The sequence below is a fragment of the Bubalus bubalis genome, chromosome 17, assembly GCF_019923935.1.
Source record: "Bubalus bubalis isolate 160015118507 breed Murrah chromosome 17, NDDB_SH_1, whole genome shotgun sequence".
Taxonomy (NCBI): Eukaryota; Metazoa; Chordata; class Mammalia; order Artiodactyla; family Bovidae; genus Bubalus; species Bubalus bubalis.
Genome location: NC_059173.1, coordinates 22892709 through 23036887, shown reverse-complemented (window position 1 = coordinate 23036887; position 144179 = coordinate 22892709). Strand labels below are relative to the sequence as shown.

The 144179-nt window shown below is 41.5% G+C and overlaps 1 long non-coding RNA gene and 1 pseudogene across 1 annotated transcript; one reads left to right on the top strand and one right to left on the bottom strand.

The window, feature by feature from the left end:
• Positions 1-30209: 30209 nt before the first annotated feature.
• Positions 30210-55648, bottom strand: LOC102405620. Its single transcript, XR_006545585.2, has 4 exons — positions 55489-55648; positions 51080-51203; positions 48704-48782; positions 30210-30261 (listed from the first exon to the last, which is right to left on the bottom strand). It is a non-coding gene; the product is annotated as an uncharacterized LOC102405620 (long non-coding RNA).
• Positions 55649-56372: 724 nt separating this feature from the next.
• Positions 56373-131664, top strand: LOC123329959 (annotated as a pseudogene).
• The last annotated feature ends 12515 nt before the right edge of the window (positions 131665-144179 follow it).

Sequence of the window (144179 nt, the reverse complement as noted above, 5' to 3'; positions counted from 1 at the left end):
CCATAACCCAGCTGTTGTTTCTTTGCTCAAGGTCTTCCTTGATGTTCTCCAGGATCTCCTAGGACCATGGAAATCCATTTGAAAGGATGGCATGAAAGGGCTAATGTCTTCTCAGAACATAGTTTTAGATGTAAAATGAATTCTGGTAACTGATGGACTCATTTACAGAAATAGATTTCCAATGGAGAGTGCATTGGACATTTTATTAAGAGTCTATGACAGAGAGATGCCATTTGGAATCTGAAGACACTAGTAAGAGTTCCCCTTCCCACAACTGCAAATTACAAAATACCATCTAATTCTCTATATCATTTATTGATGCCCCTGAAATCTAGAAAATGAGCCAAGCTGGCTACTCTTCATGAGCCTCTTAAAAATCCGTATGAAAAGAACACTTCCCTAACCCAGTGTGAGGATCAATGCTCAGATGTTTAATAGCTCAGATGCCTCCTGGTTTTCTCAGGTTCTGAGGATTGCTCTCATTAGCCCTCCTCCTTCAGGTAGATTAGTCTCCTATGTGTGGGATTTCATCAGCTTCTTATGTGTAACTCCTTTTCTATTAGGGACGTATATAGCAACCATTGTAAAATTAAAATAATATTTTGATTTTCCAGTAAATTATAAAAGGCAACTCCTAAAATTAGAGATACCAAGGGAACATTTCATGCAAAGATGGGCTCGATAAAGGACAGAAATGGTATGGACCGAACAGAAGCAGAAGATATTAAGAAGAGGTGGCAAGAATACACAGAAGAACTGTACAAAAAAGATCTTCACAACCAAGATAATCACGATGGTGTGATCATTGACCTAGAGCCAGACATCCTGGAATGTGAAGTCAAGTGGGCCTTAAAAAGCATCACTACGAAGAAAGCTAGTGGAGGTGATGGAATTCCAGTTGAGCTATTTCAAATCCTGAAAGATGATGCTGTGAAAGTGCTGCACTCAATATGCCAGCAAATTTGCAATGCTCAGCAGTGGCCACAGGACTGGAAAAGGTCAGTTTTCATTCCAATCCCAAAGAAAGGCAATGCCAAAGAATGCTCAAACTACTGCACAATTGCACTCATCTCACATGCTAGTAAAGTAATGCTCAAAATTCTCCAAGCCAGGCTTCAGCAATATGTGAACCATGAACTTCCTGATGTTCAAGCTGGTTTTAGAAAATGCAGAGGAACCAGAGATCAAATTGCCAACATCCGCTGGATCATGGAAAAAGCAAGAGAGTTCCAGAAAAACATCTATTTCTGCTTTATTGACTATGCCAAAGCCTTTGACTGTGTGGATCACAATAAACTGTGGAAAATTCTGAAAGAGATGGGAATACCAGACCACCTGACCTGCCTCTTGAGAAATCTGTATGCAGGTCAGGAAGCAACAGTTAGAACTGGACATGGAACAACAGACTGGTTCCAAATAGGAAAAGGAGTATGTCAAGGCTGTATATTGTCACTCTGCTTATTTAACTTATATGCAGAGTACATCATGAGAAACGCTGGACTGGAAGAAACACAAGCTGGAATCAAGATTGCTGGGAGAAATATCAATCACCTCAGATATGCAGATGACACCACCCTTATGGCAGAAAGTGAAGAGGAACTCAAAAGCTCCTTGATGAAAGTGAAAGAGGAGAGTGAAAAAGTTGGCTTAAAGCTCAACATTCAGAAAACGAAGATCATGGCATCCAGTCCCATCACTTCATGGGAAATAGATGGGGAAACAGTGGAAAGAGTGTCAGGCTTTATTTTTCTGGGCTCCAAAATCACTGCAGATGGTGACTGCAGCCATGAAATTAAAAGACGCTTACTCCTTGGAAGGAAAGCTATGACCAACCTAGATAGCATATTGAAAAGCAGAGACATTATTTTGCCAACAAAGGTCCGTCTAGTCAAGGCTATGGTTTTTCCTGTGGTCATGTATGGATGTGAGAGTTGGACTGTGAAGAAGGCTGAGCGCTGAAGAATTGATGCTTTTGAACTGTGGTGTTGGAGAAGACTCTTGAGAGTCCCTTGGACTGCAAGGAGATCCAACCAGTCCATTCTGAAGGAGATCAGCCCTGGGGTTTCTTTGGAAGGAATGATGCTGAAGCTGAAACTCCAGTACTTTGGCCACCTCATGCGAAGAGTTGACTCATTGGAAAAGACTCTGATGCTGGGAGGGATTGGGGGCAGGAGGAGGAGAAGGGGAGGACAGAGGATGAGATGGCTGGATGGCATCGCTGACTCGATGGATGTGAGTCTGGGTGAACTCCAGGAGTTGGTGATGGACAGGGAGGCCTGGCGTGCTGCGATTCATGGGGTCGCAAAGAGTCAGACATAATTGAGCGACTGAACTGAACTGAACTGAAGACAGTAAAGAAAAGGAAGGTTTTAAGAAAAGGGTGAAATCAATGGAATTGAAAACAAAGTGTGGCTAAGACTTCCAAACACTGGATACAAAATTAAAATCATGCCTGATTTATGAGACAAAAGAATAAGTTAATGCAAGCTAATTGAATATTTTTACCCTTGGTCATTTTTTTCTTCTCTTTGTTTATTAAAACATGCAAAGGTGTCTGTGAAGAAAGAAAGAGAAAGTGGGGGAGGGAGAGAGGTAGGAAATAAGGAAGAAAGGAAGGAAAAAGGGAAGGAAGGAAGGAAGGAAAGAAGAAAGAAATGAAAGAATGAATAAGGGAAGAAAGAAAGGACCTTCCCTATGACATTTTGCTCTCATAGGGGATTTTGTCAATAAAAAGCATATAATTCTTTAATCATTTAATATTAATATTGCAAATCTTAATAAAATATCTTTATCCTGTAGAGATTGTATCATTTGCTTTGAAGTTAGTGACAGTTAATAAGATGGAAAGAGTAATAAAGAGAAAAATGTGAAGAGAGTCAAGGTATACAGACATTATTTTAATTTACAAGCTGCAGTGGTGCTTTCACTCACTGGGTGAGCTGAATATCAAAAGCACTCTCTTATTTCCCTGTTGGGTTGGTGGTATATAGAAAATGAAAACCTCACTTATATTTGCAAACTCATTAATCATGGTATAGTGTTAACATGTTACAATCTAGGGATTAGGCCTAGTTATCATTGTTTGGCATAAAATCAATTCAAGAAATATATCTTTAGAATAAAAAGTGTACATTATGAATACATTATGAATATATTTTGACCTTTTGCCTGTGTTCCATAGGACTTCAGGGAGGAAAGTTATAGAGGTGTCTTGATTAAAATGGATTTTTAGTGAGGTCAGAGCTTTGAAAGGCATGAAGAATTTTACATCAAGCTAGTCTAGGCAGAAAAAATATCTTAATATATTTTTACATTCTTTTCCTCCCTCCTTCTCTATAAAAGCTTGTTTTACAAACTACTAGGAGAAAATATTGATTTTGTTATCATAAACCTTCAGTGCTGAATTTTTATGCATTTTATTGGCAATTAGAAAGCACTAAAAGCTGAGAATGCACCATAATGGGATAATCAAGGAGTTGACAGTAATCACAGGGGGCAGAAAATAAATTAAAAGCTTGCATTGTGCAACCCATTATAACATGGTCTGCACAATATTAAATTATTCAGCTAAAAATGTTTAACACTCAGTGAATTAGCTTTCAGTAAAATGTGAAAATTGACAGGTTTTTTTCCTCTACTCCTTCCCAAACACCACTAAAACAAGAGCATTGGTTTTATCTTTAAGGCAAAATCCAGGGGACAAATGGGAAGGGAGAAGATGTAATCAAAAAAACCACAACAATAATGGAAAGTTCGTGATAATAAGAAAACAAAATCCTATCCTAATGAGGAAAGAGAAGGGAGCCACACAAAAATCTGATTTATTTCACAGAGTTCTACCTCCTCCCAAGTCCCATTCATTTGGGTACTTGGCCCTCGATGATGCTGGAATCTTCTCTGCTGACAGTCAAATAGAGTCTTGGAAACAATGAGCATCCCATAAGGAACACAAGCTTGGGTATCTGCATGCCAAGTGGAGTCATAAAAAAGGTGCACTTAATTCCTCCAGCAATATGTAACATCACTTCTGAAATGCTGTCTACTAGGGAAGCTCATTAGAAAACCATTGCTCAGGTGTTTTTAAGGGGTTGGGGGGAGTTGGTCACATAGGCATCCTCTGCTTGGCACATACCAAAATCTCAGACTCCCAGAAGGAAAGCAAATTGTCAACAAACTGTATTGTATACATAAATAATTTTGACAGTGAACTATTCTTATCAGGGAATGGTGAGAACCCTCCTGAAATCCAAGTTTCAACATACTAGCCCAGGGTCAAGCTTGGAAACTACTGACCTTTCAAATGTCGGCACTCTCAGGACTATGATGTTAATTTTTTTCTTCATCCAAGACATGTTCAAATTCAGGGAAGAAAAATAATTTTCATTTCCACTAAACATGTGACTTGAGGAATGTGAGTCTGGAACGTTAGGCAGTCAATGTTGCCTTCACTGAAAAGTGTATTTCCTTGGAATTGACACAACAGAAGAAAAAAATTGAGAGATGGCAAAGAGAAACCATATTCTTCTGAGCCCCTAGATACAGCCATACCTTCAGCTTGACGCTTCTCTGGATATTTATTTTGTGAGCCAATAAACTCCCTTGTTTTGTCTAGATTGAATGAGTTTTTTTTCACTGGCAAAAGAGACATAATTTGTTTATCCCATATAGTCAGGACCTACTATTGTTAATCGTGTGTATGTGTGTGTGTCTGTGCTCAGTTGTGTCCAACTCTGTGACCTCATGGACTTTAGCCCACTGGGCTCCTATGTCCATGGAATTTTTCAGGCAAGAATACTGGAGTGGGTTGACATTTCCTACTCCAGGGAATCTGGGATCGAATCTGCATCTTCTGCCCTGGCAGGTAGATTCTTTACCATTGTGCCACCTTTTTAATCATGGGATACTGTTTTCTTAGAAAACAGCAGAAGACATTGAAGACAGATTTGAAGGAAAGGAGGCAGGAATAAGATGAGTGGTAGAGATGTGAGTGAGAATAAAGTTTAAGTTTGAGTTGAATAGCCAATCTGACAAACCAGGATGGTTTAAAGGGGAAGCCTAAAATTCTCCATGGAAATCTTACTCTTCTGCATCAAAAGATGCCACCCATTAAATAAAATGCATCATCAAATGCATTGATATATCTGAAACCAAAACAACACCTGTACAGTATCATTAGTATGAAAAAAGTAAATTTTAATTGGATTGTGACTAATACAAAGCAGTAGGCTTTGGCAAAGAAGCTTGTTCTAGGGAAATAATTTCTTAAAAAAAACACAACCCAATAAATTAGATTTCCTGCTTCAGGATAACCCTTATTCAAAGTCTCATATTCAATCTGAGATGGTGGATATTTATAACCCTAATACAAATAATCTATTCATTAGACATTGGTTCTGAATTTTTTTTTCTGTCTTGCCATGCAAGAGGAAAAAAAGAAGAGTTAGGGGCCTGGTTTTAAGCAAAACTTCTTTTAAGGAAAAAAATCAAATGGTTAAGCCATCCCTTGCTTTTGAAAGAAGCTAATGTTCAGAAATGCAGTCTTGGAAAGATTAATAAAACTGCTGTGTCCTAAAGTTGAGAAACATTTAGACTCCTTTTAAAGGGTAGAATAGAATTTTGATATCAGAAGAATAGTTCTCTAATTACAAGTGTAGAAAATCTTGAATTACTAGTTATTCATGGTCAGTCAGTGGCAGTTGTCACAAAGTCAGAAGAGAGAAAATGGAATGGAATTGAGTGAAGGTGACCCTGGGGAAGTGAATGGGAAATTTAGTGTATTACAGGGCACTTTTACTCACCTCCTGTCATTATACCATCCCAACGGTGCCAAACTTTTCACAGAATTCTAGAAATTCACATTTTGTATAAAATCTCTGAATTTAAAAAATTTTGTAACTAATTCAACCCAGTGGCAGCTGAAGAGAACACCTTTGAGGTCCAACCTGCTTCTGCAGGGTTGCAAATTTTCTTTTAGGGCATATTTGGTACTAATGTGACTCCAAATAAAATGCCAGTTTGGACACTGAGGTCACATGGAATTATTCAGTTATTGGGGACTGATGAGTTTCCTTAATTAAATCCATGTGGTTGGGTTTTTCCTTACTCTATAGCTCAGTGTACCAGCTTCCCAGGCGGTGCTAGTGGTAAAGAATGCACCTACCAATGCAGGAAACTCTAAGAGACTCAAGTTTGATCCTGGGTAGAGAAGATCCCCTGGAGGAGGGCATGGCAACCCACTGCAGTATTCTTGCCCAGAGAACCCATGGAAAGAGGAGCCTGGCGGGCTATAGTTCACAGGGTCGCAAAGGGTCGGACACAACTGAAGGGACTTAGCATGCACTCACAGAGAGCTCAGTGTGGAAGGATGGGCATTTCTGCTCCATGCTGTCATTCAGGGATCCAGTTTCCTTCCCTCTTGTGGCTGTCATATCCTGGGCTTCACTTCCTTCATAATCAACTAATGGAAAGAATAAAGGGAAAGGGAGAGCATATGGAATAGACTCTATTACTCCAAAGGTGATATAATTTTGTTATTACACTATTACTTTAATTTCCATTTCATCAATTACTAGTGAGTTTAAAATTAATTTTACTGGTCATGTGCTGTTCATCTTTTGTGAACTGCTTGTACAATTACTTTATAAGCTGTAAGCAGTTTTTCAAATGTTGAATTTCTTTGCCTTTTCAAAAAATAATTCACGTAAACTAGCTTGATTGCCTTCAAATCCTCACAAACTGCTTTATGGATTAAGCTAGATCATCTGTTTTTACAGATGAAGGAAATGAGGCTCAGAGAGGGGACCTGTCTTATCCAGATCCTGTAGCTGAATGAGGAGGAATGGAGACTGGAGCCAAGGCCCCTAAATCCCAGACCCCCAGAATTTTATGCGTCTTTCTTTTTCCTCCCCACCCGCAATGCTAACCACAGAAGTTAGCCAGAAGGTAGGAGAGGGAGAGAAGAAAGAGTAAAACCCCAACAACACTTTTAATGGCCCTGTGGCATGGGAATGAGGAATGTGAATGAAGATAGAAAAACGCTTCCAAAGAATTGAGGAGTGTATGCTTTCAGATCTTGGTCCTATGGCATCATTATAGAAATATCCCTTCCCTCGAAAAAAAAAAAAAAATCTTAGCTCCTGAGGACTTCCCTGATGGTCCAGTGGTTAAGACTTTGCCTTCCAAAGAAGAGGGTGCAGGTTTGATCCCTAGTCAGGGAGCTCAGATCCCACATGCCTTACAGCTGAAAAAACAAAACATTAAACAGAAGCAATGTTGTGACAAATTCAATTAAGACTTTTAAAAATGATCCACATCAAAAAACAAAAACAAAAAATAAACTTAGCCCTTAAACCAGGGGTTCTTAGTGAGAGGGTGTTTGTTTTCTCCCAGGAGAATCTGGTAATATCTGGAGAAATTTGGGTTGTTATAACTGGGTAGAAAGTGTTTCTGGAACATTGAGGTTAGAGGTTAGGGATACTTGTAAGCATCCTTCAATACACAGGAAAGCCCACACAAGAATCCCTCCCAAATATCAATCTTATCAAGGTTGAAAAACCCTACTTTATACCAGAAATGCATGACCCAGAGCCTGTGCCCTCTAAACATTATTTTTGTGTTAAACACCGTTTACTTAGGCCCAGAAAATGCCCCTTAAAAAATAAAATGAGGCTTATGTCATCAAGAACTTTAATAACCAAATGATTAAGATCTTTGCATGTGCGCTCAGTTGCATCTGACTCTTTGCGACCCCATGGTCTGTAACCCACCAAGCTCTGCAGTCTGTGCAATTTCCCAGGCAGGAATACGGGAGTGGGTTGCCATTTCCTCCTCCAGAAAATCACCCAGGGATCGAATCTGTGTCTCTTACATTGACAGGTAGATTCTTAACCACCGAACCCCCTGGGAAGCCCAATTAAGATCATTGGTACCTTGATAATTCCCAAAGGACAAGAGCAATTCAATCACTATAAAGTCATTTCATGGAGGTCCATACTTTGGTCCACTGAAAATGACCACGAATGAAAGACAAATCTGAATGCTGTTGATTCAGCTTCAGGAAGGATAACAGCTCACTTGATTGTGGGAATGTGCACCTGAGCCTGCAAAACACAGTCTTGCAGTTTAAAACTCGGCAATAAATATGAGAAATCCATTCATTGAGATCCATCTTCGTTATTGAAATGGAAATAGATTCACTGAGACATTATTGACTATCTCACGAGATAGCACATACATCTGCATCTCATTTCCATAACATGACTGTGAGAAAATGCACTAATATTAGGCTTCTTTTACCAATGTTTGATAAATCATAGGCATTAAATACATGTTTGATGAATTAATGAAGTGTCCCATATATCTATTCCCAAATATGCCAGAATTCTGTTTTTTGAATGTGAAGTCAGATATCGTGGTTTGGAGATTAAATCTTATAATTTTTAAATGATAGCAGTAATGTATTACGTGGCTTAATAAAAACTCTTTTGATAGTTGAAGATGAAGTGACCCATCAATATCAAGTCACGTGTGTTGCTAAGTTTGTACTTATTTTCCTCAGAGATCTATTACATTCCAGCATCATTAGTTGCAGAGAACAGCCACTGTACTTAATTTAATCAGGAAAGGACTTATTAAGAAATATTAGGAAGCTCAAGAATGGTTCTAAGATAGGGTAAACAAGATGAGGTTCTTGGTGAGGCTTCCAGTGACAACTTTCAGAGATACTCCTTTGAACCAGGATGGCAAAAGAAAGTATGAAGTGAAGTGAAGTTGCTCAGTCATGTCTGACTCTTTGCAACCCCAAGGACTGTAACCCACCAGGCTCCTCCATCCATGGGATTTTCCAGGCAAGAATACTGGAGCAGGTTGACAATTCCTTCTCCAGGAGATCTTCCCTATCCAGGGATTGAAGCCGGGTCTCCCGCACTGTAGGCAGACGCTTTACCATCTGAGCCACCAAGAAAGTATGAACATGGACCAAACTGAGATGGGGCAGACCACCGCACGTGTGAAGTGCTGAGACTGACAAGGGGTTAGGAGGAGTCATCTTATTGGAGGAGTTGTGAGATGGGCGGGACTATTGGGATGGGAGGAGCCATCTCATTGAAGGGAACTTGGGCTAAGATATCGTATTGGAGGAGTCACAAGATAGGCAGGACCACAGGATGGGAGGAACCATCTTATTAAAGGAGCCATGAGATGGGTGGGACTATGAGGACAGGAAGAACCTTCAAATAGGAGAGAACTGTTGCAGCTATGATACTTGGAAAGTCAGCAGCACCGTTGACCCAAGAGACATGCTGCATGTTCACCGTGCCTGTGTCCCACCTATCTATCCTAATGTAACTCCTGTGTCAAAATCTCACACAAGAGTGTCTAATCGGCAGTCTGTGTCACGTGTCTACACACTCAGGACAGTAAGGCTAGAAAAACAGAGCTCTTTATTGTTTTCCTATTTTAGGAAGCTGCTGCTGCTAAGTCGCTTCAGTCGTGTCCGACTCTGTGCCACCCCATAGACGGCAGCCCAGGAGGCTCCCCCGTCCCTGGGATCATCCAACCAAGAACACTGGAGTGGGTTGTCATTTCCTTCTCCAATGCATGAAAGTGAAAAGTGAAAGTCAAGTCGCTCAGTCGTGTCCAACTCCCAGCGACCCCATGGACTACAGCCTTCCAGGCTCCTCCATCCATGGGATTTTACAGGCAAGAGTACTGGAGTGGGGTGCCATTTAGGAAGCTAGATTCACAATAAAGGAGTCCATCAAAATGTACGATGACTGTGTATCCTATATCTATCTACAATATTTGATTTTTTTTTTCTTATTGGATATACAAGTAGACTTTCTCAGCCTCTATTTCAGTAAGTGGAGTATGTGATTTAGTCCTAGTTAGTACAGTGTAAGTAAAATTCCTATATGGAAGAATTCCTAATGGCCTCCCATGGAATCATCCTGCCACTTGCTTTCCTCATCCACTAGCCAAAGGCAAGGAAGGCAGCCAATGTCTTTGAGATTCTAGAGGATGGTGTACTTGCAAGGTGGCAGAAGGCTTGATCCCCAGATGACCACATGGAGCAGAGCCTCTCATACCCCAGCAGCTAATGAGAGTCTAAACATGCTTCCTTGGGTTGACTATGAATTTATCTGTTACTGCTGTTAGATTGCTTTAATTAATACAGAGTACAATGGTTCAATCCAGTAATATACAATAAACCTGTAAAGAATTAGGATAAACCGTGACAGCAATGAAAAGACAATCTCCATCATCTCTCAAGTTTAATCACAAAAGTTTCATGAAGTCTGTGGGGTTCGGTCTTTGCCATAACACCCTGTAATGTTTATGATAGTGTTCATACTGAAGTGGTGAGAATCCTCAGACATGCAGATTACAGACTGTGATACAACAAAACGTTAATCATTCTCAGTAACCAAACCTCTATAAGCTTCATAAAATTTCCATTAAGAAAATGCTGTAAGCTCCTTTTTTTTCCATGCTCCACTACATATTATATTGTTTGCATATTTATAACCTTTTTGATTGAAAAATAATATTTTTCTTCATGAGTCATTTACTTTACTGTGTTAAAGTAAGAAATGAAACAAACGTCTAAGATGCCATTCAGCCTAATATGTCGCCTGATACAAATATGCATCAAGGGTTTGTCTAGTAAGTGAAGTAGATGTGAATTCCAAAATGTGTCTCTCCTTCGGATTCAGAAAAAGCTGCTTGGGATAGTCTGACTATGGACATTTCCTTGTGATTGACATTTCTAGTTAAACTGTTCTATTGTTCTCCAGACACTAATCACTTACCACCTTTTATTCATTAAAGAAATGTCACAGGAAGTTGCAAAACTGTGAAATGTCACCATTGCAGATGATAATGACCTTTCCTGGAATATAAACCTCTGCCATAAAACCATTAAATCTGAATGTCTCTAAACTTTGACTCCTTGATCCATTTATATTTGTGGTAAGGTTGATGCATGATGCGTGCATGCATGCTACTTCACTTCAGTCATGTCCAACTCTGTGCATCCCTCTGGACTGTAGCCTGCCAGGCTCCTCTGTCTGTGGGATTCTCCAGGCAAGAATACTGGAGTGGGTTGCCATGCTCTCTTCCAGGGTATCTTCCCCACCCAGGGAGCGAACCCATGTCTCTTATGTCTCCTGCATTGGCAGGCAGGTTCTTTACCACTAGTGCCACTTGGGAAGCCCTGGCAAGCTGGAATTACAGTCTTCCTTCCTTCCTTCCTTCCTTTCTCTCTCTTTCTTTCTTTCCTCTCTCTCCCCCTCCCACACTCTTTCCTTCCTTCCTCCCTCTGTTTCTCTTGCTCGCTTTCTTTCTGAAATACATTGATGCTAAGTAGTTTGGTATTATTATTTCTAGGGATATTATTTACCACAGATAAATATTTCATTGAAATGAAGGCTCTTCCTTTATCATAATGCCTCATCTCTGATCATTGACTAGGGAGCCAAGACTTTCCATTTCCATCGAATTCCAAAAGTATTCATATAGAGCTAATGTATGTATAAATAGATAATAGACAGATAGAGAGAGGCTAGTAGACATTTCTATTTCCTAGGGTAACTAACAGACTCAATACACTGAGATAGTAAAGATGACTCATTTCAATTACTTCATGATCTCCCATGTGTGTGGAATCTAAAATAGTCAGACTCATCGAAGGAGAGATTAACATCATGCTACCAGGGGCTGGAAGGAAATGAGGTGATATTACTCAAAGGGTATAAAATTTCAGTGATACACATTGAATAAATTACAGAGATCTCATGTACACCATGGTGACTATAGTTACCAATACTATATTGCATATTTGTGTGAAATCAATTATTTCCTGCCATAAAAAAAAAAGTAAAAGTGAAGTCACTCAGTTGCGTCCGACTCTTAGCGACCCCATGGACTGCAGCCTACCAGGCTCCACTGTCCATGGGATTTTCCAGGCAAGAGTACTGGAGTGGGGGTGCCATTGCCTTCTCATATTTGTGTGAAATCAATTATTTCCTGCCATGCTATGCTATGCTAAGTCACTTCAGTCGTGTCCGACTCTGTGCGATCCCATAGACGGAAGCCTACCAGGCTCCCCCGTCCCGGGGATTCTCCAGGCAAGAACACTGGAGTGGGTTGCCATTTCCTTCTCCAATGCATGAAAGTGAAAAGTGAAAGTGAAGTCGCTCAGTCGTGTCCGACTCTTAGCGATCCCATGGACTGTAGCCTACCAGGCTCCTCCGTCCATGGGATTTTCCAGGCAAGAGTACTGGAGTGGGGTGCCATTGCCTTCTCCGTTTCCTGCCATATTTGTGGGCAAAAAATGGCACAGTTCTCAGGGATTTCTGGCCTCCTAATGTGAATGAGGGCTCCCCAAAGGGAACACAATTCCTGCAATTCTGCAGATGCTGAAAACCCCCTATGGTGATTGCTGAAGAGCTAGGTGAGGGGATGCAAAAAGCAGCCAACAGCCACGCTTGCCACCCCTTACGGTGACAGGAAACAGGATTTTGCCCCGGAGCTGAGGTGCACATGAAAGGAATGAATTCAGTGAACCCAGAAAGCCCAGAGGCTTGCATCTTCCCATTCATAGAATAACGCTAAGTTCTTTAGCTTGATATCTAGGTTTCCGTGTGTGTGAGCTAAGTCATTTGGTGTCTGACTCTTTGTGACCCTTTGGACTGTAGCCTGGCAGGCTCCTTTGTCCATGGGACTCTCCAAGCAAGAATACTGGAGTGGGTTGCCATGACTCCTCCAGGGGATATTCCCAACCCAGGGATCGAACCTGCATCTCCTGAGGCTCCTGCATTGCAAGCAGATTCTTTATGGCTGAGTTCAGACTGCCGGTCCCCTTTGTGGCAAACGTGTATACAGCCTGATTCCCTCTCCTGTCTCCTCGAAGCAGTGTTCTCAGGGCTACTGAGATACTGCCTCCTGGGCTCAAAGTCCTTGACATTACTACCAAATAAGACAGCTGTCTATTTATAGGGCTTCCCTGGTGGCACAGTGGTAAAGAATCTGCCTGCCAACACAGGATACACAGGTTCAACCCCTGGGTCAGGAAGATCCTCTGGAGAAGGGAATGGCAACCCACTCCAGTATTCTTGCCTGGAGATTTCCATGGACAGAGGAACCTGGTGGGCTATAGTCTATGGGGTCACAAAGAGTCAGACATGACTGAATGACTAACACTTTCACCTCCCTATATTAAAAATGATAATTAATGGAATAAAATAGCAAAGAATCAGACATGAGTGAGCGTCTAACACACACACTATTTAAAGTTTGTGACTAATATTTTTTTAGTCGACACTTGAAATTTGCTAAGAGTGTAAATCTAAAGTGTTCTCACCATGCACACATACACAGACCATGAGAGGTAATGGATATGTTAATCAGCATGATTGGTATGACTATATTACAATGTATATGTAAATATACTCCAAAACATCAAGCTGTACCTGAAATAGAAACAATTTTTAGTTGTTAATTAATCCCCAGTAAAGCTGGAAAACCATGAAAGTTTCCTTCTTCTCCAACAAAAGCATTCCATTTGTGAGAAGAGGATGTTTTCTCCCCCCAGGGGAGAATAACTACTATTAGAAATACAAAAACTTATCTAAAAGAATCCCCCACCGTCCTTCACATGTCATAGTTATGCTTAACAAGGTGAAATGTATGTTACTTAACTGGATTTGTTAGTGGTAATTTGGCACATTAATTATTGTAAAATTGTATTTGTAGCCCACAGTGACTGAAATTGGATGTCAAGTTTGATAGCAGCTGCAAAATGAAATGCCATATCCTGGGAGGCACCATGTCCTCAAAGAGGTGCCTGAATGTCAGTGTGCCCACGTGGGCTGAGTTTTTCTACAAGTCTGGGGAAGCATGTTGTATGGTTGATGTCATTTACATACAAGCAGTGGGAAATTGGGTGGCACTATTGGTAAAGAATCTGCCTGCCGATGCAGGAGATGCAAGTGATTCGAGTTTGATCCCTGGGTTGGGAAGATTCCCTGGAGGAGGGCATAGTGACCCACTCCAGTATTCTTGCCTGGAGAATCCCATGAGCAGAGAAGCCTGTCAGACCACAGTCCATAGGGTTGCAGAGAGTTGGACACAACTGAAGCGACTGAGCATGCATGCAAGCAAAGCAATTGCCGTTTCTCTGAGGAAGGTACATTCAGGAGGCTGGTTGAGAAAGTAGTTAGTGGGTGATCATAAACAAAAATGTTCTGCTAAATCACAACCACTAAAGAGATCGCAATGACTTTGAAGGTAGAACTGCATCTTTAAGACTCTAAAAGAAATCAGGCAAATCTTTTTTTTTAATTTATTGATTTATTTTTGGTTGTGCTGGATCTTTGTTTCTGCACACGTATTTTCTCTAGTTGCAGCCAGCAGGGGGTACTCTTCGCAGCGGTGCATGGGCTTCTCGTTGCTGTGGCTTCTCTTGCTGCCGAGCACAGGGTCTAGGACACAGGGCCTTCAGTAGTTTTGGTGCATGGGCTCAGTGGCCCCACGACATGTGGGATCTCCCCTGACCAGAGATGGAACCCATGTCCCCTGCATTGGCAGATGGACTCTTAATAACTGGACCACCGGGGAAATCCAAGTCAGGCAAACCTTCAGGCTCACTTGTGATGGTTGTCTTGATGAAAATATTGGTTCAAATCTCAGCTCTACCACTTACTGGTTATGTGATCATGGGCAACTTATTCATTGCCCTGTTAAGAATGAGTCTACTTCAGAGTGTTAACATGAGAATTATATTCATTCATATATTCTGTGAATATTTATTTAGAAACCACCATGTTCTAAACACTGTTTCAGTAAATCAGACACAGTTGTGAATAAGACAGAGAGAACACTTGTTCTTAGCACAAATGAATGACTGACAAGAGTATTTCAGGTAGCAAGAAGATAACCGAGGATTTCTTCAAACTGATGGTGATTTCTCTTGGGAAACTACCTAGAAATTGCTCAGTCTTAGAATATGTGGTATAATAAAAAATACATTTGGTCTTTGGGCCAGGTTCTGGCACAGAGTTTGTAAATCCCTAGGAATTTGCTGAGTGATAGAATTATTTTTTGTTATTCATAAGGAGCTCCTTTTGAGCACACCTGAGACTATGCTAATGAGATGACAGATGGGACACCTGGTTAACCTCAGATTGGAGGGGATCACCAGAAAGACTAAGTGATTAGAGGGTTAGGGCTTTGACCTCTGGGAAGGAGAAGGTTAGAGAGCTAAAGATGTATCTCTATTAAAAACTCTTGAATAATGAGATTTGATAAACTTCCTGGTTGGTGACTGTGTAGTGGTACTGGGCAGGTGGTACATTGAGACAGGGCATAGAAGTATACTAGGAAGGGGGACCCCCTCCAGGGCCCAAAAGTGGGCTCTTGTCTAACATTCAGAAATGAATTGTCTGAGGAGACACATGTGCTGACAAAGCAAGGAACTTTATTGGGAAGAGGTGCCCAGGAGAAGAGCAGCAGGGTAAGGGAACCCAGGAGGACTGCTCTGCCATGTGACTCACAGTCTCAGGGCTCTATGATAATTGGGATTAATTTCCAGGTCATCTCTGACCAATCACTCTGACTCAGGATCTTCGCTGGTGGTGTGTGCATTGCTCAACCAAGATGGATTTCAGCAAGGAGGATTCTGGGAGATTGGTAGGACCTATGGACTGGCATCTTCTCTCTCCTTTTGACCTTTCCCGAATTATTCCAGTTGGAGGTAGCTTGTTAGTTCCGTGTTCTTACCAGGACCTCCTGTTGTTAGATAACTCATGCAAGTGGCTACTATGGTACCTGGCCAGGTTAGGTGGCTTCTCTCAGTGGTTCCCCTAACAGAAGTTCCATGTTCATTCCCCTACAGCTTACCCTCTGCATCCCTTCCATATGAATATTCTTGAGTGGTACTCTTCTATAATAAATCAGTAAACATAAAGAAATATTCCCTGAGTTTTTTTACCCATTGTAGAAATTCTCAAACCTGAGAAGGGCATCCTAAGATTTACATCGGTGGATCAGAAGTACAGATGACAACTTGGATTTGCAATGGAGCCTGAAAGGCAGGGAACAGAGCAATCTTGTGAGACAGCCCTTGACCCTTGGAGTCTGATGCTGTCTCCAGGTAGGTAGGATCATAATTGAGTTAAACTGAAAGACATCCAGTTGGTGTCTGGGGCATCAGATATTAGTTGGTGGTATTGGAAACACTCCAGAGTATATGATTAACTTAAAAAGAAACTGCCAACTAATTTTTACCAGCGATGTTCGAGTTTCACTTGATCCACGTTTTCATTAACATTGGGCTTCCCTGCTGGATTTGTTGTCACACTTTTTAATTTCAGTTATTCTAGAAGATATGTCAGGATATCTTATTGTAGTTTTAATATAAATTCTCTTGATGATTAATGATGTTAAACACTTCTTTCTGGTTCTTTGTGGCCACTTGCATAACTTTCTTTATGAAAAAATCTGTTCATGTCTTTGCTCATGTTTATATTAGCTCATCTTTTATTTTTGAGTTGTGGGAGTATTTAAAAGAATCTGTACAAAATTTGTCAGAGAGATGTATGGCAAATATTTTCTCTCTATCTGAGATTTACTTGTTGTTGTTCATTCATGTCTGACTCTTTGCAAGCCCATGGACTGTAGCACACTAAGCTTTCCTGTCCATCACCATCTTACTAATTGGTATAGTTACATCTTTAATCAGTAGAATTAAAAAAAAATTTAAGGTTACTTATTTTATTATTTTTATTGTTAGCAATTTTCAGTCCTGATTTAGAAACCTTTGTTAAACCAAAAGTAACAAAGATTTTCTCTTCTGTTTTCTCTTAGAAACTATTCTTTAAACACTTGAGTTTATGATCTACTTCAAATGAAGTAGTGGGTCATTTCAGTTCCAACTTTCACAGTAAAAAGTAGAAAGGTGAAGATTACCTCTCTATATATATTTTCACATTATCTTTTGCAAAGAAAGTAAAGGGAAATGTATGGTGTAAAAAGTGACTTACACAATCTAATGAAACAAAAAGTCATAATCACATGGACAACAAATTAAAAAGCATTGTTCACTTCACTGTTTGCAAAGTGCTTTAATCCTATGGGTAATGCAAATATACAGAAAGGGTTTTATTTTCTTTCTGTTTTTGCAGGACTTAAAGAGATAGCCTCACATTTTGAAAAAAAATTAAATATGTATGCACATATATAACTATATATATTATCTAAAAACTTGACCTAATATAGCAATGACATTTTGAAGGTAACTCTTAGAACATGAAGATGGTCCAGTATTATGAATTGTTTTATTATTGCAGTATTGAATGTGAATATGAATATATGAAAGGCAGTATTATTACTGATTTCTTGGACAAGCAGGATAATTTCCCTAATGGACTATAAAGCCCTTGGATCTTTATTTTCCATCTGGAAAATAACAGTAACCTGACCATCTTGAGTCAGAGGACCCTATAAGAATGCATAAACCCAAGACATGTTCTTTTGTGAACTTTCTCTTCTATTAAAAAATTCTAAACAGTAAATATACCAGCATAACTTAAATACACTTTATAAATTCATAGAGATCATTGGTGGGAACTCACAATTTAAACACAAGAAATCTGAAATGCAGTGTTTGCATTTGGCAAATAAACCAACAAAAAACCTTCCAAATAAAAGGTCTTCATTTTTTCCTGAATGACATTTTCAAAATTCCCCTTTTCCTGCTCTTTTGGAATCCACATTTACTTGTAAGCCTAGTGAGACCTGGGGAGAACCCACCAGCATCTGTGACTCAGTTCTCCTACAACCCAGGAGCAAAAGGACAGGATAAAGGTATTAGTCAGTCAGTTCAGTTCAGTCACTCAATCGTATCGGACTCTCTGCAACCTCATGGACAGCAGCATGCCAGGCCTCCCTATCCATCACCAACTTCTGGATCTTGCTCAAACTCATGTCCATCAGGTCGGTGATGCCATCCAACCATCTCATCTTCTGTCATCCCCTTCTCCTCCTGCCTTCAATCTTTCTCAGCATCAGGCTCTTTTCTAATGAGCCAGCTCTTCGCATCAGGTGGCCAAAGTATTGGAACTTCACCTTCAGTATCAATCCTTCCAATGAATATTCAGGACTGATTTCCTTAAGGGTTGACTGATTTGATCTCCTTGCAGTCCAAGGGACTCTCAAGAGTGTTCTCCAACACCACAGTTCAAAAGCATCAATTCTTTGGTGCTCAGCTTTCTTTATGGTACAACTCTCACATCCATACATGACTATTGGAAAAACCGTAGCTTTGATTAGATGGACCTTTATCAGCAAAATAATGTCTCTGCTTTTTAATATGCTGTCTAGGTTTGTCATAGCTTTTTCTTCCAAGGACCAAGCGTCTTTTAATTTCATGGCTGCAGTCACCATCTGCAGTGATTTTGGAGCCCAAGAAAATAAAGTCTCTCACTGTTTCCATTGTTTCTTTACCTATTTGCCATGAAGTGATGAGACCGGATGCCAGGATCTTAGATTTTTGAATGTTGAGTTTTAGAACCCCATGAACAGTATGAAAAGGCAAAAAATATTCTTAAGAAACAATAATCTAAAGTGCTCAGGGTTTCCCTGGTGGCTCAGTGGTAAACAGTCTGCCTGCCAATGCAGGAGACATGGGTTCAACCCCTGATCTGGGAAGACCTTACATGCTGCGAGACACCTAAGCTCATGTGCCACAACTATTGAGCCTGAGAGCCCCAACAAGAGAAGCCACTGAAACGAGAAGCCTATGCAAACCACAGCTAAAGAGTAGCCTCTGCTCACCGCAACTGGAGAAAAGCCTGCACAGCAACAAAGACCCAACACAACCAAAAATAAATAAATAAAGTTTTTAAAATATAATTAAAGTGTTGAGAAAAAACTGAGGATGGAAGAGAGAATGGATTGTAAATTTGGGAGAGCCATTTGGCTCCTTTCCTACCAGCTTTTTTATTTATTTATTTTTTATTTTTTAATATTTTATTTATTTGGCTGTGCAGTTTAGTTGAGAAATACAGGAACCTTTTTTGTGTCATATGGACTCCTAGTTGCAGCATGTGGAATCTAGTTCCATGAGGAGGGATTGAACCTGGGCTCCTTGCATTGGGAGTGTGGAGTCTTAGCCACTGCATCACCCGGGGACTTCCTTCTGCCAGCTTTTTAGAAGCATGAAAGCGTGCAGCTTCACAGATTAGTGTCAGAGGCCACTCTTTTGTTGTCTGTCCATTATGATAGGATGTCTGTGAGGCTGGGGAAAGAGCAGAGCTTGGTAAACAGCGATAAAGAAGACCTAGGAAGCTCTCCACGCTCTGGGTTGCCAGAGAGTTCCTTTTCCATAACAATGACAAAAGAATGGCACTGGCCACATGGCAAAGATGATGCTGTGATGCTGACGGCCAGTGAAGCACGCGTGTGGGTAGAAGGTAGTCCAAGAAAAATTTGCTAAATAACATACCACTATCGTTCAGCTGAAATGTCTGGAGAAATCTTTAGGGATCCGAGCAGAATCCCCAGCTGTCCTGAGTTTTTCTTCTATCTCCAGAGCTCTGTGGGTCTGAACCATCAGCACCTATTCACTCTTGGCCCCATACAGACTATTCCTCCTACAAATAGACCAAATCAAACCATTAACTCAAAACGAAGAAGGAAAAGGGAGACACAGCCACATCTACCACTGCACCCGAGTCGTAATGTAGTGTCGTCCCTGGGTTAGAAATTGAGGAATATTTGGCCTCTCTCTCCTATCACCACGTTGGGGCACCTGGAAACATTTTTACCCAGACTGCTAGGAAAAATATGAAAGATCTTTTTTTTAAAGGTGATTTTTTTGTGTGTGCCTTCTTTTTATTTATTTATTTCTGGCTGCACTGGGTCTTCGTTGCTGTCCAAGGGCTCTAGTTGTGGGAAGCAGAGGCTGCTCTCTGGCTGTGGTGCCCAGGCTTCGCACTGCGGTGGCTTCTCTTGTGGCTCGTGGGCTCAGTAGTTGTGGTGCACAGGCTTAGTTGCTCCAAGGCATGTGGTATCTTCCCTGACCAGAGATCGAACCTGAGTTCCCTGCATTGGCAGGTGGATTCTTAACCACTGGACCACCAGGGTAGCCCTGTGCCTTCTTTTAAAATTTTGCATCTGCTATCTCGAGTCCTGAAACACAGGCGTTGAAGTCCCTGGAAGGAAAGAAATGCATGCCTAGAAAAGTAATGTGCAATCATACAGAGATATGCTTTTCCCCATTTCAGGCAGCTGGAAAACTAGCAGCAAAAGCCCAGATTCATAATTTCTGTGAGTCTGGTTAAATAGGAGTCCCCTCCTGTGTTCCAAACCTAGAAAGGAGTTGTGAAGGTGAAGCCCTGTCTGTTGCACCGACATCTGGAGGGGTGTTTAGTATTGGATATGGACCCCAGGGGGGCTTCCACAGTCCCTCAGAGGTAAAGAATCTACCTGCAATGCAGGGGACACAGGAGACGCAGGTTGGATCCCTGGGTTGGGAAGATCCCCTGGAGGAGGTTATGGCAACCCACTCCAGTATTCTTGCCTGGGAAATCCTGTGGACAGATGAGCAAGGAGGGCTACACAACTGAGTAGACACAAATGGGGACCCCAGCCCCCATGACAGCCAGGACAGTTCCTTTTTGTCTGAACTTCCAAGCCCCTCCACTGGGCCCCAAGCTTGTATGCACGTGAGGCATTGGGCATGAGAGGAGTTTGTAATATACTTTTGAATAGCTGCATGTGAAAAGCTAAAATATATGTGAGTACAAGTCAATAAAATGTTGAAATGTTTATTTTCTTGTTAAAAAAATGATGATTTACCCTGTGGTGAGAAGAAATGTTTATCCTGGAAAATGAATTTAAAATAATTTTTTTTTAAATTATATTTCTATTTTTGGCTGTGCTGGGTCTTAATTGCTGCACAGGCTCTTCTCTAGTTGTGGTGCATGGGCGTCTCATTGCAGAGGCTTCTCTTGTTGCGGAACACAGGCTTCAGTGCCCTTGGGCTTCAGTAGTTGCAGCTCACAGGCTTAGTTGCCCCGTGGCTTGTGGGATCTTTCTGAAACAGGGATCAAATGCATGTCCCCTGCACAGGTGGATTCTTAACCACTGAACCACCAGGGAACCCCATGAAGTCACTTTCTAATTCCGTCTACCATTCTGACACAAGCCACATTCTTTCCAGATGAGAATCGCTGGTGTGGTGCAGTTTGTGGTGCTGTCAGTGAATGTCTTCCTTCCATCAGCTGAAATACGGCAGAGTGGGAAAGTTTAAAACATGTAGTTTGGATAATATACAAATGTAATTATTCCAGGACATACACCTTGCAATGTTTCAATATGCTTCACACATGAAATTCCATATTCTGCTTTAACTTTTCCACCATTCATTTAACATAATGCTCCTCAGTACAGTGAATGACATGTGTTTCATCCTATAAGCTAATGTTCCCAAAGGAAAGTTCACTTAGTTTAAAAAACCTTTCACCCAGTGTCAACACAGAGACTGAAAGGGGGATGTGGTGAAATTATTGAAGTGGCTGAAATGAAATAAAAAAAAAAAATAACCTTACTGGTTCACAGTGGTTTGAGGGGTGTGTGTGTGTGTGTGTGTGTGTATGTACCTGCACGCACGTGTGTGCTACAACTTACCCTGGAATCCCCAAATTCTGCACTTAAAGTGGAGTGATATTTTTATAAAAGGTTTAAGTAAGAATTATGGTAAGAATCTACAAAGGTTGGTTTTCAAATAAAGATTAAATTTAAAAAAAAATATATATATATACTTAGTCTTATGATATGGTAGCTAGACAAAAAATACATCTTTCTGCCTGCATTGATGCTCCAAGTTTCTCACTCTGTCTGGATGTTAAAGAATTTATAACATAATATAAATACTCCAATATAAAATAAAATTAAAAAAATAAATGTTTAATGTAAAGAACATTTTAAGAATATATATATATAATTTATATGTACTTAGATGTATAATTTATATAGTCTGTATTATCTGCCTTGTATACAATTTAAAATTGCTAAAGAAGAAATTTGAGTTGACCAATACACACCACTCACTTTTTCTGGCTTCTAATGCCATTTGTGTGTGTGTGTGTGTGTGTGTGTGTGATAATATAGAAAGGTCTCTATCTCCTACTTGTGACCCCCTGGTATCCTCTTAAGAGGAATTCTAGTGTCTACCTCAAGAGGCACTTGAGCCATTCCATCCCTTGGAAAATTAAATACAACAGATAAAGCAGTAAGTGAGATATTAGTCCATAAATGTCTAAATGTGGCACTGAATCATCAATGAATAAAATCCATAAATAATGAACATAACCAAAGCATTTGTTTTGATCAAATGTCCAAATTCATAAACTTATAAGAGCATAAATGTTAATTCCTAAAATGGTCTTTAGATGTATATATAGAAATATAAAAATAAATTCCAGGACTTTCCAAACTTAAATAGTTCTGGACGTGTACTGGGCTGTCATTAATAATGATCTGTATCTCACCAATGTGAAGAACAAATACTACATTTTAATTAGCACATTAAAGGATTTATTATTTTATTTCATGTCATGCTACTGAATTTTCCTTTGACTTTTCTTAAACACAATTTTGAAAGGTTAGGCAGTGCATCCTAACTATTTTTAAGCACCACTAATTAGACCATTAATCAAGATAATATCACTTAAACCAACACATATTTTGAAAGCCAACACAGAGCTGGCTTGAGGTATTTGGAAAAATGATACATTGTTATCTTTTCAGTGCCCCTGGTATTTTTTGAAAATGATTTGCTAAAAGTGTAAAGATGTGGGAGAGTTGTAGAATTGGCAATAATTATAGTAAGTAGACAGCCATTTGGTACCTACTTAAAGTAGCTGAAATGGAATTTCTAAGTGTGAAAAACTGTCTGCTTTGGCAAAAGTGGAGACATAGAATAATTCTGTCATGGTCTAACTGTGAGACTGTCAATTGAACAGACAAACCTTCTGCAAAGTAAATTGCATATTGACCTGTGATAAGCATATAAAAAGCATAGAAGAGGAAACATAACCATGTCACCAAAAGCTGCTCTCACATGCAGGAAAACTGGATTAGAAGTGGGAGGAGCTTCAAGAATGGCCAACTTCAGTTGCAAGTGATATGTGCTGACTTGCCTATGAGACATTAGAGCTGAAGGATTAGCTATCCATTATCCAAGGTCTTGGGGTGTCTGGGAATTACATATCTTTAGAAACTTGAAGATGATCCCAGGAAACCACTGTCATCTTTTAGCTGAGATTTGGCCTCTAAACCCTGATACTTAATTGAATCTCAGAGTCAAAGCTATGGTTTTTCCAGTAGTCAAGTATGGATGTGAAAGTTGGACTGTAAAGAAAGCTGAGCACTGAAGAACTGATGCTTTTGAACTGTTGTGTTGGAGAAGACTCATGAGAGTCCCTTGGACTGCAAGGAGACCCAGCCAGTCCATCCTAAAGGAAATTAGTCCAGAATATTCACTGGAAGGACTGATGCTGAAGCTGAAACTCCAATACTTTGGCCACCTCATGCAAAGAACTGAAAGGTTGTTGTTGAATCACACAAAGACACCAAGACACTGGGATTCTTGGCCCCCAGAGGAGAAGAATTCAATCTGGGGCCAGAGACCAGGCTTGATCGCTCAGAGCTTTTGTGTAATAAAGTTTTATTAAAGTATAAAGGAGATAGAGAAAGCTTCTGACATAAACATCAGAAGGGGCAGAAAGAGTACCCCCTTGCTAGTGTTAGCAATGAAGTTATATACTCTCCAATGAATCCAAAGAATGTCTGGAAGTTGTAAAGACCTCACCAGACCTACTCCCATAACTTACATTTTAAGATAACAGAATTAGCCAGAAGGTTTAATCCAGAGACTGTCCTCAGGCAGGACACATTATTGTTATATAATCCTAAGGAATGTAGAGAAGGAAAAAAGTTTGTCCTTTCTTCCTCCTTGAGAATTCCAAACCCCTCTCTCCTTGGGGACCCCTAGACTTCTTATCAACCTGCCTAGGAAATGACTCTCTCAGAACTGACTCATTTGAAAAGACCCTGATGCTGGGAAAGATTTAAGGCAGGAGGAGATGGGAATGACAGGGGATGAGATGGTTGGATGGCATCATCAACTCCATGGACATGGATTTGTGTAAACTACAGGAGTTGATGATGCACAGGGAGGCCTGGTATGCTGTAGTCTATGGGGTCGCAAAGAGTTGGATATGACTGAGTAACTGAACTGAACTGAACTGACAGCGTTTTGGATACAGCAGAAAAGAATTGCTTTGCCAGGCAAAGGGGGCCACAGTGGACTAATGCCCTCAAAACTATGAATCCTGACCAGGAGAGGATAGTAAGGCATCTTAAAGTGTTCAAGGAGCAGGGCATGGTCAGCTCATGGACATTCTTCTGATTGGTTGGTGGTGAGGTAATCAGGAGTCAGCATCATCAGCCTTCTGGTTCCAACTGGTCTGGGGTCTATGGGCTTGCAGGCAGCAGACAGTTAACTTCTTCCACCTGGTGGAGGTTTGAATACCTGCAAAATAGCTCAAAGATATTGTTCTGTGTATCCCCTGAGGGGGAACAAGGACCCTGCCCCAAGACTGCATTATTGTTTCTTGACTGCTCCTCCCTTATCTCTGCATCCTCTCCCTTCTCTGATTAGCATCTGTTTGAATTTGGAACTCAGGGGAGGTCTTAGAGGCTGAATAAAACCTATTTCCTGCAAACAAAAGACAGGGAACACAGAAAGGCTTTTATGTCCAGGAGCCCCACAGAATCCTGCGCCTCTCTTCGGTGGAGATTCAAGGATAGAGGTAAGTCAGCTTCCAGCCCTGCACCCAGGTCTGTGATAGGTACAGGTTTGCCCAGGAAAATCACTGCATCTCAGCCAGGGTGGAGCTGGAGATGGAGGGAGAACATCCAGAGTGAAGAAGGGAATCTCAAGTGTCTGAGCTGCTTTACAGCATCTTACAAACAAAAACTCCCAAAGCTGAAATTTAAGCATTTAAGAAAATCAACCATTATAATCCCATGGATGTTTTATTTTTAATCACAGCTTTATTATATCCACTTCCAACTTTGTAATTGATGTTTATACCAAAACATTTTCCTAATTGACTGCCAAAAGAACACATTTGCTGAACCAGTTTATTAAAGCATTTCATAATTGTTTGATTTCACCTGCCAATTAAAGGATTTCTAAAAAGAACAGCATACTTCATTTTTGGTCTTTGATTCAAACTATAATAACTGTGTCTTCTTTACAAAAGACTTTGGATTATTTTACCAACAGTAATTTAAAAACTCAAAAATAATGCACATCTTGGCACAGGGTATTCAAAGTACATGAATCATTACATTAAAAAATGAATATGTATGCTCACAGAATGATACAAGTATAATAAATCCATTTAAGGATGGTGTTTAGACATTGCCTTCTGCTTCTGTTTGACTTAGCTATTTATAAAACAATAATGGGCAAGCCCTGATGACTTTTAAAAAATTTTTATTGGAGTATAGTTGCTTTCCAATGTTGTGTTAGTTTCTACTGTAGAGCAAAGTGAATCACTTATAAACATATATCCACTCTTTTTAAGATTCTATTCTCATATAGATCACTGCTGCTGCTGCTGCTGCTAAATCGATTCAGTCATCTCCGACTCTGTGTGACCCCATAGAGGGCAGCCCACCAGGCTCCCCCGTCCCTGGGATTCTCCAGGCAAGAACACTGGAGTGGGTTGCCATTTCCTTCTCCAATGGATGAAAGTGAAAAGTGAAAGTGAAGTCACTCAGTCTTGTCCGACCCTCAGCGACCCCATGGACTGCAGCCTACCAGGCTCCTCCATCCATGGGATTTTTCCAGGCAAGAGTACTGGAGTGGGGTGCCATTGCCTTCTCCAATATAGATCACTACAGAGTATTACAGAGTATTAAATAGAATTCCCTGTGCTACACAGTAGGGTCTCATTAGTTATCTGTTTTATACATAGTAGTGTATATATGTCAATCCCCCGACGACATGCTTGAGCACCCCAGGAAAATCACAGTGGAGAAGGGAATCTTAATCACATAAAGACTCCAGTCCTTTCAATTAAGCATCTATTCAAAAATTAATTTTGGAGAAAAAATATATCACCACTAAACTAGCTTTGGGTAAAACAGACGTTATGTGTCTGTCTGTGTGGTCAGTCACTCAGTTGTGCTGACTCTTTGTGATCCCATGGGCTGTAGCCCACTAGGCTCTTTCATCCATGGAATTCTCCAGGCAAGAATACTAGAGTGGGTAGCCATTCCCTTCTTCAGGGGATCTTCCTGACCCAGGGATGGAACTGGCATCTGCTGCACTGCAGGAGGATTCTTTACAGTCTCAGCCATCAGGGAAGCCCATGAGACACACACTTAAGCTTCTTCACACCAAATTGGTCCTTTCTTTAAAAAAAAAAATTATTTATTTATCTGGCTGTGCCAGCCCTTAGTTGCAGCATGTGGGATCTAGTTCCTTAATTGAACCTGGGCATCCTGAATTGGGAGCATGGAGTCTTAGCCACTGGACCACCAGGGAAGTCCCAGATTTGATCCTTTCAATACTTGCTTTTAAGCTGTTAGTCAGGACCGAATTATCCTTTAGTCTGCTCTTTTTCTGCATTTTCCCATAATTTGAGGTTGTTTCCTCCACTTACGCACTGATAAAAAGTTTGAAGAGGACCCTCTGTGGATTCCTAGGGATGTCTCTTCTCCTGTACTTCTCTTCCCCTGTGAACTCCAGCTGTTTCAGCCTCCTAAAACCTCTATCTCTATCTCTTCAGCTCTGGAAAGTACCAGGATCTGCTTGGGTTCCTCTCTCGGTGTTGACACAGTGAGATGACAGGGCCATTACAGGACTTAATTAGTTTGGTTCTGTCGGGGGAGTTTGTAATTTTCTCTGTTCTGTCTCATTGCAACAAAAATTTGAAGTGACAGACAGACTAATGTTACAGCCCTCGGACGGACCAGTGTTACAGCTCTTGGATGGGCCAATGTTACAGCTCCGTGTTACAGCTCAGTTGTATTTAGAAAGTAAGGAAAATACATCCTCGAGGCATGAGAGCATGCTGATCCAAAAGACACAAAGAGAAGAGAGGCTCCCAGTCCAAATTTGGCTATTTTTACATGTTTTTTTATCCTCCCCCTGGACCTGCCCTATGTAAACTGGGCTAGCCAGGACTGCTGTTTGTTTCACTCTGGTCCTCAGACCTTTCTTTGTTCTATTTTTGAGGGCTTTTCCCTTCCTTGTCTTTTAGCCACCGCCATTCTGGACTCCTTTTTCCTATTCTAACTACCGAACATTTTTCCTGTATCAGAGATCAAAACCCTGAGTTGTCTTGTCCCCAGTGTCTGAAAACTATTATTTCCTGTATTTTTTCCATTTTTTTCATTGCTTCAAGTAGGAGGTCTAATCTGGTTCCTGTTATTACATCTTGGATAGAAATGGATGTATCCCGTTGCTCTTACAATTATAGCATTTTGTGCCTGAATTTGGGCATTAAAACTCCATCAACACTTGTAGTTTAGGAAAGGATCCAAGTACTTCTTACTCATCAAATGATATCCCCCAGAGGGATTAAGGGGCTTCCTAAGTGATGCTAGTGGTAAAGAATCCAACTGTCAATGCAGGAGACAGAAGAGACTCAGGTTTGCTCCCTGAGTGGGGAAGATACCCTGGAGGAGGGCATGGCAACCCACTCCAGTATTCTTGCCTGGAAAATCCCATGGACAGAGGAGCCTGGTGGGCTACAGTGCATAAGATTGCAAAGAGTTGGACACGACTGAAGTGACTCAGCACACATGCACACGTGTAACAGAATTAAGGCTCATTTTCCTGGTTAAAACCAAGCGTATGGTACCATGCAGCTTCTTGCATCACTCATTAAACCTGTTTATATACACACTTTTAATTATGTGCTATTTGCACATGTGCTGAAACCACAATCTTAGGGAAAAGAAAGATCCTCAAGCTTCATGTTTTCCACGCTTCTACTGAAGAGAGGCTTTTAAGGAAGCAAGTCAAAAATACTTGGCAGTCAAAATATAGTAATGCTGACTGCAGCCAAGAGAAGTTGGACATCCAAATATTTCTCCCTGAGCACCCCAAGAATTATTCTGTCATAGCACCCAGTCTTTCATTGCATAGTATTTCCACAATTTGCGATTATAAACCAGTGCCAGTGATTATATCTATGAACACTCAATCCCATAGCTTTTAATACCAGCATTGTGGTAATCCCTCAGATGCCATCTTCTCCCATTATCTGGGCATGTATCCTGGGTAAGACAGAGCCCAGGGCATCCACTCACAGATTTGAATTTGAGCACATAACTCACGTCTGAAGAATCACAGAACAGTAAGTCCCCTACCTATGAACCTTCAAGTTGTGAACTTTCAGAGACTTGAACCCGTGCTTCATCAATGTCAGGTGTGAATGAAGTTGCAGCTTGCCCTCCATCTCCTATTGCTGATGATCCTTCAGCTCTACCATCGTCCACCTCCTCTCCATCCTCAAGTCAATAACTCTTCTTGCCTGCTCGCTCGATGTCAGTCCCTCTATACCAGCTACTGTACTATATAGTACTGTACTTTTCAAGATTCTGTACTGTAAGATTAGAAATGTTTCCTTTATTTTTTGCATTTGTTTGTTTTTTATGTATTATTTGTGTGAAGAGCATTATAAACTTATTACAGTGCAGTACCATATAGCCAATTGTGTTAGTTGGGTATGTAGGCTAATTTTGCTGGACTTAGGAACAAATTGGACTTACAAACGGTGCTCTTGGAATGAGACTCATTCTTATGTAGGGGACTTACTGCATTCTGTTCCCTGATTGGTGGGTTCAGATATGATCATGTGACCCAACTTGGATTAATGAGATTAAATCCTACAATTTTTGCTGGAACTGCTTTGGAGAAAAACAAATAAGCAATTATCTTTCCCTGAGGTTTTCTAAGCTATAAGGACACAGATTGGGGGATGCTAGGAACCTTTCAAGGTAAAGGCGTGCCTGAATTCCAGATGAAAGAAATCATATTCAAGGGAGTGGAGAGAGTCATATTCTTGAATAATGTCTGGGATGCTGGATGAAGCTGTGCCTGAAGCAGGTTATCTCTGGAATGACAGCCCTGTGAGCTGTCTTGTATAAGTCAGTCTGAATTAAATATTCTGTCATTTGCAAACAAATAGCATCCAGACTAATAAAAGTTATGAGAAAGCATCATGCTAAGTATCAGGAAACAGAAAAATATACATACTGAATTTTTTTTCCAAATCAAAGTTTATATCCAAGAGAAACTATATTAACGATTATGAACTAAGATTCATGTTCCTGACTGATTTATGGGGCATTTGACAGAAAGCTCAGATGGTTCTTGCCTCAATGGTTCAGTTCAGTTCAGTTCAGTCTCTTAGTCGTGTCCGACTCTTTTCGACCCCATGAATCACAGCACACCAGGCCTCCCTGTCCATCACCAACTCCCAGAGTTCACTCAGACTCACATCCATTGATTCAGTGATGCCATCCAGCCATCTCATCCTCTGTCGTCCCCTTCTCCTCCTGCCCCCAATCCCTCCCAGCATCAGAGTCTTTTCCAATGAGTCAACTCTTCCCATGAGGTGGCCAAAGTACTGGAGTTTCAGCTTTAGCATCATTCCTTCCAAAGAAATCCCAGGGCTGATCTCCTTCAGAATGGACTGGTTGGATGTCCTTGCAGTCCAAGGGACTCTCAAGAGTCTTCTCCAACACCACAGTTCAAAAGCATCAATTCTTCGGCCCTCAGCCTTCTTCACAGTCCAACTCTCACATCCATACATGACCACAGGAAAAACCATAGCCTTGACTAGACGAACCTTTGTTGGCAAAGTAATGTCTCTGCTTTTGAATATGTTATCTAGGTTGGTCATAACTTTCCTTCCAAGGAGTAAGCGTCTTTTAATTTCATGGCTGCAGTCACCATCTGCAGTGATTTTGGAGCCCCAAAAAATAAAGTCTGACACTGTTTCCACTGTTTCCCCATCTATTTCCCATGAAGTGATGGGACTGGATGCCATGATCTTCGTTTTCTGAATGTTGAGCTTTAAGCCAACTTTTCCACTCTCCACTTTCACTTTCATCAAGAGGCTTTTTAGTTCCTCTTCACTTTCTGCCATAAGGGTAGTGTCATCTGCATATCTGAGGGAATAATTATCTCATGGTCAGTGTTTCTTTATCTGTACTAGGAATTATAATATTCAATGACCTAAAAACTCAGGGCAGTTTTGAGTGCTTCAATTTTGCTTTCAAAAGGTATATCCCAGGTAATTCTGCTTGTCTGTTATCATGAAAGGAAATAACTTTTAACTTCACTGTTTCTACCAATGGTGCTCTTCTCTCAAATGCTGTTAATTACACACATTACCCTGAAAAAAAAATCACACCTGGGATTCAGAGGTCAAAAAGAACTGCTGGTTGGAGAAACCTGTTTTATTATATTCTCTCAGTGCTGTACAGTGGGAGGTGATTAAACAGTTTTTAATAATAGGAATATTAACTCTACTAAACTCTTGGGGAAAAGGAAAATGAATATATTTATGGTTACATGAGGGCAGGTCACCAAATGCCAACTCAGCAATTCCTTGTCCATTAATTCTGCTTTCAATATAAATGAGGTGCTTTTCTAAGGTGAGGCTGGAGGTTCACAGGTATGAATGCCTCTAAATTTCATTCAGCAATGGAGGGGCAGACAAGCAAATATAGATATTTTATCTAAGCTTATCTGGTTGCCAGAGAGGAAGAAAAAAAAATCCATGCCCTCACTGAATACTTCAATTTAAGGAGTTGGTTTGTGCCTTGAGAAGGCAACTGGACTGTGACCAAAGAAAAGAAATGAAGATACCATGTTAAGTAATTTAGACTGTATGATGTTCCAGAATCTCACAGACTCCCTCATTGAATACCATCTCTATTTTCATTTGTCACGATGGAAATTGGAAATGTATTTTAACAGTGCTGCTAAAAGTGTTGTATTATAAACCCCACAGAGAGGAAGAAGGCAGGTGATATCATTTCAGGAAAACAGACAGGGTCCACATTTAGATGAGTGTAGTCAGGTCAGAGAAGCACTGTCCCCCAATCTCCTCTGATTTCCTTCAGCCTCAACAACTTGCTCACCATGGAACCAGCTTGAAAAGTGAAGTTTGGAATCCAGATCCCAAATCAATCAATCAGAGCCTGGAATTATTTTGGCCTTTTCTGATTGTTTCAAGATAAGTACCTGGCTCCGTTTATCCAATCAAAATGGGGAATGGGATTCTCATTGTAACAGGAAAGAACAAGTCTGATTCATATTGGATCGATTCCTTCAGCTGTAACCCTTGTGCTCTGTGGCCTGTGCTGAGTCATGCTGGTTCTGCACATTTTGTAAGAGAATGCTGCCTGAAGCCTGAAATATACAAGAAAGCCCATTCTCAACTCAAACCCTGACTCCCAGGCTTGACTGTCAAAGGTATAGCATTTCCTATTCATACAGAGAGAAAAAGTTGCATAACAGAGAATAACAACTGTCTTGTTGAAAATGTGGGGGAACATTGTGACCAGATAGGCAGATAGCTGCAAAAACAAAGGATTATTTATTACATCTTCTCTGAGTCTGGCTGGCACCAAGAAGTTTGCAAGAACCAGGCACACTCCTTCCGCTTTTAATATAAGAGAAGCCTGAATTCTAACTCAGGGAAGATGGTTCTTTGGGACATTAGTATGATGTCTTCTCTGTGTCTCCTGGTTCCAAATTAAGTCCCATTATTCCTTTCCCCGACACCTCATCTCTTGATATACTGGCCTGTCATGCAGTGAGCAGTACCAGCTTGGACTTGGTAACACCATCATTTGCCATCCAAGCTTTCCTGCCCAAGGAATAGACCTTGAACAGACACTGCATCCTCCCTACATGCCCCACCAGAGATCCCACTGTTTTTCTATGATAGAATGCTGAAGATAGACCTTGCTGCCCAAGGCCATAGAGTCAGAGAGTGGCAGGGCTGGAATTCACTCTCAGAGATTCTGATTGGCTCCAAAGTGCTGTCGATCATTTCAAATATCAGCAGAACCAAATATGTCAGCCTCTGATCCAATTTGCCAGCAAACACAGGGAAACAGCCTTAACAAGTACTGGCACCAATTCAGTCACTGCCTAATTTAAAATGGAATCTTCATTTAGAAAGTCAGTTTCATTTAGAGGCAAGAGCACTTCTCTTGGTTTGCTGTGAGTCCATACCACTGGAGCTGCATGCACAAACAGCTACCACCCATTCCCTGACCTAGTTATATCGTCACTCACCTCCCACCTTCTGCAAAGACCATGCCTTCACTTGCACATGTCACACTTGTCTAAACACCTTCCCATCTATGGATCCCACAACAACAATCCTGGGAGGCAGGTAGGAAAAGTGCTATTGTAATTTACTAGGTGACAACATTGAGGATCAGAGAGGTTGCTTGGTTTATTCAGAGTCACACAGCCGGTTCAGTGCAATTTTGCCAAGGCAAGAGCATCCTTATATACATATAGTCACCCCTCTGCAACCATCTGGGACTCTTTATCCCATCACTTTCTTCTATCACTTGTTTATCTTTGGATCTACACTGGATGAGTCCACAAGTCCTCTCCCACCATACCCACTGTGAGCAGGACTTCTGTGTTAGCATCTAAAACATGGAATTCAGAGCCCTGAGGTCAAATCTGTCCTCCTGTTTCCTGTGACCCAGGAAATGAGTTTATGTAGCACCTCACTCTTTGAAGACAGGCTTATCCAGGGCTGGTCATGTTGATCACAACAGAGATCAGCTGTGCTCTGCAGTCTCAACCAGGGGTAAACTGATAGGAGCTGAAAACATCATAGATTTTCATAAGAATAGAAGATGTTTTATTCAGGGTTGAAATACGTGCTCACTAAATATTTTCACTTCTACCCCTGTGAATTAGTCCTAGCATCATTACTATAGTCCTAGGCAGGTGACACTATATGAACACACCTTGATACCACTGTTTGTTCTACTGAACATGTCGAAGGGTGAAGAGACTTTTAGCTCTCCATAAGGCTGCTTCCCACATGTTCCTTTTGCCTAGAGTAAACCTGAGTTCATGACCACAACCCACAAAGCTCTCTCTCCTCTACTCTCTGCCCACTGCACTGCCCACACTCACGCCTTCCCTCCCTCTGCTATATCCGTGTTGATTTTCTATGGGCCTCATGTAATGGGAGTATACATGAGCAGCTTATTTGCCTTGGCTGTTTCCACTCTCTGCAAAATTCTCTCTCAGGTTATGGCATGACTGTCTTCTTTATTTTTAGTTTTGATTCAAAGGTCACCTGCCAGAGAAGTTGTAACTGACCACTCGCCTGACTTCTCTTGGGAAACTGTCATTTCCAAGACATGACTCTTTTTTTTTTTCTTCAGCATATTTATCAGTATCGGATGTCTTCACTAGTCTCAGATTTTAGGCACTAGTTTCCACTAATGATCTAATTCTCTTTCAAAGTACAACAAAAAACTACCCAACCATCTCAGCAGCAAACCTTTTAAATGAAAGAAATAAAGTAAAAAATAAAAGGAAAAAACTCTTAATACAAAATGCACAGTGCATGGTTAGTAAGACTCATGTGATAAATGTGTGTTCATTAAAGAAACTCTTATTTTTTCTAATAAAAATACTGCTGGTCTCCTATATTTCTTATCAGCTTTTCATGCTTTAAATGAACATTTCTTTGCCCCCTTTTTCCTTCATTTAGATGAAACACTAAATGCTTCAAACTCTAAGAGCTGAGTGCATAAGAACCGTCTGTTGCTATTATTTAAGGATCTAAGGCTGAGTCTGTTTCAAAGGAAACAGTTCTTCTGTAATGGAAATCAATGAACCCTAATTTGGAATTATAAAGTATAAGTTTTTCATAGCAAGTCAATGAAAACTGAAGCTGCTAAGGGTCTAAGATTTTAGTTGTTTTTAAGCCATCAATTTTACAAAAAAATTAGATTGCAATATGAAGCAACATTGAAGTTACTGAATAAAATTTGGATCCACTTGCCTGCAGACACTAAAGCCAATTTCCTGATGCGTTGTGGTGAATGAAAGGGAAGTATGTATTTATTGCAGGCGCCAAATAAGGAGTTCAGTCAGCTAGTTGTCAAAATAGCTGAATTCCCCAGTGGGTTTCAGGAAAGCTTTTTTTTTTAACTGTAAACGAGGGAAACCCAGATTTGATCCCTGGGTCAGTAAGATCCCTGGAGAAGGGAATAGCTACCCACTCTAGTATTCTTGCCTGGAGAATTCCATGGACAAAGGAGCTTGATGAGCTACATACAGTCCATGGGGATGCAGAGTCAGACATGCCTGAGCAACTAATACTTCCACATTTCATGCAAGCATGCAGCATCTTAGTTCTCTGATCAGGGACTAAACCCATCACCCCTGCATTGAAAGTGCAGAGTCCTAACCACTGGAACACAAGGGAAGTCCCAGGAAAGCATTTTTAAAAGCCATGTGAGGGAGGTGGAGTCCCAGGGTATGTGATCAGTGCACAATTCTCTGATGGAGTGATGATGAGATAATAGGAGTTAACATTATCAATCTTTAGGCTCCAGTAGGTCTGTGGGCTGCTCCCCATTCTGTGGATTCTTAACCTCTAATTGATAGAACTCTGCTCTGTGTGAGAGCATTTGCCAATTGGTGAAAACTGCTAAACTTGGTAGAAATTCAGTTTCTTACAGAGGAAGTGAAAACTATGAGGTTAAGGAATATGCCCCTAAACATATACCAGTTCAGCCAAGGAGAGAAACAAAATGTGTTTCCCAGGACAGAGCTTAACATCCTCCATCCCGTCGGCCTTTCTCAACATCCTTTAGATGAGAGAGATGAGTGATCAATGTCTGTGGAAGATTCTGAAGCTTTGTACTATTTTCCCCCGGAGCACGAAGAATGTGAATGAAGAAGGGGATTGCTACCATCCTTTTGCAACTTCTCTCTTCAATGGGGCAGAAAACCCTAACCCTCCCACCTAAATGCTGCAAATAAGTAAAGTGACGAATAAATCCTTAACACGCACAGCCACGGGGTGTGAAAGGAAGATCAGTCTCCGTTCAGGTGGGCACACAACTACAAGCTTCCTTGTATCTGATGCCATAGAGCCAGACAGGCAGGCACACAGAGACACATTCGTCTTCATTAATAAAGGAGATTAACCTTAACATTTCTTGGCAGCTGTTCCAACAGACTGCTTGTTATCACAGCAAGCATGTTTTTAAAGACCCACAATGATACACAATATGTCACAACAGCTGCCAAAGAATCTCTTATGCAGTGACTTTCTGTGCATGGCTCACAAAGGTTTCTCCTTAGACTCTTCCCTTGGGCTCTTTATTTTCTGTTGGTTGAAGACAACTTTAAAGGGGATGCCCTGAACATAAACATGACTGACCACTGGTGCTTTATTTCTACAGAGACCAGTCCGGAATGCACAGGTGCTTGACTGTCATGCCAACTCAGATCACAGAGGGACCTGAGTTAGTGGTCAAGGTCTCCCCTTGAGAAATGAACTTGTAATCAGGAAAAACAAATCTGGCTCCATATTGGATCTATTTCCTTTACTTTAACCTTTGTATTGTATTGCTTTTGCTGCAAGTTAGGAGAGTCGGACACGACTGAGCGACTTCACTTTCATGCATTGGAGAAGGAAATGGCAGCCGACTCCAGTGTTCTTGCCTGGAGAATCCCAGGGATGGGGGAGCCTGGTGGGCTGCCATCTATGGGGTCACACAGATTGGACACGACTGAAGTGACTTAGCAGCAGCAGCAGCAGGAATGTTGCCTATAGCCTGAAATACACAGGATAGCCCAATCTTAAGGCTCTGACCTTTAAAGGCATAGCCCTTTTCCATTCATATAGAGATAAAAAGTTGCAGAACAGAGAATAACATTGCTCTTTCTTGGAGGTTTACAAAAACATCTATCTTATTTTCTTAAATAGAAAATATTAATTTTCTTATTTCTTAATTTTATTTTATCTTGGAATATAGTTGATTTCATACTATTCATGGGGTTCTCAAGGCAAGAGTACTGAAGCGGTTTGCCACTCCCTCCTACAGTGGACCGCATTCTGTCAGACCTCTCCGCCATGACCCATCCATCTTGGGTGGCCCCACACAGCATGGCTTAGTTTCGAGTTAGACAAGGCTGTGGTCCATGTGATCAGATTGGCTAGTTGTCTGTGATTGTGGTTTCAGTCTGTCTGCCCTCTGATGCCCTCTCTCAGCGCCTACTGTCTTACTTGGGTTTCTCTTACCTTGGACGTGGGGTATCTCTTCATGACTGCTTCAGCAAAGTGCAGCCACTGCTCCTTACCTTGGACATGGGGTATCTTCTCTCAGCTGCCACTCCTGACCTTGGGTGTGGGGTAACTCCTCTGGTTTTGGAAAAGGCAGAGGAACCAGAGATCAAATTGCCAACATCTGCTGGATCATTGAAAAAGCAAGAGAGTTCCAGAAAAACACCAATTTCTGCTTTATTGACTATGCCAAAGCCTTTGACTGTGTGGATCACAATAAACTATGGAAAATTTTGAAAGAGATGGGAATACCAGACCACCTGACCTGCCTCTTGAGAAATCTGTACACAGGTCAGGAAGCAACAGTTAGAATTGGACATGGAAAAATAGACTGGTTTCAATTAGGAAAAGGAGTACATCAAGGCTGTACATTGTCACCCTGCTTATTTAACTTATATGCAGAGTACATCATGAGAAACACTGGACTGGAAGAAGCACAAGCTGGATCAAGATTGCCGGGAGAAATATCAATAACCTCAGATATGCAGATGACACCACCTTTATGGCAGAAAGTGAAGAAGAACTAAAGAGCATCTTGATGAAAGTGAAAGAGGAGAGTGAAAAAGTTGGCTTAAAACTCAACATTCAGAAAACTAAGATCATGGCATCCAGTCCCATCACTTCATGGCAAATAGATGGGGAAACAGTGGGAAAAGTGGCTGACTTTATTTTCTGGGGCTCCAAAATCACTGCAGATGGTGATTGCAGCCATGAAATTAAAAGACGCTTACTCCTTGGAAGGAAAATGATGACCAACGTAGATAGCATATTGAAAAGCAGAGACATTACTTTGCCAACAAAGGTCCATCTAGTCAAGGCTATGGTTTTTCTAGTGGTCATGTATGGATGTGAGAGTTGGACTGTGAAGAAAGCTGAGCACCAAAGAATTGATGCTTTTGAACTGTGGTGTTGGAGAAGACTCTTGAGAGTCCCTTGGACTGCAAGGAGATCCAACCAGTCCATTCTAAAGGAGATCAGTCCTGGGTGTTCATGAGACTCCAATACTTTGGCCATCTGATGTGAAGAGCTGACTCATTGCAAAAGACCCTGATACTGGGAAAGATTGAGGGCAGGAAGAGAAGGGGATGACAGAGGATGAGATGGTTGGATGGCATCACTGACTCAATGGACATGAGTGTGGGTAAACTCCAGGAATTGGTGATGGACAGGGAGGCCTGGTGTGCTGTGGTTCATGGGGTCACAAAGAGTCGGACACGACTGAGGGACTGAACTAATAGTTGATTTACAATGTTGTGTTAGTTTCAGGTGTAGAGCAAAGTGATTCAGTTACATATATACATATATCCATTCTTTTTCAGATTCTTTTCTGATACAGGAATTTAAAGAGTATTGAGTAGAGTTCCCTTGCTACATAGTAGGTCTGTGTTTATTTTATATATGCTATGCTATGCTAAGTCACTTCAGTCGTGTCTGACTCTGTGTGACCCCATAGACGGCAGCCCAACAGGCTTCCCTGTCCCTGGGATTCTCCAGGCAAGAACACTGGAGTGGGTTGCCATTGCCTTCTCCAATGCATGAAAGTGAAAAGAGAAAGTGAAGTCGTTCAGTCGGGTCTGACTCTTAGCGACCCCATGGACTGCAGCCTACCAGGCTCCTCCATCCATGGGATTTTCCAGGCAAGAGTACTGGAGTGTGTGCCATTGCCTTCTCCGATTTTATATATAATAAGGTGTATAATCCCAAACTTCTAATTTATCCAGGAACATCTATCTTGACCTGACCTACATGGACAATGGCAAGAGCAAAAGATTCTTGCACGAAGAAATTTGCAACAACCAACCACACCCCCTCCCATTAAGCATAAAAGAAGCCTGTCCCATAACCTACTGGAGCTGAATTTGAAACCATCTGAACGAAAGGGAAACAGATGTTCCTCTAGAAGCTTCATGGATTGGAAGAATCAATATAGTGAAAATGAGTATACTACCCAAAGCAATCTATAGATTCAATGCAATCCCTATCAAGCTACCAACAGTATTCTTCACAGAGCTAGAACAAATAATTTCACAATTTGTATGGAAATACAAAAAACCTCAAATAGCCAAATCGATCTTGAGAAAGAAGAATGGAACTGGAGGAATCAACCTACCTGACTTCAGGCTCTACTATAAAGCCACAGTTATCAAGACAGTATGGTACTGGCACAAAGACAGAAATATAGATCAATGGAACAAAATAGAAAGCCCAGAGATAAATCCACACACATATGGACACCTTATCTTTGACAAAGGAGGCAAGAATATACAATGGATTAAAGACAATCTCTTTAACAAGTGATGCTGGGAACTCTGGTCAACCACTTGTAAAAGAATGAAACTAGAACACTTTCTAACACCATACACAAAAATAAACTCAAAATGGATTAAAGATCTCAACGTAAGACCAGAAACTATAAAACTCCTAGAGGAGAACATAGGCAAAACACTCTCTGACATACATCACAGCAGGATCCTCTATGACCCACCTCCCAGAATATTGGAAATAAAAGCAAAAATAAACAAATGGGACCTAATTAACCTTAAAAGCTTCTGCACATCAAAGGAAACTATTAGCAAGGTGAAAAGACAGCGTTCAGAATGGGAGAAAATAATAGCAAATGAAGCAACTGACAAACAACTAATCTCAAAAATATACAAGCAACTCCTACAGCTCAACTCCAGAAAAATAAATGACCCAATCAAAAAATGGGCCAAAGAACTAAATAGACATTTCTCCAAAGAAGACATACAGATGGCTAACAAACACATGAAAAGATGCTCAACATCACTCATTATCAGAGAAATGCAAATCAAAACCACTATGAGGTACCATTTCACACCAGTCAGAATGGCTGCAATCCAAAAGTCTACAAGCAATAAATGCTGGAGAGGGTGTGGAGAAAAGGGAACCCTCTTACACTGTTGATGGGAATGCAAACTAGTACAGCCACTATGGAGAATAGTGTGGAGATTCCTTAAAAAACTGGAAATAGAACTGCCTTATGATCCAGCAATCCCACTGCTGGGCATACACACTGAGGAAACCAGAAGGGAAAGAGACACGTGTACCCCAATGTTCATCGCAGCACTGTTTATAATAGCCAGGACATGGAAGCAACCTAGATGTCCATCAGCAGATGAATGGATAAGAAAGCTGTGGTACATATACACAATGGAGTATTACTCAGCCATTAAAAAGAAGACATTTGAATCAGTTCTAATGAGGTGGATGAAACTGGAGCCTATTATACAGAGTGAAGTAAGCCAGAAAGAAAAACACCAATACAGTATACTAACGCATATATATGGAATTTAGAAAGACGGTAACAATAACCCTGTGTATGAGACAGCAAAAGAGACACTGATGTATAGAACAGTCTTATGGACTCTGTGGGAGAGGAAGAGGGTGGGAAGATTTGGGAGAATGGCATTGAAACATGTAATATATCATGTATGAAACGAGTTGCCACTCCAGGTTCGATGCACGATACTGGATGCTTGGGGCTGGTGCACTGGGACGACCCAGAGGGATGGTATGGGGAGGGAGGAGGGAGGAGAGTTCAGGATGGGCAACACATGTATACCTGTGGCGGATTCATTTTGATATTTGGCAAAACTAATACAATTATGTAAAGTTTAAAAATAAAATAAAATTAAAAAAAAAAAAGAAGCTTCAGAAACATGACTCTGCTGACACCATGTTTTCAGCCTGGTAAGACCTGTTTTCAAACTTTTGACCTTAAAAACAGCAAAAATGATATAATCATATTGTTTTAAACAACTCAGTTCTGGTAAATGTGGTAGAGATTAAAAAAAAAAAAATCTGATGCAGTGGAGGACCTCACCGTTTCAGCCATCCTTGGGCTTTTGTTGTATGTGACTCTACAAATAACTTAGCAGGGCGATGAAGCAGTGGTCCATGGGCTTTGCCAAAAAAACATGGTGATATCAAAACAGTCCCTCATACCAAGCATCATGATGGATGGATGACGTGCATGGTACAGAAAAGGAAAAGAATTTAAAAGTTACTGATCCCAGAAAACTTTGTTGACTAACCACACTTACAGTTTGCAAAAACTGGCCACACATGGATTTGTTTGGTTGTTGGCTGGGTCACTTTTAATAAGGGGAGCATTTTACATTCAAAACAGCAATGGATTTCAGCTTTAAAAAAAACTTTTAATTTTATATTGATATATAGCCAATTAACAACGTAGCAGTGTTTTCAGGTGGACAGCTAAGGGACTCGGCCATACATATACATGTATCCATTTCCCCCTAGATTCCCCTCCTAGCCAGGCTGCCAGGTAACACTGAGCAGAGTTCTCTTGTGCTATACAGCAGGTCCTTGCTGGTTATACATTTTAAATATAGCAGTGTGTACAAAAGACATGATACAAATGAACTTATTTACAAAACAGAAATAGACCCAGACTTAGAGAAGGAACTTATGGTTGAGGAGGGGAGGGGTGGGGAAGATGAGGGAAGGGATAGTTAGGGAGTTCAGGATCAGGGGTTTCCCTTGTGGCTCAGACAGTAAAGAATCTGCCTGCACTGCAGGAGACCCGGGTTCGATTCCTGGGTCAGGAAGATCCCCTGGAGAAGAGAATGGCAATCCACTCCAGTATTCTTGCCTAGAGAATTCCATGCACAGAGGAGACTGGTAGGATGCAGTCTATGGGGTCACAAAGATTTGGACACGACCTAGTGACTTTAACACTTTGTTTTGAAAACACTTGGAAGAACCAGCAATGCTCTGAGTCAAACACGGGAAAAAGTGGATGTGTTCTCCAGGTCTCTGCCTCCTTACTTCCTATTGTCTCTCATACTCACCCTTCTCCTTCATTGAGATTACAAGCCTGGTTGCCTGGAGAAATGTTATTTTCAATCCTGACCTATGGCACTCTTAATACAGAAGGCAAAACCAAACAGTGGTGATCTGGAGGAACTAGCCAGCCCATGTGCTTGACTAATTGAGTTTTCCTGTTTCTTTACACCATAAAAAAATCAGATGTATGCCATTTTCCTTAGGAAATGACCCATTTTAACTCTGACGTCTCATTACGCTGTGCAGTCGCTACCCTGAAGCAAAGATGGATGAAGATCCAAACAGCTTGTGGGTCAAAGTTCTGAGCACCCCACCCCTCAGGTCCCCAGCAGGCACCAGGCAAACAGGAAATGCAGGCCTCTGCTAACCAGACCCAACTCATCAACCTGCAGAGGCCAGCCTGGTTTTATGTGATTGTCTCTTGTTAGGGAATTTGGAGCAGCCCTATAAGGAACACCCACAGAAGTCAGATATGGTCGTAAAGTCTCAGAGTGGCTGCACAGGTCTTCCAGGAATTAGGCTGTGTTCTGTTCCATTAGGTTTCATTGTGCTGAGTTACTGCCTCTCTCTCCAAGCTTCCCTCCCCTGGAAAGATAATAGCATTTTTTTTTTTTTGATTGAAGTATAGTTGATTTACAATGTTGTGTTAATTATCTCTGTAGAGCAAAGTGATACAGTTATGTGTATAAATATATATGCATATTAATATATATATAAAATATATATTTCTCTTTTTATATTCTGTTCCATTATGGTTTATCACTATTGAATGTAGTTCTTTGTGCTCTACAGTAGGACCTTGTCTATACATAAAAGCTTACATTTGCTAACCCAAACCTCCCTCCCCTCCTTTCCCCCAAACCCTCCCCTCTGGCAACCACCAGTGGGAACAGAGTTATATAATCATCGTCTATAAATGATGACTCACCTACCAAAGGTAAATATTTTTCAGAAGCAGATATGTTTCTGGGGAGATTGAAAAGATTAGGAAATCGGCCCTGAGGTTCATAAAATACATGGTTTTCTTCTTCTTTTTCTAAATATCCCTCATTCTTCCTTCTTTCTGCCTTTTGGAAAGAATGCAGAACTTCTCCAGCAGTGAATAAATGCTAAATAAATGAAGGCAGTTACTTGCCCTGGGGGCATCAGTGTTTTAGGCTCAGACTTTAATTATGAGATAATCCTTCATTTCTCATAAGAGAAATTTCCACCAGAAAGAAGGAGAAGCCTGTTAGCGGGCAGGAAACACTTCTCGGTGAGCTCGCGGATGCCAACAACAGAGCAATAAACATGGTACTAGGCACATAGCCTGGCACACAGGACACCAATCAGTGGTTATTAAACAGATGTTGAATAGGAATCCCTTATAACTACTTAGTATCTTTTGAAAAAGCTTTTTGAGATTTCCAACCCAAAACAATGTTTTGAACATACAGTTTCATCTCCTTTCTGCCACGTAAAAATGGTGAAAGGATGAAATGATGAAATCTTTCTCTGTAAGTTAATTGAAGGGGATTGGCTGAGGAGTCACAATAGATTAAGAAAACACTTGAAAACTCCTCTGGAAGGTGGAAAGCAGATGAATCCAAAGTCAGGGATGGAAGAAGCAGGACGATCTTCATATGAAACTAAGATTCAGAAATGCAGGGATTGGAAATGCACTATGTAATGTAAATGTTATAAACTTTAACGAGTGCTGCAGGTCATAATGGCTCAGTGGTCAAGAATCCAATGCAGGAGCCATAGGAGATGTGGGTTCTATCCTGGATCAGGAAGATTTCCCTGGAGGAGAAAATGGCAAGCCACTCCAGTAATCCCATGGACAGAGGAGCCTGGCAGGGTGGTCCGTGGGGTCGCAAAGAGTCGGACATGGCTGATCATGCACGCATGCAAGCATATTATGATGATTAGTAATAGAGGGGAGAAATAAGAAGCTGGTCATCCCTTCACCTTCTAAAAATGAGACTCAGCTTACTAGCGACAATGAGGTCAAGACATTTAAAACAATAACAGGATCAACACTTTGGCTGTAAACATTAATTTTACCCGAACATTTTCCCCCTCAATCTTACCAGAATGTTTCCAACACCAATATTTCTGAGGTCAAACTAACTCACTTGAGGTCTAGCAATTCATTTTGGATACTTTGTCTTCTGTTAGATACAAGCAAGAACAGATTCAGCACTATTTATCAAAAACATGCAGAATATAGTTTTTTTTAAATAGTGATTTATCCTTCCTTTTTTTTATAAATAGTGATTTATCCATTTGTATCTATCTCCTTGCAGCCATGTGGATTTAAATGATAGAAGTGATAACTTGCTGATACTATTAATGGTGATTTTAGGGTGTTGTAATTTGAGGGAATTTTTGGTCTCATCTTGCTATGCTATTTAGAATCTTTTACAATAAAGCATGTTAATAAAGGTGCTAGTACCACCAATGAAAAATGCATAAGCCCCCATCGATCCACAAGACTAGAAACAGGATAAAGCAAGTACAGCTAAAACTGTCACCTGGATAATTTGCAAAATGGTTACCAAACCAAACTTGGACCCACTTCCCCACACACAGTAAAGCAAATCTACTGTCGTGGGTTTGTGGTGAAGGAAAGTACAGTGATGACTGGAGGGTTTCCAACATGAGGCCAAGCAAGAACAGGCAGCTCCTGCTCAAAAACTCCCCCACTGCTTTCAGAGAAGAGGTTTTTCTTTAATTGCTAGTTTAAAAATTGAAGTTGAGTTGGTTTACGGTGTTTCATGTATACAGAAAAGTAATTCAGTTTTATATATATATATATATATGTTTTGGACTCTTCCATTATAGGTTATTACAAGATATTAAATATAGTGCACTTGTTATACAGTCGGTCCTTTTTGTTTACCCACGGAAAGGTTTTTAAAGATTGGGTGAGGGAGAGGGTTGCAGGGTACCTGATCAACTCATGACATTCTTCTGATTGGCTGGGGGTGAGGTAATCAGGAGTCAATATCGTTAGCTTTCTGGTTCCACCTGGTCTGGAGTCTAGCTGCTGGTGGGAAGCATGTAGTTAATGTCTATGGGGGAGGCGGGGGGCGGAATGTAGTATCTGCAAAACCACTCTATATGGCTCAGGATATTATCTATAGTCCTTGAGGAGGAACTAAAGGTCCCTGACTTTGTTTTATGGCTAAATTATTATTACTTTGTCTTGCTTGACTGTTTTCCTTTGTTTCTGCATTTTCTCACTTCTCTCATTACATGTGTTCTTTGGAATCGGGAGAAGGCCTAGAAGGCTAAAGATTTGCTACAAACAAGAGGCAGCTGGGGAACACAGGAGTCTGCCCATGGGATGGTCCTGCTTCTCACAGACTGACTCAAAATTAAAACAATTAAACCAAGACTCCAGAGCTTGTGTAGATTCCCTGAGGTCATGGAGCTTGTACATGGAAAGCTGGGGTTGCATCTAGGCAGCTGAGTAGAAAGTATCAGAGGTCAGGAAACTTTTCTCTGTAATTAGCCAGAAAGAAAATAATTTAGACCTCTATCCCAACTACTCTGTGCTGTAGTGCAAAAGTAGCATAGAAAATAAATAGGTATGGCTATGTCAATAAAATTTTATTAACAAAGATAAATGATGAACAGATATGCCACTGATAGCTGACTTTTGAACATATCATAAATATTTATTATTGAAGTATAGTCAATATACAATGTTGTGTTAGTTTCTGCTGTACAGCAAAGTATAAGGTCCATATAATCAAAGCTATGGTTTTTCCATTACTTGTGTACAGATGTGAGAGTTGGACCATAAGTAAGGTTGAGTGCTGAAGAATTGAAACTTTTGAACTGTGGTGCTGGAAAAGACTGTTGAGAGTCCCTTGGACAGCAAGGAGATCAAACCTGTAAACCCTAAAGGAAATCATCCCTGAATATTCATTTGAAGGGCGGATGCTGAATCTGAAGCTTTGGCCACCTGATGCAAAGAGCCGACTCATTGGAAGAAACCCTAATGCTGGGAAGAATGAGGGCAATTCTTTTTTACATTCTTTTCCACTATGGTTTATCTCAGGATATTGAATATAATTCCCCATAAATATTAATATATCAGTGGAAGCTTTAAAGATGTATCACATCACATTCCTGCCATAGAAATATCCAGAATCTATCATTGACTGAAACAGACTGACAACAACACATTTCTTTCCTGAACTTGTGAAACTGGCTTTATTTTTCCCTCTTCTACCTTGAGAAAATACACTTTTTTCCCTTAGTTGTTCAGTCATGTCCAACTCTTTGTGACCCTATGGACTATAACCTGCCAGGCTTCTCTGTCCATGGGGATTCTCCAGGCAAGAATCCTTGAGAAAATACATGTTAGAAAGTAACAATACATAGTCATACATTGTCTGAATATAGACAGATAAATATGACCCCCACCTTCATGGTTTTTGTCTGTCTTCTCCACTTTACAGAATCTAGTTCACTCTCCAGGAAAATCCTTTTATGCTTTTATATTTTGATGTGTGCTAGGAAATGACAAAACATCTAAACCCTATTATGTGCACACCGACATAATAGGTTTACTGAACATAATCATTAGGGCTCGTATACTGCAGCAATACTTAGCCGTAGGGAGTTGAATTCCACTGGAACATTTCAAGTGTAGCCACCCACTCTGGAGAAATTGGCATAACAGAACATTTAGAAAGTACACAGTGTTTAATCTGGCCAGACAAAGGTGGTTATTTCTGGTCATTTGCTTGGTGTACCCAGCAGACATCCATTCTCCTTGACATTTTACAATTGCTCTTCTCAGCTGTGAAATCATTTTTATATAACTGAGATAGCAGCTGTTTGCAGAACACCTCGCTCATTCTGGTTTATAGGAGAACATAAAAGCACCATCTGCTTGAAGTTTATTCTGGAAACCCTCTGCCAAACACGGACTGACTGCTAGATGATAGACAGCCTCAGAAAATCACTGACCAAGTTGCTTTAGCAACTTTAGAGAGATGCAGGAAGTCTCTCAGTGGTGGTATGGAGTAAGGGTTAAACTAAAATAAATCCCCAGTATATAAAAACTCACTGTTTAGCACACAAAATCCAGTCACACTACTAAAGGTAAGATGTTTTGGGGGGGTTGTTGATGATCACCAGGTGCGTTTGGAGTCATGACTCTGAAAGTTCATTCTCACTGGAAATCGAGATGCAGAAACATCACAGCAGACACTTGGTACTAAAAACATCATTCTCCACTTCCTGTGGCTGAGATAAGGATTCTAATCAATCATATAATTCTTTTCCTGTTGAACCCCAAGTAGACCTGAGAATCCTTCCAGCCCCAGTACTTAAAATCACCACCCTTCAGCAAATTTTCTACAGTACCAGACAGGGCTTAACAAAAGTGCGTTGTAGCAGCAAAAAAAACCCCTGAAAACAGAAACAATCTAAATGATTAGGAACGAAGAAATCTGAATACATGTTGGTACAATTAGATAATACTTTATAGTGGGTGAACAAATGAGATGGAACTATTTACACTGCTAGAGAAATTCATCAGAAAATAGATCTTTGTACCAAGACATGGAAACAACCCAAGTGGCCCTCAACAGATGATTGGCTTAAAAAGATGTACACATAGACAATGGAATATTACTCACCCATAAAAAAGAATGAAATAATGCCATTTACTGCAGCATGGATGAACCTAGAGAAGGTTCATCCTTCACTCATTTCATACTGAGTGAAGTAAGTCAGAAAGAAAAATAATATATGATATCACTTATATTTGAAATAAAAAATGATACAAATGAACTTATTTACAAAACAAATATATTCATAGACATAGAAGACAAACTTATGGTTACTAAAGGTGAAAGTGGTGGAGGAAGGGATAGATTAGGAGTATGGGACTATGAGATACAAACTACAATACATAAAAGACATGAATAGCAAGAAGTTGCTCTATAGCACAGTATCTATAAACAATAACTTATAATAACCTATAATGGAATATAACCTGAAATAATAACTGAATCCCTATGTTCTACACCTGAAACTAACACAATATTCAAAATCAACTGTACATCAACAACAAAATTTTAAATGAGGGAACTGAAGCAAAAAAAAAAATCATATTATATGCAAATAGTAACTCCCATAGAGTAACTTATTTTAAAAATGGACATTATTTTTAAATGTATATTTTAAATAACATATATATATTATTTCCAGCCTCTACAGGAGTACTCAGGAGAAGGCAATGGCACCCCACTCCAGTACTGTTGCCTGGAAAATCCCATGGATGGAGGAGCCTGGTAGGCTGCAGTCCATGGGGTTGCTAAGAGTCGGGCACGACTGAGCGACTTCACTTTCACTTTCCACTTTCATGCATTGGAGAAAGAAATGGCAACCCACTCCAGTGTTCTTGCCTGGAGAATCCCATGGACAGAGAAGCCTGGTAGGCTGCAGTCCATGGGGTTGCACAGAGTCAGACACGACTGAAGCGACTTAGCAGCAGCAGCAGCAACAGGAGTGCTCACTCATCAGAGAGGTCTTATCTGCCCCCTTATATACAGTAGTAAATCTTACCCCTTCCCTCTCCAGCTTTTTTCTTCTTCACTAATTCAGACCTCTTGTCACTATGAGAACCATATTTTCTATTTATTCATTTGTTTATGGCTCACTGGCCCTAAAAGAATATGACCTCCAGGGACTTTGTTTTGTTCCTCTTTAAATCCCTCACAGCCAGAATGTTTCCTGGCATGTAGCAAGTGCTCAGTAAACACTGGTGAAAAGAATGCCTACATGAAAATGCACCCAGAGAAGGGAAGTTCCCAAGACAAGATCCCTCAGATTGTCAATGCTTGAGGCACCATTAGAACTTGGTTGTGCTGAGAGCCTGAGGTTGTCCCTTAGGTCCTGGTCCCATGGCCCTGCGTGTAAGCTCACATTTCCCCCATGTCTTCTGGGTGATCATAACTGCCCACTGAGAGTTCATAACTGCCCATGATGCTCTCCTTTAAAATTCCCCCTCAGCAATATTGGAGGACTTCAGGACCCACAGCGAGTGGAGACTACAAGTGAAGCAGGAAAAAATTCTTCCACTAGTTAGGATTCGTTTGTGGGAGTTTGGCTTAAGGAGATGGCATGTGTCTTTGTCCAAAGCAGAGACATCTTCCAGAGAAATTGCAGAAGGACTCCAAGGGGAAAAATACAGGACAGCATCATTCTGCCCTAAAATCTACAACCATTTATTGCTGCCTCTTACCAAGTTCTCTCCCTGCTGTGCCGTGGAGTCACCAAAACCAAAATCCAGATCCTGCTGATGGGGACATCTCCCCTCAGTCCCGAAGAATTAGATGTCCTTGGAAGCTTGGGTTAAAGCATAAGATTCACTCATTCATTCATTCATTCACTCATTCAACAAATATTAATAGTATGCTTACCTGTGCCAGCCATTGTTGGAGGTGCTGAGGATATAGTGGGGGCAAAACAGACAAGTTCCTTCCCTAACTGATTTTGCATCTGAAACGAAAACACACAAACCTAAAATAGTTATAATTATGCAGAAAATGGAATAGTCTAATAAATTGAGTAGAGTGATGAATGAGGAGGGTAGAAGAGCTATTTTAGCAGGCTGGGGACAGCATCTCTAAGGAGATGTAAGGAGATGACTTTGTACTGAGAACTCATTAAAGAGAAGACAAGTCTGGTGAACTTGGAGACCAGGACTTCCAAATCAAAGAACCAGCAAGACTATGCTCTCCAGGGAAGAATCCTTCCTGCCTCTTCCTGCTTATGGTGGAAGGCATCCTTGGCTTATGGCAGCATCCCTCCAGTCTTTGCCTCCTCAAACAGCTAAGATCATGGCAAGCAGATGTCACCTCATCATTTCATGGGAAGCAGATGAGGAAAAAGTGGAAACAGCAACAGATTTTATTTTCTTGGGCAGCCATGAAATTAAGACACTTGCTCCTTGGAAGAAAAGCTATGACAAACATAGACAGCATATTAAAAAGCATAGACATCACTTTGCTGACCAAGATCCATATAGTCAGAGCTATGGTTTTTCCAGTAGTTATTTATGAATATGAGAATTGGACCATAAAGAAGGCTGAGCACCAAAGAATTGATGCTTTCTAATTGTGGTGCTGAAGAAGACTCTTGAGTGTCCCTTGGACAGCAAATAGATCAAACCAGTCAATCCTAAAGGAAATTAACACTGAATATTCATTGGAAGGACTGATGCTGAAGCTGAAGCTCCAATACTTTGGCCACCTAATGCGAAGAGCCGACTTATTGGAAAAGAGCCTGATGCTGGGAAAGATTGAGGGCAAGAAGAGAAGAGGGTGACAGAGGATGAGATGGTTGGATGGCATTACCGACTCAATGGACATGAGTTCAAGCAAACTCTGGGAGAAAGTGAAGGACAGGGAAGTCTTGGGTGCTGCAGTCCATGGAGTTGCAAAGAGTCAGACACAACTTAGCAACTGAAGGACAACAACAGGTCACATGACCTTCTCCTCCCTGTGTGTCTCTGAGCACTCTCACCTCTTCCTATAAGGACGTCAGTTATTGGATTTTGGAACTTCCCTAAATCCAGGACAATTGCATCTCAAGATCTTGAAGTAATGACATCAGCATAGATCTTATTTCCAAACAAAGACACATTGGGTTTTCTGGATGGATATAAATTTGGGAGGACACTATTAACCCTATCTGAATGTGCAGTAAATATTCATACTGATTCTCTTATGATAATCTAGATTTGTGACCTCATTCTTCATCTCAGCCAGTCAGGGCAAGACAGAACACCTCTGGACACTTTCTAGAAGCAACGAAAGGTATTGAGCACTGGGCAATCCCATGGGTGGTTTTATCATCCTTGTGACCCATTAGTACCTCAGGTTCCAGGTTCCAGAAACTTTGTTCTCAGGTGTGGCTTCTGAGACTTGTATATGGAGCTTTAACCATGCTCAGGGGGAGAAATTTGGTTCCAACCAGGCAAGTGAAACAGAAACACAAGACAAATGCTGGAACCCCCTCCATACTTAGCTGGTCATCTCCCAACAAGGCTTTTTACTGTATTTGCATTTCAGACTTATCCAGTCCCTGAGAAGCTAGGAGATTCTCAGAGCAAACATGATCTCCAAGGGGGCTGGTTTCTTATGAAACTGCTGAGTCCACCCTGTGTCCCAAATACTTTTCAATGAAACTGTCTTCAGTAATTGTAGACCTTTGTCTTGATGTACATGGAGATGAAGGTCATACACAATAGGTTCTCTATGAGAGCCAGTTTAGTAATATCTACAAATGAAAAAGGTTTAGATTGAAGAGTTGTATGATTTCCAAAGACCATTCATGATGATGGAGTAAATGAAATGCTACTGGAATGTATTTTTCCTATTTACACAACTTGCATCACCTACTTGGGAAAGAGTGAACTGTAACAAAGATAATGTTCCTTTTAACAATAAAATGCAAAAAATTATGGTTGTGACACATGATTTCATTTTTGAATATTTATTTAGTTTTGGCTGCAAGGGTCGTAGTTGTGGCATGCAGGATCTTCCAGAATCTTCATTGTGGTGGGCGGGCTCCAGAGTGCATGTGCTCAGTAGTTGTGGCACTTGGGCTTAGTTGCCCTGAGATTTGTGGGATCTTAGTTCCCCAACCGGGGATGAAACCCATGTCCCCTGCATTGGAAGGCAGAATCTTAACCACTGGACCACCAGGGAAGTCCTGACACATGCTTTTAAAAGTAAGGATGTGTGCTCACAAATATTATCTGATGAAAAAGACATGACAGTTGGTTCACCTACCTTTTATCCTGTAGGATCCAGGCTGGGTCACTGGTCCTGTGAATTCCTAAGCTCACCATCCTGATCCTGTAGATGGAGTTGATTGCTCTGTGTCAGGAGATCAGGTGCTCTAGACATTCTGCTCCTATTCAAAAGCATTGTTATAACAGATTTCCCCTTAATAAATGAAGAGAAAAAAGAAGTCATAACCTAAGATGCTAAGGGACTTCATTCCACTGTGAACACATGTGCTTTTGCTCCTGCAGAATACAAGTAGTTCAGTCCCCAAATACAGCCAGAGGCCCATGCATACCAGGGCCCTGTAATGAATATAACAGCATCAGTGCTTCCCAGGACTTTGGGTACCATATTAGCTATACAATCTGCCTCCATCGAGTCAGGTGTCAGAGCAAATGCTTTCTCAGCACAGATGAACTCAGAGATTTCAGAATTGAACTCTACAGCTAAGTCTTAAACAAATACCTCCCAAGAATGCTCTGATCCCCAGTATAATCATACTTTGAACTTTCTGCTGTAAGTTCTGAATTTCTCTACCACAGAATTAGCCTGGTAAATTTTTGAAACTAGAGTAACAAGATATTGCATGATTACCACCTAATTGCAGCCATTTCTTCACCAGGAAGTCATACATTGTCTAAGACATTTCTGATAAGCGTATTCACATAGGATTAAATACATCTAGCCCCAAATGGCTATTATGCTTGACAGGCTGATTAGTAAGTGCAGAGAGTTGCAAAGTGCAATCTGAGTAAATTGGATGCTTTAAGATTCCCTGGAAGAATGCTGTTAATTACACTGGCACATCTAGAGTCTATACATATATCTTTTCAGTAAAATAGATTGTGGCATTATATGTAGTACAATTTCTGTCCTAATAATGCTTAATAGAGGCATGTCAGGCCTACAACTTGTAATATTCTCCTTTATATTAAATCATCTGTTAATACTTTTCTAATTGTTCTCCTGGCTTCTGGCTGGGATGCTTTCCTTCACTACAACAGAACTGCTGTTGCCAAACTAGCTGAAAATACATTGGTTTTTAAGAACTTAAATGCATGAGGTTAGGAAAACAAGCAAAGGGGTTTCTGATATGGCCTGGCTCCAGATTTTTGCATTTTAGTACTGGGAAAGACTCCTTCCTTGATCAAACTTCAGCCAGACTACTTTGAAAAGGAGTCTTCTTTCTACAAGTTCTTTTTCTCTTAATTGGGATGTGGTTGCTTTAGAATGTTGTGTCAGTTTCTGCCGTACAATGAAGTGAACCAGCTATGCATGCATGCTAAGTCACTTCAGTCATGGTCAACTCTTTGCGAACCTATGGACTGTAGCCCACCAGGCTCCTCTATCCACAGGATTCGCCCAACAAGAATACTGGAGTGGGTTGTCATACCCTCCTCCAGGGCATCTTCCTGACTCAGGGATCAAACCCAAGTCTCTCATATCTACTGCATTGGCAGGCAGGTTCTTTACCACTAGTACCACCTGAGAAGCTGTGTATGTGTGTGTATGTGTGTGTGTGTGTGTGCATGTGTGCACGTGTGTGTGTGTTTTATATGTATATGTGTATATATATATATATATATAGAGAGAGAGAGAGAGAGAGAGATCTATCTATACATCTATATATATCTATATATAATCCCCTCCTTCTTGGACCTCCCTCCCACACTTCCTGCATCCCACCCATCTAGGTCATTGCAGAGCACAGAGCTGAGCTCCCTGCACTATAGAGCAGACTCCCACTAGCTATCTGTTTTACACATAGCTATGCACATGCATCAATCTACAAGTTCTTAATGTTGGGCGGCTTCCATGTCCTGAGGCTGATAAATCAGTTCATCAAGGATCTTCACACCATTGATTTCTGTCTTAGTCCATCAGGATTGCTATAATGAAAATACAGTAGACTGGAGGGCATAAACAACAGATATGTGTCTCTCACAATTCTGGGACTGGAAAGATGATAATCAAGGCTTTGGTAGATTCTGTGTCTAGTGAGGGTCTGCCTTCTGGTTCACAGATGGCCATCTCTTCATTGTGTCCTCACATGGAGAAAAGAAGTGAGGGGGTCTCTGGGGTCTCCTTTTATAAGGGCAGTAATCCCATTCACAAGGGCTCCACCTTCATGCCCTAATCACCTCCCACAAATGCTATCTCCTATACCATCACATTGAGAGGTTAGGATTTCCACATACAATTTTTTTTTAGGTGAGGGGAGAGACAAACATTCAGTCCATAGCATTTCCTTTTCCCCTATCTTTGACCTCTATTTCTTTGGCTTATCTTTAGCAAGAATCTTGGTAAGACAGTTTAGCAAGAAGCCTCCATCCACTGATCCCCCTCGATTTGTTATCCGGCTATAAATACCCACATGCCCTTGAAGTGTTTAATGTTGATTTCTGTCTTTTTCCCTCTACAGCCTTAGTTTTCTTTTTTTAATTCTTAAAAATGTATTTGTTTATTTGTATTGAAGTATAGTTAATTTACAATGCTGTGTTAGTGTTTCAGGTGTACAGCAAAGTGATTCAGTTATGTATAGAGATAGATATATAAATTCTTTTCCTGTTAGCCCAAGCTCATGTGCCTGACAAACAGTGAAGCCAAACAAACTGAAACATCGGAGTTTGGAGCAGAGAAAGTTTTGATCCAGGCCATGCAAGGAGATGGGTGGCTCATGCCCTAAAAAACCCCTGAGCTCCCCCAAGGATTTTGGCAAAGGACTTTTAAAAGCCAGCTGAGATTGAGATGAGACATATAGAAAAGACTTGTGGACATAGTTGGGGCAGGAGAAGGTGGGACAAATCGAGAGAGTAGCATGGAAACATATAAATTACCATATGTAAACTAGATAGCCAGTAGGAATTTGTTGTATGAAGCAGGAGTTCAAATCTGGTGCTTTGAGACAACCTAAAGGCGGGTCACACACAGTCGGACATGACTGAAGCGACTTAGCAGCAGCAGCAGAGGGGTTGGAGGTGGGAGGGAGGTTCAGGAGGGAGGGGACATATGTATGCCTATGGCTGATTCATATCAATGTATGGCAGAAACCAGTACAATACTGCAAAGTAATTCTCCTCCAGTTAAAAATAAATAAATTTTAAGTCAGGTGAGGTGAGGGATTTCTCTGACCTTGAACATGGGAAAGAAAGCTGAGTACCGAAGAATTGATGCTTTTGAACTGTGGTGTTGGAGAAGACTCTTGAGAGTCCCTTGGACTGCAAGGAGATTCAACCAGTCCATTCTGAAGGAGATCAGTCTTGAATATTCATTGGAAGGACTGATGTTGAAGCTGAAATTCCAATACTTTGGCCACCTGTTGCAAAGAACTGACTCATTGGAAAAGACCCTGATGCCGGGAGAAATTGGACGTGGGAGGAGAAGGGGACGACAGAGGATGAGATGGTTGAATGGCATCATCGACTCAGTGGACATGAGTCTGAGTAAACTCCGGGAGTTGGTGATGGACAGGGAGGCCTGGTGTGCTGTGGTTCATGGGGTCGCAAAGAGTCGGACGTGACTGAGTGAGTGACTGAACTGAACTGAACTGAACCGAACTGAACTGAAGTGAGGGGTGGGGGTGTTGCAGGGTCTGTGATCAGCTTGTGCACAATTCTCCAATTGTCTAATGATGAGGGAACAGGGTAGGGTCACAGGGGTTAACATTATCAGTCCTTAGGCTCCAGAAGGCCTGAGGCTATGGGCTCAGGGTCATCAAATAGTTAACATATTCCATTTAGTACAGGCTGGGAGGGTGGGGGGAGTGAGGGTCTTCACATCTACAAAACAACTCAGGAAATGTGCATCAAATACTATTAGATAATAGTATCTAGGTACTTCAGAGGGGAGCTAAAGCAGAGGATATGGGGGCAGTCGAGTACCCTTCCCCTGCTGTTTCACAGGGTCCTGCTCCATTACATTTTCATAATAGGTTTTTACGAGATGTTAAATATAATTCCATGCTATACGGTTGGTCCTTGTTGGTTATCTATTTTCTGTATCAGTTCAGTCCAGTTGCTCAGTTGTGTCTGACTCTTTGCGGCCTCATGGACTGCACATACCAGGCTTCCCTGTCCATCACCAGCTCCCAGAACTTGCTCAAACTCATGTCCAAAGAGTCAGTGATGCCCATCCAACCATCTCATCCTCTGCCGTCCCCTTTTCCTCCTGCCTTCCATCTTTCCCAGCATCAGGGTCTTTTCCAATAAGTCAGTTATTCGCATCTGGTTGCCAAAGTATTGGAGCTTCAGCTTCAGCATTAGTGATGTGTATCTTTCTATCAGGACTGCGATAGAACCTTGGGGGCTGAAAGGAGGAGACAGACCCTGTGCCCTGCTTTGAAGAAGTTTAAGCTACAGGTGTCACCACGAACCTGCACATCCCTCACCCTGCAAGGGAGGTGTTTTTCTTACCTCAGTCCGTCCCCAAGCTCAGGGATCCCAGCACACCTGAAGGGCCACTGTGAGTGCAAGCTCAGGCAGGATGGGGGTGAGACTCTTTACTCCCTGAGCGGGGCACGGAGGGCGTACATGGCCCGCTGCTCCCAGGCGTAGAAGCCGCCTCCTCTCTTTATGTGCCTGGCTCCTCCCAGGTGCCGCGAGTACATCATAAAAATCGGCAAAGGTAGTAAACTCACCGTAAATCTGGAGATGCATCCACTGTTCCCAGACACCAGCGCACTGAGACCCACAACCCTTACAAGCACTGTTCCAGCCTCCGAGGACCCCGGGAGTTGCCCACGGGGATGATCCCAAGCCTCCGCCAAGCAGGGGTCTCTCCAGGAACTACACCGGAGCTAGTCCCTCCTAGGGCTAAAGTCGGCTCTCGAGACCAGAGGACTGGGAAAAGACGGGTCAGAGGCCGGCTTACCCCTATAATTCTCAGTCCCCGTGTGGTTTAATCTAGGTGAAGGAAGGATGGAGTCCCAGGGTTTGGGGGAAAGAGAGTGCAAAAAACTGGGCTCCCCATTCTCAGTCCCACAGTCCTTCAGGGTATTGGGGTGCGGGACAAACAGTGTACAGCACCCTTTCTGTCGCCCCCTCGTCATCCCCCATGGATGACCTATCAGCAACCTGTCTGCAGGTGGTCTCAGGTAGGGGATACCGGGTACACAGCGCCCTCTCCTCCAGGGATGGGGTGCCCCGCCGAGGTGCTCCAGGTGGGACCAGCGCCCTTACTCGATCCCGGAGACGGACCGGAAGTTCAAGTTCTATCGGCCCCGTGAGCCCAAAAGCCTGAAGAACATGCCCAGCTCCAGGGGCGGGGGACAGGGGAATAGAGGCGCTCCGCACTTACCTTTTCGGGTTCGCCAGCATCCAGCTCAGCGATCGGCGTAGCCCCGGGTCGCATACTCGGGGCGCGTCCCTCTGTCCAGCATTCGCATAACGCAGCTGAGCCGCGCGAGTGAGGGACTGTGATGCGTCCCAAGCCCCGTTGCGTCTCTGATGACTGCGCACCAGCCCTCGCCGTTGCCCGCGCTCCGCCACCAACTTTTCTCCTGCTGCCGCCTCCCAGTCCCACCCTCATTTCCTTCCCAGTTTTGGGGTTCCGGGAATATCCCCGGCCCTCCGGGGGCGCCCAGCACCTACACTCTCCCGAGCGGATGCTGAGCTGGAGGAGAGCTGGGCGCAGGGGTAGAAGGGCGCAGGCGGAGACGCAGGGCGCCTCCAGCTCTGGAGAAGTGGCGTCGCGGGAGGCAGACGGACCAGGTGAGATGGCTCACAGCCGCGATCTCTTGTCCCTGCGAACCGACTCCTCTCGCGGGGAAACTGCGAGGTCGAAGTTGCAGATTCGGCCCCTCGCCCCCTGCAGCGGGTCCTCGGGAATTCTACCGGGATATGAAGAAGGGTCCTTCCTTTCCCCATCTACCCTTGGTCTCTCCCAGCAAGCGATCAGCGCCTCCGACTTGTAAATTGCTCAGTTGTCTTGGAAGCTCTTGACTTCAGGAATTAAAAATTCCGTGCATTTGTTGCATAACCATCCTCGACCTCCACTGGGACAACAGGAAACACGGAGTCTGTGTTTACATAGATGGACATTTACCAGTATTTGGCCTTCCCTGGTGTCTCAGATGGTAAGGAATCTGCCTTCAATGCAGGAGACCTGGGTTCCTTCCCTGGGTCGGGAAGATCCCCTAGGGAAGGGAATGGCTATCCACTCCAATACTCTTGTCTGGGAAATCCCATGGACAGAGGAGCCTGGCGACATACAGTTCAGGAAATTGGAAAGAGTCGGACACGAGAGAGCAGCTTCCACACTTTATCTGTATTTTGGTTACGCCTGTGTGTTAAGGCTCAAAACGTTATGTGCAAAAACACACCGTAAACTGGTAACGTTAGAAAGGTTAACTGTTGACTAGTTGTGATTATGTACTCATGGAGTTTAAACTCAGTAGGCTTCAGTTAACTATTAAAGAAGAAAGAACCCTCTCTCCTGCAGAATTGTTTCCCGAAATAGATTTTTTTTTTCTTTTCTTTGTGGGGGGGGGGGGGGGCGGGGCGGGGAGCGGGTATTTGGCTGGGGAAAGCCTAACTTCCCATTGCTCTGCCTCTTTCTCTTAGATTTTCAGGAGCACCGGGAACTTCTACCCTGGTGGTTGCCTCAGCCCGCCCTAATCAGGTGCTTCCTGTTCCTGTGAATCTGGAGGTAGTGGGAGCCAGAGCGACCCCTCTCCTGACAATACCCCAGTACCCAGACAGCACTCAACCCCCAGCTGCCACCCTTTCCCTGCACCCCTCTCCTAGTGCTGGGACATCCACCTCCATCTCCTCTTCTAGGAAAGGGATCAGGCCACCCATCTCTCTCCTGGGAGGCTCAGTCCAACCTCAGAAAGGAAACCAAGCTGTCTGTGTCCTGTGTCACCTTCTTGCTGCTTCATTAGAGCAAGAGAGAGCTTCCTGAGCCTAGAAAGCATTCCAAAAGAAAAGAAAACAAAATCCGACCAGTGAATGAGACTGGGAGAGATTCTGCACAAACTGAAAATCCATTGTATGTGTCCTTAGTTGCTCCAGAGTTGTGGCCAACTCTGTGCGACCCCTGAACTGTAGGCCCCCAGGCTCCCCTGTCCATGGAATTCTCCAGGCAAGAATACTGGAGTGGATTGCCATTCCCTTCTCCTGGAAAATCCATTTGTGTACCCTAACTCAGGCACACGGAGGTGCCAGGCCTAAGAGGAGCTGGGGGTGGGCAGGAGAAGGCACTTGGGGTGGGAGCAGGTCCCCCCAGAGAGCGCCACTGGGGATCTGGACCCAGGCTTAAGTGAAGGCGCTTCACTGGGTTTCCAGGTTGATTCCACTTGTCAGCCACGGGGAGGAAAGCTGGGAAAACAGGACACCAGGCCAGAGGGGTCAGAATTACATGTGGGCTCCAAAGAGGTCTGGGGGCTTCCAGGTGGCGCTAGTGGTAAAGAACTCACCTGCCAGTGCAGGAGACATGAGAGACATGGGTTTAACCCCTGGGTGGGGAAGATCCCCTGGAGAAGGGCATGAAAACCCAATCCAGTGTTCCTGCCTGAAGAATCCCATAGACAGAGGAACCTGGCGGGCTACGGTCCAGTCCATAGGGTTGCAAAGAGTTGGATGCCACTGAAGCAGCTTCAGTCCAGTTCAGTTCAGTTCAGTCGCTTAGTCATGTCCAAATCTTTTCGACCCCATGGACCGCAGCACACCAGGCTTCCCTCTCCATCACCAACTCCCGGAGCTTACACAAACTCATGTCCATCGAGTTGGTGATGCCATCCAACCATCTCATCCTCTGTTGTTCCCTTCTCCTCCTGCCTTCAATCTTTCCCAGCATCAGGATCTTTTCAGATGAGTCAGTTCTTTGCATCAGGAGGCCAAAGTATTGGAGCTTCAGCTTCAGCATCAGTCCTTCCAATGAATATTCAAGACTGATCTCCTTTAGGATGGACTAGTTGGATCTCTTTGCAGTCCAAGGGACTCTCAAGAGTCTTCTCCAACACCACAGTTCAAAAGCATCAGTTCTTTGGTGCTCAGCTTTTTTTATGGTCTAACTCTCACATCTGTACATGTCTACTGGAAAAACCATAGCTTTGACTAGACAGACCTTTATCAGCAAAGTAATATCTCTGCTTTTTAATATGCTGTCTAGGTTGGTCATAGCTTTTCTTCCAAGGAGCAAGCGTCTTTTAATTTCATGGCTGCAACCACCATCTGCAGTGATTTTGGAGCCCAAGAAAATAAAGTCTCTCGCTGCTTCCATTGTTTCCCCATCTATTTGCCATGAAGTGACGGGACCAGATGCCATGATCTTAGTTTTCTGAATATTGAGTTTTAAGCCAACTTTTTCACTCTCCCACCTGCTGTGCAGCACAGCCAAAATGATTTTGAAAAAAATACTGCTATGAAAATCACCCTCTCTGCCTGCCTGATGTCCACAATAAGGGAGTGAACTGAAGAAACATTGCCTTTATCTTCCCTCCTTTTGTATCCTCATGCCCTTTGTTTCTGTATCTCTTCCTGGATAAATATTTAGTCTGGCCTAGGCCCCACCCAGTAAGAATAGAATTGCTTTCTACTGAGCCCTTGCTATGGGCCTTTGTTTCCTCATTATGTTGTTCATTTGTTTGTTTCCTTGCTGATTGTCCGTCCCAGGGCCATTCATCTAGCCCTCAATGAAAACCCCATGGAGTATAACTTGATTCAACTCTGCCTTTTAGAAAAACATTCTTATTTATTTAATTACTGTATTTGGTTGCACAAGATCTTTATTTCCGCATGCTGAATTTCTCGAGTTGTGGTGCGTGGGCTTCTCAGTGCCGTTGCATCTCTTGCTGCGGACCATGGGCTCTAGGGTGCACAGGCTTCGGCAGTTGTGGCACACAGGCTCCGTTGCCATGTTCTGGGGCTAACAGAGCGCCCAGCTGGTGGTCCTTCCTCTGAGGTCCACAGTTGTCCATACCAACACAACCTCAGGTATTTGGAAAATTAAATATTTTGTGCAAAGAGGCATGTGGTGGTGGTGGTTTGGTTGCTAAGTCATGTCCAACTCTTGCAACCCAGTGGACTGTAGCCTGCCAGGCTCCTCTGTTCAAGGGATTCTCCAGGCAAGAATACTGGAGTGGGTTACCATTTTCTTCTTCAGGAGATCTTCCTGACCCAGGAATTGAACCTGGGTCTCCACTGCAGACAGATTTTTTACCAACTGAGCTCAAGGGACGCCTCCAAGAGGCGTGTATGTCTAGCAAAACCTGGTTCAGTGTCACTCACTCAGGGCCCATTTAAGAAATCACAAGTGTTTTATTTTCCGCCACTTAAAGCACATCAGATTACAAAGCATTCTGGTTTCATGTGGAATATTTGTAGAAGTATCCGAGTGATTTTTATAGTGAATTCACTGAAAGTGATATTAAAGAGTTTTGTAGAGAAAATATATTCTTCTGCCCATGTAAATACATCATGTTCTGTATTGGAATGTAGCAGGAAATGGATTGGGATATAAAATAACAGTCCATTAGCTCTGAAAAAAGGTGTAAAATTACAGAAATAAAAGAAATAGGGTGGCTTAAGTGAATACTGGTACAAATCAGGAGAAGAAATGCCACAAAAAATACTGGTAAATGGATTCTCATCTTTTATTTGTGGTATTACAAAAGCAAATGGCAGCACTGTGATTCAGGAAATATTGACTCAAAAGCAAGTCATGATATAAAATTAGATGAAATAAAAACGAATGGTTCTATTGGCAAGCAAAGAAATTAAGCAATAAGAAAATATACATTGGACTGAATTCCCACACAGGTTGCTAGAGGGAATGTTGACAAGCTAATATTTCTGTATAAATCAGGACAAAACATACAGTAAAAAAAACAGAGTTAAAGAAACCCCAAGGTCATTCTCATGCATGCAGTAAAAGCCAATATCTGCTCAGCTGTTCTCGCACTAACAAATGGCAGGGGAGAAAAGAAAAAAGAAGATTCTAATAGAAACTAGCTTGAACCCTGGTTTCAAGAAGGACCCAGAAATTCCATTCCTCTTGGAACTTTGCCTTGTGGTCGTAAGAAATTTAAATTTAACTCTCCTAAGGAAATAGCCCAAATTCTACCTTTGATCCTTTGGATGGGTAAAAAGCTGTTACTTATGCAGAAAATCATTCTAGGTTGGAAATCCATGTCCACTCTTTTCTGTGATGTTTGTGTTTCTATTTTCTGCCCCTAGAGGTAATAGAAGAGCCTGGGAGGCTACAGTCCATGTGGTTGCTAGGAGTCGGACACGACTGAGCGACTTCACTTTCACTTTTCACTTTCATGCATTGGAGAAGGAAATGGCAACCCACTCCAGTGTTCGTGCCTGGAGAATCCCAGGGACGGGGGAGCCTGGTGGGCTGCTGTCTCTGGGATCACACAGAGTCGGACACGACTGAAGTGACTTAGTAGAGGTAATAGTGTTTCCATAGTCTGTAAATCCACTATATTCTCTCCTTCCCTGTTGGGTTGTCAACATGTTATCCTGGTTCATTAGATACAGGATAAATATGTTGCTTTAAGAAAGTGAAGTCACTCAGTTGTGTCCGACTCTTTGAGACTGTAGCCTACCAGGCTCCTCCATCCATGGGATTTTCCAGGCAAGAGTACTGGAATGGGTTGCAATTTCCTTCTCCAGGGGATCTTCCCAACCCAGGGATCAAACCTGGGTCTCCTGCATTGTAAGCAGATGCTTTACCTTCTGAGCCACCAGGGAAGCCCCAGTATGTCGCCTTGGATAAAGATAAATCATGCCTTCTGATAAATACGGTCGCTCTTTACAAAGTGAGCAATACATACACTCCATTCAAAGGGTGATCAGAGACAGGGTGTAAGCAGGAAGTCAATAGATTATTGTACATCTCTCATTATTAGAGAAATGCAAATCAAAACTGCAGTGAGGTACCACCTCACACCAGTCAGAATGGTCATCAAAAAGTCGACAAATAGCAAATGCTGGAGGGAGTGTGGAGAAAAGGGAACCCTCCTACACTGTTGATGGGAAGGTAAGTTGGTGCAGCCACTGTGGAGAACAGTATAGAGGTTCCTCAGAAAGCTAAAAATAGAATTACCCTGCTGCTGCTGCTGCTGCTGCTGCTAAGTCGCTTCAGTCGTGTCCGACTCTGTGCGACCCCATAGACGGCAGCCACCAGGCTCCCCCATCCCTGGGATTCTCCAGGCAAGAACACTGGAGTGGGTTGCCATTTCCTTCTCCAACACATGAAAGTGAAAAGTGAAAGTGAAGTCGCTCAGTCGTGTCCGACTAGAAGCAACCCCATGGACTGCAGCTCCTCTGTCCATGAGATTTTCCAGGCAAGAGTACTGGAGTGGCTTTATGATCCAACAGTTCCACTCCTGGGACTTTACCTGGACAAAACTACAATTCAAAAAGATACATGCATCCCAATGGTCATAGCAGCAGTATCCGCAATAGCCGAAATATGGAAGCAACCTAAATGTCCATTGACAGATGAATGGATGAAGAAGATGTGGTACGTTTATAAGATGGAGTACTACTCAGTCATTGAGTAATATGAACAATGAATGATATAATGCCATCTGCAGCAACATGGATGCAACTCTACATGAACTAAGTCAGAAAAAGAAAGACAAATAGCATATATTACTTATATGTGGAATTTAAAGTATGGCACCAACAAACTTATCTACAAAACAGAAGCAGGCTCACAGACATAGAGAACAGACTTGTACTTGCAGACGGAGTCAGGAGTGGGGGAGAACAGGACTGGGAGTTTAGGGTTAATATGCAAGCTAGTATAAATAGGATAGATAAACTACAATGTCCTACTATATAGCAGACGGAACTATATTCAATATCTTGGGATAAACCATAATGGGAAATGATGTATAAAGAAAAAGAATGTGTATATGTGTATAAATGAGTCACTTTGCTGTGCAGCAGAGATTGGAGCAACACTGTGCATCAGCTATACTTCAGCGAAAAAATTAAATTAAAAAATAAGTGGATTGTCAGTTCAGTTCAGTTCAGTTGCTCAGTCGTGTCCGACTCTTTGCGATCCCATGGACTACAGCACGCCAGGCCTCCCTGTCCATCACCAACTCCCGGAGTTTACTCAAACTCACGCCCATTGAGTCAGTGATGCCATCCAACCATCTCATCCTCTGTCATCCCCTTCTCCTCTTGCTGTCAATCTTTCCCAGCATCAGGGTCTTTTGAAATAAGTCAGCTCTTCATATCAGGTGGCCAAAGTATTGGAGTTTCAGCTTCAACATCAGAAGTGGATTGTAAATTAGCCCAAATTTCTTAGAATCAGCCTGGGTTAAACAGTAAATATAATACCAGGGGTTCAATTTTTGCTTATTTTGTTTTGGTGTTTCTTGGGTAGCAACCTTGGGGACAGTTCCAAGAAGCTATTGCCATGAATATTTTTAAGCATGCTATTCATTGGGTTAATAGTTATTGTATTAAGAGATAGAGAAAATAAAACAAGTCACTGGAGTTGAAAATGTTCCAGGCTCTTTAAGCCTGGTGAAAAACCTTTGGTTTGAGCCTAGGGGATTTATAGGGAAACAGTGAGAAATTAAAAATTTTTAAGAGCGAATGGGTTTTGTATTACAGTGATTTGCTGTGACTTCTGGAGGCCTTTTTCTGAGCAGCTATACCTCCATACATAAAAAGCAAAGTAATCTTGACTTTAGTACTCCAATACTTTGGCCACCTGATTGAAAGAACTGACTCATTGGAAAAGACCCTAATGCTGGGAAAGATTGAAGGCAGGAGGAGAAGGGGATGACATAGGATGAGATGGTTGAATGGCATCACCGATTCGATGGACATGAATATGAGCAAGCTTCAGGAGTTGGTGATGGACAGGGAGGCCTGGCATGCTGCAGTCCTTGGGGTCGCAAAGAGTTGGACATAATTGAGTGACTGAACTGAACTGAACTTGACTTCAAGTTAATTCCATCTCAAACATGAACTTGGGGTGATTCCTCATTTAAGAGGCTTCCAACCTTCACTGCCATTCTTTCCCAAATTTCCTTATGTGATGGTGACTCAGATATCTGAGAACTTAGAGTCCTCTTCAAGGATCAGGGATACCAAGAGAACACACAGAAACAGACTACAAAGGAAGATACAGCCTCTGACCTAGCTGCATGCCTGAGATAGCTCAGAAGATACGTAGCCCATCCCAATTTACCACCACCATCCTTGCGAGTCACACAGAACAGCTCAACCTTTAGCAAGTGTTTGACTTTCCTGAGAATGTTAATAACATGTAGATTCTGGATTTCACGATGGAACTGAAACCTGCACCCACCATGGTGACATCTCTTAGCTCAAAGAAGGAATGAAATGTTCTATCCAGCTAGACGTTGAGCACTCTGAAATGTAGGTATTTTCTACTCATAAATGGTAACAGCTATTACAACAATACTGATAGCAGCCACCACTTTTAGACTCTGCACATTGTGTGAATATATCACACAAACGCTGTCCATTCTGCCCCCTCCTTGCATATGACATTACAGATAATTAAGTACTAACACTTGTTGAACCTTCCCACTAGCCAGGCAATTTTTAAAATTCTGGCTGTGCTGGGTCTTTGCTGTAGTGCATGGGCTTCTCTCTAGTTGCCATGTGTGGGCTTCTCTAGTTGTGGTGAGAGGGTCTCTTATTGTGGAGCTCGGGCTCTAGAGCATGCAGGCTCAGCAGTTGTGGGCTCAGCTGTTGCCCTGCAGCATGTGGGGTCTTAGCTTCTTGATGCAGCTTCAAACTCACGTCCCCTGTGTTGGAAGGTAGATTCTTAGCCACTGGACCACCACAGAAGTCCAAGCCAGGTGTTTTTCTAAGCATTTCATGTGCAAGAGTCATTCCAACCTTCACAACAAGGCTATGAGGGGAAGGGTATTATTGTTACCATTACAGCGGTGGTATTTTAAGACACAGATAGTCACATGGCTAAATCCCTCACATTTTCTTCAGGTTTCTGATCAACTATGGATTAAAAGACTATTAACTCAACACCTATTTCAAATTGTCACCAGCAATCGTGATTCCCATTATCTGTTCCCTTCTCATTCCCTGTTGTACTTAATGACCTTTCAGTATTTAATGCAACTTAATTAATTCAAGGTTCATCTTTTATTGTTTACGTGTTATGAGATGTAAGCTCTCTGAGCATTCTCTTTTTCCACTGATGTATCTTCAGCACCAAGGAGAGTGCTTGCAATAGAGCTGATGATTCAAACAATATATACTTGTGGAAGGTTGAATGAAGAGATTAGTTCAAGGTCATCTTGCTAGTGAGTGGCAAGGCTGGGGCTGGAACCAAGGTAGCCTGGCTCCACCATCTATGTTCCCAGGTACCATATTAAACTCAGGTCATTGAACAAATGACATATTTTCCAAGATCAAACAGCTGTCTCTGATGGGGTTGACATTGTCTCTTGGAGCTGAATCTGATACTCTGGCCTCTATACCCCAACACTGATTTAAATCCCAGACACAAGAGTTTTGGGTGAAGTAGAAAAGAATAGCTTTATTGCCTTGCCAGTCAGAAGGGGGCCACAGCGGGCTAATGTCCTCAAAACTATGTGTTCTGACCTGGAGGGGTTAGTGAGGAGTTTTATAGAAATGGTTCAAGAGGGGGTGATCAGCTCACGGATATTCTTCTGATTGGTTGGTGGTGAAGTAATCGGGAGTCAGCCTCATCAGCCTTCTGGTTCCAACAGGTCTGGGGTCTATGTGCTTGTGGGCAGCAGACAGTTAGCTTCTCCCACCTGGTAGGGGTTTCAGTATCTGCAAAACATCTCAAGGATACTGTTCTGTGAGTCCCTTGAGGGGAAACCAGGACCCTGCCCCAAGGCTGCACTCTTGTTTCTTGACTGCTCCTCCCTCGTCTCTGCATGCCCTCCCTCTCCTAATTAGCAACTGTTTGAACTTGCCCTTTGGAACTCAGGGAAGTTCAGGGTGGCTGAATAAAGCCTATCTCCTGAAAGCAATAAAAGAGGAGATACAGAAAGACTTTTTGCCCAGGAGCCCCACAGGGTCCTGCTCAGTTTCACTCTGAACTCAGACAAGAAAGCACTAAATCTATTTTCCCTGCCCTAAAGGATCTTTTCAAGGTCAATGGGAACGACACTGAAAGATATTCCTGGTGCCTGAAGTGGGAGGAGAGGAGCTGAAAGAGACACTCCTGTCCAGGTTCAGTACATCTGGAACGGGTTTTAGAGGGCATGGTGATGCAGAGCACATTTGGGGAGCACAGCTAACTTGAATGGAGGGTATGCTTGACAAAGACTGAGAGACACTGGTCCCCCTGAGTTTCACTGGCAATTCTCTTTGCATCACGTTCTAACATGAAGCTGGTTGGTTCCACCAATCCACTGCAAGAAAAGAGGAAACTCAATTAGCCTGTGGGGTTTCTCAATCAGCCTCAGGACCCTGTGGGGTTCCTGGGCAAAAAGTCTTTCTGTATCTCCTCTTTTATTGCTTTCAGGAGATAGGCTTTATTCAGCCACCCTGAACTTCCCTGAGTTCCAATGGGCAAGTTCAAACAGTTGCTAATTAGGAGAGGGAGGGCATGCAGAGACGAGGGAGGAGCAGTCAAGTGGTTTAGCAACATATAGATCAAAGAAATTAACCAGAACATAAATTCCAACCCATTCAGATGAACAAATATCAGAATGTTCTCTCTTTTGGCCATTTGGTTTTGTGGCCACTTCTATGTCAAAGTGACTTCAAAATATATGGTAAAACCTCTCCCCCACCAAAAGAGTTTAACAGTCAAAAGAAAGAAATAAGAAAGCCAACCCATTGCCTAGTGTACTGAGTCTGGAAAATATCATGGTGAAATTTTCATCATCCTCATTAATTAGAGACTGAGAATCTAAGCTATTGAAGAAGTCTGCTTGGGTGGTGACATTGTTCAGATCTGCATTCGAACATTCAGGATCAAAGCACTTGACTAGTGATTGAACATCACAGAGTGTGTTCATCAATAAACCCTGCACCTTATTTGTGCTGATAAAAAAATGAGAAGTGTCTGATCTGCACATCAGTGGTGCTAATGGAGAAGGATCTGTGGGAGTGAGTATCATAGAAGAGATACTGTATCCATAACAGAGGTGGGATTATTATCAAGCTCAACATGAGCACAGCCAGAGAAATGCCAGCATCACTCTTTTCACCCAGAAGGGGAGTATCTCTGAAAACACCTCCTAAATGCCCAGAAGAGTGACCATGACGGCAACAGCAAATGTGCCCACGTGGAGGGGACTCTGGACACACTTGATATTAGACCTGGGCAAGGTGTTGATTTCTGCTTATGGGAATTTGAAGTGAAGGAAGGTGAACTGGTTGAGTTGAGGGATTTAGACCAAGGTGGATGTCAGCCAGCATCAAGCCTGATGTGAGGAGGACACTTGGTAAATGTTTGGTGAATGAATGAGTGAAGGGACGGATGGATGAAAATGGCTCAGTGCACCCTTTATTCTACCTTTTAAAACAAACTCAAGGTGGTTAGCATCCGGAGAACAAAAAGGGTGCCCCCATGTCTTCAGGCTACTTCCCTGACTATTTGAGCAACACAAAACATCTAATTCAAAATAGTGCAGGTACAAAAGGGGGTTTGTTGGTGTAACTGTCTGTAAGGAGTATTGCATTCAGGCAGAGCAGGGATTGGTGTCTGAAACAATGGCACCAGGACCTGTTGTCCCCTCCTGGCTCTTCTCTCCTGCATGTTGATGTAACTGTCAAGCTTCACACGGCAGAAAGATGCAATCAGCAAAGGGCAGTATGCTTTTCAGCTCAAGTCTTGTTGAAAGCATGTCTTTGGGGACTTCCCTGATGGTCCAGTGGCTAAGACTCTGCACTCTATGCAGGGGACGCAAGTTCAATCCCTGGCCAGGGAACTAGATCCCACATGCCACAGTGAAGATCCAGTGTGTTTCAACTAAGACCCAGCACAGCCAAATAAATAAAATGAAAACAAAAAACATGTCTTCCTTCTCAAAAATAGCATAAATAAATAAAACAAAATAGATTGCTTGCTCTTCTCATCTCACTGGGTCAAGGCCCATCAATGACCTTCTGGGGCCATTCCAAAGTGATGCTTTGACTACCTTAATGAGGCACATGTTTACTTCTAGAAAAGAATGAGGGCATTGTCTGTAATATAACCAGATATTTTTGGTTACTGAGTGATTTAAAAAATCTGCTAAAATAAGTGAATGTAAAAAAAGAAAGCCTGAATCTAGAATAATAGAACAAACACGAGTGAAGTTGGCACGCTTCGACATTCATTATGATTTGGGACAGAAATAGCAAATAAATAGTTCTAATGAAGCCTTAGTCACATTATTAGCCAATCTTGATACTTGTCCTTCTTACCCCAGATGGCAGTTCAGAAATATCAGCACAGCTCTGGACGGGGAACCATGCTTTTGGATTTCACGTATGAACTGAATTGTCATGGCCATTCTTTATGGATAGGGTTTGGACGTGAGAGTGCAGAGGTCCTGGGTTCAAATACCAGCTCCATCTGACACCTGCTCTCTGGGTGGATGTACGCAGTGTAACTATCATAAGTCTCAATTTTGTCCCTTGGAAAATAGAGGGAATAAATCTTTGAAGATTAAGTGAATATAAATAGCCAAGTAAATAACCCATGAAGCACTAAAATACATGCTATTTTCCCTTCCCCTCCCTCAAAGAGGTCCTCTCTGCACTAAGTGGGACTCTCTTTTGGAAAGTGTAGCCAAACAAACCCCAACCTGTGATCAAGTGCCTATAACTCTTCCTCTGCAATCCAACTTTGAGGGTTTCAGCACATCCAGATCTACTCTTTCTGTGTAAATAGTCTTGGGACCAGTGATATACTTGGAGGAGCCAATAGGGTTTGGGATACTCAACCCATGATTGGAAAGATGCTGGACAATTCGGTGCAAATAGTGGCAAGATTTCAATGGGAACACTAGCAGTGGTATTTATGATGCTGGTTTTCTGTTTAGAGGATGTGGCAGCCTGCAGAGTGCTTGCCTGTCTTAGGGACCAGCCTTGCCCCTGGGACACTTACAGAAAATCAATCCCTCCTTGGTGAGTCACTCCTTTAGAGCCAATTTGTAACTTTTACCTCTGAAGACACACAATCAATCAAACGTGAGCGATTGCTGAAGCCTGAACTGGGCACCTGTTCCTTATACATCAAAAGTTTGGAGGAATAATTTCAATTCCAAGATGTGTTTGTTCGGTTGGAAGGTGCCCTTGCCTTTCAGTTGAAATGTAGCCTGCCCTGGAATTTGGTAACAATGTTCAGTGTTTCATAGAAATCTGAAATAACATTTCTTTGGCTCATCCAACTTTTGTTTGGCAGATATTTTTGAGTATCAGCTATTTTACCAGGCCCTCTGTTATGTGTCAGTGGATGAACAAAACACTTGACTCCTGCCCCCTTGGTGAAAGCTGCTATCAAGTCAAAAGCCAGATAAGAAATGATGAATTTCAAAATCAATCATTGAGTGACATTTGAGATAAGACTTACCAAGTAGAAGTGCATGATGTTTTTAAATGTATAACTGGGGAACTTTTTTATTTTTAGTCTGCATTTTTATTTTTAATTTTTCTAAATTGTGTATTTTCAGTATAATGAAACAAAGCTGCATTTAGGGGGCATTTTGTGCTAAAATAACGAAACTGTCCCATAAAAAGAACTGAAATTAACAAGTGTGGAGATAGGCAGTGTGATGATTGTTCAACGCATGTGTACTAAGTTGCTTCAGTCATCTCTGACTCTGTGAGACCCCATGGAGCCTGCCAGGCCCCTCTGTCCATGGGATTCTCCAGGCAAAAATACTGGAGTGGATTGCATGCCCTCCTCCAGGGGTCTTCCGGACCCAGGGATGGAGCCCTTGTCTTTCACCTGCATTGGCAGGTAGATTCTTTATCACTAGCGCTACCTGGGGCAGAGCTATAATTGGTAATATTCCTTACTACCAGTTCCCTTGGAATTCCCTTTTTCTCCCCATGACTGTAATGCCTGTACAGTTTCAGGTGTCACATCCTCACATGACAACCTTCCAAGCAGGATGAGATAGGGCAGGTGGAAACAAGCTCTTTCCCTTACAGTTCCCTTAAGTGTTCTCTTTCTCAGAGATCTTTCCAAGAAATCCCAGCAAATTCCAAATATATTGCATGAGCCTGGATTAGCCAACAGACTCATTTCCAGACCAAGAACACAGGACTGAAATTGCCACAACTGTCTTGTTGTTTAGTTGCTAAGCCGTGTGCTATTCTTTTGCCATCCCATCGACTGTAGACTGCCAAGCTCTTCTGTCCCTGGGATTTCCCAGGTAAGAATACTGGAGTGGGTTGGCATTCCTCTCTCCAGAGGATCTTTCCGTATTTGTATCCATATACGACCTCCCTCTTGAACCTCCCTCCCACCCCCACCATCCCACCCGTCTAAGTAATCACAGAACACCAAGCTGAGCTCCCCATGCCATACAGCAGCTTTCCACTAGTTAGCTATTTTACACACGGTAGTATACATATATTAATGCTATTCTTTCAATTTGTTCCTCCCTTCCTTCTCCTTCCTTGTGAACCGGACTGTCCACAAGTCGGATCTCTACGTCTGTATCTTTTCCTCCCCTGCAAATAGGTTCATCTTTTAAATATCAAGCAGAAAAGGAACTGTTGTCATTACTCCATCTGACCACATGGGGTCAGTGTTGAAGAGTGGTTCTGTGTGGATTTGCAAACGGTGATTCGCTGCTGCTCAGATATCAAAGTTCCGCTACTGTTCGGTGCCACATTACTGTTCTTTTTTAGTTCATGTGCAGTTACGGCCATTTTTCTCCATATCACTATTGTTGCCGAAACTCACCCTCTGTTCGCCGGTGCTGAACAGAAACGCAGAGACAGTTTGAGGTGACGTAGAAAAGGGTGGTTTTTATTGCTTTGCCAGGCAAAGGGGGCCATGGTGCGCTAATGCCCTCAAGACTGCCCCAGAAGGTAGGGATGAGATTTATAGCGATGGTTCAAAGAGAAGGGCGTGGTCAGCTCATGGACATTCTTCTGATTGGTTGGTGGTGAGGTAACTGGGAGTCAGCATCAACAACCTTCTGGTTCCAACTGGTCTGGGGTCTACACGCTTGTGGGGAGCAGACAGTAAACTTCTCCCACCTGATGGGGGTTTCAGTATCTGCAAAACAGCTCAAAGGACATGGCTCAGAATTTTATCTGTAGTCTTTGAGGAAGAACTAAGGGTTCTTGACTTTGTTTAATAGCTGAAGTATTATCATTTTATTTGGCTTGTCTTTTTTCTGCATGTTCTCACTTCTCTGATTAAATTTACTCTTTGACTAAAGTTTTTCTACAGACAAAAGGTGGGCAGAGGACATGGGTGAGGTTCTATTCTGGGAAGACTTCATAGTGTCCTGCTCAATGATACTGTCTCTGATGAATACTCTGGGAATTAGCCTTGAATTATTTTGAAAACAACCCTCTGGATGGATCTGTATGACCTTTAGCTGAGAATAGCATTTTCTATGAGATGATTTTATTTTGCATAAATGTACCCATCAGGTTAGAGAAATTAGAATATCCACTTCTACCTGACCAGGAGGTTCTGGATTCCTTATGAAAATTGAATCCTTGTCTTTCCAGAATTAATTTTGTAAGCCAAGAAAGTGATACCAGTTTTGCTCAGTCATTGGAATAGAAGCTTTATGAGGAAATACACTCTGTCCTTTCATAACCCCAATCACTGTCTGGAGTAATTGAAGCCCAACCTCTTGATAAAATAAATGAAGGATGAATAAAACTTAGACATGTGTTATATGAGGATTTTTAAGCAAATAGATATTTAGATAACTAAAAGAGATGGTTGATTGACTCTTCCCTTAAAAATGAAGACTCTTGCTGAGTCTGCATTTACATGGCTGGATGAAGTAAGACTGATATCATTTTTAAAAATATCTGTTTACTTACTTTTTGGCTGTGTTGAGTCCAGTTGTAACTCACAGTCTCTTTCATTGTGTCATATGGGATCTTTCACTGTGTTGCATGGGCTTAGTTGCCTGGAGGCATGTGGAATCTTAGCTCCCCGACCAAGGATCAAACCCATGTCCCCTGCATTGGAAGGTGACTCCTTAACTACTGGACCACCAGGGAAGTCCCAAGGTTGGTATCATTTTAAACACTGTCAGGAGAATCCTCTGTAATCTCAGTCTTAAGAGACATCCTGGTTTGAACTGTAATAGTCTCCTAAGAATGCCACTTGATCCTATTTAAAAAAAAAAGAACATCAATGACATTGAAAGATATTTTAGCAGGATGTATTTTAAAATACAAAACATAAAAATATCTAAACCTGAATCTTGTCCTGTGGACTAGCTTACTATCTGCCCAGTAACATCACTTAAATCTGCACCTTATGTATGTATGTGTGAAACATTCTTGACAACCCTCCAGACTCCCTGGCCCTTCTGTTTACAGCCTTAAATAAAAATGATGATCTAATTTCTCTGCTTGGATCTAAGTGGCCAAACTCCACTGGGTTTGTCATGCAAGAGGGCACATCCTCATCAAATGAAGTCATTGTCCTCAACAAAGTGTAGAAATTCTGCCACGTTTTCTGCTCTCTCAAGTGCTGCAGATACTTTTCCAAGTCCCCCCTCTATTCCTTCTGTCATCACTTTTCAACTTATTTTTAGCAGAGGAGTGTGTTTCTTATTTCATAGAGGTAATTAAGCACTTCAAAATGTTCTCCCAGCTTCCTTTTACTGAACTTGGATTTCTGTTCATAAATGCACCCACTCTCCACTGTCCCCCCTTCCTTCTTTCTGGATTCAATTCCTTCACCAGATTGATGGCCAGAGGTACAGATGTTGTATAGAAGCAATAGGTCAAATGAGCTGGGAATGTAAGACTTGGCTGGGCATGGGTCCGACAGGGCATGAACCCTGCATGAATTTTTGGAGGTAGGGGGAGGTGTACAATCATTGAATCCTGTTGTCACGGGCTGAATGCTGTTCCCCAGACTTTGATATCCCTTCTCTATGTTCTAAAGCATCCTGTCCTTACCTCAATTTCCTGCAATAATTTTTTAGGAACCAGTTTGGAAAACATTCAGGAAATGCTTAGCACTTTTTTGACCTGCCTTGCTTGTGTATATCCCAGCCAAATTCCTGGACTATAGAGAACCCCTGAAACTCGGGGCAGTGGCAGTAATCACAGTGAAAAACCTGGACTTCCTTTTTCTTACCAGATGAATCCACTTATACTTTCCAGAACCTCATTAACAGCTATTGTATCATTAGTAAAAAAGCTAAAATAAATGACTCTGGAAGATATTTTAACAGAATGCTAGCCCAGTGTCATTCTTTTAATTGGAGTATAACTGCTTTACAATGTTAGGTTAGTTTCTGCTATATGACAAGTGAATCAGTCATACGTGTGTGTGTGTATATATATATATATCCCCTCCCTCTTGCACCTCCCTCCCAATCCCTCCCTCATCCTTCTAGGTCATCACAGAGCACCAAGCTGAGCTCCCTCTGCCATGCAGCAGCATCCCACTAGCTATCCATTTTACACATGGTTGTGTATATATGTCAATGCTAATCTCCCAATTCATCCCATCTTCCCTGTGTCCACATTTCATTATCTAGGTCTGTGTCTCTCCTCCTGCCCTACAAATTGGTTCATCTGTACCATTTATGGGTATAACTTGTGGAAGTTTTTGTAAAGAAGTAATGACATTCCCACTTGCACTGTTGGTGGGAATGTCATTGTGTGCATGCTAAGTTGCTTTAGTCATGTCCAATTCTTTGCAACCCTACGGACTGTAGCCCACCATGCTCCTTTGTCCGTGTGATTCTCCAGGCAAGAATACTGGAGTGGGTTGCCATGCCCTCCTCCAAGGGATCTCCCCGACCCAGGGATCAAACCTGAGTCTCTTTCGTCTCCTGCATCAGCAGGCAGATTCTTTACTGCTGAGCTACCAAGGAAGCCCTGGAATGTCATTACTTCTTTACAAAAGCTTCCATAAGTCATACTCATAGAATTTTCTGTGAACACTGGCATGTTGATGATCACAATGTATCTCCCACTTGTTACTTCCTCTATCCCCCACTCTCCCTCACTCTTATTTATTTATTTTGGCTTTGCCACCAGGCACTTTTCTTTTGTTGACTAGAGTATATTCAAATGCAGACTATAATGAATGTACTGAAGATACAAACGAAAAAAGTTTTTTTTCCAGGCATGTCTTACATGTGCAAGCTGTGATATTGTTTATACTGATGGGATTCTCGTCTTAATAATTTTGTAGGGAGGATCCTGGTGATTGAGGAATGGGGCAGAAAAGGAGGAAATAAATAGAATAAAGAAATAAACAAAAATGAAGGGTATACATAACATCTTATGGGATTTCCCTGGTGACTCAGTGGTAGGGAATCTGCCTGACAATGCAGGAGACGCCAGTTTGATCCCTGGGGCGGGAAGATCTGCTGGAGAAGGGAATGGCAACCCACTCTAGTATTTTTGCCTGGAGAATCCCATGGACAGAGGAGCCTAGCTGGCTACAGTTGATGGGGTCACAAAGAGTCCGACACGACTGGGCCACTGAGAACGCACATGCACGTAACATCTTAAAAGCCACCTGGGTAACAGAGGTAGAGGGTCGGCAGAATTTTTGGCTGCAGTAACTGGATCTGGTCATTTCCTGAAGACACAGGAAGCCTCCAGTTCTTTTCTGAACCTGAATCTGAATGTCTGTGGGTAACCCAGGCGAGAGATGACAGCCCTGTGTCCTCTGCCTCATTTCCACAGCTCTGAGCCCCATAAACATGCTGGGATCACCTAGGTTTTCGTCTGCATCTTGGGGATTAAAAAGACAGAAAGCCTCCCGCAACTGCAACCTCTCTCTGGGCTCAGATCTCCCAGCTTGTACCAAATAGTTTTATAATTTCTCATTAAGCTGCAGTGAAATAAAAACACACAATTAGGACCAATTTTAATTATATGCTGCTCTCCCAAAGAGGACTTAAATTACAGTTAAAAATTAGATAATCAAATAAAACCCGGGGAAATAACAAGGAACAAAGAGAAATCTCCAAAGATCCTGGCATGCAGAACAGGGTTCAGATAATTAGAGATAAACTCTGAGATTCGACTGCTTGGCTTTACTTCTAAGAAGCTCATGTTCATTTTAAAATGTCTGATTTTTTTTCTAAAGAATCAATAATCCTTGTAGTGATGGGAAGATATTAAAATAATTCATTATACTTAAATATCAAAATGTAAATTATAGCTTCATGCCAGCATAAAAGCATATGATAGCAACATTTACATTCAGGCATGAATTTTTTAAACCTGCTATCAAAAAGCCTCACAATCATAACAGAACTTTATTAATTTTAACTTTATGAAATAGGCAATTTTACAATATTATAAAAAAAGTAGACTAAGGAATCCAACATTTGCATATAGATAGAAAAGAATTCAGCTTCAGATGACTAGTGGAAAATAATGATTTTCAATATTTCCAGCTAATTTTCAATAAATTATCATTTAGGAATGTCATTGTCCTGTTATTTAAATATGTAGATTAATTCTATTTTAACTTACCATGTGAAAAATAAAAATGAAATTGCTTTCTCCAAGAGACAGCAACATGATGTAGTTGAACCCCATGAGAACATCTTTGGCTTTGCCACATTTTAACTAAGTCCAGACAAAATCTGTGCCTCTCTGGTGGCTCGGTCGTAAGCAGTCCATCTGCCAATGCATGAGACACAGGTACAACCCTTGGGTCAGGAAGATCCCCTGGAGTAGGAAGTGGCAACCTGCTCCAGTGTTCTTGCCTGGAGAATCTCATGGACAGAGAAGCCTGGCAGGCTACAGTCCATGGGGTTGCAAAGAGGTGGACAGAACTGAGTGATAAAGTGTGCATTTTCTGTTCACTTCATATCACTACTTTTGACCCAGATTTATCGATTTCTGTTTTCATCTCCTGCAAAACCTCAACACAAAATGAAAGACTCTAACAACCTACTTCGTCTTCCTGTTGGGGTGACATCATCGTTGCTATTTTGAAAACTCTCAGAGGTTGGGCCTTTCCTGTTTTCTCAGAGTTTAAGCACTTTGTCAAGAAATAGCTGATCCTTCTTCATCAAATACTCTCTTAGGATGGATGAGTCCTTCCTTCTACTTTCCATCCTCTCTGACATAGTGGTAGAGCTTGATTACATCCACTTCCTCAAGTCCATTAGAGCACAAATTAATACACATGGAAAATGTAAATGCACTCAAGGTAAATGGTGCATCCCTTCAGGGTTCTAAGTGTACTTAGTTTGGCTGAGTCCCCGCCATCAGGGATGGCAGGAAAGAGGATCGAATCATTTTGAGGGAGAATTTCCCTCGCTGTCCATGATTCTCAGGAACACAGAGATTTGCACGACCCTGAAGCACTGAGGAAGCTTCCGGTTCTCATTTCACCCCGACTGCTGCCCCTGCGGTCTTCCTTCCTAGGTCTGTAATGTCCACTCAGTGATGACCAACTCCCATCCTTCAAGCCACAGAACCCTGCAGAGGAAATGGGTGATTTTGGAGCTTCCTTCCATCTGATATTCTCCCAACTCAGGGTGCTGGTTGTGCATCCCAAGAATCCACAATCCATCCCCTCCATCAAGGGGACCAGTTTCCTTGGTTACCCTCATCCCAGTTCTGTCACTGCCCATATGTGAAGCTGAGAAAACTCAGCCACTTTGGACCAAGACCTAGACATTCACAACTTGTCTTTATCTCACTTTAAAAAAAAAAAAAAAGTATAGTTGATATACAATGTTGCATTAGTTTCTGCTGTGCAGCAAAGTGAATCAGCTGTATGTATATATATATATATATGTTCTCCCTCTTGGACCTCCTTCCCACCCGCCCCCATCCCACCCATCTATGGCATCGCAGAGCACCAAGCTATCTATTTTACACATTGTGGTGTATATATGTCAGTCCCACTCTCCCACTTTACCCCACCACCCCCTGCATGGCCACACGTCCATTCTCTACATCTGTGTCTCTATTCCTGCCCTGAAAATAGATAGACATTTCTCCAAGAAAGATAGACAGATGGCCGAGAGACACAGGAAAAGATGCTCAATAGCACTAATTGTTAGAGAAATGCAAATCGAAACTGCATTGAGATAACACCTTGTACCAGTCCGAATGGCCATCCTCAAAAAGTCTACAAAGAATAAATGCTGGAGAGGGTGTGAAGAAAAGAGAAACCTGCTACGCTGTTGGTGGGAATGTAAGTTGGTAAAAACCACTATGGAGAACAATATGGAGGTTCCTTAAAAAAAACTAAGGATAGAGTTACCATATGATCCAGCAGTCCCACTCCTGGGCATATACCCAGACAAAACCATAATTCTAAAAGAAGTGAAGCCTTTTTAATAATCTCTTTCTGCTTGGAAAACCAGTTCTTTCCTTCAGGAAAGGAGGCTCTAGGTGCCACAGACAAAATGTACAAACCTCTCTCATTCTTTTATGATAATTCTTCTGTCGAGAAGTATTTTTCTCCATCAAGTGATTCCAACAGACATGACTGTCTCTCTCCGAAGTGGATCTCAGCCCTGGGTGCATGTTCAAATTACTGAGAGCTTTTATAATTGCTGCTGCCCTTCCCCCTCATTATGATCAATAGAGGGGAACTTCCAGAAATGGAGTTGATTCTAAATATGCCTTGGGAGCTAAGGGTGGGGTTGCCACAGCATAGGATTCTATCTCTTAAGTTAGACACCTGGCAACCAGTTAATAGGGCTTTGCTGGTGGCTCAGATGGCAAAGAATCTGCCTGAAATGTGGGAGACCTGGGTTCGATCCCTGCATTGGGAAGATCTCCTGGAGGAGGGCATGGCAACCCACTCCAGTATTCTTGCCTGAAGAATCCCATGGACAGAGGAGCCTGGTGGGCTACAGCCCACGGGACCACAAAGAGTTGGACATGACTAAGCAACTAATTTGGCAATAAGGATTTCATGATCTGAGCCACAGTCAGCTCCTGGTCTTGTTTTTGCTGACTGTATAGAGCTTCTCCATCTTTGGCTGCAAAGAATATAATCAATCTGATTTTGGTGTTGACCATCTGATGATGTCCATGTATAGAGTCTTCTCTTGTGTTGTTGGAAGAGGGTGTTTGTTATGAACAGTGCATTTTCTTCGCAAAACTCTATTAGTCTTTGCCCTGCTTCATTCTGTATTCCAAGGCCAAATTTGCCTGTTACTCCAGGTGTTTCTTGACTTCCTACTTTTGCATTCCAGTCCCTATAATGAAAAGGACATCTTTTTTGGGTGTTAGTTCTAAAAGGTCTTGTAGGTCTTCATAGAACCGTTCAACTTCAGCTTCTTCAGCGTTACTGGTTGGGGCATAGACTTGGATTACTGTGATATTGAATGGTTTGCCTTGGAAATGAACAGAGATCATTCTGTCGTTTTTGAGATTGCATCCAAGTACTGCATAGGGAGACCTTACAAATAGCTGTGAAAAGAAGAGAAGCAAAAAGAAAAGGAGAAAATGAAAGATATAAGCATCTGAATGCAGAGTTCCAAAGAATAGCAAGAAGAGATAAGAAAGCCTTCTTCAGCAATCAATGCAAAGAAATAGAGGAAAACAACAGAATGGGAAAGACTAGAGATCTCTTCAAGAAAATTAGAGATAGCAAGGGAACATTTCATGCAAAGATGGGTTCGATAAAGGACAGAAATGGTATGGACCTAACAGAAGCAGAAGATATTAAGAAGAGTTGGCAAGAATACACAGAAGAACTGTACAAAAAAGATCTTCACGACCCAAATAATCACAATGGTTGATCACTGACCTAGAGCCAGACATCCTGGAATGTGAAGTCAAGTGGGCCTTAGAAAGCATCACTACGAACAAAGCTAGTGGAGGTGATGGAATTCTAGTTGAGCTATTCCAAATCCTGAAAGATGATGCTGTGAAAGTGCTGCACTCAATATGCCAGCAAATTTGGAAAACTCAGCAGTGGCCACAGGACTGGAAAAGGTCAGTTTTCATTCCAATCCCAAAGAAAAGCAATGCCAAAGAATGCTCAAACTACCGCACAATTGCACTCATCTCACACGCTAGTAAAGTAATACTCAAAATTCTCCAAGCCAGGCTACACAGTATGTGAACCGTGAACTTCCTGATGTTCAAGCTGGTTTTAGAAAAGGCAGAGGAACCAGAGATCAAGTTGCCAACATCCGCTGGATCATGGAAAAAGCAAGAGAGTTCCAGAAAAACATATATTTCTGCTTTATTGACTATGCCAAAACCTTTGACTGTGTGGATCACAATAAACTGTGGGAAATTCTGAAAGAGATGGGAATACCAGACCACCTGACCTGCCTCTTGAGAAATTTGTATGCAGGTCAGGAAGCAACAGTTAGAACTGGACATGGAACAACAGACTGGTTCCAAATAGGAAAAGGAGTTCGTCAAGGCTGTATATTGTCACCCTGTTTATTTAACTTATATGCAGAGTACATCATGAGAAACGCTGGACTGGAAGAAAACACAAGCTGGAATCAAGATTGCCGGGAGAAATATCAATAACCTCAGATATTCAGATGACACCACCCTTATGGCAGAAAGTGAAGAGGAACTCAAAAGCCTCTTGATGAAAGAAAGTGAAAGAGGAGAGTGAAAAAGTTGGCTTAAAGCTCAACATTCAGAAAACGAAGATCATGGCATCCAGTCCCACCACTTCATGGGAAATAGATGGGGAAACAGTGGAAACAGTGTCAGACTTTATTTTTCTGGGCTCCAAAATCACTGCAGATGGTGACTGCAGCCATGAAATTAAAAGACGCTTACTCCTTGGAAGGAAAGTTATGATCAACCTAGATAACATATTCAAAAGCAGAGACATTACTTTGCCAACAAAGGTCCATCTAGTCAAGGCTATGGTTTTTCCTGTGGTCATGTATGGATGTGAGAGTTGGACTGTGAAGAAGGCTGAGCGCCGAAGAATTGATGCTTTTGAACTGTGCTGTTGGAGAAGACTCTTGAGAGTCCCTTGGACTTCAGGGAGATCCAACCAGTCCATTCTGAAGGAGATCAGCCCTGGGATTTCTTTGGAAGGAATGATGCTAAAGCTGAAGCTCCAGTACTTTGGCCACCTCATGCAAAGAGTTGAGTCATTGGAAAAGACTCTGATGCTGGGAGAGATTGGGGGCAGGAGGAGAAGGGGACAACAGAGGATGAGATGGCTGGATGGCATCACTGACTCGATGGATGTGGGTCTGGGTGAACTCCGGGAGTTGGTGATGGACAGGGAGGCCTGGCGTGCTGCGATTCATGGGGTCACAAAGAGTCTGACACGACTGAGCGACTGAACTGAACTGAACTGAAGCAACTAATACTTTCACTTTTCAATGATTAGTAAGGACAAAAGCTTTGCATTCTGTTACCTGGTGTAAGGGGATTGGTGAGGATTTATAATCTGGGAGGTTTTTCAAATAATATTAAAATAATATTTTTAAATTTATTTGGCTATGTACCATCAGGATCTTTATTTGCAGCATGTGGGATCTAGTTCCCTGACTAGGGATAGAACCTGGGCCCCCTGCATTGGGAGTGTGAGGTCTTAGGCACTGGACCATCAGGGAAGTCACTAGAATCTGGAAGTATTAAGGGAAACAACAGAAAACATTGTGGAATATTGTCCACAGAGAACAGCAGCTTTATGACTTGCTTATTATAATACAGGCAAAAGGGTGAAAAGAAATGATAAAGAGCATCTTGTTATTGCCAAGGCTGGTGGTGATAGAGAGACAGAGGGACTGTTCCTGAGGAAAAGTGAAGGAAATTACTCCCCAAAAGCCACACAATCAACCCCTCCAACTGCTCTCTGCACCCCGCGCCCACGAAGCAGTGGAGCTCAGCCTTCACCACAAGCTGTGGTTCTCTCAAGTCCTGGCTTCCTGCTCCCAAACTGTGTGAGCTTGGCCAGGTTACTTAACCTCTCTGTGCCTCTGTTGCCTCAGTTGTAAAATTAATGATGGTGGTTTGTTACCATGAAGATTATATGATTTAACATTTATAAAAGTGCTTGGGACAGTAAGAAGTAGGGTCAATTTTATTCTTAAAAAATGACCTTTAATCTAATTATGATCAAAAGCTGATTTGGTTCAATAAATATTTAGGGTTTATGAATATTGAAGTTACTTTTCTCATTGAAATTTCATCAGGAAAAAATAATGCATTGGTTGTTCTGAGAATGAAACTCTATCTGAGCCCTGGAGAATTTGTCAGCTTTCTGGATTTCCACAGGTGTTTCCAGTCAGTGTGGAATTTCAGAATTTTTGCAAGATGCTGTGTTGGGTGGACCATCAAGGTGGGTCCTAATGCTCTTCTCTGGGTTTCTGACATTTGTTCGTGTTCAGTCACTAAGTCATGTCTGATTCTTTGTGACCCCATGGACTATAGCACACCAGGCTTCCCTGTCCTTCACAGTCTTCAAGAGCTTGCCAAACTCATGTCCACTGAGTCAATGATGCCATCCGACCATCTCATCCTCTGTCACCCCCTTCTCCTCCTGCCCTCAATCTTTCCCAGCATCAGGGTCTTTTCCAATGATTGGCTCTTCACATCAGGTGGTCAATGTATTGGAGCTTCGGCTTCAGCATCAGCCCTTCCAATGAATATTCAGGGTTGATTGCCTTTAGGATTGACTGGTTGTATCTCCTTGCAGTCCAAGGAACTTTCAAGAGTCTTCTCCAGCACCACAATTCAAAAGCATAATTATTTGGTGCTCAGTCTTCTTTATGGTCAAACTCTTACATCCATACATGACTATTGGAAAACTATAGCTTTGACTATAGGTACCTTTGTTGACAAAGTGATGTCTCTGCTTTTTATTATGCTGTCTAGGTTCTAGGTTTGTCATAGCTTTTTTTCCAAGTGTCAGAAAAATATTACCCACCTCTTACACGTTCGTGTTAATGGAAAAGCATTGGGATTAATGGATGATGATGAGATATATCACCAAGATAAAAGCATCTTGGGAGAAGAGAGAGACAGAGAGGTGTCCTTGAGGCTTACTGGCTTTTTTTTTTCCATATTTTTTTTACTTTGGTTTTGTATTACCTATGTAAAAACTTAAGAAACAAAAATTCTGTTTCCAAAGACATCTTCATGCTCACACAAATGCTTCTGGTGCTTAGCTAAGTGGGAAAAAGATGCAAATTATGTTTATGGTCTCTCCTTATAAATATGCATAAAGAAATAACACTGGAAGTAAATACTGTTTATCTATAAAGGTGGGGCTACCAGCAGTTATATTTTCTTCTTTATTTGTAACAACAATTTTATTTTATTTCTTATTGATGTATGGTTGATTTATAATGTTTTCTGTTAATTACTGCTGTACGGCAAAGTGATTCAGTTATACATATATATGTATTCTTTTTAAAATATTATTTCCATTATGATTTGTCATAGGATATCAAATATGGTTCTCTATGTTCTATAGTAGGACCTTGTTTTTTTAATCTATTCTCTATATAAAAGCTTAGGGCTTCCCTGGTGGCTCAGTGGTAAAGGATCCACCTGCCAATGCAGGAGACTTGGGTTTGATCCCTGGTCTGGGAAGATCCCCTGCAGAAGGAAATGGCAACCCACTCTGGTATTCTTGCCTGGTAAAGCCCACCGTCAGAGGAGCCTGGTGGGCTATAGTCCACGGGGTCACAAAGAGTCAGATATGACTTAGCAACTAAACAACAATATAAAAGCTTACATTGCTAACCCCAACCTCCCACTCCATCCTTCCCCCTGGCCCTCTTCCCCTTGATAACCACTGGTCTGTTCTCTTTGTCTATGACTCTGTTTCTGTTTTATAGGTAGGTTCATTTGTAACAACACATTTTACATTTAAATTAAGAGGCAACAGTTTTTGACAATGGGTATTTATACCTTCTCAGGATTGGACATATTTATCACACAGATATTTAAGGAGCCCCTGGTGCCAGAACTAGACTTTGACCTTTGATCCTGCTGACAAATGATATGTACCTGAATATACACGGTTGGCTCCTTGCTTTGTTCTGTTTCAGTGTTCCCTGTTCTTGACATTCTACTGAGATTCTATTAAATGATGCCTGGTACTTGTTTCTCAAGAGAAAACGTATTACATGCAACATCTGGGTATTTCAAGTGTGATACGAGGGGCTGCGGAAATCTGTGCATGTGGCAGCCTTGACTTTCCATCAGCGACTTCATGCTTCCCTGGGGGTGGCACGAAGTTTTCCACTTGGAGTCATGTTTAATGTTTATGAGTCTGATTCTGGATGGTGACCTGGCTGGGGCTGTTATGAAGAAAGGGCCAGGCTCCTGCAGAATATGACTCAAGTGGCTCTGAGGATCCAATTTCCTGTCTGTCAGAGGCTTGAACTCCTGATGCTCAGGTACAAGAGATGCTCAGCAGGCACAGAAACTGGCATCATCACTAAATGCTTTGTGCCATGAGTAAGTTATACAGACACCACAGCACATGTGGAATAAGCCCGGCTCCTCCTCTCGTGGAAATGTCAGTATCAGGTACTGAGCTTGACCAAGCAACATGGTGCAAAGCCATCAAACTAGGCACCTCAGTACAGGGAGATAAAGGCATATTTGGAAACCGACAATACCACCGAAATGAAATACATGATGGAGCAGGAGTGCCCTGACATCTCACACCTGCTTCCCAAGCCTCCAGCTACACGAGCATCCTGTGTATTGGAAGCCATGCTGGGAGAGAATGAATTAATTTTTTCTTTCCCTGAGCTGATGACTTGTGTTCTACAATATGCACTACCTACACAATCAACTAAATCTAAAAGTAAAATGAATGAATGAATACTCCAATGGGAAGCACAGAATTAAGATAAACAATATGACTATCTTCTAGGCCAAGAAGGTAAAACCTTCCCCCACCTGCTTCTCCCTCTTCTCCCTTCTTTTTCTTCTTCTCTCTTTCTGCCAGTCTACAGGTAAGTCATGATTTATTCAAAAAGGTTAACCTTGGTTAATGTCTTAGAAAATACAGTCTATTTGGCCTTGTTATTCCTCACTTGCAGAAAAGGTATGACAAATTACAAGTCCCCATACTCATTTACTGTAGAATAGGAAAATGAGTTTATTGTGTCCGTGATATGGATCATCAGTAGATCTCAGACATAAGCAAATTAACCCCGTATTTATGCATACAGGTTTTGGCAATTTTTGTGCTAAGAAGAGTGGAATACTAAATACATCCATTTTGGAAGATGTGCATTGTATGTTTTAAGACCTGAAAATATTATTCCATGACCTTACTAGTTTTGCCTGGAGATGTTGACGAAATTGTGCTCCCATAAACTGGGACGGAGATACTAATAATATTAAATATGTGCTACTTAATCCAGACTGACAGATCGTCTAATCTCAGGATTACTGATTGGAAGGGGTCCCCACCCACAACCGTCTCTCCCCAGAATTCATTTAGATTTAATTATCAAGACGTATTTATTTTAAAATTCACTGATTTCCCCAAACCCTTGCTTCTCAAACAATGCTTTTCTTCTCTAAGGGGTTTTCAGAATTGGATCTGACTTCATCAGCTCCAGGCAACACACAGGAAGGTACACTTAATCATAAATTGATGCATTCACAGCCGCTTTAACATGATTACCGGGTCTCCATCTCAAATGCCTCACAGTTATCCTCACATCTTTATAATTACCTGGAATGCTTTTTCAGATGGTGTGTGCTTTTTATGGGCCATAAAAATTTGATATAACCTAAATTTTTTCTGCCACATTTCATTTATTTCTATTGTAAATGCAAAATATCAGAGTAATTTAAGTTCTTAAGCAATGAGTGAGAAAATGAGAAGACAAAAAGAGGAAGAGCCTGACTTCTGCCTTTTTAAATCCTAGCTGAATTAGCGTATCAAGTATACAACACATACAACACCAAACAAATGCTACATGAGCAAAACACAATAATATATGTTATTATGTTTAAAAAATTTTGACTGCTCTATATGGCATGTAGAATCTTAGTTTCCTGACCAGGGATTGAACCCACACCCCAAATCTGACACAATTTTCCAACTAAAAAAAAAAAGCTTTCGTAATTAAGCTCAATTTACTTTAAAAAATTGGAGTATAGTTGATTTACAATGTTTCAGGTGTACAACAAAATGATTCAGTTTGTGTGTGTGTGTGTTTCAATACACTGGGAAGAAAATACTAATATATATATACAATAACATATATATTATATAATAGTATATATATATATTCTTTTCCAGACTCATTTTCTTTATGGTTATTACAAGGTATAGAATATAGTTTCCTGTGCTATACAGTAAATCCTTTTGTTACTTATCTATTTTATTTTATTATTTTTTAATTTTATTTTATTTTTAAACTTTACATAATTGTATTAGTTTTGCCAAATATCAAAATGAATCCGCCACAGGTATACATGTGTTATGTATAGTAGTTTGTATCTGCTAATCCCAAACTCCTAACTTATCCTTCCCCCCATCCCCTTTCCCCTTTGGTAACCATAAATTTGTTCTCTATGTCTGTTTCTGCTTTGTATATAGATTCATCTGTATTATTTTTTAGATTTCACATATAAGTGATATATGGTATTCGTCTCTGACTGACTTCACTTAGTATGATAAACTCTAGGTCCATTTGTGTTGCTGCAAATAGCATTATTTCATTCTTTTTATGGATGAGTAATATCCCATTGTATATATGTGTACCACATGTACCACATGTACCACCAATCATCTCTCAACGGGCACACTTGCTTCCATGTCTCAGCCATTGTAAATAATGCTGCTATGAACATTGGGGTGCATATATCTTTTTTATTTAGAGTTTCCATCTTTTCCAGATATATACCCAGAAGAAGAATTGGTGCATCACACGGTACCTCTATTTTTATTTTCTTTAAGGACTCTCCATATTGTTCTCCATAGTGGCTACACCAATTTAATTCCCTCCAAAAGTGTAGGAGGGTTCTATAAAGGTAGTATTTTTAATCCTTATTTTACAAACAAGAAAATCAAGGTATGGAGACATTCAACTCAACTCAAGTCCCCCAGGTGGAAAGTGACACACCAGCATTCACTCCCAGTACTGGGTCTGACCACATGTTGCTTGCTCTTCATTTTTTGGGGTCTTTTATCCAGTTATTATTCAAATACAAACAAAAATTACAAATGGGGTGAATGTGTTTTCTTGTTGGAAAAATAAAGCAACCAAATGGGTTTTCTCTCACGTGTTGACACATAGGATGTTATTAGGTGAATAACTCTAATGACCAGAGGTAAATGTCCTAAAAGCAGACCTTAAGAAAGCTGCCTCCGTTACACGTCTGCTCTTACCCTGAGCTTTGAGTTGACCTGCTTTATCAGTCTGGCTTCTGCAAAACCTTCTTTGAGACAGAACTACGTTTTCATGAGTCTAGAGCCAGGAAATTATTTTTATCTTTATACATTGGCCATATCTTTGAAATTTAATATATAGTGCAATGATTTTTTTTAAGCAACTGTGTAGATCTGTTTGGGTCTGGTGAAACACAGGCTACATTTTTTAAATTACTATAGTTTTTTAAAAATTATAAACATGTTTATTGTTGGCATTTTTCATTTATTTCATTTATTTTTGAAAGGGCAAGAGGAGAAGCCAGGGTCACCATAACTCAGGGCTGGAGACTTGGAGGTGGGACGATCTTCTAGGGGTGGTAATCTTAGAGAGGTGGGGTTATTGTCAGAGTCTTGGCACCAAGTCAGAGAAAAAGCAGGACAGAAATATCCTGATATGTCTTTCCTCTTGCTCTCTGGGGTCTGGTTGGTGCCTCCCATTGGACAGACCCAGTTGGAAGACAGAAGGTTAAGGTCAACTTTTAAAATTTCAGAAAGGCCAGCACATAGATCCTGTTGAGAATGTTTGGGAAATGGAGATGGAATTTTCCACTGGGTGAGTTTCATACCTGGGGACAGGGAGGCTGGTGCTGAAAAGCTTCTGAGTCACTTCTGTTTGCTTTCTGCTCTTTGCCAGCTGAGTACCCCACTGTTATTCAACTTCATGCTCCTGAATCATGGGGATGTTCACCCCAGCTTTGCTCAGTTATGGATGCCTTCTATATTGCAAAGCCCTGTCCGTTCTAAGAAGACCATCACCCTCACACATTCTGTTTTTCCTTGAGTTCAAGTCAACCAGACTCAGAAATTAGCTCCCTGTGTTGATTGTACATTTCTCATCTCTTAAATATGGTTTAATGAGTTGATTTAATTTTAACTGAAAAGTCATTCAAATGTGCTTGCTCTAAGTAAATATTTAAATAAATATAACACACACTAAGGGGAAAAGAGGCTTGTTTAATTCTGTCTGTCTTCTCTCTCTGGGAATAATTTTGGTTTTCCCCCTATAGGCTGGTTTTTCTATTAATTACAGAATCTCCTGCCTTGAGGGAGCCATGTTGAAATTAACCAAGTCCCACCCAGACTGAGTAGGAAATAGCAACCCACTCTAGTATTCTTGCCTGAGAAATCCCATGGACAAAGGAGCCTGGCAGACTACAGTCAATGGGGTCAAAAAAGCCAGACAGAACTTAGCAACTTAACAGTACCACCAGCCACATCAGAAGTGTTTGGGTTTGGGATACAGAGCATTGTTAGAACCGGCTGCCTTCCAAGCGTTTGTGGGCCTTCTGCAGTTGCACAACTACATCTGTGTCGGGATGATATGAAATATTAAGCCAGGTATGCAGTCTCCACATCTGTTTGTACTTTTGTTTACAACCAGACAGCTGGGGCATTTCTGGCTTATTGCCCAAATGACAATACTCCCAGAATAGATGAAAAATAAAAAGCATACAAGCCCATGGCTAACTTTTGAGACTCATGAGAGAAATTTTAAACTCAGGACAGAGCCATTGCTTTTCAGACAGCAGAAAGTCAGAGGATGGAGAGGGGGTGGGTGTTGAGTTAGAAGAATCTTGTTCTCTTAAGTTTCACGTTTTAGATTCTGATCTAAGCCATAGGTGAAGAGGAAATTGTGATTTGTCACAGTGTGTTTCTTTTGTTCACCTGGGATGAACAATCCACATGCATGGGGAAGGTGAGAGAGAGTCTAAGAGAAAAGCAAACAAGATTAGGAGGTGTTCTAAGCCAATGGGGGTTAGGTGATTCATCTCCCAAATAGTGAAAAGTGAAATCTCTCAGTTGTGTCCAACTCTTTGCGACTCCATGGATTGTAGCCTACCACGCTCCTCCGTCCAGGGAATTTTCCAGGCAAGAGTACTGGAGTGGGTTGCCATTTCCTTCTCCATCTCCCAAATAGGTGCATTTGGGAGACCATCAATAGGACCATCAATCCCTGGTCGGAGAGTTAAGATCCCACATAGCTCTCAGGCAAAACACCAAAACAGAAACAATGTTGTAACAAATTCAATAAACACTTTAAAAATGGTCCACATGAAAAAAAATCTTTTAAAAAAAGAAGCTCTTAAGGCATACTCAACAAAGTATGTGTAAGAATTATACAGCTGCTTTGTCATTACTTATCAACGATATTACATTTGTTCCCTGAAATTTTGTGATATTTGTGGCCTTGGTTAGCTTTTAAAAATATTTAACCTTTTGTGATTTATGTTATCCTCCTAAGTAAATATGCACATCCATTCCTGGTTTTTGTTTGTAATTTTAGTTATTTTTCTTAAAGATGATCCCTAAAACTGTATATTTTCAAGACTTAAATGAGAAAGTCAATGGGGTTTTAGAAAATAAAGTAGTTCTATTTCTTTTTAAAAAAATTAAAAATAATTTAAGATTCCATTTCCTATACAGCTTGGTCTGTAGATTCATATTTGTACCCCTCCTTTCTCAGTGTGGTCCTCTCCATATTAAGAATCTTCCAGTTTCATGTGAAGAATTTGGAGACCCCTTCAAAAGAGACTATATTCTACACAGTCTGGCTGCTATATATGAATCAGTTTACTTTTTACTTCCTGGTAACCAGAGTCATAGAGTTGAGATTAGCAAGACACATGTGAGAAATCAGCCTTTTCTGGTGTGTGTGTGTGATTTGGGGTTTATTTGTATATGTTTGCATTTACTGACTGACATGGAACAACAGACTGGTTCCAAATAGGAAAAGGAGTTCGTCAAGGCTGTATATTGTCACCCTGTTTATTTAACTTATATGCAGAGTACATCATGAGAAATGCTGGACTGGAAGAAACACAAGCTGAAATCAAGATTGCCGGGAGAAATATCAATAACCTCAGATATGCAGATGACACCACCCTTATGGCAGAAAGTGAAGAGGAACTCAAAAGCCTTTAATGAAAGTGAAAGTGGAGAGTGAAAAAGTTGGCTTACAGCTCAACATTCAGAAAACGAAGATCATGGCATCCGGTCCCATCACTTCATGGGAAATAGATGGGGAAACAGTGGAAACAGTATCAGACTATTTTTCTGGGCTCCAAAATCACTGCAGATGGTGACTGCAGCCATGAAATTAAAAGACGCTTACTCCTTGGAAGGAAAGTTATGACCAACCTAGATAGCATATTCAAAAGTAGAGACATTACTTTGCCAACAAAGGTCCGTCTAGTCAAGGCTATGGTTTTTCCAGTGGTCATGTATGGATGTGAGAGTTGGACTGTGAAGAAGGCTGAGCGCCGAAGAATTGATGCTTTTGAACTGTGGTGTTGGAGAAGACTCTTGAGAGTCCCTTGGACTGCAAGGAGATCCAACCAGTCCATTCTGAAGGAGATCAGCCCTGGGATTTCTTTGGAAGGAATGATACTAAAGCTGAAACTCCAGTACTTTGGCCACCTCATGTGAAGAGTTGAGTCATTGGAAAAGACTCTGATGCTGGGAGGGATTGGGGGCAGGAGGAGAAGGGGACGACAGAGGATGAGATGGCTGGATGGTATCACTGACTCCATGGACGTGAGTCTGAGTGAACTCCAGGAGTTGGTGATGGACAGGGAGGCCTGGTGTGCTGCGATTCATGGGGTCGCAAAGAGTCGGACATGACTGAGCGACTGAACTGATCTGATCTGATCTGACACTCCCTAAGCTCATTTAACCTCATAAAGTAACCTTTGCAACTATTTAGACTCAATCAATTATTCAGCTATTATACAGAATAGTAAGTTTGCTGCTAAATAATGAGAATGTGCAAAAATAAATGTTATTAATAGAGTCATGTTGCATATAATCTTGTAAAGAACTAATTGCAGAGTTTGGAAGTCTCATTTGTTTTGATGAGGGTAAGGATCATTTTTAATGTAGTCACTGCCCCAGTATAGTCTAGAGATGAAGCAATTTCCACCTCTGACATGGGTGTGTCCTGACCAACTGTGCTTCTCTCCATTCTAACTCTATTTTCTAAAATGCCTGTCAGGGCATTTTAAAAAATAAATCGCCTCCGTCCTTATGAAGAACAGATTTTCATACCTAAAAATTCAACACGGCACATACATAAACATCACAAAACTCAACAAAAGTACTGTTCAAGCTTTTGTCAAGCCCAGGCACACTCTTATAATAGTGCTTTAAATTAAAGGTTTGTGTAGCTTATTTCAGCCTTGGGTTTCCAAGTGGTTGACATTGAAATTGGTCTTAGAGTTAGCGTCTGTATTTTTGCAGTCTAGATGATTTTTCTTTTTAAACTCGAATATTCAAAACTGCGTCAGTGAACATATGAACTTTCTGAAAAGCCCACTTAATTATTGCCCTCATTGATCTGTGACTTCTCCCTTATCAGCACCAAGACTGTTTCCTTTGCATGGCCATCGAGGGCTCCTTAAGGTGCTGTTCCTTGTTCATCATTCGCTATTCAAAACCAAAACTTCAGGGCTGGTGGTTTTTGCCTTTCTGAAGATCTCCCTGTCATTATACAAGATTATCTCACTGTTAAAATGGGATCATCTAAGCATGCTAATCTTGAGCTTGAAAGGAGGAAAAGGACTGACTTAATGTGTCAATTACCAATGGTTGGCTTCTGACCTAAGATGGGAAATCCAATATTGTCCTTTTTCATCCAGAAAACAGTTCCTGGGTGCATTTTCTGTGCCAGAAACTACTAGACAACAGCCCTATGCAGAAGGGTACCATGGAAAAGGGGATATTATTATATTTTTTATTTTAAAAAATATTTTTTAAATTTAATTGTTTTTAATTGGAGTATAATTGTTTTACAATGTTGTATTAGTCTCTGTGGTACAACATGAATAAGCCATAAGTATACATATATCCAGAGAAAGCAATGGCACCCCACTCCAGTACTCTTGCCTGGAAAACCCCATGGATGGAGGAACCCGGTAGGCTGCAGTCCATGGGGTCTCGAAGAGTCGAACACGACTGAACGACTTCACTTTCACTTTTCACTTTCATGCATTGGAGAAGGAAATGGCAACTCACTCCAGTGTTCTTGCCTGGAGAATCCCAGGAATGGGGGAGCCTCACGGGCTGCCGTCTATGGGGTCGCACAGAGTCGGACATGACTGAAGCGACGCAGCAGCAGCAGCAGCAGCAGCAGCATACATATATCCCCTTTCCAAGCATTCTCTTTTGAAAACAAAAGCACTTCTTGTGCTTTGTGATCTGTCTGGGGCCAGTCAGAATGGCCGCCATCACAAAGTCTACAAACAATAAACGCTGGAGACAGTGTGGAGAAAAGGGAATACTTTTACACTGTTGGTGGGAATGCACACTGGTACAGCCACTATGGAGAACAGCGTGGAGATTCCTTAAAAAACTGGAAATAGAACTGCCATATGACCCAGCAATCCCACTGCTGGGCATGTACACCGAGGAAACCAGAATTGAAAGAGACAATGTGTACCCCAATGTGTATCGCAGCACTGTTTATAATAGCCAGGACATGGAAGCAACCTAGATGTCCATCGGCAGACGAATGGATAAAGAAATTGTGGTACATAAACACAGTGGAATATTACTCAGCTATTAAAAAAAAAAAAAACACATTTGAGTCAGTTCTAACGAGGTGGATGAAACTGGAGTCTATTATACACAGTGAAGTAAGTCAGAAAGAGAAACACCAATACAGTATATTAACACATATATATGGAATGTAGAAAGACGGTAATGATGATCCTATATACAAGGCAGCAAAAGAGACACAGATATAAAGAACAGACTTTTGGACTCTGTGGGAGAAGGTAAGGGTGGGATGATATGAGAGAATAGCACTGAAACGTGTATATTACCATATGTAAAATAGATGACCAGAGCAAGGTCCATGCATGAAGCAGGGCACTCGAAGCGGTGCACTGGGACAATCCAGAGGGATGGGGTGGGGAGCGAGGTGGGAGGGGGTTCAGGATGGGGGACACATGTACACTCATAGCTGATTCATGTCAGTGTATGGCAAAAACTACCACAATATTGTAAAGCAATTAGCCTCCAATTAAAATTAATTAATTAATTTAAAAATATTTTAAAATTTTATTTTTAATTAGAGTATAATTGCTTTACAATGTTGTATTAGTTTCTGTGGTACAACATAAATCAGCCATAAGTATACATATATCCCCTTTCCAAGTAGTCTCTTTTGAAAGCAAAAGCACTTCTACTGGGATCTGGAAGAATAAATCACATGTTGTTGTTGTTCAGTCGATAAGTCATGTCCGGCTCTTTGCCACCCCATGGACTGTATCACACTAGTCTCCTCTGTCTTCCACTGTCTCCCAAAATTAGCTCAAATTCATGTCCACTAACCACCTCGTCCTCTGCCAAGCCCTTCTCATTTTGCCTTCAATCTACCAGCATCGGGGTCTTTTCCAATGAGTCAGCTCACAGGAATACCCTAACATATTTCAGGGGAGAAGATGAAAGAGGTTTGATTTCTTGTGGAAGAAATGGGAAGAAAGAACATTCTCCATACAGTGAGGGGGTAGATAAAGCTGCGTCATGTGATAGCCTTGTGTTGTAAAAAGAAAAAGAAGGTAAAAACCAAGTCTAGTCAAAATAACTCCCTAAGCCCAGAAGAGCCAAGGTTCCTGCTACAGTGTAAAAGATCACTATTGCTAAGGGATAGGGTCATATTAAAAAAAAAAAATGCAGGTCTTTTAAACATCCAGAATGCACTCAGTGCAAAAACTGCCTCCTTTTGTGATGCCCTCCTCTGTTGACTTTCTGAGGACAGATCTGCAGAAATGCATGGTTCAGGGAAAGTGGGTGTAGGCAGAAACGTGGGGACTCACCATTCTGGCATTGAATGCTGTCTGCATGTGTACTGATTGGTTAGACATGATATGAATCCACCTGCCAATGCAGGAAATGAGGGTTCGATCCCTGGGTGGGGAAGATCCTCTGGAGAAGGATATGGCAACCCACTCCAGTATTCCTGCCTGGATAATCCCATAGACAGAGGAGCCTGGCGTCATAAAGAGTCAGACACAACTTAGTGACTGGGCATAATGATGAATATCTTCAAACTAGAGAAATTCACAGATTTTAGATCCCTCTGAAGTTCAGACTTAAAAAAAAATTGTTTTTTTAAATAAAAAGAGCTATCTGTTCACGAAATGGATCACAGTTGGGAGAATAGTTGTCTCATGATATGATGTGTGTGTGTCTGCTAAGTTGCTTCAGCCGTGTCCGATTCTTTGCAATGCTATGGACCATAGCCTGCCAGGCTCCTCTGTCCATGGGATTTTCTGGGCAAGAATATTGGAATGGGTTGCCATTTCCTTCTCCAGGGCATCTTCCCAATCCAGGGATTGAACCTGCGTCTCTTATGTCTCCTGCATTGGCAGGTGGGTTCTTTACCACTACTGCACCTGGGAAGCCCCAAGATGTGGTAACTACAGCTTCATAGCAGCAATAATCATTATTCCTATTATCAGGTCTTCACTTAAATTGGAACAGATGTATTAAGTCAAAAAAAGTTGTGGCATTATTTAATAACATATGAGAAATTTCAAATCTTTGCATAATTAAGTTCTCAGGGCAAAGATAACTTCTGTAAGTGACCTAAATATTTCTTTTTGACAGAGGAGAATTTTTTTTCCTTAGCAAAAAATTTGGGGAGAACCAGCAGAGTAAAAGACAGAGTCTATTTAATAACCTTGGCAGCAAGTCAGATTTATTCAACCTACTGAACAAATGTGATCTTAAGGGGGTATTCATAGAATACATCATAGGATCAAAAAATCAAAGCCTCTCCTTTAGCCTCACATGATTTAAAGAAATTCCTGCTATAAATTAAGGATCCGTGTATGTATTTGTTTTGACTCCAAACACAAAGTGACAGCCAATGGATTAACTTGACAGATGCGTAAGGAAATTGCGTTAGGCCCCCCAGGTAAGCATAAAGGTGGTTATTAAGAAAAGTGATAAAATTTTAGGCAGCAGTGTTTCCCTCAAAAAGCATTCATTTGACAGAATATCACCAGCAAGCATGCAGAGCACAGTCATAAAATAGCACCTCCAAATGAAGCTGCCTTTTTACCCTGCTGATGCCCCTGTCATGCTCTGGGTCTGGGAAAAACCACTTGGGCCGAAAAACACAAGAGCCACCAGAATCTGAAGGACCGAGTATTCATAAGTGGACCGTTTTATACATCCCTTTTCCTTTTGGGGACCCAAATGTCTGGCACATCCATCAGACCCAAAATATAAAGGATCCCCACTCAGGGATGAGTGCGAATATGAGTCTCCCTAAAACTGAGTTCCTCTGCCTAGTTTGTGATTCACCTCTCTACCCAGAATGTTATTCCCTTGCATCTTCAGAAAGTGGCCCTTAGCAGTGTTGGTGAGACTCTGCCTCTGTTCATTGGTGCCAAATAGAAATGCAGAGTGAAGTAGAAAAGAGCTGCTTTTATTGCCTTGCCAGGCAAAGGGGACCACAGTGGCTTATGCCCTCAAGATGTGTGAAACACCCTGAAGCGGGTAGGGAGGAGTTTTATAGTGCTCAGTGAGCAGGGTGTGGTCAGCTCATGCACAGTTCTAGGATTGGTTGCCATTGAAGTGAAGTTTCCAGCGTCATCAAACTTCTGGTTTCAGCCAGTCCAGGGTCTGTGTTCTTGTGGTCAGCACTGTTCATCTGGAGGGATCTGCTTCCTATGAAAACAATTTAGGAATGTGGGTCAGGCCTTTATATTTTTCAGGGAACTGGGAGTTTGGTATTCTGAGTTGTGGCAGAATTACAGTCTAAATTGCTACCAATTCCCCAACTCAACAGCTCTTCTTTGTTTCTATGTCTTCACATTTCCCAATCGCTAACTCTTTAAAAAAATATATATTTTTATGTATTATTTTTGGCTGCCCTGGGTCTTCATTGCTGCACAGACTTTGTCTAGTTGCGGCAAATGGGGGCTACTCTCTAGTTGGGGGTGCGTGGGCTTCTCACAGCACTGGATTCTCTTATTTCAGAGCACAGGCTCCAGGGTGCATGGCCCTCAGTAGTTGTGGCACATGGGCTCAGTAGTTGTGACCCTCCCCTCCCCAGGATGACTGCAGCCTTGAAATTAAAAGACGCTTGCTGCTTGGAAGAAAAGTTATGACAAACCTAGACAGTGTATTAAAAATCAGAGACATTGCCTACAAAGGTCCATACAGTCAAAGCTATAGTTTTTCCACTAGTCATGTATGGATGTGAGTGTTGGAACATAAAGAAGGCTGAGTGCCAAAGAATTGATGCTTTTGAACTGTGGTGTTGGAGAAGACTCTTGAGAGTTCCTTGGACTGCAGGAGATCAAACCAGTCCATCCTAAAGGAAACAGCCCTGAATATTCATTGGAGGGACCAATGTTGAGGCTGAGGCTCCAATACTTTGGCCACCTGATGCAAAGAGCTCATTGGAAAAGACCCTGGTGCTGGGAAAGATTGAAGGCAGGAGAAGGGGATGACAGAGGACAAGATGGTTGGATGGCATCACTGACTCAATGGACATGAGTTTGAGCAAGCTCTGGGAAATGGTGAAGGACAGAGAAGCCTGGTGTGCTGCAGTCTGTGGGGTCACAAAGAGTCAGACACAACTGAGCGACTAAGCAACAACCGGGCTCTAGAGCTCAGGCTCAGTAATTGTGGCACACAGGCTTTGCTGTTCTGCGGCATGTGGGATCTTCCCAAGTCAGTGATTGAACCCGTGTCTCCTGCATTGGCAGGCGAGTCTTTACCACTGGGTTACCAGGTTTGTTTTGGGGTATAGCTGATTAACAATGTTGTGATAGTTTCAGGTGAACAGTGAATGGACTCAGTCATCCATGTACATGTATCTATTCTCCCCCAGATTGCCCTCCCACCCAGCTTGCCACATCACATTGAGCAGAGTTCCCTGTGCTATACAGTAGGTCCTTGTTGGTTATCAATTTTAAATATAGCAAGAGGACCCCCGGAGAGCAGCCCAACCACCCTGTGGTCCAGAGTGCCCTGCAGGCCATAAAGACCATCTGCTCCAACATCAGCGAGACCAAGCAGCAGACGGAGAATCTGGGGCCCTGAAGCAGCTGCAGTCACACACCAAAGGCTGGGAGGTGTGTCTGGGGCAGGGGAACCTTCTGGGCTGGAGACAGACGAGTGCACAGCTGTGGGTTTAAACTGCCGTCTGGGCACCAGCTTCAGCCTGCAGTGTATTTTCTTTGGTTTGCAAAAAAAAAAAAAAAAAAATGTAGTTATTTTTTTAATGACATCCACATGAAAGTACAGATTTTAAGTTTCTTTTAAAAAATTGGTAACATGGGCCCTCATTTTCCCTGACATCAGCCATTGGAACCTCTAGTTTTCACCCCCACCAGCTCTCAATAACTCTCCTTCACATGTTGCCCCACCTGCCTGGTGTCCTACGAGCCAAGGTCAAGGGTAGTGTTTAAAGGTTCACTCCAGGACAGAATTCTGGCTTTAACACTCCTTTATGGTGGCTTTAAGCAAATGTCTTAACTTTTCTGAACTTCACCTTCCTTATCTATAGCTGTGCATAGTAGGTACTCAATAAATGGTAGGAATGGATATTCCTGGGCTTCCCTGGTGGCTCAGCACAGTGAAGACTTCACCTGCAATGCAGAAGATGCAGGAGACTCAGGTTCAGTCCCTGAGTGGGGAAGATTCCATGGAGGAGGACATGGCAACCCACTCCAGTATTCTTGCCTAGAGAATCCCATGGACAGCGTGGTGGGCTGCAGTTCGTGGGGTCGCAAAGAGTCGGACACGACTGAAGTGACTTAACACAAGCACACAGGTCCATCCCAAATTCCTTAACTATCTCTTCCCCCATCCTTCCTCCCTGGCAATCATAAGTTCATTCCCTAAGTCTACAATCATAAACTCCCGTGTCATCCTTTTACTTCACAAGATATGGACAGGAGGCTTGTATATAACTTCAGCAGAACTCCATAGGAGGGTCAGGACTGCCTGCTGGAGTGCCCCCAGGGCAGGGCAGAGAAATGGTGGTTGAGTCCACCCCTCTCTGCAGTGTTAATGTCACACTGGCACCTCCAAACTGCTCACAGTGGTACTTGCATGCACACACACGTGTGTCTTGGCACCCACAGCACCCTGTGCATACTTCCTTTGTCATACTTGCTCCTTGACTACAGGAACCAGAAAAATAATCTTATTCCTGTTCTCATCCAATACTGCCCCCCTCAAGATTGAGGGGTATCAGAGAAAAGAGGGGATTGAAACTGCATTCAAGCCCTTATGTTTAAAGTAAAAGGCTTTTGCTTTGGTCTCCCAGGCCTCCTCTGAATCTCAAAGCAATGGCTCAAGAGTGAGTGATTAGGGACTTTCCTGGTGGTCCAGTGATTAAGATCCATCTGCTAGTGTAAGGGACACGGGTTCGATCTCTGGTCGGGGAACTAAGATACCACATGACACAGAGTAACTAAGCCTCAGAGCCACAACGACGAGCCAGTATGCTGCAACTACTGAAGCCCATGCACCCAGAGCCTGTGCTCTGCAACAAGAGAAGCCCCCACTGGCTACAACTGGAGAAAGTCCTCACACAGCAATGAAGAACCAGCACAGTCAAAAATAAATAAATAGATAATGATTTTTTTTTTAACAAAAAGTGAGTGATTAGGAAATGTGAATATAGAGAAACAAAGAATACCTGTTGGACCAAGAAACTGATTACAAATTAGACACTAAACCAGCCCAAGTAGAGTCACTGAGCTCCCAGTTCCATAAAAAAATTCAGGTAAATAAATGAAAATCAGTATCAGAGTTATATCTTAATTTTTATTCTAAATTATTAAAAAACCCTTTTTACTTGAAAAAACTGTAAGCCACATTGCTAATAACATAAGAATAAATTCTAAAAAAAATACAGATAAAGCTATAACCATTGATAAGTTGTTTTTATAGGAATTAAATCCCCACCAGGTAGAAACTTGTGACCGCAAGCACGTAGACCCCAGACCAGTTGAAACCAGAAGATTGCTGATGCTCAAAACTTCACCTTGATGTCAACCAATCCAAGAACTGAGCATGTGCTGAACATGCCCCCAGAAGCCTCCTCCCTCCCACTGCCTTTAAAACCTTTGTCTCCCAGCTGATAGCTTGGAGACGTTCTTAGGACATCATTCCATCATCTTCCCTGGTCGCTGGCCTCCAAGACAAAGCAGCTTTCCCCTTTCCACCACCACTCGTCTCTCGAGGATTGGCCTTTTGAGCAGCAAGCAGCTGAATTTGGGTTTGACCCTGGCCTCGTCCATTTACAAGCGCATCAAGTAGAGATCACACATCATTTAAAGGGGAAGGAGGGTGGAGAGCCCAGTCCCGGCCCATCATTGGGTGAGAAGGTGGATTCAGGGCGCCAGATCCTGTGATTTAAACAGAATCTAGAAACATAGATTTTTATGTGAAACCTCCCACCTGTATTTTTGGTAACTAATTTTAAAATATTTTAGTCTGCACCTTGGATCCAGACCATGGGTAACCACTCTCCATCACGTTATGGCAGAAGACATTTTTCATAAGAGTTGAGAAAAAAAAGTTGTGCTTGCAGTTTCACAAGGATGTTGAGGGTATCCTAATTCACCCTAATTCACCCCATTGTAGATGGCTCTGCTTTTTGGCCCAGCTGATGAGTATCAGGAATTTTTTTTGCCCCAGATTTTCTATGGATTCTATTCCATAGGCAGACAAAGGTTCTCGGTTGCCCTCCTTGCTCCCCTGAGGCGGCCCTGTCTTCTAACTGCTGTCCCGTGTTCCCATGTAGGGTGACCTTGGGTCAGCTGCCCAGTTTCTGTATTTCCTTGGATGTCTCTGGGAGAGAGGAGAGACATCTGTCCTTGGCAGACCGTTGGGATACCCATCTAGTTGAGAAACATGACTGATATGTGCTTATTGTTGTTCAGTCACTAAGTCATGTCAAACTTTTTTGCAACCCCATAGACTATAGCCCACCAAGCTCTTCTGTCCATGGCATTTCTCAGATTTCTCAGGCAAGAATACTGGAGTGGGTTGCCATTTCCTTCTCCAGGGGATCTTCCTGACACAGGGATGGAACTCACGTCTCCTGCATAAGCAGGATTCTTTACCACTGAGCCACGTGGGAAACCCAGATATTTGCTTAAGCCTCCCAAAATAACTGGATTCCACTCAGCTTTGAAAAACCACTGTTACCAAAAGTGAGGGCTGGCTGCTTGCCACTCAAAAGTCACTAAAGAGACCAGGTTGGTGGAAAGGAAAGTTTGCCTTATTTTAAATGACAGCAACCATTCAAAAGGGGAGGGCGGAACACCTGTCCAAAGGCCAACTGTCCCCACTGATAATCAGTGGGCAAGAGCTTTTCCAGGCAAAGGGAGAAGGCTACATGCAGAAACACACAGTCAGCTCTGACAGCCATCTTCACATCGGTCATTGGTGATCTGAGCAGCAGCATCTTGATTGTTGTGAAAGAAAGTGGAAGTATTAATGGCTCAGTCTTGTCCAACTCTCTGGTATCCCATGGGCTGTAGCCTTCCATTCTCCTCTGTTCATGAAATTCTCCAGGCAAGAATACTGGAGTGGGTTGCCATTCCTTTCTTCAGGGTGTCTTCCCCACCCAGGGGTCAAACCCAGGTCTCCTGCATTGCAGGAAGATTCTTTACCATCTGAGCCACCAAGGAAGCTCCTTTGATTGTTTTAAGGAGAATTAATCTTCAGTTCCAGGGTTATTCTATTTCCTTTCTTGAGACCTATTCTCAGAATTGTGGCAGCTTATGTCGTAGCTACAGTCTGGTTATCATGTAGTTAACTTCTTCTACTCCATGAGCATGTCAGTATCTACAAAACAGCTCCCAAGAGATGGCTCAGAGTATTATCTATGGCCCTTGAGGAGGGCCTTTGAGGAGGAACTGTATATGGCCCTTGACTATACTTAATGACTACATTATTTGGTCTCCTTTAACTGTTTTTATTTGTTTCTGCATTTTCTCACTTCTCTGATTAAGCTTATTCTTTGGCTAAGGTTTTTCCACAGACTAAAGACAAGCTGAGGACATAGAGGGCAAGGACCATAGGGTCCTGCTCCGTTTCACGTTTAGCTTTGAAAAACCACATAAAATGAGTTTCTATAAACACTTCCCAAGGATAATGTATAGATGTCACCATCCTTTGTTGGGTAATGCAGTCTGCAGCTTTAGTTCATGTAACCCAGGAGATTCAAGACAATGATGACCTGAAAATTATGAAAAAGCAAAAAAAAAAAAAAAAAAATTTCCTCTCTGCCACCTGCCACCTTCCACTTGTATACACTGCCACTTCACCTCCTGGCCCAAGGAGAGTCTGCCTCATCTATTTTAAGAATAGTGCATTTAAGAAAGTGCATTTTCCACTAAGCTTTGGCCAGGGCTATAAAGATAATCCCTCTCAATTTCAGCAATTGCACAAGTCCTTAAAGTGCCTGGCTGTGTAAGAGAGTCTAGTAATTACAGATGATGTGGCGATCAGCTTTCAATTTTGGACACATAGAAAAAAGTTCTCCACAGGGTCTAGTAGAAGTTTATCAGCTTGTTTATCTTGCTAATGGATTTTTATCTCCGACCACCCTCACTTGCCAGGGAGCTCACTCTTAATTAAGGAAAAAGCTGGTTGGGCGGTGTTAGAAATAATTGCTGCCTTTTTTTTCCCCACCCCAGAAACAGACTCACTTAAAGCATCATCAATGGATGGCAAGATTCCCAGACCTCAGTTTCTTGGTACCTAAGAGAACAGGAAAAAATTATGTCAATTAAAAAGCCTTATGAGGCAAATTAACCTCCGGAAACTTTAGGAAAGTAAACCATTCATAGAGGTCTCCTGGGAGGCTCCAATGGGGGGGTGAGCCTGTTGGAAGATAGCAAACTTGCTGCTGTTGATAAGAAATGGAATGAATGAAGCCAGTGAATATCGGCACACGCAACACTAAACGTTACAAAACACTTTCAGAGAAAAGATTTCCGTCTACAATGCAAATGTGCCTTTGTGTTAGAATCGATGAGGGTTTTATACTCTAGAACGAATGGGTATAATATGGACAAAAATAGTAACAGTAGCCAAGATTACTTGAATAGCACAGGCATAGCACATTTCTATTAATTTTCTTGATCTCATTTAATTTGTTCAACCGTAGGTGAAGGAGATAAGGATTACCTGGATTTTAGTAGTAAGAGGCTTCAATACTTTGGCCACCTGATGCAAAAAGCTGACTCACTGGAAAAGACCCTGATGCTGGGATGGATTGAAGGCAGGAGGAGAAGGGGATGACAGAGGATGAGATGGTTGGATGGCATCACCGACTCAATGAACATGAGTTTGAGCAAAGTCTGCAAGATGGTGAGGGACAGGGAAGCCTGGGATGCTGCAGTTCATGGGGTCTCAAAGAGTGTGGGATTCCACTTAGCGACTGAACAATGAACAACAAGAGGCCACTCCATGATGTCAAATTGCTCAATGTTTCAGCTAGTGAGTTAATGTGAAGATTTTTTAAGCTAATTAATTCACGAATTTGGCTGCAACACGTATGAGTTGTGGCACACGGGATCTTCATTGACTCAGGCAGTCTTGTGCACATACATTCTCCAGTTGCAGCATGTGGGCTTCTAGTTGCTCCTTGAGGCATCTGGGATCTTAATTCCTGACCAGGAATTGAACCTACATCCCCTGCATTGCAAGGTGGGTTCCTAACCACTGGACCACCAGGGAAGTCCCTGACATGAGGATTTGAATCCAGGTGTCTATAGTTTACACAATACTCACCCCTAACATCCTACGACTCTTACAGTTCACTGCCTCCCCAGACTTCGTGTAAAGCCATGTCCCTTTGACAGCAGTGTATTTTAGATGAAATCTCTAATCTGTAAGGGATCGTGGATGAAATAACCACCACATTCCATCAGGGTAGGTCTGGGTTATGTTCCCCAAGCAGTTGCTAAATACGCTTTTAACTCCTATTCAGGGGACTTTCCTTGTGGCCCAGTAGGTAAGACTCCATGTTCCCAATGCATGGTGCCCAGGTTCGATCCCTGGTCAGGGAACTAGATTCCATATGCCACAACTAAGGCCCAGCACAACCAAATACTGCTGCTACTGCTAAGTCGCTTCAGTCGTGTCCGACTCTGTGTGACCCCATAGACGGCCGCCCACCAGGCTCCCCCGTCCCTGGGATTCTCCAGGCAAGAACACTGGAGTGGGTTGCCATTTCCTTCTCCAACACATGAAAGTGAAAAGTGAAAGTGAAGTCGCTCAGTCGTGTCCAACTCTTAGCGATCCCATGGACTGCAGCCTACCAGGCTCCTCCGTCCGTAGGATTTTCCAGGCAAGAGTACTGGAGTGGGGTGCCATTGCCTTCTCTGACAACCAAATAAATTAAACAAAAAACAGAAAAAACTTCCTTCATTTTTTTTGTGTGTGTATGGCATTTGTTAGCAGGTGCAGCATTTATAATACACATCTAGCCTACTCAAGCCTGATTGTGTGGGTCCAAAAATAATCATGCAATCTGACCACACACAGAAGATACTGAGTAATTATAACAGATTATTTCCTTAGGTTCTTCATTTTCCATAAATACCTCTTCATTCATATTGGGAAGTTTACTCACTCTTCCATGTAATAAGGTCCAGAAACTCAGGCAAATAAATGTTAATATAATGATCTGCATCAGATGATTAAAAAAAAAAAAAAAAAACCCTACTGATGACTTGGATGAGAATGACCAGAAAGTCCTAGGACTCTGAGGTTATTGAGAAGATATGTGATATTCGGTTTGCAGAAATGAAAGCTAAAACTACCAAGATAAGTAATATGTGATTTTTATACTGCAGTTTTCTCAAGTACATTCAAGCACATTTATTTCCTGGCTTTTCCCCCCTGTAATGGTACTTACAGTCATTCCTATAAGTACTCCCAGGGAAGTTAAATTAGCACTGGCTAATAAAATTGTAATGAGCCTTCTCAAGCCTGCTCTTAACCACAGCACCCCCACGACAGTATGTGGGCATCCAGAAATTAAAACTGTCTTTTGATACAAGCCAGCTTCACTCCCCAGGACACTACTCCAGGCAAAATGAAAGAGGAAGGGCCCGAAAGCTCATGCCTCCTGCCTTTCCCTTGCTTTAGATCTGCAGATGCTTTTCATGGTGAGATGCTTCTGAGGGCTTATAAATTCCTCCCTACAGCCTTGGGATTAGGGTGGAAATGCTTGTTCCAAGGCTTTGCAGAGAAAGGAGCTGCCTTCCATCTTCATCCTAAACAATCTCCACCGTAGGCATCCTATACCTCCCAATCACACCAAGCCCCCAGACATCTCCCCACTCCCAGCTCCCAGTGTATCAAGAATCTGAAAACGTTGTACTGAACCCTTCTAAGTACCTGGGGTGTAATGGGAATGCAATAGCAGTTCCATGAATATTTGTGGAATTATCTTTAAAAAGCCCAATTGGTTTCTCATCTATTTTGGATATAAGCTCCTTTCTCATATCAATGGTTTGCAAATATATTTTCCCAGCCTATAGGCTGCCTTTTCATTCTGTTGATGATTTCCTTGGTTGTGCAGAAGCCTTTTAGTTTTATGGAGTCCCACTTCTCTATTTTTGCATTTGTTGCCTGGAATTTGGGTGCCATGTTGTCACCAGGACAGCTGTGCTATGACAGGGTTTATGAAGTGACACCACTTTTAATCCTCAGGAACAGAGCCCCGCAGGAGCTGAGCAGGAGCCCCTGTCCACGTGCCTGGGCTGAGTCAGGACCTTGATTACACCCAGGTTCTCAAAAATCCCTGAGAACATTGACCCCAGTCCCTGCCCCTCCCTCAGAACACGGATCTGGTTCCCCCATCAGTGACAAGGGGGCCACATGGTCAGATTTGTGGGTGCTCTTGCTTCAAAATGAGCACTTCCTGTGTGCTGTCCAATGCTGGATTCTTCTGAAATTCACCTGCTAGAGAAAGGACACTAGTCAAGAAAACACTCCTGAATCTAAAAAATAATTTTAACATTTTCTGAAGTGTACTGCAAGTGCATAGAGCATTCATTTTAATTTTGAAGAGCTTTTGTTTATAGCGTAATGTATCACTCAGAAAAAAGATTTTTTTTGGCTTTGTCCAATCTTAGTTGCAACTCAAAGGCTTCTCTCTGGTTGTGGTACTCAGGCTTAGCTTAGCTGCCCTATGGCATGCAAGATCTTAGTTCCCTGACCAGGGATCCAACATGTCCTCTGCATTGGAAGGCGGATTCTTAACCACTGGACCACTGGGGAAGTCCCCTGCACCCCATGGAAAATTTGAGAAACTTAAGTCTTTGGCAAAATACCTTCCATTTGAGGTTCATAGATTTCTGAGACTCAGTTTCCCACACTGGAGTCATTCATGTTTCACATTCTGCTTTGTACAAGGACCTCATGTCCTACTACTTACTTTGTTCTTTTTTTTTTTTTTTACTATAAATTGAGTTTTTTAAACTTTAATATTCATTTGCCCTTTGTAATAGGCCAAAATATCTACACTCTTATGCATTTGATGTCCCAATCATGCTTATTTTTATATACAATAAGAATAAATGTCACTGGGCTTCCTTGGTGGCTCAGTGGTAAAGAATCCTCCTGCCAATGCAGGAGACACAGGTGCAGTCCCTGATCCCGGAAGATCCCACATGCCACAGGGCAACTGAGCCTGCGAGCCACAACTATTCAGCTTGTGCTCTCGAGCCCAGGAGCCACAACCACTGAGGCCCACAGTCCATCCTCCAACGAGAAAAGCCACCGCAATGAAAAGCCCGCACACCACAACCAGAGAGTACCCCTGCTCACCCAGACTAGAGAAAGCCTGTGCCCCTATGAAGATGCAGAACAGCCAAAATATAAATAAATAAAATATTGAAAAAGAATAAATGTCACTATAATAATGAAACCAAATGTTTATCCTAACAAACCATGTGTATGACCCTAATATCTCTCACATCCAATGGTATACATGTCACACTGGGTTTAATATTCTTTCAAGTTTATGCATGTCTGTAGAAGTCAAGGTTTTGTCAGAGAAGAAGAGATAAAGCAAATGATACAAAATATAAGATGGATTGTAGAGATGAGAACGCATGGATCCTGGGATGCGCCTAAGTATCATAAGGATTCAGCCCCTGCTTTTCAAGTCCGACCAGAAATCAGCAGAGGGAGAAGTTGGGAGAAGACAGACATTCAGTTAATGAGACCCAGGACAGACTAGCACTGCTCCTGGCTTCTTCTATCGATTTATCTAATTCATTCTTTTCACAGACTCCAGAGTGATGTTTCAAAGCTGAATTCTGACCTTGACCATCTATTTCCTAAAAAATCTTGGAAGGCTCCTCATTGCTCTTAGATAGAGTCCAAATTCCTTAATTGTTTTAGGCCCCTGAAAGGTCTGGCCCCTCTTATCCGTCATGTCTCGTGATGTGTGACTATTTCCTTTGAAGTCCAGCCTCCGGGGACATTGAAATGTCTGCAGGTCCTGAGCTAAGAAGCATCCATCTTCAAGGAAAGACAGTTTCCTTTCCCTTTTGCCTGGTCCACTCTTTACTATCCAAACACATCCCCATCTGCTCCTCCTCCAACCTTAATTTTCCAATATTCAACCTAGATTCATCCTCCTATAGAGATGCTCTCCTGACCCTTCCTAAAAAGGTTTTAAAAGAGATGTCAAAGTTAAAAATGCTTCTGGGCTGAATAACTTCATTTGTTTGATCCTAGTGAGATGGAGGCAGATGTGGTCTAATGAGGTTATCCTCCACTTTTTGGTAATCACACGCAGGATCCAGACTGCTAACTTCTCCATGGAAAGAGAAGACCTCTGTTCCAGGGGTCAGAGAGTCCTGAGTCTCTGAGCTGGATTTTCGTACAGCTGTGGGTGATAGACAGAGGGGACATGGAAGCCCATTACCCAAGTGCTGTAGGGTACCCTCTGCCCTGTTGAAAAAAAAAAAAAAAAAGAACTTCTAACCCTTAATAACTTCCTCCAGGAAAGAATCTGTATATCACTGATATTTGCTAACATCCTCCATCCAAGTCCAACTCCATTAGTTTCTGAAGCCATAAAATCCAGTTGTATGTACATACTACTATAGTTAAAATAGATAACCAACAAAGACCTGCTGTATAGCACAAGGAAATCTGCTCAGTACTCTGTAATAACCCAAATGGGAAAAGAATTTTTAAAAGGATGCATATATATATGTATAACTGAATCACTTTGCTGTACACCTAAAATTAACACCACACTGTTCATCAATTTTACTCCAATATAAAATACTTTTTTAAAAAAAGAAAAAATCCCGTTATAGTTTTCTTGTGCATCATTTGAGACAAAAAGGGATATGTCCCTCTCTGATTTATTCAGGGCCACTTTTCTATCAAAAGAGCTTGAATACACCAAAGGAGATTTAAGAAATGCATTGCATCTTATCCATGATCACTGAGTGTTGCAGTATAGACAATTTATAGGAATAAGTATGATGAATTTGACATCATCTATTACCCTATCATCCCTTGGAGGGATAAAAATACATAAATATAAGCCAGATGGGAATCCAATTTTGGAACTGGAATTTTCCTGAGAAGCCTCCAAATTACATAAGGTACCAAGTTCAGGGTCCTGATAAAGTGCTCATTGTATAAGAGAACAATCTTCTTACTAGTCTTTGCCATCAGGAGATTATGAATGAGGAAACCCATTGTAGGGGGCATAATATTAGACACTTGAGAAATGAAATGTTTCCTGCTATATTAGTAAACAAGGATGTCGCCAGCAATTGCAGCCACTGTGGAAGGTGAGCTAGTGAGCCCTGAGGAAACTCAGGATGTGAAAACAGGATACTGGCCCCAGATAGCTGAGGTGCATATCAAAGGAATGATTTCGGTGAGCCCAGACTCTTGCATTTTCCCAGTCATAGAAACACTTAATTCCTTAACTTGGTGTATCTGTTTGTTTGTTTGTTTAAGTTACAAAAAACTTTTGACCATCAGACTACTTGCCCTTGTTGCAAACTTCTATATAACCTGGCTCCTCCTCCTGCCTCCTTGGAGCAGTTCTTTCAGGGTACTTGAGATGCTGCCTCTCATGCTTAAGTCCTAAAAATTTTCACCAAATAAAACATAACTTTCAACTTTTAGGTTGTATGTATTTTTTTCAGTAAAAACACCCCAAAAATGCTTAGAGAATGAATGAATGATTGCATGAGATTGTTTCAGTGCTTTGCTCTGAGCAAAGATATAGGTTTGTTTAAGAAGGGGTGGCAGCTCAAGTTTTAGTTTTAAAAATACCTCCATACTGTCTTCCATAGCGGCTGCACCACTTTACACTCCCACCCAATGTACGTTCCCACCAATAATGTAGGAAGTTTCCCTTTTCTCCATACCCTCTCCAGAATTTATTGTTTGTAGCTTTTTTTTGATGATGGCCATTCTGACCGGTGTGAAGTGATACCTCATTATAGTTTTGACTTGCATTTCTCTGATACTTAGTTGTGCTGAGCATCTTTTCATGTGCTTTATATCCATAAAAGAATCAAAAATGAGTGGACACATGCATATGTATACCTGAAACTAACACAACACTGGAAATCAACTGTACTCCAATATATTTTTTTTAAAAAGAATGGATTTAATTTTTTTAATTTAAATTAAAAGAAAAAAAAAAGCTCCTCCTCCTATTTGGAAGAACTTTTCTGAAACACCTGTATTAATAGAGGAAAGTTTCTATAGTGGCTTCTGTTTATGTGAGAAATCTGTGGGCAGGAGCTCAAAGCATAGGTATCAAAAAGAAGTAAGAAAAAAAGAACAAACAAGTTTTCAAAGCCTATGAAGTTCTGTGGAATAAGGAACATTCCAGCCATCCTGCTGGGTTGCCAGGTTAACGCTGGAGTCAAATTTTAAAGGCAAAGAATCTAAACAGTGGTTCTTCGGAAAGAAATGCACAAACTCAGGAATTAGTTGAAAAGTGTTGAAAACTGTGCTTCTGAGCTGTACATATAGAAGCAGAAGGGCGCGAGGCTACCCCTGTTGTACCATTGAGTTGGAAGTCTAGGAAGTAACCTCCATTCTTTTCCTAAGAGAGTTCTTGATGGGCCTGAGGATAAAATTGCAACATTTGTCAATCCCTTTCCTTCAAGAAGCTTGGGTGCCTTGCTGTTATTTAGTCACCCAGCTGTGTCTGATTCTTTGTGACCCCATGGACTGTAGCCCACCAGGCTCCTCTGTCCCTGGGATTTCCCAGGCAGGAGTACCACAGCAGGTTGCCATTTCCTTCTCCAGAGTATCTTCCCAACCTAAAGATCAAACCCTTGTCTCCTGCACTGGCAGGTGGGTTCTTCATCACTGAGTCACCTGGGACGCCCCTGAGTTGGATCTTAACTTGTTGGGAACTACTGTGAAATCTGAGCATGAATTTGATCTACGATGGGCTAACTTTTGACACCTAATAAAATCCAATTTCATAGAGCCTGTGAAAGTGTTTCATCTTCATCACCAAACACCTTTTCATTTAATCGATTGCATTCCCTAAATACAATTGCAAACAAATGGAATTCAACCTAGCACATCCGTCACCTGGAAATTGGGAGGAGGTGGGGAAGGACAACATCTCCTTGGAGCACATGGACTCAAAGAAAACCCTCAGTCAATTACAATGTAAAGGAACTTCTGCTGAGCTCTGCAGAGGGGAAGTCATAGCAAGCCTGTGACAGGGTCTGGAAATGTTCAAAATTGTCCCTTGGGGAAAATCCTGATTCTATGAGGTCATTTATGCCACTTAAAGCCCCCAGCACGCTTGTCATTTCTTGGAAACACATACATATTTTGTGTGATTTCAATTAGAAAGCTGCTTTTCAAATGTATTGCACTTTTATCTGAGTTTTCTTGTTTTTAATAGCAGAAGTCATACTCGGTTGATTCATGTAGGTATAATGAAAAAGTCCACCAAGGTTCTTCATGCCCAGAGCTCATACTCCAGTTGGAAGCACTGTTAAGAATACTATGTATGAAACAGATAATTAACAAGAACCTACTCTATAGCTCAGGGAACTCTACTCAGTGCTCTGTGGCGACCTAAATGGGAAGGAAATCCAAAAGAGAGGGGATATATGTAAACATAGAGTTGATTCACTTTGCTGTGAAATAGAAACTAACACAACATTGTAAACCAACTATATTCCAATAAAAATTAATTAAAAAATAATTTCTCATATGTTCTTCCAAATCTCTTGCATTCACACTTCAGCCCACTTGGCCATTTCCCATAAATCTCTTTTTCCTAAATATTTACAAAAATGTAATTTGATTTCTCATGTACAGCTCCATAGCTTGCCCAAGTGGTACTTACAAAGTGAGGATTAGGAAACAAAAGGCAAATTTTAAGAACACCTTTCTCTAAAAAGTTTGCCATTGTATGCCAGAATATTGTCCCGAGTATTTTAAAAATCTAAGATCTCTGTAACTATAACTATGACTCCTCCACCCTGAGTTGCTTGCAACCTGCACAGCTGTACATGGCGACCCTCAGTCAGAGCATACATGTGATGCTCCCCTCGTCCTGCCTGTAACACACACACACAGTGTGTGCAGATATCTGGAGGCCTCACCTCCTCATAGTCACTTCTATGCAAGTCTTCTGTCTGTTTTCTTTCTCTTTTATGCCAATCCAGATACCAGGGACTTCCCTGGTGGTCCAGTGGCTAAGACTCCGAGCTCCCAATGCAGGGACTCAATCTCTGATCAGGAAACCTGATTCCATGAGCCACAGCTAAGAGCTCAAATGCTGCAACTAAAGATCCTGCATCTCACAACAAAGACCTGGTGCAGCCAGACAATAAATAAATATTTCTTAAAAAATATCCAGACACTGAACTGAGCCTCTTTTTCTGGTCCTATAATGTTCCATCCCAACAAGGATTTCACAGGTTTATTTCAATGGTTCCCAAACAAAGGAAATTTTACACGGGCTGTTTGGCACTGTCTGGAGACATTTCTGGTTGTCACCTCTGGGAAGGGGATTCTTCTAGTAGGTAGAGATCAGGGATGCTGTTAAATAGCCTGCAATTCACAAGACAGGCTTCTCACAAGGAAGAGTTACATCTGACTCTAGACGTCAAGAGTGCCACAGCTGACAAACCCTCATTCAGTCCCTTTACTGAGAGCATTCAGGGTGGCAGGAAAGGGACCCATCACTCTGCCTCCTGTCACGCTCCTGGTTCCTATGTCACCTCTCTAGGCCCTCATCTGCCTCTTCCCTTAAAGCTCTGCATTCCCCTTGACTTCAGGATAGATGGTTCTTTGCCAGACCTCCCCACTGAGCATCACCTCTCCCTTTCTGAATCCTTACAGCTGGTCACTTAGCAACCAGTCCCACAGAGATGTCTCCAGCCCAACGGGACCTACCAAGACATCTCCCTGGAAAAGGCCTCGTGTAAACCAATAAGGTGGAGAAGGAAATGGCAACCCACTCCAGTGTTCTTGCCTGGAGAATCCCAGGGACAGGGAAGCCTGGTGGGCTGCCGTCTATGGGGTTGCACAGAGTCGGACATGACTGAAGCGACTTAGCAGCAGCAGCAAACCAATAAGGGGGCAGAAAGCTTTCAACTTTGCAAATACATATAAAAATCACATTTTATTCAAAGTTAAAAGATGTCAGTTTAACCAATGTGTGATAAAAAATGCTAATTCAATAGGACTGTATTTGAATAATTGGAAATAATGGCTACCACCCAAATTAGTAATAAATTGTCAAGAATCAAGTTATATCATAGCCAGTTGGCTCAATAGATTGTCAACTTAGTTAATGATACTGCTCCATTATGGTACCAATTTAGCCAGGAAAATAAAAACACCAGTAATTTTCAACTCATTCTCTCTGACATCAGGGCTTGGGATCTGAACCGAAATAGGAAGACATTATATATGAACCTTTTAAACAACTATGATCTCAGTTTATCTTTATGCCATGCAAGGATGTGGGCATTATGATAATCTTTATTTTGCAGACCATTTAACCCAAATTCAGGGTAGTAAAATCAATTTCTAAATCAGTTCATATAATCTCATCAATATAAAATTGCATATTTTAAAATATCTAAGCACATAAAAAGAAAGCATTGCACACAAGAGAATCATTCCTGGAAAGAAAAAAAAAACCAACAATCCAGAACATGAGTGAAATCAAAGTCATTCGGGAATGACTGGCGCTTTTTCCTTTTTATAATATTTGCTTTTCTTTCTTTCTTTATTTGGCTGCTCTGGATCTTTGTTGTGACATGAGATTTTTAGTTCTGGCATGCAAAATCTAGTTGTTTCCTGACGAAGGAGCGAACCCTGGCCCCCTGCATTGGGAGCATGGGGTCTTCCTGGACCACCAGGTAAGTCCCCATTTTTTTCTTTTTAGTGGCTAAATGGGCACCTCCCTGGCACATTTAGTCATCCCTCTGAAGCCCAGAGGAGGAATACATTGAACCCCTTAGGCAAGATGCTGAGATGAACTCAGAACCGCGTTTCAGCCTGGTGTGTCCCTGGGAAGCCTACAGAATCCTATGGATTGCACATCAGATTTAAACCCTGTCCCACCTGTACTGAATCACTGAGATGCTACAGTAGCAAACCCCCATCCCAAGTCACACCTCTAAAGGCAGCACAACTCCTGTGCCCCTCTTCATTATGTCTACCCTTAAAGCTCACTTAGCCCCATTCTCTTTCAATCCCTCCCTGTTCTTCCTATCTGTTACATTGCTTCTTAATAAGCTTTCTGTGCCATGTGGCTCTCACAAGCAAGCCTCTTAATTATCTTTGTACAAAGACGATCCACATCCTGGCCCTCTCATCTTTCCACTACATCAGTCAGTCAGTTCAGTCGCTCAGTCATGTCCGACTCTTTGCGACCCCATGAATCGCAGCATGCCAGGCCTCCCTGTCCATCACCAGCTTTCGGAGTTCACTCAGACTCACGCCCATCGAGGCAGTGATGCCATCCAGCCATCTCATCCTCTGTCGTCCCCTTCTTCTCCTGCCCCCAATCCCTCCCAGCATCAGAGACTTTTCCAATGAGTCAACACTTTGCATGAGGTGGCCAAAGTACTGGAGTTTCAGCTTTAGCATCATTCCTTCCAAAGCAATCCCAGGGCTGATCTCCTTCAGAATGGACTGGTTGGATCTCCCTGAAGTCCAAGGGACTCTCAAGAGTCTTCTCCAACACCACAGTTCAAAAGCATCAATTCTTCGATGCTCAGCTTTCTTCACAGTCCAACTCTCATATCCATACATGACCACAGGAAAAACCATAGCCTTGACTAGATGGACCTTTGTTGGCAAAGTAATGTCTCTGCTTTTGAATATGCTATCTAGGTTGGTCATAACTTTCCTTCCAAGGAGTAAGTGTCTTTTAATTTCATGGCTGCAGTCACCATCTGCATTGATTTTGGAGCCCAGAAAAATAAAGTCTGACACTGTTTCTACTGTTTCCCCATCTATTTCCACGACATATACCCAGCCAATTAAAAACTCCTGAGGACTTCAAACACCCGTCTAGAATATTCCTGTGCCCAGACTGTTGGGCTACAGAATATCTCAGAATACTTTTTAAATTAATTAATTAGTTTTTGGCTGGGCTGGGCCTTCTTTGTGGCACATGGGCTGTTCGTTGCTGTGCACAAGTTTTCTCTAGTTGTGTCAAGTGGGGGCTACTGTGTCATTGCAGTGTATGAGCTTCTCATTGTGCTAGCTTCTTCTGTTGCAGAACGTGGGCTCTAGAGCACATGGGCTTCCATAGTTTCTGTCCATGAGCTTAGTTGCCCCTAGGCATGTGGGATCTTGGTTCTTGGCCCAGGGGTCGAAGCCACATCCCCTGTGTTGGCAGGCAGACTCCTAGCCACAGGACCACCAGGTAAGTCCCAAAGATATTCTTGATTTCTTGGCTAGTTCATGGTCTCCAGCCCTGAGCTGACTCTCAAGGCCACTCAACTTTCCTAGGATGTGTATCCTGACATCTTCCTCACCAAGTCCCTTTCCCAATCTACCAGTCACTTCCTACATGCCCTGCTCTCAAAAGCTCTTGCCTCTCAATTCTTAAAAGAAACAGATCGTTGGGTGGGATGATTTTACTCATTGTCCTTATCTGTTGTCATGCTCTGGAAGTTATATCCTTGTTTGTTTCAGTGGACCAGGTCCCTCCTCAACATCCCATCTTATCACTCATTCATTCTTCCCATTCTCATTCTCATACTTTCCATCCAAACAGTCTTCTGAAATTGCTCCTAGAAGATCACTGATGATCTTCTAATGGCCAAGGCAATATGTCCTTCCTTTCTCTCTTCTCACTTATCTTGCTCCTGCTTTATTTTGATTCCTTTCTTTCTCTCCTCCAGATACTTCTTTAGAGAACTTGAGGGCTCAGATTCTGAGATCAGACTTCCTGGATTCCAATCCAAGCTCTACTATTCTCTCCTCTGGTGACTCTGGGCAAGCTATTCATTGTTTCAATGCCATGGTCATCTCATCCTGGAAACAGTTAATAATAAGTGGTATCACAGGTCATAATGTTGATGTGAATATTGAGTTCTTGGCTTGGATGGTTCTTGCCAGTATTTCTTTATCAAACACTTAGTGATTTCCTATTAAGCACCAGCTACTGGGAATACTGATCTGGACAACAGGTTCCATAAATCAAAAGAACTTACTATCATTAATTTGTTTAAAAACCCAATTAATAAAAAAATCGTTACTGTTTCTCTCCATCAAACAGCCATCATGCTTCCTTTATAAATCTTCAAAGTCACTCCTTTTTGTTCTTCTGCACAAATACTGGGACTCCTCTTGTTTTCAAAGGTATATTTGATCTCTTTTTGAAAAATATATTGACCTCTTTTCAAATGCATATTAAATTTTATTTCAAAGTCCACTTTCTGGATGAATAAAAGACTCGTTCTCCCCTGAAGATCACAAAGACAGTTTGGAATGACTCAAGGAATGGGAGACATTTGGGGCAAATTCAGGTGGAAAAGAAAGTCCACAGTTTTGATGCTTTGGGAGGTAGATTATGATGGACTCGGCCTTTGAGTAGTGGGCATGTCTCTCCTTCTGTCTTACAGTTCAGTCTTTATGAATCAAAAGTATGGATTTTTAAAACCTGCACTTTGGGCATCTATTCTCCCACAAGAATACAAAGTATATACAGTCATTATATTATTCAGTGTCCCTTAGTGTGAGACAGTCTTGGTATCTGTCTGTTGTAACATTTCTTTTTCACCTTGGTTTTCCAATTTTCCAATATTATTCAGTGTCCCTTAGTGTGAGACAGTCTTGGTATCTGTTGTAACATTTCTTTTTCACCTTGGTTTTCCAATTTTTCCAATGCCCCTCATGCCACCCCGCTTTTTCTTTTTCCACCTGCATTTATCAAGGAGAGAGCTGGGATCAGATGGGAGAAGCACCATAATCAAGGACATTTATGGTTCTGGCCAAGACCAAGTTTGAATCAAGTCTACTCCAAGCCAAATATTGTGCTTGTGTCTGACTCTGCACAAGGGACCAAGGGCAGTGGGCAGCTCTCCTGTCTACTTGCAAACCAAACTTTGACTGCAGCACCTGAAGGTACAGGACACACATCCCATTTCAGCAAAGATCAGGGGAAAGAAACTCCCAGCACAGACGGTTCAAGCTTGTAGGTTCCCACTCTGTTGGCGTGAGTGGAAGTCTAGTGGACCAGCGACAGAAGTGGTCCCTGCCTCCATCTGTCCCCTGTCCTCCAGCTATGTCTGCTGTAGGCAGCACTGGGGGAACCCTGGAAACAGAACCCTCAGAACACACAGCGACCTTTCAATCCAGTGACCACAATTAGACTTTTCATAGATAAACTTGACTTTCTCCCTTTTTAAATATTCTATTATATTCTCTAATATTTTGTTAATTCTCTCTGAGATTTTCTTGTATTTGCCCCATCTGCCTTAATAGTCCAGGCCCTCAATCTATAGACTTTCACAAAGGTATTTATCTACACACCCAAATTTACCAATTTCATTCACAAAGGTCAATTATAGCCTGGAAGAGAACTACTTCTCAGCACTTCGAAAGCAAACAGGGGAACTTCTAACATGGATTTCACTGAGGTCTGATATGGTATGCTTGAATTTGTGCCAGTGGAATTTACTAGATGAAAAATAATCAGATTTCTTTGAAGTAAAACACCTTTTATCTCTGGGGTTTAGTTGAAAGCTTAATAGAAAAGAATGTGCCAAATGTAGGGCTGGTAAGCCTCATTACATTGAAAACAGGAAAATTATTGACTGTGTTAAATAATTCACCTTCATTACAAGGAGAAGGGAAAACATCAGAAAAGGCTATAATATCTTTTCACCTTGAAATGCATGTATTTGATTGCTTTTTCCAGGTAAACTTTTGTATTAAAGTACTTCTCAATCACTTCTCCAAATCGTTCCTGGCAAGTCTTCTCTTTCTTTTCATTATTCTGGTGCGAACTGATAAGGAAAAGGCAATGGAAGCATCTCCAGTCTTCTTAGACAGTGACTAGGTCTCCTCGGAGCCCCAGATCTTCCTTCCACTGCAATTGGTTGACATCCTATAAGACTTTCTCAAACAGCATCTTCACTATGTAGTCTTTCCTGTCTCCTTGTGGACATACACACACAGCCAGAATTACTGTCTCTCATATTTCTGTGCCTATAGACTTTTTGACACACCAAGATTTACAAATGCCAATGCAGGAGACTAAGAGACAGGGGTTTGATCCCTGGGTTGGGAAGATCCCCTGGAGAAGGGCATGGCAACCCTCTCCAGTATTCTTGCCTGGAGAATCCCATGGACAGAGGAGCCTGGTGGGTTACAGTCCATAGGGTCGCAAAGAGTTGGATATGACTGAAGCGACTTAGCACACACCACAATAGCTAGGACATGGAAACAACCTAGATGTCCATCAACAGATAAATGGATAAGAAAGTTGTGGAACATATGCATAATGGTTTATTAGTCAACTATAAAAAGAAATGCATTTGAGTCAGTTCTAATGAGGTGGATGAACCTAGAGCCTATTATACTGAGTGAAGTTAGAAAGAGAAAGACAAATATCATATATTAACACATATATGGAATCTAGAAAGATGGTACTAATGATCCTATTTGCAGGGTGGCAAAAGAGACATAGACACAAAGAACGGACTTGTCAACACACAGAGAGAAGGAGAGGGTGGGATGATTTGAGAGAAGAGCATAGAAACATACATTACCATATGGAAAATAGATAGCCCGTGGGAGTTTGATGTATGACAGAGGGAACCCAAAGCCAGCGCTCTGTGACAACTTGGAGGGGTTTCTCTAAAAAAGAAACTGGCTTTTGAAAAAGTAAAAACATGGAGGTCAGAGACTGAAAATTGGCAATTTTCAGATAAATTTTAGGTGCTCTCTTAAATTTGATCTTAATTACTTCCCATTTTTTTTAAAGAGTGGGATTTTAGGTAAACGATGTATTTCTGTCCTCTCTGCTTCTATTAGATTTGCTTACTCTTGGCCTGAATTCATAGGTGGCAACAGTCAACTGGGAAGGGAGGTGGGAGGGGGATTCAAGAGGGAGGGGACATATGTATACCTATGGCGATTCAAGTTGATGTATGACAAAAACCATCACAATATTGTTAAGGAATTATCCTCTAATTAAAAAGTTTTAAAAAGGAAGAAAAGTTCAACCTGAAGAAATTAAGATTTTTAAGTAGAAAATAATAAGCTCAAAATATAATGACCAGACTTCCCTGATGGTCCATGGTTGAGGCTCCAGGCTTCCAATGCACGGGGGCAGGTTCTATCCTTGGTGGGGAAACTAGGGACCCACATGCCAAACTGCATGGCCAAAAAATGAAGAAACAAACAAAAAATAATAAAAGAAGGTGTAATTACCAAGCAATTTATTCCACTAGATTCTGAAGCAGAAAGGATTTCACTCTCTGAACTACATCCCTGCTTGTTTACTTTGACTCATGATGCAACTTTTAAAAAAATTAGGAATTACACAAGAAATGCAAGAGTTTCCACTGTGGAAAAAAAAATTCTAAGACCATGATTTACAAACCTGTTTATGATAGTGAAGATTATTCAGCCATCCTTAATTCCCGTTAACATAATAAAAATGTTGGTGACTTAACCATCAAAGAAGACGTCTTGTATAATTAAGTTCAGATATGTGTTGCAATAACACCTGTCTCGGGGAAGCAGGCAGGCCTATTTTCAAATTCTTTTTCTTTAAGCCAGCTTCATTTAGGTACAGGCTCTTTAAAAGCAGCACACTATTTGCAATATTAAAATTAAATATACCAAATAAGTAATTTTATACAAAGCTTTCCAGAAAACCCTTCACACCCCATCTGATTGTAACCATGAATGCAAAATAGCATTTTACAATTTTATTGGCTGAATGAACAGGACAGATTTAAACACATGCATAATTCTTTTACATGGTACATATTGTAGCTCTGATTTCTCACACTGGATTTACTTAATTTTCTAACACAAAGTGTGCTTTCTGATAGAAATTGAATTTCCCCATATAACTAAGCCTAGCCATATAAATATTTTTTAAAGTTGAGTACAAAGTATGTTGAAACCATTATATATCAATTTCATGTGATGGAAGGAGAACTTTAGTCTAATGGTAGCACAGTTTCTAAAAGCACCTTTAGGGTACCCCTCAGTGATCCAATGGTTAAGACGTCACCTTCCAATGCAGGGAGTGTGGATTCGATCCCTGGTCGGGGAGGTAAAACCCCACATGATTTGGAGCCAAAAAACCAAAACATACAACAGAAACAATATTGTAACAAATTCAATAAAGACTTAAAATGGTTTACACCAAAAATCCTTGAAAAAGAAACTGAATTTTGAAAGAATAAAATTATGGAGGTCAGAGATTGAGAACTAGCAATTTTCAGATAAACTTTAGATGCTCTCTTAAGTTTGATCTTAATTACTTCCCATTTTTTATTTTAAAGAGTGGGATATTAGGTAAACAATGTATTTCAGTCCTCTCTGCCTCTATTAGATTTGCTTACTCCTGGCCTGAATTCCTACGTGGCAAAAATCAGCTGGCTCTGAGAACAAGGACCTCAAGTTCACCCCAGTCCAAATGGTTTCCTATGCCTACCAGCCCTTGCTTCTCACTCAGGAACAGGCATTCACAGCCCCAGAAGATTTTAAATTGTGCCAGTCCAGGTAGGAGTTAGGCGCACTTAGAACCAAACCCAATACAGAATTTGCCTGTAAGCTGATGCCTATAGAAGTCCTAGAGAGTATCCGAAAGAGAAATTAAGGAAACAATCCTATTTACCATTACATCCAAAGGAATAGAACGCTGCATACAGCAAATGTACAGCAACCCAAACCCTACGTCCAGTTCTATACTCTTTCCTCAAGCCTGCCCTGAAAATTATACCTGCTATGTGGCTTAAGGCCAGTTAGTGTCTTGATTTCACTCTGGGAATAGTATGCGTGTGTTAGTTACTCAGTTGTGTCCGACTCTTTGTGACTTCCATGGACTGCAGCCCACCAGGCTCCTCTGTCCATGGGATTCTTCAGGCAAGAATACTGGAGTGGGTTGCCATTCCCTTCTCCAGGGGATCCTCCCACCTAGGGATCGAACGCTGGGTCTCCTGCATTGCAGGCGAGTACTTCACTGTCTGAGCCACCAGGGAAGCCCTCTGGGGAACAGTAGATGCTATCAAAGCCTTTAGGCAGTCAGTGTCAGTCTTGGTGTGGAGCCTGTAGCTGGTGCCGTGCAGAAGGCTTTAGAGGACTCAGCAATTGGCCATTTTTTTGTCCAAGGGTCTAGGCTGTTGACTCACTGGCTACAACTGAATCTCTTAGCTTTGTACCAACTAATCCACTGTATCTCACATTAAACATTATACTCAAACCAGCTATGGCTCTTTTCCTTAAGGGCAGAGAATCCAGCCTACCCATCAAGTGTTTATTCCAAGTGTCAAACACCTTTGTTCAGTTCACAAATCATGTCTGCTTGTTTATATATTTAACACCTGATGATCAGTTTTTTCACAAAGTTTTTAAAAAGAATAAGATACCTAGGAAGAAACCTAAGAAGGCAAAAGACCTGTACTCCGAACACTATAAAACACCAATGAAAGAAATTGAAAACAAGTAAAAGCATATTTTAAAATAATACATGAGCATGGTTTGTGCTGCCAATTCATTGGAAAACCAGTGGGAGAGACAATTGAAACAGATAAACAAGGACGTTAACAAACTAAGAACAACCTGTGAAAAGTTTAGGAAAGACATAAATATGGTCACTTGGGAGTGGTGGTGTGCTAGGTGGGAAGACTTCCCTGAGGAGGTGACATTTGAGTGGAGACCTGAATGGCAAGAGGGAGACACTAACTGAAGCCCAAGGAGAACGTTCCAAGCAGAAGAAAGAGCTTATTCAATTGTTTTTCAGTTTCCATCAGTACCACACATTCTTATGATCTTGACACGTCCTAGAGTCCCATTTTCTTTCAATACAAATGCGCTTCTCTCACTGACCAGGAAAGATGAAGGCAACAGTAAGAGAAAATTCAAAGGAACATGTGAGCCTGGGAAACACGCCACTTCAAGCTTCAGAAGACCTTGAGTTGCTGCTACTGTGAGTCAAAGTCTTCTTTAAGCGTACGTCTGTTGCTTTTCCAGAACTTCACAATTCATTTGCTCTTGGTCTTCACTCTCTCTTAATGATCATCCCTTTAAGCCATTCTGCAGAGCACAAAAATACCTCCAGAAAACAAAGATAGATTGTTGACCTTCAAACACAAAAGTGTAGATGTTACCATCTGATTGTAAAATAAAGAGTTCACTTGCAAGAAGCACTCCATCAAGTCCAAGGGAATGATGGCGTCTCTTGGAAGACAGATTTCCTTTAAATGCTGTAACACACCCAGGTCTCCCTTGGAAGGCAAATCTCCATCCCACTATTACCTGTACTAGTTCTCTAGATGTTATTAATTTATTTTCGAGTAGAGCTGAAGTGCTTCATACCTAGTAATTAATGCCAACAGTTCATTTTGCTTTTTCTCTTTGGGCAGCAAATTCACATTTTACAATGATTCTTCAGCTCTGTCTTCTGACTGTCATCTCCTCCACATGCTCATTTTAATGGATGTGCGCCTCCCCAGACAATCACATTGCTTCTTATTAACGGAAAGTTTATAAAGAAACTGTCAAAATTGAGTTTCATCAGTATTCATGATCATGTCTAAGATAAGATTAAATCAAATTCACTGAAAGCAGAGATTAAAATTTTTGTTCACTTTTTCAGGGTCCTGGGAGGACTCAGTTCAGTGATAAACACTCTGAGTTGACCACCTTACAGCCATCCTGCACCTTCTGTGTCTTTCTTCACTAGAGACTGGAAAGCAAAAATACTTTCTGTGTTCTCTTGTATCTAAGGTGTCATGTGACCCAGTTTGAACAAAGGTCACATACTTGAAATTTTTTAGAGAAAGCAAACCTATCCAAATAAAAAGCAAAGACTTGTGAGACGATGTCTGTTGGCATCATCCCTATTTCTCTCCCTGGAATATAGATGCAAAGGATGAAAATACAGCAGTCATTTTGTGACCACGTGGCAGGAGTCACCTGCTGAATTGGGGGAAAAAATGAAGGATGGATCTGGACTCTTGATGGTAACATGACCAACCACATCATCTATAAACTGCCCATTTTCAGGCTTCTTATTATACAGAAACCTAAGTTCTTTATATGTTTATACACTGTAATAGGGATTTGTGTTACCCAGAGCTGAAAACATAATCTTACCATAAAAGTGAAACTGTTAGTTGTTCAGTAGTGTCTGACTCTTTGCAACCTCATGGACTGCAGTCTGCCAGGCTCCTCTGTCCATGGAATTCTCCAGGCAAGAATACTGGAGTGGGTAGCTATTTCCTTCTCCAGGGGATCTTCCCGACCCAGGGATCAAACCAAGGTCTCCTCCATTGCAAGTAGATTCTTTAGCATCTGAGCCACCAGGGAAGCCTATACCTCTCTCTTATTAAGCCCCATAACTTAATTCTCTATGTTTTCTCAATAAAAACTCTCCCCAAAGCATGCTTTTCCTTAGTATCCTTCTCCATGGCTATTAGAAAACTCCACTTTCCATCTATCAACACAAGTACATGGGGTACAGTGGAAAAAGGATGAACATTAGGATCTGATAAGTGAAAGTTGAAGTTTCTTACCTGTGGCTCCCTTGCAGTATCGCCAAGTTTGTGCGAATTGCTCTATTTCTTGGTTTTTCTGTGTCTGTGAAGTCTTATGCGGTGTACAGATCAAGAATAATTAAAATATTCCAGTCCACTAAGCATTTACTATTGCCCCTCTAATCTGCAGGCACTGGAGAAGGAGAAGCATTTTTTTAATGTGATTTAGCTCAGAAGATATGAGCTTACATGTTGGGGGGATACACTTGAGGAAGTCCTGTGGTCAAGCCCCATCTCATGGCTTTTTGTTCTCTTTCTATTCAAAGCATCCTAGTGGGAATTAGGGGTTCTTACATGGGAGCTATTTAATAGTAACACACCATGACTACACAGCAATTACTGGCTTGTGGCAGGTGCTTCACAAACAGTCTATGCTTAATAAATTAAGAAAACACCCAGGGACTTCACTAGTGGTCCAGTGGTTAAGAATCCACCTGCCAATGCAGAAGACATGGGTTTGATATCTGGGAAGATTCCACAGGATGTGAGACAGCTAAGCCTGTGGGCCACAACTGTTGAAGCCCATTTGCCTTAAGACCATGCTCCACAACAAGAGAAGCCACTGCCATGAGAATCCCGTGCACCGCAATGAAGAGTAGCCCCCACTGGCCACAACCAGAGAAAAGTCCACATGCAGCAACCAAGACTCAGCACAGACACAAAAAAATGAATAAATTGATTAATTTTAAAAAATACTAAAGAGAAAACACCCATGTGAACTTGGCTTATCTGAGCTCCTGCAAAACAAGAGTTTTGGAAAACAGCATTAAATTGTCATGGGCCAACTGTTCTCACGATTTCATAAAATAATGCTTTCCATATTAGCCTGAGCTAGTAAAAATAGTCTCCTGATGAAAAATGTATGTGATTAATAAAAGATGAGCATTTTTAATTCAGTTCTTGCTCTTCTCAATCCTAATTACAATTATGTTTTGTATTCACGCAAAGATTTTTATTTTCAGAAAAGTAATCATGGTTTAGTCAATTCAACAATGTTGAACAGTGATGCTGATTTTTTTTTTTTTTCAGTTTTGGTTTGCAAAGCATTTCATTAAAATGCCTTTCCTCCAGCTTTCGCCAAGTGAATTGAATCCATGAAAACAATAAATAGGCCACCTCCTCATCACCTATTTCAAAAAGTGTCCTTGCATATCATTTTTTTCCCTGAAAAATATCAGCATTTCCTCATTGATAGTAAAGAAGGTCAGGATGATGGTGAACTCAAAAAGTACCCTAGGATCAAAACCACAGAAGATTTTTGTGTCATCTTTTATAACATTATTTACACTGAAAATGTAAGACAAAAGCATGAACATGCACAGAATAAATCGAGTTTAATAAAATGCCTCCTGAATCATTATTTGATCATTTTTTAACATTGCAACTGCTTAGCCAGATACAATGGTAGTTTTTATTTGCCATGAAATACTATATTCATGTCATGCAATTCACCCATTTCAAATGTAAAATTCATTCATTTTTAAAAGATATTCACGGAGTTTCACAACTATATTTTCATTAAGCCCAAAAGAAAGCCATTCATATTATGTATGACTCGGGAAGCTCAAACAGGAGCTCTGTATCAACCTAGAGGCATGGGATGGGGAGGGAGATGAAAGGAGGTTCAAAAAGGAGGGGATATATGTATATCTATAGCTGATTTATGTTGAGGTTTGACAGAAAACAACAAAATTCTGTAAAGCAATTATCCTTCAATAAAAAATAAATTAATTAAAAAAAAGTCAACGCCCATCACCCTCAACTCCACAAGCTTCTAGGTGATCTTCAAGCTACATTTTGACTATAGATTTTCCTATTCTAGACATCTTACACAAAGGAAATCGTACAATATGTGAATATCTGTGAATAGCTTATTTCACTTAACATAATATTTTTGTTTCATTCATGATGTAGCACATACTTCGTTCCTTTTAGTGGCTGAATATTATTCCATTGTATTTTAGTTATCTACTCATGACTGGTGGATATTAGAGTTGTTTCCATTTTTTGGCTAGTATTAATAATACTACTGGTGTTGATGATGGGCAGGGAAACCTGGCGTGCTGCCGTCCACGGGGTTGCAAAGAGTGGGACACGACTGAGTGACTGAACTGAACTGAATACTACTGTTAGAAGCCTTAATGCCCAAGTCTTTGTGTGGATGCATGGCTTCATTTCTCTTCCGGGCACATGCTAGGTGTTAGGGAAATTAAATAGTCTTCTTTAGGCTTCAGTGGCAAAGCTGAGCAGGCCTCTGACCTTGCTTGTAACCTGCCTGGACACTGCCCTGACTGTGAGGATATCGAGCACCCGCTGTGAGGGCAAGATTTGTGGCCCCATAGATAAGTTAAGGGACAAATCTTGAAATTGTTGAGTCCCTGAAGGGGCACTGGCCAACCAAGTCCTAGGCGTAACAACAGTCCAAGTTTTACACGACTAAACAAGCAGCATTAACATGAAACCAGGGCTGCAATTTGCTCATAGGTTGATGATGATATCAGTTAGAGTCCTGGGATTACAAGCAGAACCCGAACTGCAATCTTTGAAGTCTCACCTACAGATCGGATGCCCTGCCTGGGACCTTTTCCCAGCTGGGACTCCAGATGTGCTCGGACATGGGACTTCCCAGCGCTATTTGAGTCTGGAGGTTGATCAAAACCTAGTTTGGTGACATGTTCTCTGCTGTTTCTATTTCTCCTTTCTTTTAATGTTAGTATATTGAAAATAAGCTAGATAATTCTCTAACAAATATCGGTATCATTTATTTGTATAGAGTAAGTGGCTTGATTGTTAACAAATCCTTTGAATCTGAGACGAAAGTGAAAACCTACGGCAAAACGCTAGTTATAACATGATACTTACTATTTTGCAGAATTGCCAAGCTGTTTTCCGCAGCAACTGTACCATTTTGCATTCCTGTCAGTGGTGAACCGGCGTTGAAATTTTACCAATTGCTCGTCAATATGTGCTATTATTGGTCTTCTATTCCATTTTTCTGTAAGCTGATCCCTTGCTTTTATTCTGCTGTTTTGTATTAAGTCTTGAAATTGAGAGATGTGAATCCTCCCTCCAAGTTTGTTTTCCTGTTTTCGAGATTGGCTATTCTGGGTTCCTTGTGTTTCCATCTGAATCTTACAACTAGTTTGTCATTTCCACCAAGAAGTCAGCTTAATTTTTACAAGGGTTCTGTTTAAATTTAGATCAGATTGGGAGTATTATCATCTTAATAGTATAAGTCTTTTGATCCAGAAATATGGGATATCTTTCTATTCATTTAAATCATCTTTCATTTCTTTCAACCATTTTTAGTTTTGTGTTTAAGTTTGTATCTCTTGTTAAAATGTATTTGTACTTCATTTTTTACTGCCATTTTAGTTTTTTTATTTGGTAATTTTATTCTCAGTTTACTCATTGCTGCTGCTGCTGCTGCTAAGTCGCTTCAGTCGTGTCCAACTCTGTGCAACCCCATAGCTACTGTCTAGAAATACAGCTAATTTGGAAACTTGCTGAATTAATTAACTATTTCTAATAGCTTTAATGTGAATTTCCTAGGATTTTCTGTGTATAAAATTACAACACCTACATTAGGTATAGTTTTACTTTTTCCCTTCCAATTTTGATGTCTTGTGTTTTATTTTCTTGACTGTATGCCCAAGCTAGAAAATTAATTTCTTTCAACACTGTTTTATAGCTTTCAGAGTACAAGCTTTCTACTTCTTTTGTTACATTTTTCTTAAGTATTTTTTTCTTATGCAGCTTGTGCAGATTGAATTGTTTGCTTGATTTAATTTGTATTATTCATTCCTAGTATATAGGAATACAACCAATTTTTTATATATTTATCTTATCTCCTGCAAGCCTGCTGCATTACTGAACTCTTTCATTAGTTCTAAAAGGTTTTTTAAAATGAGTTTCTAAGCAGTTTCTAAATAGAAAATCATGCCATCTGCAAATAGCACAGTTTAACGCCTTCCTTTTAAACCTGGATACCTTACATTTTTATTTTCTTGCCTAATTGCCTGAGCTAAAACCTCCAGAACAGTGTTGAAAGGGAGTTGTAGGAGGAAACATCTGTGTCTTTCATGATTAAGAAGAAACATTCAGTACTGTTGAGTTTGATGTTAACTCTGGAATGTTTGTAGATGATATTTTCAGTTTTGAGGAAACTCTCTTACATTCTTATTTTGTTAAGCTTTTTATCATGATAGAGTATTAAATTTCACAAAGTACTTTCTGAGTCTATTGAGATAATAATGTGGTCATTGACCTTTATTCTGTTGGTAGAGTGTACTACGTTAATTAGTTTCCAGATGTTAAAATGACTTCCTATGGCTGAGATAAATCCCAGTTGGCCATGGTATATATTATTTTCCATATGTCACTGGATTAGCCCACTAGTACTTCGTTGAGGATTTTTGCATCTATACTGATGAGATGTGGGTCTGTAGTTTTCTTTCCTGGTGTGGTGTTTGTAGGACTGTGGTATCGGGTAATACTGGGCCTCAAGAATAAACAGAGAAATGTTGCCTCCTCTTTACATTTTGGGAAAGATTTTGTGAAGAGTTAGTATTAATCCTTCTGAAATATTCGGAATTCACCAGTGAAGCTCTGTGTCTGGGCCTGGGCTTTCCTTTATGAGAAGGTTTTATCATTTACTTATTTGTCTGCACTGGTCTTAGTTGCGGTGTGCAGGTTTTCTCTAGTTGTGGCACACAGACTTAGTTGCCCCATGAAACATGGGATTTTAGTTCTTCAACCATGGATGGAGCCCTCGTCCTCTGCATTGTGAAGTGGATTCTTAACCACTGGACCACCAAGGAAGTCCTGAGAAGGTTTTAAATATATAATTCCATCTAAACAATCTTTGCTCTCTCCTGATTTGCCTTCTCTTTTCAAGCTCTGTGTCCCGGGCTCATCCATTGCCTTTTCCCAGTGCAGAGTAAGAAGGAGATGGTTCTAAGGTTCTTTACCCCTGACTGTGTATGCTTGAATGACGCCATTTTCCTTTTTAACCTGGACACCTGACATTTTTATTTTCTTGCTTAATTGCCCTGGCTAAAGCCTTTAGTCCCTGAACCAACTGGCCTCCGAGACCTTTGACTGTTGTACACTGGACTCACTATTATGTGAAAAGATCAGTTTCCTTCTTTTTTCCCCCTTTTTTAAACTTTTTATTTTATATTGGAGTGTAGCCGATTAACAGTGTTGTGAGAGTTGCAGGTAAACAGCAAAGGGACTGAGCCACATATATACATGTATCCATTCTCCCAAATTACCCTCCATCTAGGCTGCCACATAACAATAAGCAGAGTTCTCTGTGTTATACAGTAGGTCCTTCTCCGTCATCCATTTAAAATATAGCATGTGTCCATGTCGATCCCAAACTCCCTAACTGTCCCTTCCCTCTTTCCTTCTCCACCCCACCCCCAGTTAACCATAAGTTCATTCTCTAAGTCTGTGACTACGTTTCTGTTTTGTAACTAAGTTCATTTGTTTCATTTCTTTTTAGATTCTATATATAAGGAATGTCATACACTATTTCTCTTTTTCCTTCTGATTTACTTTACTCAGTATGTCAATCTGTAGGTCCATCCAAGTTGCTACAAAAGGCATTATTTCATTCCTTTTACTCTATTATGTGAAGAGACCAATTTCCATCTTGCTTACAGCAGTCTTAATTCAAATTTCTGTTATTTGAATGTTTTTATATTTGTAATCACCTAAACTTATAAAAGCCAGCCTTCTTTCACATATACAGGAAAGATATATGCCTAGTCCAACAGAATGAGAATGAGATGATTGGGTCACATCACTGACTCAATGGGCATGATTTTGAGCAAACTCCAGGAGATGGTGATGGACAGGGAAGTCTGGCGTGCTGCTGCTGCTGCTGCTGCTGCTAAATCGCTTCAGTCGTGTCCGACTCTATGCGACCCCATAGACGGCAGCCCACCAGGCTTCCCCGTCCCTGGGATTCTCCAGGCAAGAACACTGGAGTGGGTCGCCATTTTCTTCTCCAATGCATGAAAGTGAAAAGTGAAAGTGAAGTCGCTCAGTCATGTCCGACTCCCAGTGACCCCATGGACTGCAGCTCACCAGGCTCCCCTGTCCATGGGATTCTCCAGGCAAGAGTGCTGGAGTGGGGTGCCATGCAAAGAGTTGGACATGACTGAGTGACTGAACAATAACAACAGAATAGACCTAGCAATTGAACTTAGTTCTCAGGCAAAATCAGATCAGAAATAATAATCTTGTATAAAATGGCTGGCCATATAGAGTCAGGTGTGCATTATATGTGGGTAGAGGTGGTGCTAGTGGTAAAGAACTGCCTGCCAGCGCAGGAGACATAAGAGATGCTGGTTTGATCCCTGGGTTGGGAAGATCCCCTGGAGGAGGGCATGGCAACCCACTCCAGTATTCTTGCCTGGAGAATCCCATGGACAGAGGAGTCTGGTGGGCTACAGTTCATAGGGCTGCAAAGAGTCCCAAACTTCTCCAAACTTAAGTCGACTGGAGCAACTTAACATGCATGCAGAATGATCAGAAAATGCAGTAATTTCAGGCTCACATTCCTCCACGGAATTACCTGGAGCTTGGCGCAGCCCCCTTTCAGAAAGAGCATGTATCTTTAGTTCAACATGGTGTCCACTGCCAACTTACAGATAATAATCCCATTTCCCTGCATTGCCTTCCCTGGGAACTACTGGTGTTTGATTTACTATGAGAAGGAGCTATTTCCGGTCAGCATCCTAATCTCTTTCCATGCTTGGTCAGCTAACTAAATCCCCATTGTCCTAGATGAGCTCTTCCTCACTGTGGGCCTGGGATGTCAGCACACCACACAAGGCAAAGTCAAAGTGAAGGCCAGACAGGGTGCAGTGATAGACACAACAGGGACTTCCCTGGTTGTCCCGTGGCTAAGACTCTGTGCTCCCAATGCAGAGGGGCCAGTGTTCAATCCCTGGCCAGGGAATTAGATCCCAGAAACTGCAGCTAAAGATCCCGTGTGCTACAACTAAGACCTGGCACAGCCAAATAAAGAAATATCTTTTAAAAGACAACAAGCTGTGTTTAGGTTCAGATGGTGTATCACTCTCATAGATGGAGAAAGGACCAATAGACACAGGAGGTAGCTCCCGACAGGCCTTGTCCTATGCCTAAAAGGACCCAGTGACTGCCACCCAGTTCCTGAGGACTTGGCTGTCGACTGCTCCATTTTGAGGGAGGTAGAACAAAATGCCATGAAGGGTGGTCTCAGACCAGATCCTATGGGCCTCCCACCTACTCATGCTCTGGAGGAATCATTGGGAGTCCTTCTAAACTCAGGGTAGTTGTGGTCAAGCTTTCCCTTATATGGCTTCTGCGGGTAAGTTCATGGATATTCTCCATGGTGGGTCTGTCCCCCTACAGTAGGTCTCTTTGAGAATATGGTCAAAATATCCGTGAGTGTTGGGGGAAGGGTGGCGGGAAGGGATGGTTGGTTTGAGATGGACATATACACACTGCTGTATTTAAATAACCAGTAAGGACCTACTCTATAGCACAGGGAACTCTGTTCAACATTATGTGGTAGCTGGATAGGTGGGGAGTTGGGGGTAGAATAGATACATGTATATGTATGGCTGAGTTCTTTCACGGATCACTTGAAACTCTCACAACATTGTTAATCAGCTATATTTCAATAAAGTAAAAGGTTCTTAAAAATTCATGAGTGTCATATTAAACCATTATAGTGAAAAGACTCAGAATCGTCCTTTCATTTTTTCACTCTAGTAGAAGATTTAGGGAACTAAAATCGATAGTTGCCTTTCACTTTGGGGAACTGGCATTGTTTCACCAACTATTGTTGAAAAACTATTCATATTTGGGCAGGCATATATACATTTTCTGAAATTATCTGGTATTCGTGATGCCAAGGTTTAGTTTCTTAAGAGTTGAGTTAGGTTTTTGCAGAATTTTTCAAGGACCATGTATGGATTTTTTATTTTCTCCTTCATACATACATTTATGGAAGCAGAGAACAAAGAACATTGATTTGCAATTTAGAGCCATTAGTGAAAGCTGTCAATTATTGAACCCTCCTTATTACCCAGACTAATCTTTAAAATCCAATCTCAACACTGTCTACCCAGTAATTCGGAGCTTTTGATTACAAGTCCTTGTACAAGTCGTTCACCCATTGTTAATTCTTGCTGCCAAGAAGGTGCTATGAATTTAAACTATCTGCAGAGAGGAATACTCGGTGTTTCTCTCTGGAAATGAACAGAGATTTGGTCTTGGGAATTTGTCTCTTGCTATCTCCAAGACAGCAATCCTGGGACTTGGAGCAGCAACAACCACTAACAAGAACATGTTTTAAAAATAGTTTTCATCTCTTAGAAAAAGAGTGGCTTCCTTATTCTCACACGATCATGCCTCCCTCAAGTGAAAATCTCTTTAATTAAATGATTTGTTTAAATAAGGGTTCCCCAACATAAATGCTTGATGCTGGGCCAGATGGTTCTTTCTTGGGGGCTGTCCTCTACATTGTAGGATGCTGTCAGAATCCCTGGATTCCACTCTCTACTCCACGCCTTGCATGGTCACAACCAAAAATGTCTTTGAGTTACCAGCTTTTCCCAAGGAGAGCAGCTTGTCAGCCCCTAGCTGAGAACCACTGATTTTGATGCTTAGTGGTATGCAAAGCCACCGATTCTTTTCCCTATTAAATAACAGTGTTGCAGAACCAAACTTGAGTCCACTTGCCCGCATACAATAAAGCTGATCTACTGACATGGGGTTGCGGTGAAGGAAAGTGCGGCATTTACTACGGGTGCCAAGTAGAGCCCAGAGCAGCTAGTACTCAAAAAGGTTGAACTCCCCAGTGGGTTTCAGCAAAGCATTTTTAATGGCCAGGTGAAGAAGAGGGTACACAAGGTATGTGATCAGTTAGTGCACCATTCTCTGATAAATTGATGGTTTGGTAAGGAGACGATGTCACACGGGTTAAACCTTAGGCTCCAGTAGGTCTAGGGGCTACGGTCCTCAAGCAGTTAACATCTTCCTTTGGATAAGGGTTCTAGCATCTGTAGAAAAACTCGGGAAATATGCATCAGATACTATTATCTAGGTACTTCAGCGAGGAGCTAAAGCAGAGGATATGGGGAAAGGGTCTGCCCCTGGGGAAGGAACCATAGGAACCAGCTTTGTTACAAGAGCAGATACAGATTTGTCATAAAGTTTAGAGACAGACAATGAGTAAGTTCTACCCTTTTTTTAAGGTGACAAGTCCCTTTTGTTTAGCAATTGGAAGAGCAAAAGGAAGTTGTCATGGTTTTTCTGCAATAAATAGTTTTTCTGCCTCTCTTTCCGGTGGCGGAGTCTGGAGAAGACGCGCAGAAATGGCACCTCGCAAGGGGAAAGAAAAAAGGAAGAACAGGTCATCAGCCTTGGCCCTCAGGTGGATGAAGGAGAAAATGTATTTGGTGTGTGCCACACCTTTGCAGCCTTCAATGACACTTGTGTGCACGTCACTGATCTCTCTGGCAAGGAAACCATCTGCCATGTAACTGGTGGGATGAAGATGAAGGCTGACCGAGATGAGTCGTCTCCATACACTGCCATATTGGCTGCCCAGGATGTAGACCAGAGAGGCAAGGAGCTGGGCATTACTGCCCTCCCCATCAAACTCCAGGCCACAGGAGGAAATAGGACCAAGACTCCTGGACCAGGGGCCCAGTCAGCCTCAGAGCCCTCACCTGCTCAGGGATGAAGATTGGGTGGATTGAGGATGTCACCCCCATCCTCTCCGACAGCACCTGCAGGAAGGGGGGGTCACCATGGTCACCATCTGTGAACAGGACTCCTCAAATTATTGCTTTCTGTTAAAAAATTGCTTTGATGTAAAAAATAAATAAATAAATAAATAGTTCTTCTCACTAAACTGTGAGAGAAAAAGGGAAAACTAAAGTTAATATTATTTACTGGAAATGGAGTTTGAAAGTGAAGCTAAAAGGTGGAGATTCAATAATGGTAAACAGTTTAGCATAAATAAACTTAGGCTTAAACAAGACAGACTTTTTTCTTCCTCTTTTATAACAGAAAATTCCATAGTGGGTAGTCCAGGGCTAGTGTCGGGGAATTTTCATTGCCATTATCTTTTAGGCTCATTCTGTCTTTCCAGTTTGCCATCTTTGTCATTTGATTTCATCCTCAAAGTTGTCTCATGGTGATCACAGGCTTCTGTTGCACCAGTCATTGCATCAGCATTCCAGGAAATGGGAAGACTATAAAAGGCTAAATGCCAAACTAAGTCAGCATTCTTCTAAGGGGTTTTCATGGAAATTCTACTCAATAGTTTCCACTTAAATCTCACTGTCCAAAAATAGATTGTGAAAACTAGTCTACTTTAACCTTTGCTTATAGCTACCTGGACTTATCAGAGCACTGTTACTATGACACACAGGATGAATGGATATTGCTCAGGCAATGTTGGCCTGTCAGCCTCAGAAAGACAATGTTACAGCAAAACTGGGAGAAATATTAGAATTACTTTTAATGTTTCACAAGCATGTTAATTATGCATGATTTTCCAATTTTTGCCATTGTTTGAGTACCACATCTTCCTTTTCTTAGTCTTGGCCTTTGAATGTACTCATTTTGTTTAATTTGATTTTTATTTGTTTGCAACTTTATAGTACACGATAAATGAAAACTGGTTTTCCCCTAGTCTGGAGTCACAACCCTCTATAGAGTTTCCATACTCTGTCAGCTTCTCTCACAATTCTTCTAGGCATGATTCATCTGACATTGGTACTATTGACATTTGGGACCAGATAATCTTCGTTGTGGTGATCTGTCTGTCCTAGACAAGGTAGGATATTCAGTAGCATCCCAGGCTTCTACCCATGAGATGTTAAATGTCGGTACTACAAACAAAAATGTCTTTTGGAGGGGGACTTCCGTGATGGTCCAGGGGTTAAGACTGCATACTCCCAGTGCGGGAGGCCCAGGTTCCATTCTTGTTCAGGGAACTAGATCCCACATGCTGCAACTAACAGCCTAAATGCCACAACAAAGATTCAGCACAGCAAAAAAAAAAAAGTCTCATTGGGGACTAGGACAGCCAATGTTTCCCTGATGGAAACAATGGTATCACCTCTTATTCCTATAATAAATTCTTTTTCTATAATACTCAGTTTACTTATGCTTCTCTGATGGAATTCTGACGGATACAGAAGATAAAAGTAAAATACAAAAAAATTAATAATATAAAGTACTTGTGGGATTTTCACATAGAAAAGATTCCAAGCCTGAAGTTGGGTCTCTGCCAAATAGGGAGATTAAAAAGCATAACACCCTGCTAGTACCCAATAGTCTCTCCTCCGAATGGGACCAAAACCTAAAGAGAATTGAAATGGAAATAATTTTTCTCTAAGTGAGTTAACGTAATTTTGTGCCTTGCCTAGTACCACTAAACACAAAGCCACACTCATCTGTGCTGGCTGATCTGTGCTGGAACTGATCTGATCTAACTAATGGAGAGGAAATCCAGGAACTGAAGGAGATATATCCAAGACTTGGGCGGAGGAGCAACACATTTCTGTTAATTCCTGTATTTTCTAAATCTTGGACATCTTCAAATTCGCGATCATCCCACTGTGGGCTTAAGAATGTCAAGACATTCAGGTGTCCATGACTCTTGGATCCTAGAACAGGGGCCCCCAACCTCTGGGGTCTAAGGCCTGGTGATCTGAAATGGAGCTGATGTAATAATAATAGAAATAAAGTGCACAATAAATGTAATGCATTTGAATCATTCTGAAACCATCCCCCCATGCCCTCCCTCATCCCCTATCCCACTGTCTTCCATGGAAAAATTATCTTCTGTAAAACATCCCTGGTGCCAAAGAGGTTGGGCACTGCTGCCTTAGAACACAAGCTAAGAGGGGCCATGCAACCTCAGCGTGACATTAAGTGAGTCTGGTAACCAGCTACATCCCCAGCATTCTTCAAGGTAATGTGCATTAGACTTTGGCTTATCAAATGGTTTTGGTACCTACCCTCATGGACTATAAAGCCAAATCCTTGATTTATTTAAAAAGTAAAATGAAACAAGATTAATAATAACATAGCAACAATACAACACATTCTATTCCACATCAAAAACACGTAGTTTATTTCAAGTTAAAAAAAATAATTTCACTGACCTTTTCTTCTTTTTGTGAGTATTTGTTGATGGGTTTTGGCCCCTGAAAAGAGACCTTGACCTTCAACTGGACTCAGTCTTCCACTGAGATTCACAGAATCATTTTTCTTCTTTGAACATTCAATTAGTTCCTTGAACTAAAAAAAACACACAAAAAACAGTACAATATTTTATTTCTGTCCATAGAGGAAAAAAATCAATAGATTTTCGAGTCATACTTTATTTTATTTCTTTGTAATGGTAAAATACATGCCCATGGTTCTATGTAGGATTACAAGAGAGGAGTTAAAAGGTTAAATGGTGGACAAGCTGAAGATCAGTGGCCTCTTACAGGGGCGGAGTCAGACTTTTGGATTTCATTTGCATGTGGACCTCATTTGCATACGGGCCTCATCTGAATATGGACCTCAGTTGCACTTGCAAATCTTATTCGGTTAATAAGAACTATGTCCACCTATAGGCAAGGGAGCTTTCCCTGCATCTAACCCAGGAGAAACTTGGGAACTTAAACTTACTTTTCCCATCACTAGGATTATTAAATTTGTAATTCAAAACTGAGGTTTAAATTCCCCACAAAGCTGAGACTTTCGGAGAGGGTGGAAAGACATCCATCTGCCTTCAACAGATAATGCCTTTAATATGCAGAGAGGCTTTGTGCTCTGTGCCTTATGATCAGTTATAGAAGTTCATTCTTCCGCGCCTGTGGGCTCAGACATGAAGGAAGCGCATAAATAGCAAGAGCCGGTCCCTATGACCTTCAGGTACGAGGTAACCACTGAGAACCCACAGCCTCCGGGCCCACCCCGCTATGCTCACAGCCTCCAGACCACTCGTCCGAAACTGTTCCCTGGGAGCGTAAATCCCAAACCAGACACCTGAATCTGGAGGTTCTAAACTGATCTCTGCAGGCAGTCCTTTCTCGAAGGGCCTCTTTCTCATCGGCTGTGCCCCTTCAGTGTTAATCCAAGCCTTGTTAAAAACCAAAACAGAGTTGGATCAGGTTGAATTTGAGAAATTTCACGTTCAACTCCACGTCTCTTGGAGACATGATTTTATCTGGTAACTCTGGGAACTTCACATCCATTTTAAATATAGCGGTGGGTACATGGAGATCCCAAACTCCGTAACTATCCCTTCTCCCTGCCCTTCCCCGGGGTAACTATAAATTCATTCTCTAAGTCTACGAGTCTTTTTCTGCTTTGTAAATAAGTTCATTTGTATCATTTCTTTTTAGATTTTACTTGTAAGCAATATGGGCTTCCCAGGTGGTGCAGTGGTAAAGAATCCGCCTGCCAGTGCAGGAGAGGGACAGATGCGGGTACAATCCCTGGCTCTGGAAGATTCCCTGGCTCTGGGAGATCCCCTGGAGAAGAAAATTGCAACTCACTCCAGTATTCTTGCCTGGAGAATCCCATGGACAGAGGAGCCTGGCGGGCTATAGTCCATGGGTTTGAAAAAGAGTTGGGCACAACTGAGCACACGTGCACACACACACATATAAGCAATATGATGTTTCTCTATCACAGACTCCAGTCCACACTCAAGAGGAGAAGACACACGGTGGCATGAATACCTGGAGGACACAATCATAGGGGTGTCTTGAATCCTGCCGTCACACTCAGCCTGCAAAAGCCTTCCAGGACTGTGACTGCATCTCACTGAATGTATAGAACGATTTGAGGATAATTGTCATCTTAACAGTATGGGGTCTTTTGATTCCTATAGTACTATATTTATCATTTCTCTTAAGGATTATTGTAGCTTTCCTGTTGGATCATAAACTCTAAAGATATCAGTTATGGTGATCTGTAACCAATTGCATAGGACTTTTTGAACTTGAGATGATTTGAAAATTTTTATTTTGTTTCTTTTTTAAATTAATTTTATTGGAGTATAGTTGCTTGACAATGTTGTACTAGTTTCTGCTGTACAGCAAAGTGAATCAGCTATATGCATATATATATATATGTATATCCCCTCTTTTTTGGATCTCCTTCCCATTTATGTCACTGCAGAGCACTGAGTGGGACTTCCCAGGTGGTGTTAGTGGCAAAGAAATCACCTGCCAATGCAGGAGATATGAGAGACGCAGCTTGGATCCCTGGGTCAGGAAGATCCTCTAGAGGAGGGCATGGCAACCCACTCCAGTGTTCTTGCCTGGAGAATCCCATGAACAAAGAAGCCTGGCAGGTTATAGTCCAAAGGGTTCCAATGATTTAGATATGACTGAAGCGACTTAGCATGCATGCAGAGGACTGAGTTGAGTTCCCTGTGCTATATAGTAGATTCTCGTTACTTACCTATTTTATTCATAGTATCAACAGTGTATATTTGGGACTGACAAAGATGACTTTTTAAAATATACTTTTTCCCCCCTTTTTTGGATCAGAGGCTATAAAGATGAAGCTTGGAATTCTCTGAAGACATCATTGCTACTAATTTGAAAGAACTTTCTAGGCTTGATGCCATCACACAAAAGAAAGCAAATCCAATGATGTTTTTGCCCCTCTGCTCTGACTAACTGTGTGAAGTCTGCATCACACCTGGACTTGCCTTTTTCGATTTTAAAACTTAATAATATAGTTTTAGTACTAAATAGGAGACCTCTCACATCATACACAAGGAAACTGAGGTCAGCAAGCTGAACTGACCAGACTAGAAACTCACTCAGCTGGTCCCCTAACTTGCAGCCCAATATTATTTCTGGTACCCAAGGTACTCTTGAACTATCCCGAGAGAGTAATTCAGATGCAATGGATTTAGCCTCCCTGATTCAGCAGTATTTGACATTCCACATAAAATGTACTTGAAATTCAGTATCTCTGCTGGTGGTTGCTTCCTGTTACACCTGAGCTGTGCCAAGGAGGACAGAGAAGAAATTTTACAAGTAGCTTTTACAAGAGGTAAAATGCATGACTAACATCATACTAGGCTTTCCTAGTGGCTCAGATGGTAAAGAATCTGCCTGCAATGCAGAAGACCCAGGTTCAATCCCTAGGTTCAGAAGATCCCCTGGAGAAGGGAAAGGCTACCCACTCCAGTATTCTTGCCTGGAGAATCCCATGGACACAGAAGCCTGTTGTACTTCAGTCCATGGGATCCCAAAGAGTGGGACATGACTGAACAATTAACACACACACACACATTATACCATTCTGCCTCCACTTACAAGTGGTGAATTCTCAAAGGCTGAGATTTCTCTGTTTTACAACCCACTCTGGGATTCTTGACTGGGGTCACAAAAGAATTGGATACAACTTAGTGACTAAATAACAAAAACAACTTTCCAGGACATAGAAACTCTATGTGAATTTTCATAGAGTTTGAAGAAGTGGGTCATGAGGCAAAAAGAACACACGAGTCACTTTAGCTAAGAGTGAAAATATATTATTTCAGGGACTGAATCTCCAGATATCTCCCCCAAGAGATCAAAAAAAGAAGATAGTCCATTTGTAGTAGGATTTGCCAAAAAAGACTCACATCAGTCAACCATTATGGTTATCTCCATTTATTTTGCTAAAATACTCATGCAAATCCCATTGGCTTGTGTCCCAAGCTCTGCAAAGGCTGCCATATTGCTATCAGGGCTTGGACAGACTGATTGGAAAATCAGTCATCTCAGTTTAAATATGATTTAACACAGCCAATTCAAGAGCTCTTTCTCCCACCAGCCTATACCACTACCCTGTCCAATGGTCCTGCTACTTTCCAGCATTCTCTTTTAAAAAATTTTTTTTAATTGGAGGATAATTGCTTTACAGTATTGTGTTGGTTTCTCCCAGACAACGTGAATCAGCCATAAGCCATAAGTATACATATATCCCCTCCTTCTTGAGTCCAGCATTCTCTTTGATGCTGTATTCAAATATACTCTGATTTACATGTGCTATGTGCTTCTTGTAAAGTCTCCAAAACTGAGGTGTCCTTTTTTCATTTAAACTCATGACTACATTTTCAGCCTTTGAACATGTAAAAAAAAATACCATTTTATAGCTATCCATTTCCATTGTGTTTCTGCTGACCTTGATTATTCTCTACACTTCAAGTGACAATATCCATGTTTGTGTGTATACATAGATATGTACACAAGTGTGTATGCAAATACATAAATATATGCATATACATATGCACACATGTACAGAAGTGTGGAGAAGCAGAAAGGCAGAGTAGGAGGGTTTAGGCATGATCACACTGATTTTTCTTTCCTTGTTTAGCCATGAATGGTACTGGCTGAAGGCACTTTAAAGAACATCCATTCTCAATATCTTCCTGATGTCATTTATCTCCCTCAACAGAACTGAGGCACAATGGGAGCCTTACCTACTGCTTGAGTTTTCAAAAGAATTACTATGGTAAAATGGTAAAAGAGAAAAAAAAACCCACAGCTTTTTCATAAATATGCTACTAAAAATGCACAGTTTCAAGATTTAAAAACATACTGTAAATCTGCCCAAAGTTAAACTCTATGGCTGATTGCTTCATTTAAAATATATATATATATATATTAAAACCAGTGTGTTTTTTTTCTAACTGGAGGATAATTGCTTTACAATGTCATGTTAGTTTCTGCTGTACAAAGAAGTGAATCAGCCATATGTATTTGTATATCTCCTCCCTCCTGGAACGCCTTCCCACCCTCACCTTCCCCTCCCACCCCTCCCACCTATTGCTATGCTATGCTATGCTAAGTCACTTCAGTCGTGTCCGACTCTGTGTGACCCCATAGACGGCAGCCCACCAGGCTCCCCCGTCCCTGGGATTCTCCAGGCAAGAACACTGGAGTGGGTTGCCATTTCCTTCTCCAATGCAGGAAAGTGAAAAGTGAAAGTGAAGTCGCTCAGTCATGTCCGACTCTTAGCGACCCCATGGACTGCAGCCCACCAGGCTCCTCCGTCCATGGGATTTTCCAGGCAAGAGTACTGGAGTGGGGTGCCATTGCCTTCTCCCACTTATTAGGTCACCACAGAGCCTTGAGCTGAGCTCCCTGTGCTATACAACAGCTTCCCACTAGCTATCCATTTTCCACATGGTAGTGTATATGTGTCGGTCCTAATCTTCCAGTTCACCCCACCTCCTCTCCCTCCCATGTCCACTCGTCCATTCTCTTCATCTGTATCTCTATTCCTGCCCTGCAAATAAGTTCATCTGTACCACTTTTCTAGATTCCACATATATCCATTAATATACGATATTTGTTTTTCTCTTTCTGACTTACCTCACTCTGTATGACAGACTCTAGGTCCATCCACATCTCAAAAATGACTCAATTTTGTTCCTTTTTATCCAACTTGTTTTTAAAAGTGTTTCAAAGGTGATCAATCTGAGTAGCAGTTGCCAAGCAGCAGCTGGCACCCTACTCTCCCTAATTTTAAGAATAATGGGGATAATGTCAACAAGTGAATAAAATGTGTTGAATGCTTACATGTATGTGTACACACAAGCGTGGAATTATTTCATTAAATTGTGAAGAGAATCCTGAGAGATAGATGCTTTATCCCTCTTTTAAAATGAGAAGACAGGCAATCAAGGGCCATAAATGCTGTCATGTGTTACAAAATTCTGATATTGAATGAAATTGCCTGAAATTGGCAAGTCTAATTGTGCCACTGGTATCCTCACTTGGAAAACATTGCAGCTGCTTTTATGTAGCATGTTTTTAAAGAGTATATGATGTACACATCATAAGAATCAGTGGTCGGTGGTGTAAAACCCCAGTAGGATAGCAGATGAAATGTACACCCAAGTGAAAGTATACCTTGTTTATCCTGCCTTTGATCCACATAGTTCTATGTTATGGTCATTGAAATACACTTGTGTGCATCTCAGCCAAAAGATTACAAACTGCAAGAGACACGTGAAAGAATAATCTTTGATATAAAATAAATAGCTAGTGGAAAGCTGCTGTGTAGCACAGGAGGTGACTTTGGTGCTCTGCAGAGACCTAGAGGGGTGGGATGGTGAGGAGAGGGAGGCTCTAGAGGGTGGTGATAAATGTACACTTATAGCTGACTCATGTTGTACAACGGAAACTAACAAATTGTAAAGCAATTATCCTCCAATTAAAAACAATCCTATAAGGAACCATTATGGAAAAGCATATTTAAAAAATAATGTGTATATATGTATAACCTAATCACTTTGTTGTACAACAGCAATTACCAGCATTGTAACTCAATTATACTTCAATAAAAATAATAAAACATTTAAAAAAGAATAATCTTTGAGCCGAGTGCCAATTTTCATCAGTCAGTCATGTAGGCAATTCACTGTTTCGTTTTGATGAAAATAAAATTCATCAGAGGCAAGACAAAGAAATTAAACAAAAAGTTTTCTTTGCCTAATTTGGCCTCCTCCCTCTCCTCCAGTGTGCACCTGACTTCTGCATTAACCAGACCTTTCTTATGGCAGAAATACCTGCCCAACAATAAAGGTCAATTTTTCTCCTTCTGGTATCAGCCATGTAACTGATTGGAGGATAAGATTCCTTTCTCAATCCTGTAAATGTTCATAATGACCCATCACTCACCTTGTACTTTGGTGAAATTTATGAACAATGCCAATATATTATTTCCCTTAAAGATAAAGATTGGTGCGGAACAGACTGGTCCTGTGACCTGGGAACATATTGGGCCACACCTATACTTACTTATGACCTTATTAATGTAACCAGCTATATTACTTGTATTCTGCCTATTTTATGAGATTATTGCTTCTAATATTACTGAATGTTTCACTGAGCCGCTGATAAAAATAATGATGACTTTGCAACATGGAATGATTGACCAATAATATAGTTGTATGAGGTCAATGACTATAATACTGTAACTGTAAATGCAATTTACAGTTGTACAATTACAGTGGGAAGAAGCAATAGGAGGCAACAGTTTCCAATATCATAAAAGACCAGTAAGATAGATGATCTGGAGGCATTTGCTTACTGTTAAGAGGCCTAGTCCAGTAATGTCTGTTCCCCCATTGCTCAGTAGTTAAAAGTCTGCCTGCCAGTGCAGGAGACATGGGTTCAAACCCTAGATTGGGAAGATCCCCTGGAGGAAAAAATGTCAACCTGTTCTAATATTGTTGCCTGGGAAATTCCATGGACAGAAGAAATCTGGTGAGCTAAAGTCCATAGGGTCACAAAGAATTGAGCACAGCTAAGCACACACAGAGTCCAGTAATAATGGCACATTGAGTGGCCCACCAACAAAATCCTCATCTGACCCGGAAATGAGCATTTCTAGCACCATTGGACAAATGGGTCCTGAAATGCCTCCCAAGCCTTGTTTGAAATTAAGACCAAAAGAGAGGGGATTGTAAAATAAAGAATGTTGGCCATCATTCAGTTGGACAAGAATCAAGTCATTAGCCACTGCAGTCATCAACCTACAACACACTGTGAAAAGAATTCAGAGGCGAAGATCAGGATGAGGCATTTTGTGCTCTGGGTTAACTGGCAGATGTTTGCAAGAGAAAATATGAAACAAGTTCAGTAACACAGTGACGATTACAGCTGGCACTTATACATATATTGGTCACTTCATGTCATTGTCATAAATGCCTGGGAGCTATTCCTACTATACCCATTATACAGATGAGAAAACTAAAATAGATAGTAATTTGCCTGAAGTCCAGCAAGTAAATAAGTAAGTAACATGTCTGGGATTGGACCTGGGACAATTTGGCTTCAGGAAATTGCAGTTTTCCATTTCTAAAATCTGAAGTGGGAACTTCTCAGGTTAGCCACTTTTCCAATCACAATGTCAGTGATGGAATTTATTGCATGATTTGCTTTTCAGTAATCACCATTCACTGTGAGAAGTGCTTGTTCAAAGTCATTTGCTGAGTTCTCCAATCACCCAGTGATACTTTCAATGAATCCATTAGAAAAAGCATTTTCTGGGCACCAACTAATCTGTGCTTATTAATGAATAATTAGTGTGCAGCATCTAACTCTCTCTTATCCAGACAATGCAAAACCAGGCAGGAAACAGGGATGATTTATATATAAACAAAGAGGATTATGCAAGCTCCTTCACAAATTAATGGAGGTAATAAAACTCACAGCCATTTTTACGCCTAAGCCTTCCCATATTTCAAAATAAAGGCAACTGAAAAGGTTGGTAAGAGTGATGTGCTGAAAGCCAGATCACACCGCCTTGCAAGAGTTGATTGCCAAGCATTTTGTGAGCTTGTTGTAAATATAACCATTATCAAAGAATTTAAAACCAAGCAATGTTCTAATCCCCTGTGAAAGAGATAGTTAACACTATTGCAATGAGCAGTGCTGAAGCTGAAAGAGGTTTCAAGCTAATGAGTCTAGATCTAGTGAAGGTGAAAAATCATTTCAAGTGGATTACATATCAGATACAGTGACAACAAGCTTAATGGGAAGAACAGAGTGAGAGGCGGTGCCATCGGTCAAATCTTGATTGAACTGCAACTGTTTTCTATCTACTGAAACACAAGATCAAAAAAATCAACCAAACATCATCTGGATATCAATTAGCTCTATGGAATTTACAATAAATAACATCCTATTTCTATTATTCATTGTAAATGGTGTGTTACACATCCTTTACATCAGGACTACCCATAATAAACATATTTACATATGACATGTTTAACAATTATAAGTATTTTCTCACTATCCCATAAAAAAAGTTTTTTTCTTTTAGTGGCCATGTAGATAAATGGCTACTATATAAGAAAATTATAAAAGTCATAATACCATTACCTATTCTACTTTACTGTATCTGTATAACAAAGTCCACCAAAACTTAGTAATTTGACTGTTTGAGAGTTGTTTCTGATGAGTTCAAGATTATTTTGTTTATTTAGTACTTTTATGACTATTTATTACTATTATTTATATTGCTACTATTTATTACTACTTTTTTTTTTTTTTTTGCTGCATTGCAGCATGTGGGATCCTAGTACCCTGACCAAGGATGGAACTCAGGATCCCTGCAGTGGAAGCACAGAATCCCAACACTGGACTGCTAGGGAAGTCCCAGTGATCTGATTTTTCACTACATACAACTCAATCAGTGAAAAATACGTACAGTCATCCCTCCATATTCATATCTGCAGCTTCTGAATCTGTGGATTCAACCAACAGCAGATCAAAAAGATTTGAGGAAAAAAAACCCCAGCAAGTTCCAGAAAGCAAAACTTGAGGTTGCCATTCCATTTACATTGTATCAGGTATTAGAAGGGCTTCCCTGGTGGCTCAGAGGGTAAAGAATCTGCTTGCATTGTGGGAGACCCAGGTTCGATCCCTGGGTCAGGAAGATCCCCTGGAGAAGGGAATGGAAACCCTCTCCAGTGTTCTTGCCTGGAAAATTCTATGGACAGAGGAACCTGGTGGACTACAGTCCATGAGGTCGCAAAGAGTTGGACATGACTTAGTGGCTAACATTTTCACTTTCCCTTTCAGGTGTTATAAACTGAAGATGATTTAGGGAGAATGTGCACAGGTTATGTGCAAACCCTGTGCTATTTCATATATGGACTCCAGCATCCATGGTGTTTGTTATCCATGGAGTGGATTCCTGGAACCAGCTCTCCACAGATACACAGACAGCTGTGGTGAGAAACATATGTCATGTCTCACTACCCACCACACGCACACGTGCCACAGAAATAAAATTTACAAATCTACAATTTCTTTGTCACATGCAATGACCTTCAATATTTTCTTCTTTATGTTCTGTTCTATTTTGTTCTGTTCTATTCTGTTTCATTTAAGATGTTGGTTTCAATAAATAAATATCCATACACATACATACATAAAATGTTGGTTTCAACTCTTACTGAATGCCAATAATCCATTGTGACCTGTCAGAGACTTATGGAAAAGTGCTCCCCAACAAATGGATGACAAGATAACATCATTTCCATTAAAAAAAAATACAGTTTTCATTAAAAAAAATATATGTTCAGTTCAGTTCAGTTTCTCAGTCATGTCCGACTCTTTGCGACCCCATGAATCACAGCACGCCAGGCCTCCCTGTCCATCACCAACTCCCGGAGTTCACTCAGACTCTCATCCATCGAGGCAGTGATGCCATCCAGCCATCTCATCCTCTGTCGTCCCCTTCTCCTCCTGCCCCCAATCCCTCCCAGCATCAGAGTCTTTTCCAATGAGTCAACTCTTCACATGAGGTGGCCAAAGTACTGGAGTTTCAGCTTTAGC